Source organism: Pan paniscus, chromosome 6, assembly GCF_029289425.2.
Source record: "Pan paniscus chromosome 6, NHGRI_mPanPan1-v2.0_pri, whole genome shotgun sequence".
NCBI classification, from domain to species: domain Eukaryota; kingdom Metazoa; phylum Chordata; class Mammalia; order Primates; family Hominidae; genus Pan; species Pan paniscus.
The window spans coordinates 110329780-110441450 of NC_073255.2; the positions used below are offsets into that span (position 1 = coordinate 110329780).

The 111671-nt window shown below is 41.2% G+C and overlaps 4 protein-coding genes and 1 pseudogene across 20 annotated transcripts; 2 read left to right on the forward strand and 3 right to left on the reverse strand.

The window, feature by feature from the left end:
* The first annotated feature begins 550 nt into the window (after positions 1–550).
* Positions 551–51403, forward strand: GATAD1 (GATA zinc finger domain containing 1). Of its 10 annotated transcripts, XR_008625902.2 has the most exons (9): positions 551–3648; positions 4422–4547; positions 6360–6419; positions 10161–10344; positions 12031–13244; positions 16956–17047; positions 18595–18667; positions 20740–20827; positions 46886–51403. XR_008625902.2 is itself a non-coding variant. In XM_034964448.3 (5 exons), exons 1-5 carry the CDS (start codon positions 3400–3402, stop codon positions 12219–12221), a joined length of 810 nt encoding a protein of 269 aa, XP_034820339.1. In that variant the 5' UTR covers positions 551–3399; the 3' UTR covers positions 12222–14482. The 10 variants fall into 10 exon arrangements, 1 of the variants encoding a protein (XP_034820339.1); XR_010112626.1 differs by having other exon boundaries at positions 18595–20827; XR_008625900.2 differs by lacking the exon at positions 20740–20827 and having other exon boundaries at positions 18595–18672.
* Positions 24032–33571, reverse strand: ERVW-1 (endogenous retrovirus group W member 1, envelope). Its single transcript, NM_001304546.1, is given in 2 exon segments — positions 24032–26260; positions 33039–33571. A coding segment is annotated over 1 exon segment (1617 nt). The 5' UTR covers positions 26034–26260; positions 33039–33571; the 3' UTR covers positions 24032–24416.
* Positions 27142–31272, reverse strand: LOC129398204 (uncharacterized; annotated as a pseudogene).
* On the reverse strand, positions 42668–83957 carry PEX1 (peroxisomal biogenesis factor 1). 7 transcript variants are annotated; one of them, XM_055114706.2, is made up of 25 exons: positions 83760–83896; positions 80857–81065; positions 77557–77700; positions 74463–74546; positions 73610–73724; positions 72745–73511; positions 69445–69564; positions 67202–67325; positions 66567–66670; positions 64952–65034; positions 62628–62760; positions 61882–61978; positions 60348–60518; positions 58656–58810; positions 57510–57699; positions 57127–57293; positions 55326–55460; positions 52345–52409; positions 50123–50265; positions 49928–50031; positions 48592–48768; positions 46915–47145; positions 45359–45556; positions 44938–45068; positions 42668–43186 (listed from the first exon to the last, which is right to left on the reverse strand). In XM_055114706.2, the coding sequence occupies exons 6-25, from the start codon at positions 73357–73359 to the stop codon at positions 43102–43104; spliced, it is 3228 nt and encodes a 1075-aa protein (XP_054970681.1). In that variant the 5' UTR covers positions 73360–73511; positions 73610–73724; positions 74463–74546; positions 77557–77700; positions 80857–81065; positions 83760–83896; the 3' UTR covers positions 42668–43101. The 7 variants fall into 7 exon arrangements, with proteins under 7 accessions (XP_054970681.1, XP_003809785.1, XP_034820335.1 ...); XM_003809737.5 differs by lacking the exon at positions 80857–81065 and having other exon boundaries at positions 83760–83957; XM_034964444.3 differs by lacking the exons at positions 69445–69564; positions 80857–81065 and having other exon boundaries at positions 83760–83892.
* Positions 83816–92965, forward strand: RBM48 (RNA binding motif protein 48). Of its 2 annotated transcripts, none has more exons than XM_003809736.6 (5): positions 83816–84377; positions 84931–85121; positions 87855–88000; positions 89856–90430; positions 92310–92965. In XM_003809736.6, the coding sequence occupies exons 1-5, from the start codon at positions 84267–84269 to the stop codon at positions 92391–92393; spliced, it is 1107 nt and encodes a 368-aa protein (XP_003809784.1). In that variant the 5' UTR covers positions 83816–84266; the 3' UTR covers positions 92394–92965. The 2 variants fall into 2 exon arrangements, with proteins under 2 accessions (XP_003809784.1, XP_054970682.1); XM_055114707.2 differs by lacking the exon at positions 83816–84377 and adding an exon at positions 84394–84636.
* Positions 92966–111671: the final 18706 nt, after the last annotated feature.

Genomic DNA, 111671 nt, shown 5'->3' on the forward strand with positions numbered 1-111671 from the left:
CGGGCTGGCTTTCACGCTGGCTCTCAGTCTGGTCAGATGCAATGTTCTTGAGAGGTGAGGACCTGACTGTTACCATAGTAGCATCCAAGAGAGGAAACAGTGTGAATTAAGTACTCAAAAGGAAGCACGATTTCCAAAAAAAAAAAAAAAGGACTTGCAAGGAGAAAAATGTAAATCTTCCTAATGATCTAAGAAGATTAGAGGATACAGCAGCCAGGGACTGGGGAGCTGACAAGGACAGAGGATGAAGATGAGTGGGATGAGGAGGAGTTGAGAAGCCTGCTGTTGGGCTTCAGTTGGCCCTCCACAGCCATGGGTTCCACATCCACAAACTCAACCAACCACAGACCGAAAATATTCTCAAAAATAGATAAATATGAACAATATGACAATACTAATAAACCAATACAGTATAGGAACTATTTATATAGCATTTATTTCATATTTGGTATAAGTAATCTAGAGATGATTTAAAGCACACAGGAGGGTGCGCATAGGTTATATGCAAATTCTATGCCATTTTATGTAAGGGACTTGAGCATTTATGGATTGTGGATTTTGGTATCATCGGGAGTCCTGGAATCAATCCTCCATGGATACTGAGGGACAACTGTACATGTGGATATTGACCTGATCCATGGCAGTGTCTTGTAGTGGAGAGGAAGCTGGTGAGTTATGGGCCAAAGTTTTCAGTGAATGAGAGGGAGTCACTTGCAGATGAGTTGCAAGGAGAGGTGTATGTTCCCAAATGGAGAGACATTCAGGAGCATGGAAATCAAGTGCCTAGATTTCCTCACACTGTAGGTGAGGAGAAACTTCCTCCTCACCTTTTTTTTTTTTTTTTTATGGAGGCTCTCGCTCTGTCGCCCAGGCTGCAACCTCTGCCTCCCAGGTTCAAGCAATTCTCCCGCCTCAGCCTCCCGAGTAGCTGGGATTACAGGTGCCTGCCACTACACACAGCTAATTTTTTGTAATTTTAGTAGAGATGGGGTTTCGCTATGTTGGCCAGGCTGGTCTTGAACTCCTGACCTCAGGTGATCCACCTGCCTCAGCCTCCCAAAGTGTTGGGATTACAGGCATGAGCCACTATGCCTGGCCTCTTCTCACCTCTTTGGTTCTGTAGCTGGGCATGGGAATTAAACTAACATAAGACAGATTTACTGGAAAAGGCATAAAAGTTTTAATATTTTTGTACATGCACAGGAGCCTTTGTAAGAAAAATAAAGACCCATAGAAGTTACTAGGCTCGAAAGCTTATATGTCGTTTTAAACAAAAAATAATAAATTGCAGGGATGTGACAAGACAAAGGGGCTTGGGCTAAGGCTGGCAAATTGTGGGAAAGTGACGAAGAACCGTATGTAGAAAGTTAATGGAAAATATGGGTTACAAATTTTTGTAAGGTTTTGTTTGTAGATTCTTCTCAGTGGCAACTCTGCCTCTGGCAATAATATTCTCCTCTTCCTGGTACAGAAAGGGCACCTTTCACAAGGGAACTTTTATGTTCCGCTTCAAACAGAAAGAGGGTGGTCAGACAGCCTTCCCTGCATCTGTTTTTGCTCCATTGCCTCTGGCTCAGAAGAATCAGTATGCCAAAGTGGCATATTTTAGGATGGCAGGCTCTAAACACCTTCAGCATTGTTCTAAAATGAGACAACACTCTTTACCTAGTCTCCTCAGCCACTTTTACAGTTGGCCCTAATCCCCATAACAGTCCTGGAAACTTATTTTTACTGTTAAGGAAACTGAGATTTAGAGGGGAGGTGACTGAGCCACAACCCACACCCCAGAGGGCTGTTCCAAAGCCCTCCTCGAAATTGGTGCCAAGGGCAGCAGCTATAATGACAGCCAGTCCACATAGAAGTGCCTCCGTTGATCACCAATTAACAGTAAAATCTGATAATATCTCATTCCAAGGTTGTTATAAGCACTAAATGTGGTTTTGTGACATAATAGGCGTTTGTTTCTCCCCACTGCTTCCCACCACAATATATTCATCAAGACCTTTCCAAGGATACTAAGTCTAGGAAACCCAGGATCATGAAGAGAGGGCATGTTCTTCCAAGTGAGGCTGAGGAGAGACTTGTCTGGCGAGGCCTGTACTGACTAGTGACATTAAAAGAGGCGATCTGACTTCTCATACTGCTCTTGTCCCAGGCCTGCTGTTTGTCAACTGCTGGGTCCTCAGAGCCAAAACTGTTTTCCAACAATTTTGAATTGAATAACAGCCAGCTATTCGATTTTCTCCGCATTCTCTAATCTGTATACTTTTCAGAGTCCACAGGACTTGCAACGATATTATCCAAAGGCTGAAGAATGTGCGCTTGACATCTTAGGCTGTAAAATGTCTCAATTTCAATTTCTAATACATAGATGTCAGTGGATGGCATTTTCTGAACCCTTTGTCGATGTCCGTAAATGGCATGCTCTGAATTCAACTAAACAAAAGTACAGACATGGGGGAGGTGTAGGGCGATGTCCAAATTATAATTTTTAAGAGTGTAAAGGATTCCTAAGTAAGATTGCCAGATTTTTTTTTTTTTTTTTTTTTGAGACGGAGTCTCACTCTATCCCCCAGGCTGGAGTGCAATGGCGCGATCTTGGCTCACTGCAGCCTCCACCTCCCGCGCTCAAGAGATTCTTCTGCTGCAGCCTCCAGGGTAGCTGGGATTACCCCAGAGCCCGCCACTGAGCCCGGCTAATTTTTGTATTTTTAGTAGAGAAGGGGTTTCACCACGTTGGCCAGGCTGATCTCGAACTCCTGAGCTCAAGTAATCCGCCGGCCTTGGTCTCCCAAACTGCTGGGATTGCAGGCGTGAGCCACCACGCCAGACCTGGATTGCCAGATTTAGCACATAAAAATACAGGACCCCCAGTTAAACGCCTCTCGGATAAACCATTATTGCATGGGATACACTCACGCTAAAAAAATTGTTCGTCGTTTACCTGAAAGTCACATTTAATTGGGCGTCCTGTATTTTACCCGGCAAATTCTAGGCCTGAGACCAAAAAGTTTGAGAACCCTGCCCCTAGGCGACAGCAAGCGGAACTGCAGCAAGCTCCCAGTAATTCCGGGTGCTGCACTTCCGGTCAGGCGGTCGGGCTGCGGGGCCCTGGGGCCAGCTCACCGCCGGAAGTCTCCGCGTCCCCCCCCCCGGCCAGATCCCTTTCCCAGTCCTGCTTCCCAGTGCCTCGGGCCAGGGAATCCTGGCCTCCGCCGGCTCTGCTTCCCGCCTCCACGGGGCAGCGCCAGCGGCCTGGTCCTTTCACCGGCAGCTCGGTGCCGACGCCCTCACCGCTCTTCCTATCGCCGGGAGTGGCGGGCCGACCAGGGGGCGGCCGGGCTACCGTCCGCCATTCCCGTGTCTCTGCGCCCGCGGGGGCCGCCCGAGCCGGCCACCATGCCGCTGGGCCTGAAGCCCACCTGCAGCGTATGCAAGACCACGTCGTCCTCCATGTGGAAGAAGGGAGCGCAGGGGGAGATCCTCTGCCATCATTGCACTGGCCGGGGCGGCGCGGGCAGCGGGGGCGCAGGCTCGGGGGCGGCTGGAGGGACTGGGGGCAGCGGCGGCGGCGGCTTCGGCGCGGCGACCTTCGCCAGCACCTCCGCCACCCCTCCGCAGAGCAACGGGGGCGGGGGCGGCAAGCAGGTGAGCTCCTCCGGCCCCTCCCGCCGGCGGAGGCCGACCAGGTGCTAGGCGGGCGGGGACGGGCTGGCTGGGAGCGGGCGGGCGCGGGCTTCCCGGATCGCCGTGCTCCTGCTGGCTGGAACGCCCCTCCCCACCTCCTACTGAGATCTTTCGTTTGGCCCATTCCGAAGCACCTGTTATTGTAAGAAATTCAAAGCAATAAGAACCAAGATGTAAAGCCCTTAAGAAAATCTCAATATACACATGTCTACACAGTCGTTTACAGTGTCATGCCACAAATGCAGGCGCTGGACCTCATTCCTTGTTAAAGGTTTTGTCATATCAGGTTATGAAGTAAGATTATTATGTCATTATTGTAAATGGCAGCTTAAGTATTCCGTTGCAGGGGGCGCCATAACCTACTACGTTCTCTGGCCTTAGGGAGTAAAGTTGTTAAGTGTTTTTCTCTATTGTAGACACAACAAATGAATAGTGTTTGTCTTGGTCAAGACTGACTCCTACTCCCGCCTCCTGCCCTATTACAAGCAGCTCACACCTTTTGGAGGCTCTGGAGACGCCTGTCCAGCGAGCTCCGAGATTCCGGGTGCTGAACTTCCGGTTTTACTTAGCCTAGTTGCTGTAATTACTTCTCTTGAAAAGCAAAAGCGCAATCTTAATTGTTAAATGCTCTTATAAAGTACATACTCTGGGATCCTTGTAAGATGATTGTATTGCAACCTTTATGCACTTTTTACTTCTTTCTCTTTTTGTCCTTTAATTTGTTTGTGTAACAGAGTAAGCAGGAAATTCACAGGAGGTCTGCTCGGCTCAGAAACACTAAATACAAATCTGCTCCGGCTGCTGAAAAGAAAGTCTCCACCAAAGGAAAAGGGAGAAGACATATATTTAAATTGAAAAATGTAAGATATTTGTGGACAGTGCCTTTTACTGTAATGACGTTGTGTGTATCCTGCCACTGCCTTCATTTCTCACCATTGAACTTGGACTCTGCCCTTGGTAGCCCTTCCTTAGTATTCTGGAGAATGGTCCACATTCCCCAAAACGGAATGAGCTCTGTTGCAGGAGGCTCACTGTTTATAAAGTTAATAATACTCTTTCCTTTTTTTTTTTAGCTTTTATTTTTTCCCCTGGAAAATATAAAATATGGGTTTAAAAGAAACATCAACCTTGAGCCCATTTTTTGGGGTTCTCTATGGAAAGGAAGAGGAGAGATTATGGTTCTTGATATGGCCAGGTACACTAAGAAAACTTTTTTTTTTCATTCTTTAAAAATCTAAGTAAATATTAACACTAGAACTCATCATTTGCATATTTATTTGTTATTAAAGCCCCAGAAAATGTATCTTACTGACTTATGATGATGATGTATTTGATGAATATGAGTCAAAAATTTTGCTAAGCCTTATCTCCTCTTCTGCTCTAAGAAAAGAGATTGTTGAAAGACCTGTGCTGGAAGTAGTTGAAAGCATATTTTTATTGCAATTAAATTCTCAGTTTTTATAAACAAGGGATAATGTTCAAACACAGTGGACAGTGCATTATGAACTATTTTTTTAAGTCTCAGTATGATATTCTTTTCTTTCAGAACAGGAATGTTTCACTTACCCGTAAAGACGTTTCTGAAGTTGGCCATATTTATTTCTAAAACACAAAGGGACCCTGCAGTAGACTTATGCAGATGGCAGACTATTTTCTTTTTTTTAAATTTAATTTAATGAATTTTTTTAAATTTTACTTTAAGTTCTGGGATACATGTGCAGAATGTGCAGGTTTGTTACATAGGTATACGTGCCATGGTGGTTTGCTGCACCTATCAACCCATCATCTAGGTTTTAAGCCCCACATGCATTAGATTTTTGTCCTAATGCTCTCCCTCCCCTTGCCCCCCATCTCCGACAGGCCCCAGTGTGTGATGTTCCCTTCCCCAAAGTATTTTCTTATTCAGAGTAGTTGCTTCTAATTTATTTAAGATTTTTATAGTTAAATGAGGCATTTGTTGATTACACAAAACATGTTATTTGTATCACATATGCACATTTTTTTCCTTTTAAGTATGGTATACCGTGTTCTCAGCAATTATTTCATTATCGTTTCTCTGAAACCTTTCTTCAGTGGTACTAAGCAAGACACATCTGGGGAGGCCTACTTTCTATGTTGTGGCATAAAAGTATGTATTGAAGCTTTAGTAGAGATCTCAAAAATGGTTGGATGGTAGCAAATTACTAAGAACTCTCAAAGTTTCTAAAGCCTTAGTTTCAGCTTGCTAGAAAACCTATGTTGAGTATTATGGCTAGTTCCATAGTTGAGTTGGGAAATGTCTTTGAGGAGACACTTTTTCACTTTGTATTCATCTGTACATTTTCTGTTACTTGCATTCTGTCATGCTCAGGCTATTAGAGCAGGTACATTTTTATAACTGGAATGTTTATGTGTAGTGAAGCTCTGAGATGACTTTGCATTAGATCTCAGCAGCATAATCAGAAGGTTGTCCTTTGTCTCAGCAATTTTTAAGCTAATAGTAGCAGAAATTGCAGTGGAAATAGACTGCTTTGCCACAACATTCAGAAAATCATTTATCTTTTTATTGCAGTTCTTGTCACCAAACAATACATTTTAGTACTTCTCAAATTGCAGAACTCTCATAGGGCTGGGAAAATGCCTGTAGACACATACATACTATGAATGTGCTAATGTTTTTTGTATTTTCATAGCCCATCAAAGCTCCTGAGTCAGTTTCCACTATAATCACTGCAGAATCAATCTTCTACAAGGTAAGCTTTTGTAGAGTTACTGAAGGAAGAGTTGGGCCTAGTGGGTAATGTGCCACTAAAATGTTGGATTAGTCTAAAGGTCTCTGCTACTCTTTATTTGTATAAGGTGTGATTATACTTTTTGTTCCCTTCTTAGCTGTTTTCCCCCATAAGTGGCTGTTATTAAAACATCTCATCTAGAGCTAAAGTGGGAGGAGAAAGTGCCTACTGACACATGATGTGAGGATCTTAAGTATTTTTTTTTAGTGTAGATTGTAGGAATTATTCTTAAAATGCTGATTGTATAGTGTGGAGCCATGGAAGACTGAGCCGTTAGTGCAATGGCATTGAAAAATGAGAAGGACAGAGACAGGATTTGGACTAGTAGAGGTTGTCGACTGTGGTGTCAAATGGGTAGAGTAGGCCCAGAGATTCTAAAATGCCTTTAAGTGGAGTTGAGCTGAGTAAGGGCAGTAGTGAGGATTAACACCTACTAGAAATTCATAGTGAGAGGAATTCCAAGATGTTTTGATAAAAGAATGAGGAGGTCAGGTTTCCTAGGGCCAAAGTCCATGGACATCTGATACCTCAGTGAGAGAAGTGACAGATTGTTATGTTTAAACCAGAAGTCTTAGGAAAGGAATTAGAACATAGACCCCCAAGGCTCGGCAGGCCTGGCACAGCACAGGCAGCAACCATTGAAGGCTATTTGGTGTTTCGGGATCTGAACTGTCATTTAGGGGACAGTGGTGTGAGTTAGTACTTTATACTTGACCCAGGTGGACTGAGAAACTCAAGTGATTATGCCCTTAAGTATACTTTTTTTTAAGCCCACAATCTATATAGTCGAAGTCTGTTCCTCCCCACAGGGATACACTGGCATTCCTCAGCAGGGCTGGGAAAAACCAACAACAAAAAAAAGTCTGTACACAGGCAAACATCTCTCTTATTTTTCCAACATTTAATACATTGTTAATAAAATATCTAAAGTTTAGCAAACAGTTGCTGTGTATCAGTGGCTGAGCATTTTGCATGCTTTATTTCATTCAGTTCACTCTATGAGGTGGATACTACTATCCCCATTTTCTAGATGAGAACATTGAGGCACAGCAAGGTTAATTAACTTGTCCAAGATCACATAGCCAACAAGTCATGGAGTGAGGCAGTCTCATGCCAGAGCTTAAGCCTAGAGCATAGTTCCTGGCTCTACAGCTTTAGCAAGTGACCGGCTATGTGACGAGGACCAACCTCTCTAATGTCTCATCTGTAAAATAGGAATTGTAAATAGTTACTACCTCAGTGGGTCAAATGAAATCATATGTGTTAAGCACTTAGCAGAGTAAGCACTCAATGAATAGTAGGAGTTATCACATCTTCGTATTTGTGCATTACCTTCACAGTTTACAGATTAAGGCCAGAAGCAACTTGTTGAGCTACGGGTTTAGTGTACTAATAATTTCCATGTGTGTCTCCATGGAAAGGTGTGTGGGACCTGTTATTGTGACTGTCTGTACTTTCGTATTGTTGTCTGCCACCCATGTTTATTAAATGATAAGGACAATAATGCAACAAAGTAGTCAAGTAATGTTGCAAATGCCCAGTATTGTAGTGGCTATCACAGCAGTGCCACTGGCAGGCAGCACCATGGTGGCAAGTTCAAGAGGTCACTGCCAGCCACTGAGCTAGAGCCCAGATCAGGCATGCAAGAGGAGCCTGAGTGGGAGCCACTGGGGATCACGGCCAAGAGTGTGACCACCCAAGACCCAGAATGGCTGAGTGGCCTCCCTGGAGCATGGCAGTGGCAGAACAATTCCATGAACTCAGATCTGGTGATGCCTAAACTAGTGCTGTTCTCGTGTGGACCCCTTTTCTCTACCAGAAACCTTGAATCCTCTCAGCAAATGAGGAGACTACTCAGATCAGTGACTTAGTCCTGTTTGGTGTTATATATGTGTACACAACACAGCACATATTAATAAATACCTACTATGTGCCAGGCACTGCCTACCACTGGAATCTTTCACTAAGACATTGTTTTTACTTTGCATTTCTGCCTTCACACTATGAAAGCAGATGTTTTGGATTCATAGTCATTCAGCATACATTTGAATATGCTGTGTTATGCATAATAAGCCTATGATAAGCAAGTATTCTCATTTAGAATTTGGGAATATTGATTATACATGTGGACAAACAAACCATAAATGCAAACTATTTATATGATAAATAACTTTGGACTGATGGCTGGGAGGAAGGACCAGCTATTGATGGGTAGGAACTAGCAAGTAGCAGACTGTGGCCTGCAAAGACCAGACCCATCCATAGTGACCCAGATGAAACAGCCACCCTCAGACACTTGGATAAAGGGTCCGCCAGGAAAAAACTCCTGGCCTATCAGGTGCTATGTTACAGTTCAGTTACTGGAAGTATTTCCTCAAAAGTGTTTTTATGGTTGAGGTACACATTCCTACAGCTTTACCTGCTGCCAAGTCCCTGTTTCAAGGGAAGCAGCAATGAATTACACTGTTCCCGTAGTCAAGGACAGTATATCTTACCAAGAACTATACCCACTTAAGGAGGAGCTGGATGTCATAAAGATTTGGATCAACCATTATGGGTGTTCAGAGGAGAGATTATTTCCAGCTCAAGACCCAGGGAAGAGGACATAGGATGGATACCAGAGTCATAGGGAGGATTTAACACAGGACATGTACACATTAGTTAGTTGGGTATAAAGTGGAACAGAAATGAATGAGACATAAAGCCTTGAATGCCAGAAATACTAGTAGTCCTGTTGTGGAAGGATATAAAACTCAACTGGGAGTGGAAGAGAAAGGCAGCAGTGAGTCTAGGAGATGTACAGTAGGTTGAGGTAAACATATCCTGAAGACTATAATCCAAAGATTATTTTTGGTTTGAATTTGTTTTGGTTTGAATTCATGGTATCTGTTTTCTTTGAGTGGATGGTTGGGGAGGGTGGCATGTAGAATGCATTCTTACCAAATCAGCATGATTTTCAAGACAGTACAGAGAAAGACTGCTGAGCTGATGTAGGAGCTTTGGCTGCAGTCTCTATGGCTTTCAGCAAGCCGTTTAACCTTACTACTGCTTCATGACTATGGCTAACAAAGTAGGGATAGTACGGAGCACAGAGGATTTTTAGGGCGGTGAAACTATTAATACTCTCTTTGTATGATACTATAATGGTGGGTACATGTCATTATACATTTGCCCAACCCCACAGAATACACAGCACCAAGAGTGAACCCTAATGTGAACTCTGGTCTTTGATGATGCTATGTCAGTGTACGTTCATCCGTGTAACAAGTGTACCACTCTAGTGGTGGGAGGGGTTATTGATAATAGGGGAGGATGTGCATGTGTCGGGGCAGGAAGTATATGGGAAATCTCTCTACTTCTGCTCAATTTTGCTGTAAACCTAAAACCTCTGTAAAAAATAAAGTCTATTTTTTAAAAAGTGGGGATGGTATTACGGCAATATAAAATCAAAATACTTTATGAACAAATGTTTTCTCCAGATGTAAACTGTCATATATGCACCCTCGTATGTGTATGTATAATTTTCATTCAAAAGTGAAACAACTTTAGAATTGGCACCAAACATATAAACACTGATACATTAGACTATCTCGAACACCTTTTACTGACCGCTTTGAAAACTTGCTTACCTATTAAGGTTCATTCATAGCTGTGATGTTCTATTTTTATTTTCAATGTGGGATTATCTTCTGTTTCCCCCAGGGAGTATATTACCAAATTGGTGATGTTGTTTCTGTGATTGATGAACAAGATGGAAAGCCCTACTACGCTCAAATCAGAGGTTTTATCCAGGACCAGTATTGCGAGAAGAGTGCAGCACTGACGTGGCTCATTCCTACCCTCTCTAGCCCCAGAGACCAATTTGATCCCGCCTCCTATATCATAGGTAAGTTTGACAAATGGCACAGGTTTTTTTTTAACTTAGTTAACTCTCCAATATTATGTAAAAGAGTGTGTTAGTCAGCTTGGGCTGTCAGGACAAAATATCACAGACTGAGTGGCTTAAACAACAGAAAGTCACTTTCTCACAGTTGTGGAGGCTGAAGTCCAACATCAAGGTGCTGGCAACACGGATTTCTGGGGAGGCTTTTCTTCCTGGCATATAGATGGTCACCTTCTTGCTGTGTCCTCACATGGCCTTTCATGGAGTGAGAGCTCTTTGGTGTCTCTTCTTATAAAGACACCATTTCTGTCAGACGAGGGCCCCACCCTTATGGGTTCATTTAACCTTAATTGCCTCCCTAAAGGTCTCATCTCCAAGTACCATCACATTGGAGATTAGGGCTTCAACATATAAATTTGGAGGGTGGCGGGGGGGATGCAATTCAGTCCATAACAAAAAAAGCATGAGTATTATTAAGTACAAAAAAATTAGAGAGCTTTATAGAAAATATGAGGCATTTTATGTAGCTGGAGTGTGAGTGCTATCAGTTATTTTGAGTTAGAGCAATGTGCATCTACTAAGAAGTGATATGGATAAGATTTTTTTGGAGTGACCCAGGGTTAAACTGTACTACAAGAATTTATTGCTCAGGAACTAGGTTATTTAGGTTACTTATTTATACAAACCTATTCAAAAATAATTTAGGAAAGAACTATCCCAGTTATCCCATACTTGCAAATTCTCAATATGTGTGCCTTTGCATGCTACACATGTCATCTTAGGCCTTTATAGTATAAAGGCTGATAGTTGAAATGGCAGCTGCTGTGCTTTTGTTAATTTCAAAGCTGCCAAAACAGTTTTGAGATAGACTCACAAGAATTTACTGATTAATACAATTTTTAAAGTTTTCAGATTTTTACAGTTACTTCAGACTTTTTAATCTTTCTGCAGTGAGCATGCATCATTACTTTTGCATCCTGAGAACAAGCATAAGTGTGTTTTTGGAGAGAACTCCAGGGACAAATAATATACCACTGTTATTCTCACCTATATGTCAAGTTTGGTACATTACGAAACAATTCTAGCCTTCTGCTTATAAGTACATAGAATTTTTATTTACCTTATCTATGGATCAGGATCTCAGCAGAGGCAATGATGTATCAGAATCACCTTCGGGATTCCTCTACTGGCTCCTCTTTCTAATCCCCAGATTCTGATATGCATCCTTGTCCTACAGCGAGGCAGCACGGCATGAGGTCAGAACACCAGTTCTGGAGCCGGACTGTCTAGGTTCACAGCCTGCCATTTACCGGCCATGTGACTTTGGCAAGTTTCTTAGTCTCTCTTGCCTCACTTTCCTCATATGTAAAATGGGAATAATAATAGTGCCTACCTCAGAAGGTTGATGTGAGGAATGAAGGTATTGATATATGTAAACTTAGAGCAGTGTGGGTACAAAATAAACATGATGCAAGTGTTCAATCACTGTTTTTGGGAGAATGCCATATTCTTTAAGCCGTTAAAGAAGAAAAAATGATTAAGAATAATTTCAAAGTAATGCATGTTTCAAGGGCTAATGCCAGGTTGCTCCCAGAGTGGTCTCTCCCAGTGTCTAGAAATTTTAACATCTTATGAAAATGATATATATGGTCAAAAATGTATTTAACCTTTCCCTTGGCTGCCTTCCAGGGCCAGAGGAAGATCTTCCAAGGAAGATGGAATACTTGGAATTTGTTTGTCATGCACCTTCTGAGTATTTCAAGTCACGGTCATCACCATTTCCCACAGTTCCCACCAGACCAGAGAAGGGCTACATATGGACTCATGTTGGGCCTACTCCTGCAATAACAATTAAGGAAACAGTTGCCAACCATTTGTAGTTCACAAATTAAAACTGGGTTTCCAGGCCTGGTGTGGTGGCTCACACCTGTAGCCCCAGCTGTTGCACCACTGCTCTCCAAGCTGGGCAATGGAGTCAGATTCTCTTTCTTAAAAAACCACAAAAAAACTGAATTTCCAGTTCTCTAATATTCTTAGTACCACAAGATATGTCATAGGTATCTTTAAATGAAATTCTTAGCTGGAAAAGTGACTAAAAAGTTTTTTTCCTACTACCTAGTAATAAACAAATCATTGTTTATTACTGGTCACTTAGAAAATTAAAAGGGATAGGGCCAGGCGCAGTGGCTTATGCCTGTAATTGCAGCACTTTTGGAGGCCGAGGCAGGCGGATCACCTGAGGTCGGGAAGTGGATCGCCTGAGGTCAGGAGTTCGAGACCAGCCTGGCCAACATGGTGAAACCCCGTCGCTACTAAAAATACAAAAATTAGCCAGGTGTGGTGGCATGTCCCTGTAATCCCAGCTATTTGGGAGGCTGAGGCAGGAGAATCGCCTAAACCCAGGAGGTGGAGGTTGTAGTGAGCCAAGATTGCACCACTGTGCTCCAGCCTGGGCAACAGAGTGAGACTCTTGTCTCGGAAAAAAAAAAAAAAAAGGCTGGGCACAGTGGCTCACGCCTTTAATCCCAGCACTTTGGGAGGCTGAGGCAGATGGATCGCCTGAGGTTGGGAGTTCGAGACCAGCCTGGCCAGCATGGTGAAACCCTGTCTCTACTAAAAATACAAAAATTAGCCAGGCGTGGTGGCGCACACCTGTAGTCCCAGCTACTCGGGAGGCTGAGGCAGGAGAATTGGTTGAACCCAGGAGGCGGAGGTTGCAGTGAGCAGAGATCGTGCCACTGCACTCCAGCCTGGGTGGACAGAGCAAGACTCCGTCTCAAAAAAACAAACAAAAAATTAAAAGGAATAGAATATAATGAAATATATTTTGAACTTAAATTATATTCTATATGTGTATCTTCCTAGGCAAAAGCTGTAATTTCCAGAGAGACCATTAGGAACAGGTAGTATCTATTTTTCTCCGTTATTTATTTCTAGAAACTCATAAAATGGATTGTATTTTTCTATAAGAACAAAATATTAATTAAGGTATAGATGACTGATCAAGGGCTTAATCAAATAAAATGACTAACAGCATCTATCATAAAGCCACACAAGCCTTATGTTCTCATCTCAAAAATGCTGTGACAGCTTTTTGGCTGCTTTAACCATAAGAAAAATGATTGGTGGATGATTTTATTAGCCCAGGCTTTTAAAAACTTTCATCTAGGCCAGGTGCGGTGGCTCACGCCTGTAATCCCGGCACTTTGGGAGGCCTGAGTGGATGGATCACTTGAGGTCAGGAGTTCAGGACCAGCCTGGCCAACATGATGAAACCCTGTCTCTACTAAATATACAAAAATTAGTTGGGTGTTATGGTGCATGCCTGTAATCCCAGCTACTCGGGAGGCTGAGGCAGGAGAATTGCTTGAACTCGGGAGGTGGAGATTGTAGTAAGCCGAGATCGTGCCACTGCACTCCAGCCTGGGTGATAGAGCAAGACTGTCTCAAAAAAGAAAAAAAAGAAAAAACTTTAATTTAATCCTTCTGTAGCAAACAGGCATTCAGAACCATTCCATTGATCTTAATAAAGCTGCTCTTTACTGTTTCTAGTCAAAAATGAGACTTCGATCAAACCATAAGATTTTATACTGCAGATAGCTTCACCAAAGCCACAGAGGAAACATGTTGAGATCAGGCTTCCTGCTTGATAGTCTCTTGACTACCATTAAAACGAATATTGGGAGGTCATGAAAGTCATTGGTAGGCCATTAGCATTGATATCTTTAAAACATCTACCCTAAACCATCTGCTATGGACCCATAATAAGAGGCCTGTTGTATATGAAATTGTCTAGAATTCAGGTGCAGGTCTTTGCCGGTTAAGTAAGGGAGCAACACGTAAAATGGGAGAGGAGTGGGGTGTACTCACTTGCCTCCTCTTTTGTCCTGATTTAACCAGCATTTTTCAACCCTGGGAAAATTTGCAGAATCTAAGTTGATTGTAATGATTTTGAGCTGCAGCAGCTTTAACTCTTACCCTTTTTCCACATAGTTATGGTGTTTGAGTTGGAAAGAAACAACTATAGGTAGCTACACGTACATAATTATCTCTTTATTCACAAAGGGTATAGTAAAATTGATTGTAAATAACTAAGTGCCAATATTCAAAACTTTTGGATTAAAATATATTTTTCACAGTGCATTTACTTTGGATGTATTTATTTCATTTAAACAATTTAAATGGGGCTCTTTAACCAAAAATGGTATTTAAAACCAAAACAGTATCGTACTTAGAATTTGGAATAGAGGCCGGGCACAGTGGCTCACGCCTGTAATCCCAGCACTTTGGAAGGCTGAGGCAGGCGGATCACCTGAGGTCAGGAATTCGAGACCAGCCTGGTCAACATCATGAAACCCCGTCTCTACTAAAAATACAAAAATTAGCGGGGCGTGGTGGCGTGCGCCTAAAATCCCAGCTAGTCTACTCGGGAGGCTGAGGCAGGAGAATCGCTGGAACTCAGGAGGCAGAGACTGCAGTGAGCCGAGATCGCGCCACTGCACTCCAGTCTGGGTGACAGGGCATGACTCCATCTCCAAAAAAAAAAAAAGATTTTGGAGTAGATTCATCATTAATAAGTAATAGATTTTAGGAAAATCAAAAAATGGCTAATAAAATGAACACAATATAAAACATTTATTAAAATGTAGACTTTTAAAAATCTATAAATTGATCATCTGTTTATAAATTGGCAGATGGTTGTGTACCATCTTTTAAAATAAAGATTGAATTTCACCCAGTGTGATGGTTCCCATTGCTTATATTTCTCCTGCTGAGGCCGGACCTGATATGGCCCTGGTCTGTGTTCCCAGCCTTGTCTCCTCATTACCACTAAAATCTTTCCCCTGTATGCCCGCCCAATTTTTCTGGCTCTGAGTCCTTGTTCATACTGTTCTCTCCAATTCTACCTTCCAAAGGCCTTTCTTAACACCTTCGGATTCTTTCTTTGAGAACTTTCCAGATTCCCATGCCTTTTTGGAATCAATGTCTATCCTATTGTCATCACATTTAAGTTTCTACTTCCATCATCCTCACTCCTATCCCTTTGTTCCTGGGATGACAGGGATGCTGTGTTTTATTTACTCATCTTTGTAACTTCCACATAACCTAACCCAGGTTCTTGCTTATGGGAGATGCTGATTGTAGGGTCTGAGTTAGATACTGTTAACTAAAATGCTTGTTGATATTTTAGTTATTAATTCATATTAACTTTGGCTAAAACTTTTAAATTCTATTGTGAATAGTCAAGTAAAATTTAGATTGTTACATTCTGGGTTAGTATTAGATTGTTTTTAAGATTGTTTTAAACAAGATGTTTTTAAGATGAGTTTTAAATAGTTCTCTTAACACAAATAAAGCTTAATATGAGTATTTGAAGGAAATTATCCCAAACCATTCCAGTTCCTGGCTGTGAAAGGCTTTTCCAGGCCTAATAAGTTTTCCACTTCAGCCGTAAGTAGGTGAAATCAAATGAACAATAGAGGGAAATGTATTTATTTGCTTTATACACATGCATGTGTGTTGTGTCTACATATAAACATTGCACACGCTTAGAATGAAGTTTCTGTCATGCCCAGAAAAGGGAGAGGCATTTTTGTGGATTTTGTCTGGCTGCCCTGGGCATGTTTGAAGAACTGTGCTGTTTACTTCATACCAGGTGCGTGAGCCATACCTTTGGTAGGAGGGTATACCTCCTACACCCAAGAAATATAAGCCAGGAGAAGGTCTGTGCCAAGAGAAGGAACCCAAATGACCCACAAGAGGTGGGCCATTAATTATTGGGTCAGATGCACAAATGCACAGTAATTTATTTAAGCACCTCTTAATGGTGACCCACAAGGAAGATTGCTTGTAGTAGTGGAAAGGTTCACAATAAATAAGAGAAAAAAGCAGAATGTAGAACTGTATGATAGCAATTCTGCAAACAAGAAGCATCTTTTATAAAAGATGGAAGGAGCCCAGGCACAGTAGCTCATGCCTATAATCCCAGCACTTTAAGAGGCTGAGGTGGAGGATCACTTGAGCTGCAGTGACCCATGATTGTGCCACCACTCCAGCCTGGGTGATAGAAGTGAGACCTTCTCTCAAAAAAAAAAAAAAAAAAAAGACGGAAATTCCTCCAGAATTTTAACATGTCAACAGAGGTTTTCTGCAGCTACTTTTTTCAGCTTTATACTTCGAAGTATTTTCCAAATTTTCTCTAACAAGCAGTATTTTCCAAATTTTTTACAATAAGCACACACACACACACACACACACACGTTTGTTTGCATACTGCCCAACTGGTGGTGAACAACCGCTGGCTTTTAGTCTATACATATCTAGAATATTTTATAAATAGTAGTTCTTAAACCCTTGAAAGGGAATGAATGACCAGCTGAGAAAATAAAGTCAGTGATTTCACATCATGATTCTAGGAAAGAACTTGGGAGTGACTTCCTTCAGCTTCAGCCACTCCTGGGCCAGGCGCATGCTTAGCTCTGTGGTAAAGGTCACCAGCTTCTTCTGCAGGGTGCCTGTATCATCTGAATTGGAGGTTTGGCGAGGGTAAGAGACTGATGTAGGTTCAAGTTTTTCTTTCCTGTCCTCCACTTGAAATCTGTCTTCCCTTCCAGACTGCCTGCGCTGCTGACTTAAGGCCCCAACACCAAACACAGAAGCAACAGCCTCACACAGAGTGTTCAGCAAGCTCCCACAATTGTGTAAGGTAAAGTTTCCTTTATAGATTCCTTTTCTATATCGCTCCTAGTGGTTCTGTTTCTCTGATCGAATTCTGGCTGATAACAGTTGCTGAGACTCTGAAAGAGAAGGCAAGGAACTACTGTTTCTCATTATAAACTGTTTAGAATTATTTGGCCATCTTTTTGCTATGAATATGTAGTACTTTGATACATTTTTTAAATCAAAAAGTAATGAAAGAGATCACATAGGGAAAGATAGATTGGATTATTTTTAAAGTTTATATACTAAATTGAAAAGCAAAGAATAAAATGGGAGAAACAGCTCCCTCATGTGGCTGTTGGCAGGAAGCTTCCATTCCTCTCTGTGGGCCTCCACAGGTTTGCTCACAGCAAATGGTCCATGACAGAAAGACGCAAGGGCAGTTGCACCCAAGATGGAAGCCACCATCTTTTCTATAACCTAATCTGAAAGAAGGGACATACCAGCACTTCTGCCATATGCTGTTGGGTCACACAGACCAACTCTGGTACAGTGTGAACACAGGACCACACAAGGGCGTGAATTCCAAGGGCAGAGACCACTAGGGACCACCTCAGAGGCACAGAGGGACACCCTATCCAGCTGGTGGCCGATGTAAATTAACATAGCTTTTTAGAATAGCAATATGTATCTATAATCTTAAAAGTATTAAAAGTACTTCTTGATCCAGTAATTTCATTTCTAAGAATCCATGCTAAGAGGATTTAAAATGTGGACCAAAAAATGGGTATAAAAAGAAGTTGTTAACAGTATTTAAAGTTGTGAAAAACCAGAAACAATCTAAAGGTCCAACAATAAGAAAATGAATTTTGATATTTTTCTAATAGAATTTTATGCAGTCATCAGAAATACCATTTACAAATAATTTTTAATAACGCAAAAAAAAGTTTATAAAATGTTTAGTGTAAAACCTGGACACAACTACATAATGATTCTGATTTTGTAAAAAAAAAAAACAAAAACACACACATATACACATGCATATATATGCATATAAAGAAAACTGGAACAAACAAAATAACAAGCATAGTTGGAATTACAGTCATTTTAATATTCTTTATGCTTTTAAAAATTTTGAAGTTTGTATTACTAGCATCCACTACTTACGTAGTCAGGAAAAAAATACAACTTTAAAATAGATATTTAGGTCCAAAGATGGTAATCTAAATGGTGTTACAGGCTGAATGTGTCCCTGATCCCCATGCCCCAAGTTCATATGTTAAAGCCCTGGCCCCCAAGGCAATGGTATTAGGGGAGTAGGGCCTTTGGGAGGTAATCAGATTTCTACGATGTCATGAGGGTGGAGCCCCCGTAGTGGAATTAGTGTCCTTTTAGGAAGAGGAGAACAGACCAAAGCCTTCCTTTCTCTCCTCACTATGTAAGAAGACAGCCAGAAAGTGGCCACAGCCAGGAAGAGAGCTCTCACCAGAACCCAAATCTGCTAGCACCTTGGTCTTGGGTTCTCAGCATCCAGAACTGTGAGAAATAAATGTGTGTTGTTTAAACCACTCAGGCTACGGTATTTTGTTGCAGCAGCCCGAGCTGACAGAGATAGACAGAAACAACACAAGGACCCATCAGCAGACGAATGGATGATCAAAACGTGGTGAGGTCGTGCAGTGGGATATTATTCAGCCATAGAAGGAATGAAATTCTGATACATGCTATAATGATGAACCTTGAAAACATGTTAATGGAAATAAGCCAAACTTAAAAGGACAAATATTGTATAATTCCACTTATATGAGTTAGTTACCTAGAATAGGCAAATTATGTCATAGAGACAGAACATTAGAGGTTACCAGGGTTGTGGGAAGAGGGGTATTGTGGGTACAAATTTTCGGTTTGGAGTGATTTTGAAAAAATTCTGGAAATGGGTAGCGACAGTAGTCAACATGATGAATGTACTTAATGACACTAAATTGTACACTTAAAAATGGTTAATACTGGGCTGGCGCAGTGGCTTATGGCTGTAAATCCCAGAACTTTGGGAGGCCAAGACAGGCGGATCATGAGGTCAGGAGATTGAGACCATTCTGGCTAACATGGTGAAACCCTGTCTCTACTAAAAAATAAAAATAAATAAAAAAAAAATTAGCCGGGCATGGTGGCAGGCACCTGTAGTCCCAGCTACTCGGGAGGCTGAGGCAGGAGAATGGTGTGACCTGGGAGTCGGAGCTTGCAGTGAGCTGAGATCGTGCCACTGCACTCCAGCCTGGGCAACAGAGCCAGATTCCGTCTCAAAAAAAAAAAAAAAAAAGGTTGATGCCTGGGTGCGGTGGCTTGTGCCTGTAATTTCAGCACTTTGGGAGGCCAAGGCAGGCAGATCAGTTGAGGTCAAGAGTTAAGGACCAGCCTGGCCAACATGGCGAAACCCCATCTCTATTAAAAATACAAAAATTAGTCGAGTGTGGTGGTGGGTGCCTGTAGTCCCAGCTGCTGGGAGGATGAGGCCTAGGAATTGCTTGAACCCAGGAGGCAGAGGTTGCAGTGAGTTGAGATTGCGCCACTGCACTCCAGCCTGGGTGACAGAGCGAGACTTAGTCTCAAAAAAAAGGTTAAAATTGTAAGTTTTGTTATGCATATTTTACCATAATCTTTAAAAAATAGATATATAGGAGATAAAGTCAACAGAATTTAATAACCAGTTGTAAATAGAGACTGAGTGAGGAGGATGAATTAAGGAAGACGTTGAGTACAACTTTTTGGTAGGTGAAAAACTCTTAAAAAATACGTGGGCAAAGATCCTACTTGATTCTTATAATTTAAAAATCTCCCAGTTAGTAAACAAGGCTAGGTGGAGATTTGCAGGTGATGTGAGGTGTGTGTTCTGTTTTGTAATGTGAGGACTGTGAGCCATCTCCTGGACTTGAATATCCATTAGATAATTGAAAATACGGATTTGAGAACTCAGGAGACGTGCAATGCAGTAACAAAACTCTGCACCTAGTTGATTTCTGTCTCCTAATTTAATGCTTTTATGGGACAAACTGTTAGGCAGGTGGGCAAGATGGGCAGCCATGTTTTTGTGGGTTTCTGGCCTGTGGGCCAGCCTCAGTGCTCACTCTGAGGTCATGTGCAAACTTAGAACACATTCAGGCCTACCACAGTCAAGGCTCCCTTTCTCAACTCTAGTCCTCTGCACAAATATCCGAAGCCTAGAAATAATAATCATCTGTCCTTGTGTCTTGCATTATGAAAGCCTAGGAAAGGGCCTTGGGCATTAAGAATGGAAAAACTGGTCTAACTGCTGCATGCTTCAGCTTGCAGGGGAATCACTGAAATGGGGACAGGCCATAAAAGGACAACCAGAAGAGTGGCTTCAGCAAAGGCATCGTTTTTCAGAGCAAGCTAGAGAATCCTGCCAGCGTCCTCAGGCAGGGCCCCTGGGCACAGAGGTTAGGCAAGGGAGTGTCCCAGCATGTTGATGCCCTGAGCATCAGAATAATGCCATAGAGGAGCTTCCAAAGAGTTCATTTCAGGTTTTGTAAGCCGAACATTTCTAGGCAAATAAAATTTGATTTTGTGAATAAAGCTTGTTTCTTCAACTCCAGTGCAGATTCTCATAGATTGATAGTGGCTTGTGATCCAGATAAAGAAAACAATTTTTCAAAGATTCATATTCTTTGTAGACGTACGGATTTAGAGACCATCTAATCTAACTCCCTCATTCTACAGATAGGAAAAATGAGGCCTAAAGAAGTTAAGAAAATACCATGGAAATGTCACTGCTGAACTGCCATACGTAGGATCCGAAAGAAATTGGGTAAATGCTACTGTGAGAAATACAGTACTCAGTCCAAAGAATCTAATACAAATTAAAAATCTAAATGTTATTTCTAAAGCATCCCTGCACATAGCTGAACTTACATAGTTTCATTTTCTTTCTTTTCTGTTGAAGAAGAGGCAATTGGCTGGGTGCAGTGGCTCATGCCTGTAATCCTGGCACTTTGGGAGGCCGAGGCGGGTGGATCACCTGAGGTCAGGAGTTTGAGACCAGCCTGGCCAACATGGTGAAACCCCATCTCTACTAAAAATACAAAAATTAGCTGGCTGTGGTGGCCGCTGCCTGTAATCCCAGCTACTCCGGAGGCTGAGGCAGGAGAATTACTTGAATCTGGGAGGTGGAGGTTGCAGTGAGCCAAGATCATGCCATTGCACTCTAGCCTGGGTGACAAGAGGGAAACTCCATCTCAAAAGAAAAAGAAAAAAAGCAATCACTAACCTGTGTTGTTTATTAAACATGACAGACTGGCATGAAGTAATTACCAAACTGTAAACAAAAAAGCTACAATCTGCCAGGCATGGTGGCTCATGCCTGTAATCCCCCACCTTGGGAAGCCGAGGTGGGCAGATCACCTGAGGCCTGGAGTTCAAGACCAGCCTGGTCAACATGGTGAAACCTCGTCTCTACTAAAAATACAAAAATTAGCCCGGCGTGGTGGCACATCCCTGTAATCCCAGTTACTCAGGAGGCTGAGGCAGGAGAATCACTTGAACCTGGGCAGCGGGGAGGTTGCAGTGAGCCAAGATCGCACCATTGTACTCCAGTCTGGGCCGACAGAGTGAGACTCGGTCTCAAAAAAAAGAAAAAAGAAAAGCTACAACCTTAACCTCAACTTCTCATAACATCATCTCTACTTCTGGTTAGCAGAAGAGTGGAAGTGGGGAGGTTTATTACAAAAAGACTGTTATACCTTACACACTTCTCTCCATGAATAGTGAAGGTGTGAGTGAAAAAGACAGCAATTTTATTTTTTTTTTGAAACAGGTTCTTGCACTGTCACCCGGGCTGGAGTGCACTGTTGTGATCACTGCTCACTGCAGCCTCCACCTCCCAGGCTCAAGTGATCCTCCTACCTCAGCCTCCTGAGTAGCTGGGACCACAGTTGTGCACTACCATGCCCAGCTATTTTTTTTTTAAGAAATGGGGTCTCACTATATTGCTTAGGCTAGTTCTCAAACTCCTGGCCTCAAGCAGTCCTCCCACCTTGGCCTCCCAAAGGGTTGTGATTACAGGCATAAGCCACCACACCCAGCCAGCAGTTTTAGAATAAAGGGTGAAGGTGCTGTTGGGGAAATATAATTTAAAAAACAAAATCTTCTCTCAACCCAGAAATCCTCTCCATGAAGGCAGTAGAGAAAGATAAGCTTTATTATTGAATAAAAATTAAATGAGAATGTGATGCACATCACAGGCACTTTGCTAAGAGATCACAAAGACAGAAGGAAATTTCACCATTTTGTACAGCCAAGCAGGTACAGCCCATTACATGTATGTTTTCGAGATAAATAGTCCTCAACTAAGAGAACTTGACAGCACCACTGGTCACACAGTTCATCCTAACTTTACCTGATAATTGATGTGACCACTTGTGTTATCTAAGATATCAACTTTTAGGGGGTGGGGGAGTGTGGAAACAGGAGTTACTTTTATAGCTTGATGCAAGGTACTCATTAAGATTAGGCTGTTACCCTCCCACAGAAACTGGAAGATAGGTATGCTATCTGGTAATGTTTACATTTCCCAGATCCTTGAGAAAGACATTCCTAGGTCATACAGCTGACAAAAGGCTGATTCAGTTTTTAAATATATATATCTGTATATATATTTCAGGCTGGGCATGATGGCTCATGCTTTTAATCCCAGCACTTTGGGAGGCCAAGGCAGGTGGATCACCTGAGGTCAGGAGTTCGAAACCAGCCTGGCCAACATGATGAAACCCGTCTCTACTAAAAATACAAAAAAATTAGCCAGGCATGGTGACACATGCCTGTAATCCTAGCTACCAGGGAGGTTGAGGCAGGAGAATCACTTGAACCCGGAGGCGGAGGTTGAGCCGAGATTGCACCATTGCACTCCAGCCTGGAAACAAGAACAAAACTCCGTCTCAAAATAAAAAAAAAAATTATATACATATATGTATTTCAAAGAGACTGAGAAAGTGCATACAAGTTTTCTCAAGTAATAACCTGACATAGAGGGAGGGGAGGAAAATTTCTTGCCTCATTTTCAACAGGTGGAATTAAACTTATTATTTTAAATTCATATTTATCCTTACAGTGCCCATCCTAAATTTGGAAGAGGAAGGGTGTGGGCCAACTTTTGGCTTAGGCCCTCATGTCAGGGCTTCTCTTAGTACATATGGTACCTTTCTGAGATTTTCAAACTGGCAGCCACTTTGGACTGATCAAGTTGCAAAGCTGAATTAATTGCTTACTATTGTAAGGGAGAGCTATGCCAGTCAGGCCCAGGCTCCCTTAGGAGAGCAGACTGCTGATCTTCTGTGGGGTTTTGGGGAAGCTAGAAGTTTAAGGACAGGAAGACTTTGAAAAGTATTTATAGGATGATGTCATCTGGGGTGGGGATTGATTTGGGCTGTAATAGAAGCCCTACTTGGAGAAGTGAACAAAGGGTTTAATCTGCTTCAGGCAGAAAAACGCCTAGGAATAGGACATCCAGGGCAGGCATTTCAGCTTACTGATGCCTTCGAGGAACCAGGGCCCTTCTGTTTTCTTGCTCTACCATTAGTGGCCCATACATTTGCACCCTCATGGTTGTGTTACTTGGGGGTCCTTGCTCACAGAGCTCCCAAGATGGTGGCAAGCCTCGTGTTCTCTGACCTGGGGTTCTTGGCCTCATGGATTCAAGGAATGGAACCTTGGGCCATGCGGTGAGTGTTATAGCTCTATTAGAAGCTGTGGGTCACAGAAGAGAACCATGGAACCCAGTGACTAGTGTTCAGCTCAATTAGGATGAACCCAGGCACTTAGCCATGCAGGAACAATGGCAAGCCTTTAGCCTGATTGGGAGCGGCAATGGGTGCCTTGCTGGATGAGGAGCACAGCGGACACCCTGTATGATCCAGAGGGATGGGAGTCAGCGGCGGGTCTGCAGTGGCGGCAAACAGCAGTGGTGGATGGCAAGCGAAAGCTCAGCTCAAGCCTTGAGAAACATGGACCAGAAGAGTGCAGTTGCAAGATTTAATAGAGTGAAATAGCATGAAAACAGAGCTCCCATACAAAGGGAGGGGACCCAAAGGGGGTTGCCGTTGCCGGCTCGAAGACCTGGGTTTATATCCCGATCATTGTCCCTCCTGCTGTGCTCTCAGGCAATAGATGATTGGCTATTTCTTTACCTCCTGTTTTTGCCTAATTAGCATTTTAGTGAGCTCTCTGATTGGTCAGGTGTGAGCTAAGTTGCAAGCCCCGTGTTTAAAGGTGGATGTGGTCACCTTCCCAGCTAGGCTTAGGGATTCTTAGTCAGCCTAGGAAATCCAGCTAGTCCTGTCTCTCAGTCCCCCATTTCAACAGGAAAACCTAAGTGCTGTTGGGGAGGTTGGCCGACGACCGCTCTAACTGCTTCCTGCTGAATTGGGGCGTAGTAGAGGTTGTGCAGTTAAGATTTCCTCGGGAGGGGTGCCTTTGATGTCATTAACATCAGATCGTGGGCTAGCAGGCCGGTCCAGGGGTCTGCGGTAGATCTTAGTCTTGGACTGCATCTTGGGCTCCATTTGTAGTTTTACAGCTTCGATTCTGGAAGAGACAAAGTTAACAAGGAGGTTAAAGATACAGGGTCCAAAGAGGAGTAGCAATATTATAGCTGCTAGAGGTCCTAAGAAGGGGAGAATCCAGGGCATCCATTGGCTGAGGAGGCCCCAGGGTCCAGTGTTTCGAAGCTCCTCTGCTCTACGTTGTATTCGATCTCGAATTTCTTTAACTTTCTCAGTGACGATTCCGGATTGATTAACATAATAACAGCATTCTTCCCCTAAAAATAAACAGGTTCCCCCTCTTTCAGCGGTTAGCAAGTCTAAAGCTCTTCGATTTTGAAGGACTACTGCTGCTAGGGAGTTAAGTTGATCTTGCAAGGTGACCAGGGAGTCGGCGACCCGTTCCATGTCCCCATTTAGTTCTTGAGATAGTTTGTAGTAGAACTGAGTAGAGGTTGTGATACCGCCAATGCCAGTACCTAGTGCACCTAGCACTCCTGCTCCTATAACAAAAGGAAGAATGGGTACTCTTTTGTTGCGGGGCTTAGATACGACATAATTGTATAAATCTTGTTCAGTGTAGATGGTCATAGGGGGCACTAAGAATGAGAGGAAGCACATAGATTCTGAAGAGCCATTCAAACAACGATAGGCTGAGGTACCACAGACAAAAAATATTCCTGAGGGTAGGCAGACTATTTGTGTGGGAGGAGTTACCCACCTGATGCATTGAGAGTTGGTTGTGTCTGTAGTATTGCTAAATTTTACACAGGTGAGGTTTGAGGTATGGGTTATTTCCAGATTGGAAACAAGAGGTCCTACTAAAACGGAAGTGGTGTTTATTTCTGTGCTGAAGTTGTTCCATTGTTCAGGTACAGGGATTGAAACATATGGCCTGAAGTTCAGGGGGAGGCATATCCAACAGTTAGTAGGGTTTTGGGCCGAGACCTCATGGAGCCCAGTGAGGGTGGTATTAAATAGGCTTACCAGGCGAGTATGGGTACGGAGGGTTTCATGTAGTTTTGAGAGATCTAGTCCTTTGTAGGGGCTAGAGGTGCTATATACCCGGGTGAGTTGGGAGATTACTTCTTTTACATGTTTTTCTCTTGCCTGATCTTGAACTCCACCCCCATCAGACATACCAGTATGGGTGAAGTAAGTCCAACAGACAGTGACTCCAAGTCCTCCAGGACAACTAGGATTAATCATTTTTCCTGTCCAATAATGAGTATTTGCATGCATGCAAAGAGTGGCAGAGTGATAGCAGTTGCGGGGCATATGGGTGTGGGCAGTGAAGGTGGGGGTTCCCTTAGAAAAACTCCTATATGATGGGGCATCAATATTTCCGGGACGCTGCATTCTCCATAGAAACTCTTGGTAAGGGGAGCTACTGGTCATACAGCGGCATGGAGGGGGTTCAGTGAGAGTGAAAGAGGGTAAAAGAACAGTAAAGAGAAAAATATGATAAGGGAGGGCCATGGGTATTTATGATTTTAGTTACTTTCCTCCTGGTTGTTGTTTGAAGAGCAGGCGCAAATCCTCTAGAGGTTCACAGGAATAGCTAGCGTTGTCTCCTGGATTTTCAGGTTCCTTTGGCAGTATCCAGGGTTTGACTCGAGTGTGATGTATCCAAGACTCCACTCCAGCCACTTTAACCGCAGTTGGGGTAGATAAAATGACTGGGTAGGGTCCTTCCCAGGATGTATCTAGGGATGGGGAATTAGAGGGAAGGGACTTGACTAATACCATGTCACAAGGGTGGAATAGTTCTTTTCCCTCTTCTCAGGGATAGGTTCCTTGTAATGTTTTAAGAACTTGTTGATATTTGGCTAAGGAGGTGATGTCTGCAACTAAGTTGGCTGTCTTGGTCAAGCACAAGGTCATTGGTTATGAAGGGCCTTCCATACAGCATTTCGTATGGGCTAAGTCCTGCTTTTTGGGGAAAGTTGCAGATTCTTTTTAAGGCTATAGGCAACAGAGCAGGCCATGTGAGGTGGGTTTCCTGGGTTTGCTTTTTTAGATGTCCTTTGAGTGTTTCATTCATTTTCTCGACCTTCCCTGAGGACTGTGGCCTTCAGGCGCAGTGTAAGTGATATTGTATACCTAACGCCTGGGATACTCCCTGGGTTACTGTGGCCTTGAAAGCAGGGCTATTGTCACTCTGTAAGCCTCGGGGAAGTCCGAATCTGGGAATTATTTCATGAACTAGTGCCTTTATTACCTCTTGGGCCTTTTCTGTCCTACGGGGAAGGCCTCTGCCCAACCCGTGAAAGTATCTACCCAGACTAGTAGATACTGAAATCCCTGAGATTTGGGCTTGTGGGTAAAATCAGTTGCCAGTCTTCTCCAGGGTAATGGCCTGTTCTTTGTTCTCCTGAAGGAGCTTGGCGATAAGGCAGGGGATTATTTCTCTGGCACACTTCACAGGCCCTGACTATCTGCTTGATAGTTTTGAAAAGGCCTGGTCCAGTAAATAGTGATTTGGCCATCTGATGGGTGCTATCGATGCCTAAGTGAAAGGTTTGATGAAGGGTTTTAAGTAATTTCCATTGGTTAGTTGCAGGCAAAAGTATTTTCCCTTCTTCAGTGGCTAGCCATCCCGAGGGGAGAAAACTGTCCTCGTGAGGTTCCCCATTCTGTTTCTCCTGCTGAGTACTGGGGCTTGGTTTCCCGGAGGGGATTACCCTATACTAGGGGTTGTTTTATAAGCATTTCTAATGGAGGGTCCTGCCTTGCAGCTCTTTTGGCTTCAGTATCTGCTTGGCAGTTCTCTTCTATTTCCCTTTCCTTTCCTTTCTGATGACCCCGGCAGTGTAAGACTGCCACCTCTTTAGGTTTCTGTACAGCCAATAATAATTTCCTAATGGCTTCCTGATGTTTGATAGGTGTTCCCTCAGAAGTTAGGAATTCCCTTTCTTTCCATATTGCTGCATGGGCATGGAGGACTAGGTAAGCATATTTAGAGTCTGTATATATATTTGCCCTTTTTTCTTCTCCTAATTCTAGTGCCCGAGTGAGGGCTATTAGTTCTGCTAGCTGAGCACTAGTTCCTGGAGTGAGGGGATTACTTTCAAGTATTCCATTATCGCTGACCACTGCATACCCCACTTTTCAAAGTCCTTTTTCTACAAAGGAACTTCCATCAGTATACAAGTTGAGGTCGGGATCAGTCAAAGGAACCTCTAAAAGGTCCCCTCGAGTGGCATAGGTTTGAGAAATTACTTGTTGACAGTTATGTTCTATCTTTTCTTCATTGTCTGGAAGAAATGTGGCTGGGTTAAGAGTTGCACAAGTGCACAGTCGCAGCACTGGCCCTTCAAGTAATAGAGCCTGACATTTAAGTAAACAGTTGTCTGACAGCCACAAGTCTCCTTTAACAGTGAGTATGCCATTCACATCATGAGATGTCCACACAGTAAGATCTCTTCCCTGTATTATTTTAACTGCTTCAGATACTAAGACTGCTACTGCCACCACTACCCATAAACAATGAGGTCAACCCTTTGCCACTACATAAATTTCCTTAGTCAGGTATGCCACAGGTTGCAAGCTCATCCCTCGGATCTGTGTAAGGACTCCTAGAGCTATTCCTGTTTTTTCTGTGACATATGAAGAAAAGTCTTGCCCTGTTGGCAAACTTAACACTGGGGCTTGTGTTAGGGCCTGGAAAGCCACTTCTACTTCAGTTGTCCATCTTACTAAATGGGTATTGGCTTTCTGAGTTTCCTTAATTAGTGTATTTAATGACCTGGCTATTTCGCCATACCTGGGAATCCATATTCGGCAGAAACCTATTACGCCAAGGAATCCCCTTAGTTGCTTTAGGGTTTTGGGATGAGGATAAGCCAGTATAGGCTGGATGTGTTCCTCACTGAGGTCCCTGGTGCCTTTGGATAATTTTAGCCCTAAGTAACCTGCGGTGAGCAGAGTTGAGCCTTTGGTTTGGAAACCATGTAGCCACAGGTAGCGAGGAAATTGAAGAGCGCTTGGGTGGCTTGATGGCACAAGGTTTCTGAATGGGCGGCCAAAAGTAAATCATCCACCTACCGAAGGACAAGAGTGTCCAGGTATGAGGATTGGCTCAAGTCTTGGGCTAATGCCTGGCCAAATAGATGGGGACTATCCCTGAACCCATGGGGTAAAATAGTCCAGGTGAGTTGAGATGTTGGGTTTGAAGTATCTTCAAAGGCAAACAAGAATTGAGAGTCAGGATGTACAGGGATGCAGAAGAAGGCATCCTGAAGGTCCAGGACTGTAAACCACTCTGCTTCCTCTGGTATTTGGGAAAGCAGAGTATAAGGGCTAGGTACAGCTGGCTATAGAGGAACAACAGCCTCATTGATAATCCTGAGATCTTGCACTAACCTCCACTGTCTGTTGGGTTTCTGTACTCCTAAAATTGGAGTACTGCAGGGGTTACTGCATGGTTTTACTAGGCCTTGGGCTTTTAGGTCCTTAACAATCTTTTGGAGTCCTTGTTGGGCCTTGGGTCTGAGGGGGTACTGCCTTTGGTAGGGAAAGGAGGTGGAATCCTTTAGTTTAACTTGAACAGGACGGGCATTCTTTGCTCGTCCATATTGTCCTTCTGTTGCCCAGACTTCAGGATTAATTCCTTCCTCAAGCAGGGGACAACAAACGGGTGTTCCTTCTCCTATGTTCAGGTGTATAATGGCCCCTGCTTTTGCTAGAATGTCTCTCCCTAACAAGGTAGTGGGGCTTTCAGGCATAATTAGAAAAGCATGTGAAAAGAATAAAGCTCCCCAGTCATAACTTAGTGGCTGGGAGAAGTATCTAGTGACTGCCTGTCTTAGGACCCCCTCAGATAGTGACAGATCTGGAGGACAGTTGTCCGGGACAGAAGAGTAAGACTAAGAAGACCGCACCAGTGTCCAGGAGACAACCTCCTGGCCCTCAATGGTCAAGCATACCCAGGGCTCTGTGAGGGTGATGGCATGGGATGGCGCTTGCCCCAGGCACCCTCAGTCCTGCTGCTGGATCATCTGGTTAGTGGCTTCTGACTCAGAGGACCTTTGTCCCCTGGGGCAGTGGGCCTTCCAGTGATTCCCTTGAAATAAGGGGCATGGACGAGGGGGCGGCTTACTTCTACTTGGACAATCTTTTTTCAAGTGTCCTTGTAGACTGCACTGGAAGCAAGCCCTATTAGGCATTCAATTTGCCCAGCTTTTCCCTTTTCCAGAGCCTCCAAAGTCCACTTGCCTGAGGGTCATGACTAAAGCGGTGGCCTTTTTTTTTATCCCGTTTGTCCTGTTCCGCCTGCTCCTCCTGATCTCTATTATAAAAAACCGAGGTAGCCAAGTTCAATAGGGTTTCTAAGTTTTGCTCTGGGCCTACGGCAGACTTTTGAAGTTTTTTTCTAATGTCTGCAGCTGACTGAGTGATAAACTTATGCTTTAAGATTAGTTGGCCTTCAGTAAAGTCAGGTGACAGAGAGGCACGCTTCCTCAATGCCTCCCTTAGTCTCTCCAGAAAGGCAGTAGGATTTTCTTCCCTTCCCTGTGTTATAGTGGACATCATTGAGTAATTCATAGGCTTCTTCCTAGTTTTCCTTAGTCCTTCTAGCACACAAGTTAGCAAATGTCTGCAGCACCAATCTCCATGTTCTGATTCTGTGTCCCAATGAGGGTCTAGACTGGGAACTGCTTGCTGGCCTGTGGGGAATCATTCTCTTTCCTCTGTTGTCATCCTATCATTGACCTGACTGAGATACCAGAGATCGCCAAACTCTCGGGCTGCAGTTATGGTGGCACTTCTCTCATTTGGGGTTAGTGTCTGATTTAGCAGTGACATTATATCTCTCCATGTCAGATCAAAGAATTGTCCTAACCCTTGTAAAACATCAATATAGCCATCAGGGTTATCTGAGAATTTACCTAGGTCTGTTTTTATTTGCTTTAAGTCTGAGAGAGAAAAAGGCACATGCACTCTGGCTGGGCCGAATTCTCTTCCTCCCACTGCTTGGAGGGGTCATAATCGGGGAATATTGGCACACTTTGGTTCACTGTTTACCCTTTTGTCTATCTCCTTTTGGACCATTTGGGTTGAAGGGGGGTCCTTATTAGTTGGGGAAGGAGTCAGGGGGATGCTGGGATAGGGAGGTAGACTCTGAAGGCTTCCTGTAGGGCATAAATCACACTTTTTACATAATTGCGAGTTGTCTCTTAATGAAAAGAAAGTTTGTACTTATGGCGCTTCACTCCATTTGCCTTTTCTACAAAAGAGGTCTAGCTGTAAGATGGTGTTATAATTTATACTTCCCTCAGGAGTGCCAGGCGGCACTGCAGAAGAATATAAGTCGTTTCTTTCTTAGTGTCTGAGGGTCAAATTGGTCCCAATTCTCCAGAATACGTCTTAGGGGCGTTTTTGTCTTGCGGGGAACGTTTCCCATCTGAAAAAAGAACATAGGGATGCCAGCAACCCTAGTCATTTTCCGATGAGCTTTAGTCCTAGAGTGTCCTCTATGGTCCTAATGCTTATTCTTTCCAGGGTGCGTCACCACCCATGGACCTCTGCTTATCGAATTAGTTACGCTCACCGATGTTGCAGTCCTGCACCTGTTTTCCTGCCTCTCTTGACCACAAAGAAAGGGGTCCAGGCTGCTGGATTCTAGTGGTCCTTTACCAGCGTGCCCAACATTGCCTTTGTGCTCAGGGGTGAGTTCCTTTCCAGGGTGCGTAACCACCCATGGACCTCTGTTCATCGGATTAGTTATGCTTACCGATGTAGCAGTCCTGCACCCCTTTTCCCGCCTTTCTTGACCACAAAGAAAGGGGTCTGGGCTGCTGGATTCTAGTGGTCCTTTACCAGCATGCCCAACATTGCCTTTGCGCTCAGGGGTGAGTCCTAGAGCTGGGCTGGGTTCCTATTTTATAACAACCCAGCTGCCCCATCAAGATGCATTCCCATAAACAAGTTCTTATGCAAATGCATTACAGAGAGGGTGTAGCTAACCTTTTGAATCAGGATTGAGATAGTCTTTTGATTCTGTAAGTACTTTAAGGCTTGGCTGAGTGCAAACAGCTCACACGTTTGAGGAGACCAGTTATTAGGCAATTTTTCTAACTCTGCTTCCACAAGAGTCCCCGTATCAATTACTGAATACCCATTGTGGTTTTTTTCCTCAATCACCTGGGAGGAACCATCTATCGTCCTGTCCTGAAGGGAGTTCCTCCTAGGTCTGGTCGGACCTTTGTATGGTAATTAAGATTTAAATCCCGTTAGGAAATCTGCTAGGTTAAGGGAATTATCAGTGGTTGGAGTTACATTACCTTTTTCTAACAGAATAGCCCCATACTTTAAGATTTTTGAGTTAGTAAGCTACCTTTTTGCTTTTTTTATTAGAATAATTCTGAACAGGTGAGGTGTGCTCACAATGAGGTTTCCTCTAAAAGTTACTTTTCTACTTTTAGCAAAGCAGTTGCGCTACCGACTGAATGCATTTGGTCCATCTGCGGGTTACTGGGTTAAGGATTTTTGATAGGGAAGCTACGGGTTGTCAATGGCCTCAGTGCTTTCGGCCTATGCTCTTATTTACACTGACCACAAAGTGGATTGGAGTGCTATAGGGTCACAGAGAAGACCTTCAATTATCAAGTACAGGTTTTAAATTTACCCTGGCTTTTAAAGGAATAGGGCACACTGTTTTTTACTATTTCTTTCTCTTTCTTTCTCTCTTTGACTCTCTCTCTCCTCTTTGTCTCTCTCTCTCTTCTGTCTGTCTCACTGTCTCTCTCTCCTCTCTGTCTCTCTCTCTTTCTCCTCCATTTCTCTCTCTCTCCTCTGTCTCTCTTTTCCCTTAGCCATTTACAAACTTGGGGCCCTGGCAAGGGTGGTGGGGAGTGGGTCCTACATAACTGCCCATGTCAAGAGCTGTATGCCTAAATTGGGAGGGACACCAGGGATAAGACTCCCTGGGTTATAGCCTAGGTGCCTAAGGACGCAGCGCAGAGCTTCCTTAGATCCCTTTGGAGATACAACTTGCTAGAGGAAATGAAAGTCTGAACCATTAGTACCTAGGAGGCAGGGATCAGAGGAAGTATATTCAGAGGTAAGGAGAATTTTGGGGCTGCACTTTGAAGAAAGTTTTGGTTGGGACCCAGGAGGTATGGGTCAGAAGGAAAGATAGGGGTGCATGCATGGGCGACTGTTGAGTAGAGACTTCTGGCTACACCATGATCTCAACCGGCTACTGCCGGGAGTTCAGGACACCAGCTTTCTGCCTCTAGTCGGCCCTCGGCTTCCCCAAGAAAACTGAAAGTGGAAGCTGGCTCGAGGTAAACCAAGTCCCCAACCCAGAAGGGTTGAGGGTTGTTAGAAAGCCCTTCCCCAGATAGCCTCACACCTGAGTCTTAAGTCCGGTGGCCACGCTAATCGTTTTTAACTGGCCGACAAGTGCCTGGTATTTTCCTCCAATTCTAAGGAAGGATAGGACAGAATAGCAAGTGAAAGTGGTCCAATATTACTCACCACTTTGGATGTCCGTTCCTGGTTGCCAAAATGTTACCGGGGGGTCCTTGCTCACAGAGCTCCCAAGATGGTGGTGAACCACTTCCAAGATGGTAGCAGGCCGCTTCCAAGATGGTGGCAAGCCTCGTGTTCTCTGACCTGGAGTTCTTGGCCTCACGGATTCCAAGGAATGGAATCTTGGGCCATGTGGTGAGTGTTATAGTTCTGTTAGAAGCCGTGGGTCACAGAAGAGAACCATGGAACCCAGTGACTAGTGTTCAGCTCAATTAGGACAAACCCGGGCACTTAGCCGTGCAGGAACAATGGCAAGCCTTTAGCCCAATTGGGAGCGGCAATGGGCGCCTCGCTGGATCAGGAGCACAGCGGACACCCTGCAGGATCCAGAGGGATGGAGTCGGCGGCAGGTCTGCGGTGGTGGCAAACAGCAGTGGTGGACGGTGAGCAAAAGCTCAGCTCGAGCCGTAACAAACATGGACCAGAAGAGTGCAGTTGCAAGATTTAATAGAGTGAAATAGCATGAAAACAGCTCCCATACAAAGGGAAGGGACCCAAATGGGGCTGCTGTTGCCAGCTCGAATGCCTGGGTTTATATCCTGATCGTTGTCCCTCCTGCTGTGCTCTCAGGCAATAGATGATTGGCTATTTCTTTACCTCCTGTCTTTGCCTAATTAGCATTTTAGTGAGCTCTCTGATTGGTCGGGTGTGAGCTAAGTTGCAAGCCCCGTGTTTAAAGGTGGATGTGGTCACCTTCCCAGCTAGGCTTAGGGATTCTTAGTCAGCCTAGGAAATCCAGCTAGTCCTGTCTCTCAGTTGCAAGATAATTGCTGTATCTCCAGGCGTTTTGCCCTCATCCCAGAAAGGAAGCCCGCCCCAGGGACTTCTGTCTATGTTCACTGTCCAGAACTATGTCACATAGCCACAAATGACTGCAGTGAAGATCATGTGACTCAGTAATTCACTCTCCAGAGAGTATAGGAAGGCAAGAGAGGTGGTGTTGGAATGGATGTTGAATGAATTCATCTATAGGATATACCACAACGTCGGGAATAAGTGGGAGATGTTACAATCGAAATGGGCTGATTATAAGTGGGGATAAGTGGCTCGTGGGGTGGCAGAGGTCAGGCAGTTGCAATATGAGAGGCTAGGTGGATGCAGCTACCATAATCAGCAGTAAAGCCTGCATGTTAATTGCAGTGGTCTGACCTGCAGGGATCTTTGGTGCTGCCTAATTATGGTAATACATAAGTTATTAAGAAATAGTTTTTTGGCAGCTAGAAAGGGTAAAGGTTTTTGGAAATTTTCGTGTAATAAGAAGCAACCCTCACCCATTCCAAACCATTCCTTTTCTAACAGAAAAGGCAGCTTAAAGAGCGAGGCCAGCAAACTTTGATATGCAAATGCAGGCCATTAAAAACTAGGTCCACCCAACATGGCCACCATGGCGATTCCCACCCTCTTCTTGTCAGCACATGTACCAAGTGTCATGGCCCCCTCCAGATAATTCATGTGTTTTCAGAACATCATGGCAACCCACATTTGCATATTAAAGGGCTGAGGTGGGAGGGCCAGGTTTTTTGCGGGGTACATGAATGATACACCTGGTCAACCCAATCCCCTGGGCCCTATGCAAATCAGACACCGCCTCCTCCAGCCTCCCAGTATAATCAACCACTTTTCCACTGCACATGGGGTTTCATTCTCTCGGCTTGGAGCCCCCTCCCTCTGTGTCTGTACAGGGGAGCCTCTTCCTTCTTTTTTGCGTATTAAACTCTCTGCTCCTTAAAACCACTCCATGTGTGTCTGTGTTGTTGTCACCCGCGTCCCTGTGAAGAGAGTCCACCAAACAGGCTTTGTGTGAGCAACAAGGCTGTTTATTTCACCTGGGTGCAGGCGGGCTGAGTCCAAAAAAGGAGTCAGCTAAGGGAGATGGGGTGGGGCCATTTTATAGGATTTGGGTGGGTAGTGGAGGGGCAGGGGTCACAAGGTGCTCAGTGGGGGAGGTTTTGAGCCAGGAGAAGGAATTTCCCAAGGTTAATTGCTCAGTTAAGGTGGGGCAGGAACAAATCACAGTGGTGGAATGTCATCGGTTAAGGCAGGAACAGGCCATTTTCACTTCTTTTGTGATTCTTCAGTTACTTCAGGCCATCTGGATGTATATGTGCAGGTCACAGGGGATATGATGGCTTGGGCTCAGAGGCCTGACATTGCTGTCTTCTTATATTAATAAGAAAAATAATGTAAAATAGTGTTGAAGTGTTGGGGCAGCAAAAATTTTGGGGGTGGTATGGAGAGATAATGGGCTATGTTTCTCAGGGCTGCTTTGAGAGGGATTATGGGCGGCATGGGAACCTAGAGTGGGAGAGATTAAGCTGAAGGAAGATTTTGTGGTAAGGGGCGATATTGTGGGGTTGTTAGAAGGAGCATTTGTTGTATAGAACGATTGGTGATGGCCTGGATGCGGTTCTGTATGAATTGAAAAACTAAACGGAAGACACAAGGTCCGAATAAGAGAAGGAGAAAAACAGATATTAAAGGACTAAGATTTGGGAGGACCTAGGACATCCAATTAGAGAGTGCCCAAGGGGGTTCAGCATAATTACTTGCTTGGTTGGCGAGTTTTTGGGCTCTATCCTCCTTTTTAAGTTGGAGGCTGAGTTTGGTGGGGTGTGTTTTTAAAAGACCATTAGTCCATTCTACCTTTCCTGAAGATTGAGGACAGTAAGGGGTACGAAGGTTCCACTGAATACCAAGAGCCTGAAAAACTGCTCAGGTGATTTGATTAATAAAGGCTGGTCCGTTATTGGACTGTATAGAGGTGGGAAGGCCAACCCAAGGAATTATGTCTGACAGAAGGGAAGAAATGACTGCGGTGGCCTTCTCAGACCCTGTGGGAAAGGCCTCTACCCATTCAGTGAAAGTGTCTACCCAGACCAAGAGGTATTTTAGTTTCCTGACTCAGGGCATGTGAGTAAAGTCAATTTGCCAGTCCTGGGCAGGGGCAAATCCCCGAGCTTGATGTGTAGGGAGGGTAGGGGGCCTGAACAATCCCTGAGGGGTAGTAGAATAGCAGATGGAACACTGAGAAGTGATTTCCTTGAGGATATGTTTCCACGATGGAAGGAAATGAGAGGTTCTAAGAGGTGGACTAGTGGCTTGTAACCTACATGGAAGAGGTTATGAAATGATGACAGAATAGAATGGGCCTGTGAGGCTGGAAGGAGATACTTTCCTTGGTCTAAGAACCATTTGCCTTGTGTGAGAAGAGATTGATAGGCGGAAGTTTCAGTGGGGGAGTAGGTGGGAATGACTGATGGGAAGGAGAAAAACTGGCCATGAGGGACAGAAGTTGGAACGCTAGGTGCTTCTTTAGCTACCTTATCAGCATAAGCATTTCCTAGAGCAATGGGATCTGACGCCTTTTGGTGGCCCTTGCAGTGTGTGACTCCAGCTTCCTTTGGAAGTAAAGCGGCCTTAAGAAGAGTTTTTATTAAAGAGGCATTAATGATGGAGGACCCTTGCATAGTGAGGAAACCTCTTTCAGCCCATATAACAGCATGGTGGTGCAAGATATGGAAGGCATATTTAGAGTCAGTATAAATATTGACGTGTAGTCCCTTTGCAAGAGTGAAGGCCCGAGTTAAGGCAATCAATTCGGCTTGCTGAGAGGTAGTGGAGGGGGGCAGAGCAGTAGCCTCAATGATGGATGTGGAAGATTCTATAGCATAGCCTGCCTTTGCTGGTGAGTGGCGATCAGGCCTGGTGGAACTGCCATCAATAAACCAAATGTGATCAACATGAGGAACAGAAAAGAAGGAAATATGGGGAAATGGGGTGAATGTCAGGTAGATCAGAGAGATACAATCATCAGGGTCAGGTGTGGTATCCAGAATAATGTGGGAGGCCGGATTGAAGTCTGGGCCAGGAAGAATGGTAATTGTGGGAGACTCAACAAAGAGTGAATACAGCTGAAGGAGCCGAGGAGCAGACAGTATATGCGTCAGGTGTGAGAAAGAAAATAGATTTTGGAAGTTGTGAGAGCTGTAGAGAGTGAGTTGAGCATAGTTTGTGATTTTGAGGGCCTCTAAAAGTATTAGGGCAGCGGAAGCTACCGCATGGAGACATGATGGCGAGCCTAAAACAGTAAGGTCAAGTTGTTTGGACAAAAAGGCTAAAGGGCATGGTCCTGGTCCTTGTGTAAGAATTCCGACTGCACAGCCCTGCACTTCGGCTGTGTGTAATGAAAAGGGTTGGGATGAGACAGGGAGAGCTAGTGTGGGAGCAGTCTCTAAAGCTGTCTTCAAGGAATGGAAAGAGGAGTGGGGAAAGGATTTAGAATCTATGGGGTCAGCTAGGTTTCCTTTTGTGAGTTTATATAATGGTTTTGTTAGGATGGCAAAACCAGGTATCCAAAGGCAAAAGTATCCAACCATGCCTAGGAGGGAAAGGAGTTGTTGTTTTGTAGAAGAGGTTGGGATTTGAGAGATCAGTTGGAGACGCAATTGGCAGGGAGAGCACATGTGTTTTCATGAAGAATTATGCCGAGGTATGTAACAGATGGAGAAGAAATTTGAGCTTTGGAGGGGGATACCCGATATCCTTTGGAGAACAAATGTTGAAGGAGCAGGAGGGTGTCTTGTTGAGAAGATTTAAAGGAGGGGCTACAAAGTAGAAGGTCATCAATATATTGAATAAGGTGAGAAGCAGAGAGGTGGAAAGAAAGTAAATCATGAGAAAGAGCTTGGCTGAAGTAATGAGGGCTGTCCCTGAAGCCTTGCGGCAGTACAGCCCAGGTAAGCTGCTGGGACTGATGGGTGTCAGGGTCAGTCCAGGTAAAAGCAAAGAGAGGCTGGGATGAGGGGTGCAGGGGAATAGTGAAAAAAGCATCTTTAAGATCAAGAACGGAATAGTGAGTTGTGGAGGAAGGCATTGAGGACAAAAGAGTGTACGAGTTGGGTGCTACAGGGTGGATAGGCAAAACAATTTGGTTGATAAGGTGCAGATCCTGAACTAACCTGTAAGACTTATCTGGTTTTTAGACAGGTAAAATGGGGGAATTGTATGGATAGTTTATAGGTTTTAGAAGCCCGTGCTGTAGCAGGCGAGTGATAACAGGCTTCAATCCCTTTAAAGCCTGTTGTGGGATGGGATACTGGCATTGAGCAGGGTAAGGGTGATTAGGTTTTAATGGGATAGTAATGGGCGTGTGATCAGTTGCCAGGGAGGGAGTAGAGGTGTCCCATACTTGTGGGTTAAGGTCGGGGGATACGAGAGGAAGATACGAAAGAGGCTTTGGGTTGGGAAGAAGGGCGGCAATGAGATGTGGCTGTAGCCCAGGAATAGTCGGGGAAGCAGATAATTTGGTTAAAATGTCTCGGCCTAATAAGGGAACTGGGCAGGTGAGGATAACTAAAAAAGAGTGCATAAAAGAATGTTGTCCAAGTTGGCACCAGAGTGGGGGAGTTTTAAGGGGTTTTGAAGCTTGGCCGTCAATACCCACAACAGTTATGGGGGAAAGGGAAACAGGCCCTTGAAAAGAAGGTGATGTGGAGTGGGTAGCCCCTGTATCGATTAAACAGGGGATGGACTTAGCCTCCACTGTGAGAGTTACCCGAAGCTCAGCATCCGTGATGGTCCAGGGGACTTCTGAAGTGATCGGGCAGTGTCAGTCTTCAGCCGCTAAGCCGGGAAGATCTGGGAAGGAGTCAGTCAGAGAGCCTTGGGCCAGAGTTCCAGGGGCTCTGGGATTGGCTGCTGGGTGAGTTGGACAGTCCGATTTCCAGTGGGGTCCTGCACAAATGGGACGTGGCTTAGGAGGAATCCTGGGCTGCAGGCATTCCTTGGCCCAATGGCCAGATTTCCGGCACTTGAAGCAAGATCCTGGGGGAGGTGGTCCTGGAGGAACGCCTGGCTGCTGCAGTTCAGGTGTTTTGAAGTTCTTGTTTGCTGGAGATGTGGCTGGGGTTTCTCTCAGAGTTGAGGCAAGGAATTGCAACTCAAATACGTTGCTACTTGGCTGCCTCTACTCTATTCTTGTACACCTTGAAGTGAGGTTAATTAAGTCCTGTTGTGGGGTTTGAGGGCCAGAATTTAATTTTTGGAGCTTTATTTAATGTTGGGAGCGGATGGGGTAATAAAATGCATATTGAGAATAAGACGGCCTTCTGACCCTTCAGGGTCTAGGGCTGTAAAGCCTGTAAGGGTTGTTGCCAGATGGGCCATGAACTGGCTGGGTTTTTATATTTGATGAAAAAGAGCGTAAACGCTAACTGATTTGGGAGAGGTCAGATAAAGAAAAAGGAGCATTAACCTTGACTATGCCTTTAGCTCCAGCCACGTCTTTAAGAGGAAATTGTTGGGCAGGTGGGGGAGGGCTAGTCACAGAACGAAACTGTAAGCCGGACTGAGTGTGAGGAGAGGAGGTGATAAAAGGATTATAGGGTGGGGGAGCAGAGGCTGAGGAAGAATTGGGACCTGGCTCGGCCTGGTGAGGAGCAGCCTGGGGAGGAGGGGAGAGTTCAGATGGGTCTGTAGCAAAGGAGGATTCAAAGGACTCAGAGCTTGGGGTGGAGACTGAAGGAACAGACAGGAGGAGAGAAAGAAGAAAGATTTGGGATGAGTCGCATTGGGAGCAGAGACTAGGGAGGGACCAATGTGTAAAAGAATGCCTGGACGTCAGGCATCTCAGACCATTTTTCCATTTTTCCACAAAAATTATCTAGATCTTGTAGGATGGAGAAATTGAAAGTGCCATATTCTGGCCATTTAAAGCTATTATCAAGTTTGTACTGCAGCCACGCGGTGTTGCAGAAGAAAATAAGGCATTTAGGTTTTAGGTCAGGTGTGAGTTGAAGAGGTTTTAGGTTTTTAAGAACACAGGCTAAGGGAGAAGGGGGAATGGAGGGCAAAAGTTTGCCCATAGTGAAGGAGGTAAGTTTAAAGAGAAAGGTAGAGACACAGAGAAAGGGGTGGGTGAGCAGCCAAAGCAGGCGTCCCCTGCTTTTGCAGTTGACTTACCACCAAGGGAATGTGGGTGAGTGACCAAGGCAGGTGTCCCCACCGTGATCAGACACCAATGGAGTGTGGGTGAATAATCAGGCAGGCGTCCCCGCAGTGATTAAACACCAAGGGAAGACTGTCTTCCCAAGTCCATGACTGGTGCTGGAGTTTTGGGTCCATGGATAAAATGTGTCTCCTTTGTCTCCACTAGAGATGAAAAAGAACTGGAATTGGAAGGACAGGGAGATTGAAGGGTAGTGAGAGAGGGAGTTTGAAGGGTAGCAAGAGAGGCTGGAGAAGAGAGTGAAAAGACTGCTTACCTGATTTGAAATTCGGTGAGCTGTTCCTTGGGCTGGTTGGTCTGAGGACCCAAGGTTGTAGGTGGATGTCCTCACAGAGTGAGGGCAAGGACAGGGGACTGGTCTCCTGAAGGAGTCCTCCTATCCCAGGTTTTGGCACCAAATGTCATGAGTGTCCGTGTGAAGAGAGTCCACCAAACAGGCTTTGTGTGAGCAACAAGGCTGTTTATTTCACCTGGGTGCAGGCGGGCTGAGTCTGAAAAAGGAGTCAGCGAAGGGAGATAGGGGTGGGGCCATTTTATAGGATTTGGGTGGGTAGTGGAAAATTATAATCAAAGGGGGTTTTCTCTTAGGGGCAGGGGCGGGGGTCACAAGGTGCTCTGTGGGGGAGGTTTTTGAGCCAGGAGGACTTTCACAAGGTTAATCGCTCAGTTAAGATGGGGCAGGAACAAATTACAATGGTGGAATGTCATCAGTTAAGGCAGGAACAGGCCATTTTCACTGCTTTTGTGATTCTTTGGTTACTTCAGGCCATCTGGATGTATACGTGCAGGTCACAGGGGAGGATGGCTTAGCTTGGGCTCAGAGGCCTGACAGTCGTTTTATCTAAATCAGCGTGAGACCAAGGACCCTGGTGTTCCTCCAGTCATTGGAGCCATATCATTTGTGTTCTTAAGACCAAAATACATGGGCAAAGATCCTACTTGATTCTTACAATTTAAAAATCTCCCAGTTAGTAAACAAAGGCCTGGTTTGAGTCACCACAATATAGTCATGGCCCCTGACCTAATTCTCACACCTAGGTCAGACTAAGAATGAAGAGCCAGAGAAAAGGCCCTGTCATCACATCACAAGTTCTTGCCATGAATCTTCTTTTCTCCAAGCCTTCTTCACAGGATCCAAAGGCACCAGACACTCGGGATTATCAGACACTGTGTATGCACTAATTCTTGGAGACCCAGAATTCCACTGTGACTTCCTATCAGAGTGAAAGCATTACTGCTACATTGAGGGAGTAGCCCTTACAAACAGTGGAGACAGGAAATCTTCCAAGGGAACAGAATTGTTAAGTAACATATCTCCTCCATTCTGTCAGGAGGTAGAGATGTCTGATATAAAAATCTATGCTGATTCACAGATAGTGGCTAATAACATAACCAGATGACCAGAAATTTGGAAAGAACACAACTGGGTATGAGGTCTGGAGGAAAAGTATGCCCAGAGTTCTTGGAATGGGCCCAAAGAATCAGAATATTTGTGTCCTATGTGAATGCTCAGTTAAAAGCCTTCAGTGCTTAATAATCAAGTGGTCAAGATGACCTCTGTATGGATGTCAATCGGCCGTCTTTTCCAGCCACCCCAGTGCTTAAGATTCATGGTCAAATTGGCCAAGAGTGCAGGGATGTGGCCTCCACAATGTGGACTTCCCCCTCACCACAGCTGACATGACAACCCAGCTATATTGACAGCCTACTTGTCAGCAGCAGTGACCAACCAGGCAAGTCCACACCCAGGAGAGAACAGCCCAAGTCTGACGGCAGGCTGATTACATCTGATCCTCTTCTATCACAGAGCAGGCAGCAATTTGTCCTTCCTGGAGGGGACACACCTTGGAATTGTATTTGTTTTGTATGTTCTCCAAATTTTTACCACCACCACCTTTCATGAACTTACTAAATGGTTTTTACATTGTTTGTTAGGCTATCCCATAGACATTGCTTCTGATCATGAACCTCACTTTATGGTGAAAAGAGGGCAGGTATGTCAGCTCAGTGATTTCATCAAAGAACTGAGAAACAAAGTGCAATGCAGGGTGACGCGTCTCAGTTTAATACTAGTGATCCACAAAGTCTTTGTTTCTATCCCCTGGGATTCTGAGCTTTGCTGGTTTAGAACCTTGAACCTCCTGGGATCAAGTGATCCTCCTACCTCAGCCTCCCAAGTAGCTGGGACTAGAGGCATACCATCATGCATGGCTAATTTTTTTTTTAAGAGATGGGGTCTCACTATGTTGCCCAGGCTTACTTGTATATTTTAATTAATGTTCTCCTTTTTGCTGTTCCCTTACCCCATTACTATATAGTTAAGATATTAGATACGCAGATTGTATTGATGGTGGCTAACTTTATAATTTAGTTCATATATGAGAGAATATCAAGATAAAATCATAACTGGAACTAGGAGAGGAATGGATGTCATTTAAATATCTTGGGCTTGGAGCTGGATGTAGTATAGTAGAGGGATGTGATTTCATTTCTGGTTGAGCGGATAATTAAATGTATTTGAATTATATGTAAATTTCACATTTTTTGATATACAAAGAACAGATAATTGTATCAGTAGGTAATAGGATATTTTATTTCAAAACAGTGAAGAAGCTGCTAAGCATAAAATTTGTCAAATGCTACAAAGGTGATGAATATACAACTGGGAATTCCAAGAAATTTAAATTTAATTACATTCTTTATTATCTTTTCCTCAAAAGAAATAAATTAGTTCCACCATTTGGCTAATATTATTTCATTAAAGACTGAATTTAGATTTTAGGAAATAAAATATGGAATCTGTTATAATGTCCCAATTTATACTACAGTATTAATCTCAATCCTGATCATTACATAATTATAGCATTTACCAATCTGTGATTTTATAAATTAACCAAATTTGTTAAATTAAGAAGAAATTCATAGACACCATTTTTTTCCTGTTACAACATATGGAAAAGCCATCAAAAAACTTAACAGAACCAAATCAAAAAGAAGTATATTTTATGCTAAAGTTACTTTCTGTCCAGGTCGAAACATTGTTCCACTTTGATTTTTTCTCCTCTTTGGATTTTGAAAGCTTTCATATCTGAAAAAAGAGATAATTTAATATGTATAAATACTACCATTACAAAACAAAAGATAATGGATTGTTGGCAAACACAATTATATTTTAAGAAATGAACGGGAAATAACAAACTAGAAAAAAAAAATTCCAGTCACAGAAATTAAAAAGAATTCTTACAAATAAAGTTGCACTCCAATAGAAAACGGAGCAAAGGGGATGAAGAGACAAGTTAGAAAAGATAAAATACAAATGACAATAAATAATATGAAAAATTATAACTTCTACAGTTTAATCAAAGAAATGTAAATTATTGATATCATTTTTCTAAAATCAAAAGGGCCAAGTTTAGAAAAATACTGCAACACACAATGTTAGTGATGGTGCAGTATATCTGGCAGGCAATTTGGCAATACATTTCAAAAGCCTTAAAAAATGTGAGCTCCCTGTTATACAATTCCACCTCTATCCCAGTGAAACAATTAGATATGTGCATATATTCAGCTGCAAGAATGTTCATTACCACATTGCCTGGGAGCAATTTAAATGTCTAAAAATTGGATATTGTGGCATAGCTACACTATATAATGACATTTAAAAACAATAAAGTAGTTAACATTTAAAATGTAAAACACTTTTCAGGATGTATGTGGATAAAGGGGGGGACTGCTATATAGCAATATGTACAGACTGTTCTTATCATAATAGGAAAACATATATAAGCATATAAACAAATATGCTTTGGGAGGTGGTGGGCTTAACAGAAATTTGTTTCCTTATTTTTCCTTACCTCTGTTTTCTGATTCTTCTTTAATAAATACATAGCACTAACGTTATGTACACATACATACATACTTCAAAGTACTGCAAAATTAGATAACAAAAGGTAGCAGCTTCTAAAGACCAGGAATAAACATCTCTTAAATTGAATTACACTGAATCATTGACCTAGAATGGTTCCCAGTCCATGGGTCTCAGATGCATAGGTGGCCATAAACTCAATTGCAAGGATCCTTTAAATCCAATGTATAACAAATGTGGTCCACAAATGAATAAATCTGAATGTATTTAAATGTTCTTGAGATCAATAAAATATTAATATAAATTATTTTGAAGGCAAAACAGGTATTTTTATAACAAAATTTTATAAACTATACATGAGAATCACTTTCAACTTTTAATTTTCCTTATTTCTTCGAAGTTACTAAATTTTTTTTTTTTTTTTTTTTTGAGACACAGTCTCGCTCTGTCGCCCAGGCTGGATGGAGTGCAGTGGTGCAATCTCGGCTCACTGCAACCTCTACCTCCTGGGTTCAAGCAATTCTCCTGTCTCAGCCTCCCAAGTAGCTGGGACTACAGGCGCATGCCACCACACCTGGCTAATTTTTGTATTTTTAGTAGAGATGGGGTTTCCCCGTGTTGGTCAGGCTTGCCTCGAACTCCTGACCTCAGGTGATCCACCTGCCTTGGCCTCCCAAAGAGCTGAGATTACAGGCATGAGCCACAGCACCCAGCCCAAAGTTACTAAAATTAAATGAGTCCATTATGAATAATTCAAATATAATCAAATGAACTGGTTAATGAAAACTCAATTTTGACTTCTGTACTTCTGACATTTTGGGGTTTTTTAATGCATAGCTACGACACATATTTTTTGAATTAGCTTTTAAATATTCAAAATATTTTTATTTTAAACATGAACTTTAAAGGTTTAAGTGTAATACTATGTCACTTGTAATAGTAGCTGTACTTCCAAAACAGAATCTGTTACTTACAGCTCAGCAAAATTCTTCCAGTCATCTTCACTAATGGATGGTCTTGTGTGACCAAGTGCAGTCATTAAATGTGACTGACTAATAGCCAGTCTGGTTTTGATTGGTCCTGCTTGGTTAATGGATTCGTCCTCCTTAAGTAAAAAAAGAAATTGACAAAGAGTTAAATTAAGGATGTAAAAAAAAATGTGGTAGTCCAGTTGTTACTTCTTATTGTCAGTTTTTTCAAGAGACCATACGTTCTCTTCCTTATAAGATAATGAAACATTGAAAGCAAGGAAGCACATAACCATGACTGAGTTAATGTGTTCTGGTCCCTTGTTTATAAATATAGCTCGTTTATAAGTCAAAGAAATATATATCAAAAGGGTGAAACAATTTTTAAGAAGTTTTAACAATTATAATGAGGGGGAAAAAGCCATACTCCACTTTGGCTCCGGTATCTGCCTTTGATAATACTGATATCTGCCCTCAGTTGATCTCTTTGTTCTTGTGTAAGTTCTTGGCAACCCTCTTGTGAAGCTGTCCTTAACACTGGAGGCTGTGAAAACAACTGGTCTTTCCCAGGAACTCCAGGCAAATCCTGAGTCATGGAGCTTGGTGCAGAGAGACATTGTGAGCTCTGCATGGTAAATTGTAGTAATGAAAGATGGAAGGAAGAGGGGGAGAGAAAAAACTATGTGTTTACCAAATATAAAAATTAAACATTTTAAGCAATAAAACATTAACATAGATAAGTATACATGTTAATTAACTGAAATTAAGCAAGCTGAAAAGTTGTTCATCTTCTATAAAGGTTCACTGATACCTGTGTTATAGAACCACCATCAAGTGAAAATTGCCATAACACAGGGTAGGTTTTTTTTAACTTTGTTGCTTAAATCCAACACACTAATGCCCAAGGACAGGTTTCTTCATTTTCAGAAAGTAAAGTTATACTAAGTTTCTGGGACATTTCTAAATAGAATAAATTAAAAACAGAATTAAAGACTAAAATTAAACCACCACCTTACTGTTCTTGGGAATAAAAATGAATTGCTTTTATATTTTTAAAGTCTGAGTTAGGCTAGGCATAGTGGCTCACACCTGTAATCCTAGCACTTTGGGAGGTCAAGGCACGCAGATAGCTTGAGCCCAGGAGTTTGAGACCAGCCTGGGCAATATAGTGAAACCTCATCTCTACAAAACATACAAAAATTAGCTGGGCATGGTGGCATGTGCCTGTAGTCCCAGCTACTCAGGAGGCTGAGGTGGGAGAATCACCTAAGCCCAGGAGGTCAAGGCTGCAGTGAGCCATAATTGTGCCACTGCACTCTAGTCTGGATGATAGAGTGAGACTGTCTCAAAAAAAAAAAAAAAAAGCCTAAATTAATAAAGCAAATGTACAAAAAACCAGGAAACATATAGATAACCAAACACATGTACAGATGTTACATGTACCAATAAAATTACAGTGAACCACTATTAATTTTTAGAAGAGATGTTGAATGCTAGTAGAACAGTGATACTGCCCACATTTAATCAAAACACTTTCCTGTTGAAACATTATCAGTACACTTCATTGTGCTTACTATGCAGCAAAAGTATCACAGATAACATTTTGTTTTCAGGAATTTCTTACATTATTGTATCAAATTATTCATTATCCTCAACTGTTCATGATAACAGAATTTAAGTTGACTATAAAATGGAACTGCTCCTAAAGATGTTTTAAAGCCACTAGGTAAGAGAAACCTCAAAGAAACCAAAGGTAATCACAACCACGCGCTACTTTGGTTCCTTGCTCCCAGCCCTGTCTTGAAAATCTTAACAAGGAATGCAAATTACCAATTAGTGTAAGCAAGAAACAAGACTATTTTACTGAAGAACCAACCAACCAGGAAGAATATGTGGGGCTGGTTAGGAGAGAAATCACTGCAACTTTACACCAACATATAGCTTTATATTTCAGAACTGTATAATGATGACTGCACAAGATACCAAATCAGAAGAGGTTCCATTTCCAAGTTCTGATTCATAAGAGCTTCCAAAGTAGAGCCGGTACATATTGAATTTTGATTCATCTGGAAGGATCTCGGACATCTCTAAAGAAACAAGGGACTGATCTAAGCCACATTCTCCATCTCCAGCTGAATCGTCAGAGCCACTGCTATGGTTAAGAAAGACCATTGAAGACAGACTTAGGTCACTATCAGAGCTGGAACTTCCATCCTAAAATACACAAAAGGACAACCAGTTTAAAGATGTAAACAATTTTAGTCTCAGAAATAAATAATAACATAGATAGCATTCTATTAGAGCAATACAAGAAACTTAGAAGCATTTTTCAAAAAGCTCATTAATTCTCTAACGGTTTTGAGGCACGTGGTAAAAATTTAACTATTAAAATATAAAGACAAGATAGAATGTGTAGATAATTTACCAACCATCCCCCAAGAAAGTCTGTAATGAAGCTAAGACTCAGACCTCTGGGCTTTATTTTTATGTCTCTGACTTTCCATTCATACTTTTCTACTCCAAAATGATGAATCAACCATGTTATAGAGTGCTTTCTCATTATAGAGAGCTCTACAAATACACACCTTTCTGGTAGTAAAGGGAGAGGGAAGAACTTCAATGGCTTGCCAAAATAGCAAAAACCTAGGGAGTTTCTGATTTAGAAACTGTAGGTTCTGTAGACATTCCAAACAAATGTGGTAAAGAATAATAGAATAATCCTTCCTAGAAAATATATGGTAAAGTCTATAATGTAACAGTTCAAATATCTACTGTAAATATTAAAATCATAATACTGTCTTTAGAGAAAAGGCTGATGCTAGGGCTGGGATACAGAAAGTACAAGATAAACCACGAATATTTTTCTTTTTTGGGGGCAGGGTCTCATTCTGTCATCCATGCTGGAGTGCAGTGGCACAAGCATGGCTCACTGCATCCTGGATTTACTCAAGCGATCCTCCTGCCACAGCCTCTCCCAAGAAGCTAGGACTACAGGTATGTGCCACCATGCCCAGCTAATTTTTAAATTTTTCATAGAGACAAGATCCCACTCTGTTGTCCATAGTGGGTACAGTTTGTGCAACCATGATTTGGTCTCAAACTAGGCCCAAATGATCCTCCTGCCTTGGCCTGCCAAAGTGCTGGGATTACAGGCGTGAGCCACTGCACCTGGCCAAGAATAACTTACTGTATCTGGAAGTGAGGAAGTGATTCAAGAATGATGAGGACATGTCATAAAGATACAGGAACCATACAAAAGGGGCTCCTATTGGCCAGATTGGAACAATGTGAGCTTCAAAACAACAACTTTAACTGATTATTTTTTAAAAGTTAAAGTACAAACAAACTAAAAACTCTAATTATTTTTGTTTGTAGTATTTAATTCATGGTATCCCAATTTAAATAATATCCTTGCAAACACCAACATGTTTTTGCCAATATTAAGGTAATGTTAAAGAAACAGACATCAAACTTCATAATTATAAATTCTCTGCAAAACCCATATTCCAACTATGGAACATTTAACTAAAGGTAAATTTATGTTTCTATACAGTTTTATCAAAGTTGTTTAAAAAATAGCATTTTTTAAGGTGGAAATTTTGACATTGTACTTCTTTTATCACTCATAAAATGTCATAACAACTTCCTCATATAACTTGCCTGGAGTCCACTCGAGAGCAGCATTCCATGTAAGGCCTCCAATTGGGCATTGTAAAGTAAAGCTTTCAGATCAGCTCCAGTAAAGGAGTCAGTTACTGATGCTACATGCTGAAGGTCAACATCATCTGCCAGAGGTAGAGAGTCACTGAGGACATTTAAAATTTCAAGACGTGACACCTGAAGAGAGAAAAATTTACTTAACAAATAAAAAATAAAATTAAAAATATTATCTTAAATTGTGTATCTTATGATTTTCTTCATAAATTAATCTTATATATCTAAAAAGCTTTATAAGTAAGTTGAGAAATGTACCAACAGCCTACTATTTATCTTCCTTGGAATTTTTTCCCCAACAGAAATAATATATATAGGAAAATGAATGAAAATCAAACACTCTTAAGGCTGGGCATGGTGGCTTACGCCTGTAATCCCAACACTTTGGGAGGTTGAGGCGGGAGGATCACTTGAGCCCTGGAGTTCAAGAAAGCCTGGGCAACACAGGGAGACCCCATCTCTATACAAAAATTAATAATAAAATTATCTGGGCATGGTAGCGTGTGCCTGTGGTCCCAGCTACTCGGGAGGCTGAGGTGGGGAGATTGCTTGAGCCTGGGACATAGAGGCTGCAGTGAGTTGTGATCGTACCTGTGTACTCCAGCCTGCGTGACAAAGTGAGACCTTGTCTGAAAAACAAAAACCCAAAAACCTACAAAATATTCAGTGTAAATAATTTCTTATTCACACAGTGCTTATTTTCTAGATTTAGGCAAGTGTGCCAAGAAGGTATTTCAAAAGGAAAATCTAAATAATAGCTACATGTAACATATATACAGATACTTTATACCTTTGACTATTCATTTGTCTATCTGTTCTTTCATTCATTTATTTGTTTGCTTCTAAATTGGAGAATAAGAGTTGGAACAACACAGGACAAGGAAGAGTTGAAAAATTATCTCTATGAAACCTGCTTACATGCTTACGATTCACATGCTTGATTCTGTATCAGAGTTTTTTTTTTTTGACAGGATAATGGAAGTATGTAATCTTTGAACAGAAGATAATGTGAAAATATAATACATTAGGTTTCTTGCATTTTTTTTCCCCCAATCAGCCAACACAGAAGGATTACAAAGTTTTCAGACTTGCACTGGGCCAAAAAAAGGCTTTGCATCTAATTCAGAATCTTTTTATGCTTTGAGCAGCAAACAGTGGCTAAAGCTTTTCCCTAAGAAAGCTGGTCTTCTAAGGACAATTGCCATTACCTGGCAGAAGTAAAGCTCACAAGGAAAGAGTGTAGCATTTGTTGGGTTTTGGACTCTAAATATGAAATTGTCACCTGATCAGGAGGAGGACAGTATACACATTTATCTAGTCGACCAGGCCTAAGCAGGGCAGGGTCAATCAAGTCAGGGCGACTAGTAGCAGCCAATACATAAACACCTAGAGGAAAAAAGAACATTTTTTTTACCAAAATCTGATGACATGATGACATTTTGTTATAACATTCTATTTCTGTATTTATAATTATTACCCTGTAAGCCTTCTACTCCATCCAACTGAGTCAGCAACTGGTTAACTACTCGGTCTGTAACTCCTGTATTATCATGACCCCGCCGAGGAGCAATGGATTCAAATTCATCAAAGAAAAGAATGCAGGGCTTTGCAGCCTGTGCTCTGGGAAAAACAAACAACATTTCATATTTGAATCAGGCTTCATAGTTGGCAAAGTGATTTCATATATATATATATAAATGTATTTATTTTATGTATTTATATATATATACTTCTTTTAATTTTTACAACAAACCCTTAAAGAAGGCAAGTTGTATGTAATTACATATAAATACATATAAATGTATTTATATATATTTATGTATTTATTTTAATCTTTACAACAAACCCTTAAAGAAGGCAAGGCATATGAAATTACCCTTGTATTCAGTAAACTGTTGAGGTCAAGGTGTTTATTAAGACCCATGCCTTCTGGATAGACTAACAGGGATCAAAACAAAAACTGACTCTTAGTCAATAAGTCAAACACTTTTGATTCCTATTACAAGTAACCATTTTTATATTAATATATACTTATTGGCCACCCTTCCTTCTTTTGTGAAATGCCTATTCATTTATTTTGCCCATTCAAAATTTGGAAAGCTCATTATGTTGGTACTGTTTTGTAAGGGCTCTCTATAAAATATATTTTCTTTCTTTTACTTTTTTAATAATTTGAACTTTGACTTTGTTTTATTAATTTATTAACAAATTTTAATTCAAAATAAGTGAATATTAATTCCATATCTGGCAACAGGTGGACTAGATGTCTGGCGAATAACACCTAATATAAAACACCTGTCACGGTGATTGAAAAAAATCAACAGCTATCTCATTAAATGCATGGCAAGTAAAATATATCTTCTGGGGCCAAAAATAGACCAGAATTATCTGCTACTTGAATGTTTGGCAAAACTCTCCTAGAAAACTGAGTCTGATGTTTGATTTGTGTAAAGACCTCTTTAACTTTTCTAACTCAATTTTTACTAAGTTATAGGACTACTCAGATTTTGTTTCTTTTTTGCTCAATTTTGGTCAATTTTGTTTTTGTCTATGTCACCTAAGTTTTCAAATGTATTGGCATGAATATTTTCATAATATTCCCTTATTATCTTTTACATTTCTGGGATATCTTTAGCTATGTTTCCCTTTTTATCCCTAAAATTGTTTATTCATGCTTTCTTTTTTCTTAATCAAACTTGTTAGAGATTTGTCAATTGTACTCGGTGTTCAAAAAATAAATCTTGGCTTTGTGAGCTTCTCTGTTTTGTGTTTCATTAAACTTCATTCTTATCTTTATTATTTCCCTTTTAACGTATTTTTTAGTTTATATCTATAATTTTCCTAATTTCATGAGATAGATACATAAGTGGTTAACTTTCAACCTTTTTTCTTTTCTAAACATTTAACACTATAAATTTTCCTTGAAATCAGTTTTGCAACATCTAACAATTTTAATGGATAGTATTTTCATTATCATTTGCTCCCAAATATTTTCCACTATAACTTCTCTTTAACCCAGGAATTACGTGGAAGAGGTTTATTTTGTTTATGCTTTTTCCTGGTAAACTCGGTGGTGAATACATGAAGTATTCATTTTATTATTCTTCCTTAAGCTGCATAAGTATTTTATGTATATTCTCTTAACTGTATACTTTATAATAAAATTTTTGGAAGAATAAAACAGTAACTTTTATTTTAAAACTCCCCATAATGCTATCACATTTGAATAATTATTTTCATCCTTAAATATCATCTTCTGTATTCATATACAGTTTTTTAATATATGCAAAATAGTTACACTCACTGAAATTAAATTGGCCAGATGGACTCTTGATTTATAAGAGATAAATTAGAAACTGGGGGAAAAAAGAATTTAGAACTTACAAAATTTAGAGATAAATTAGGGGCAATTATTTGCTTCATATAAGAATCTACTCTGAGATTTCTTTGAATAACCACTTCGATTCCACTTTGAGGAGTATTTCTATTGTAAAACAAAACCAAATAATTTCCAAAATTTAGTATCTAAAATGTTTTGTATTATTTGATGAAATAGAGAATCCACGTCCTCTAGCTTATTAATAATTCACATAAACCACAGGTTTCAAATATCAGTTCTTCAAAAAACAAGACCAAAAAAAGCACTGATTGATAAATAATAAGAGTCAGTTACTTTAAAAACATTCATAGGCTACCAACCTAATAAAAATATCCCGAACAGCTTGTTCACTTGCTCCAATGTATTTGCTGAGTAACTCTGGCCCCTATTGGGTAAAATAAAATTAGAGTTGAGATAAAATTATTTAAAAAGAAAATATAAATTTGGTTTCTGACTAAGTCTAAATGAATCATGGAAATCTTTAATATGATTAAATGGATGTCTTTTATACATTTTTAAAATTAATGTGTGCTAGAATAAATATCATACCACAAGTTCTATGCTTGATGCTTCTGCCCAGAACATTTTCCCCCGGATATTCTCATGGCTTGTTGCTTCATTTTATTTAGATCTCTGCCCAAATACCACCTCTTCAGAAACCCTTTCCTGCCAAGTCCATCTATGTTACTCCAAGCCTCCTTACCCTGCTTTTCTTCCTGCATAGGACTTACCACCACCATCTGACAGTGAATTATATACTGAATGTGTCTATCTGCTTGATGTCGCTTTCCACTAGTAGAATGTAAACTCCAAAAAGACAGTTTTGTTCACTGCTGAATCCCTTGTGCCAGAAACAGTGTCTGCCACATAAGTATTGGATAATAGTTTTTCCAAGTGAATAAGTGAATGGTGTAAGAAGGGACAAAGTCCCATCTATCTCAAATTTTAAAAAATGTGTAGAGATATGACTTTAATCAGCATCTTCAATTACTGAAACAATGTATTTGCATAGGAGTTAAATAATATATCATTTTTAGAACATGTGGGAAAAGGCCAAAAAAAAAAAGAGAATATATAATCTTCCTTAAAAGCCAACTGAAAAACCTTTCGAAATAAATTTCCCTGCATATAGCAAAATCAATAATGAGAATAGTCTTTCCTTAAATTGGGATCTTAAAAAAAACCTGAATAGGTCCTAAAGTCATCTCTAGTGAAAAATCACTATCTCCAGAAGACCAACTACTGATCAGGATATGTGACCAAAATAAGGAATTTCTAATATTCAACCACATAAATATCTATTAACATAATAATATTTAATTACATTTCCTCAATACAGTCAGAGAACTATAGGACTAGAGGAGGGAACAAGAAATAACTAAGGCAAGACGGGGCACGGTGGTTCTCGCCTGTAATCCCAGCACTTTGGGAGGCCGAAGCTGGTGGATCATGAGGTCAGGAGGTCGAGGCCAGCCTGGCCAACATGGTAAAATCCCGTCTCTATTAAAAATACAAAAATTCACCGGGTGCAGTGGCAGGCGCCTGTAATCCCAGCTACTCGGGAGGCTGAGGCAGGAATCACTTGAACCCAGGAGGCAGAGGTTGCAGTGAGCCGAGATCATGCCACTCCACTCTAGCCTGGTAACACAACAAGCCTCAGTCTCAGAGAAAAAAAAAAAAAAAAAAAACTAAGGCAAAATAACAGGAACAAGGCACCAGCCTGGCACTTTTAGTTTCTCCGTCATTGCCAGTTCTCAAAAAAACACGACAAAAGAGTAATTTACAACTGGGTAAAACCCAGTTATACATTACTAAACTGAGCTGGGCACGGTAGCTCACGTCTGTAACCCCAGAACTTTGGGAGGCCAAGGCGGGCAGATCACTCGAGGTCAGGAGTTCAAGACCAGCCTGGCCAACATGGTGAAACCCCATCTCTACTAAAAATACAAAAATTAGCCTGTAATCCCAGCTACTCGGGAGGCTGAGGCAGGAGAATAGCTTGAACCCAGGAGGCAGAGGTTGCAGTAAGCCAAGATTGCATCACTACACTCCAGCCTGGCCAATAGAGTGAGACTCCATCTCAAAGAAATAAAAATAAATACAGAAACAAATAAATAAATTACTAAACTGATTTATAAATCAAGTTTGAATAAGGCTAGAATAATACATGATTCCTTTGTCTTGGAATCTAATTGCCCTTTGTTAAACTAATATTGCTGATGTCTGAAATTATACAGCTAAGATACTGGATCTGTGACCACAATGACACACCAGTGGTGGACTGTGAAGCATTACCCAAAATGATCTGCTAGCATGCCCCTTAATTACCACACTCACCTTATACCTGAAAAAAACTTAGACCTAGTCTTACTTTGACACAAGCAATGGTGAGATATAGTCAAAAGTAACAGAACCATAAAAACCCCAGCTTCCTGCCTCAGTATGGTCTCCTGCCTCTAGTTGTCTACTCCCTTTAAGAATGGTTTGCCCTTTTATCTGAGCATTTATGTATAATTCTGTTCACAATGCATGAAGATTGCCTTAAGCAAGAACATCATAAGCCCTACAAGAGAGAGGTGGCTCATTACTCAATTTCATACAACTTTTAATAGATGGATCGCTGCTCCCACTAGCTTTCCAAATGTGAGACTAGCCCACAATTGAGAAACATAATGGTGTTGGTAAAGATGTGGAGAATCAGGAACCCCCCACACTGCTAGTGGGAATGGTGCAGTTGGTGTGAAAGACAGTTTGGTGGTTCTTTGAAAAGTTAGAGAATTACCCTAAGACCCAAGAATTCTACTCCTCAGTTTATACCCAAGAGAAATGAAAACATATCCGTGGAGAAATTTGTACATGAATATTTACAGCAACATTATTCATAATAGTCAAAAGGTAGAAACAATTCAAATGTTCACCACTGATAAGTGGATAAACAAAGTATGGTAACATTATTCAGTCATGCAAAGGAATGAAGTACTGATACATGCTACTACCTGGATGAACCATGAAAACATTACATAAGTGAAAGAAGCCAGACAAAAAAGGTCACATATTGCATGATTTGTTTTATATGAAATATACAGAAAAGGCAAATCCATAGAGACAAAAAGCAGATTAATGGTTGCCAGGGGATGAGCAAGAGGAGGAGTGGAATGAAAAAGTTTTGAAATTAGAGAGAGGTGGTGGTTGCATAGCATTGTGAATGCACTAAATGCCAGTGAATTTACACTTTAAAATGGCTAACTGCATTTATGTAAATTTTACCTAAATAAAAAAAGAAGATAAGTAGACAACATACCTTGACACTTATAAAATTCATTCTACTCTCTCGTGCAATTACCCCAGCTAGTAAGGTTTTTCCTGTTCCAGGCGGACCATACAACAGTATTCCTGTTCTTTGTCGTATGGGCAAGTTTGCAAATAATTCTGGATACTGAGAAACAAAAAAAAAAAATATGAAAAAGAGCTCAAGTCTAAACAGAAATGACTAAGTAGCAGCTAAAGATCAATGTATAGAAAAAAAATTCAGATGGTAATCACGACCACCTTTCTTTAGTAACAGCAAGTACAACAGTAGAAAATACAAATCCTACTAAAAACTGTAAATGAACTCAAAGGAACTACGACAAATTTTTTCCAATTAAGAACACATTCTATATAAAATGCATATAACTGCATCAGAACTTCTATTTTTCCTGTTTTATTAAAAGTACTACATTTAAAAAGTACAAACCAATCTTTTAACAAGTATAGTGCCTTTCATGGATATGCTTCATGGGGCAAGTTATGAGAGCTGTGTACATTTAAATCTATTCAATCAAAGATAGTAAAATATCCCAAGAGTCTCCAGGCTGAACAAATAATCGACTGCTTCTCAAGTTACCTTTTAAGGCACCACTGCTCAAGAACAAGAGAACTTTTTGAACAGGTGAGCCAAACATGAGGCTACTGTCTGCAATATCCTGGTCTCCTTTATTAGGTATGCCTATTTAGTTCCCTCTATTGAGAATATTCCCACTCAACTCTACCTCTGCTCCAATCTGAAAGAAGCCCAAAGTCAGCAGTTACGCATATAGTCTCCATGTACTGCATCTGGATGTACTGAATCTCCATGTACTAATGCTTGATGCCCCATCCCAGCATCGGGGTCATGATCCTGCTAGCTAGTACTTCCATACCCATGTTCTCTCACACTGGTTTTAATAGTCCTGGGCTGCAATCAACATGTCCCAGGCCCCAATGGCCACTGTTCCCAGGAGTTGCCATGCAGCAGGCTCCTTAACCCAGTTTTTTTTCTCACTCCTTTGCATGGGTCCCTGATCTCATGCAATGATCTTTGCCTCTCAGATCTCTGATTAAAACACACTACCTCCTAGACTCTACCATCTGATCTTCTGAAGAACAATCTAATTTGTCTCCTTTATCCTGCTATCTGCCTCGTCTATGCCTGCCAACTCTGCTTTTCAAGGACTGACATCCCGGGTCTGGAAATCTAGCTTCACCCATCAGTCCTGTGAACCTTGATAACTCTTCTACCTCCTAGTTTATTCCTATCCATTTCTGCTCAAATCCCAGCAGACAGTTCATCTTGCTTTACTACAATTTGAATGATTAAAGCAAACAGAATTATACATCAAAATGTATTTACTGTAACTATCACCTCAGCTTTCCATTATAAGCTTCTTATCGTCAAAGACTGCATCATACACATTAAAATCTGTCTGCCTGGGCAACATAGCAAGACTCCGTCTCTAAGAAAATTAAAGAGTTGGCCGGGCATGGTGGTTCATGACTGTAGTTCTAGCTACTGGGGAGGCTGAGGCAGGAGGATTGCTTGAGCCCAGGAGTTTGAGGTTGCAGTGAGCTGTGAGTGTACTCCAGCCTAGATGACAGAGTGAGGTCTCAATTCTAATAAAAAATTAATTAATAAAATTAAAATTTGTTAAAGTACCTAAAATAGTGTTAGATATTTATTTGGTAACTCAGTAAACACTTGTTGACTCACACGGAGATTGGGCAAGCTGACACATAAAGCCAAAGCCAATAATACAGTGGTTCTTCTGGGAGTAAGTATTCACTTTTTCTTTTTTTAAACATACCTTGGCAGGTAACTGGATAGTATCCATGAGTATCTGCCTAACTTCATGTAACCCACCAATCTTGTCCCAACCCAGGTCTCTAGGTTTATGCAGGTTGACACTTCGCAAAGACGCAGGAAGAAATCCGCGGAGAGCCTTTTGGAAGTCCAATGTTGTTAAAACTAATTCTGTTTAAAAATAAACAAAACTTCTTTTACTAGTTATATTCACTATATGAATTTTCAAAATATGCCATCATCTTAGCTGGAAACACTAATTTTCTACTCAAATAACTGCTTATTCAAATACTACAATGGAATATATTTAATTCTTGTCTTACTACAATTACATTTCTCCACAATAGAAAGAAGATTCCAAGTTTAGGTTTTAATAGTAAAACATACTTTCTCTGGTGGATATACTCTGACGAGAGAGTCGAGAATGTATGGCTCGATCCACAAGTACTGTAAAATCTCTAGCCACAAACCCTCCAGTTTCTTTAGCTACATGCTGCAGGTCAAGATCGGTGAACTTGTTTATATCACAGTCCAGTTTATTTTTTATTACATTACACAGAATTTCACATCTTTGTTCCTAAAGAAAAAAACACAAAATTCGAATTTCCAATTGTATTCAACTGTATATTTTTGAATGTACATTTGGAGAAAATCAGGTTGACAAATCTATAGTGACAGAAAGCAAATTGGTAGTTGTCTGGGGATGGAGCAGGGGAGGAATGGGTAGTAAAAGGGCTAGGAGACTTCTGGAGTGATGAAAATGTTTGTTTCCTTAATTGTGGTGATGGTTTCATGGCATCTACATATGTTAAAACTGATCAAATTGTACACTTTATGTGAGTTTGTTGTACTTAAATTATATCTTAATAAAGTTGTGAAAAAATCACATTAATAAATGATTGTCATTTCTTTCTCCAATAAGAAGCATTTTTAGTAATATATGGTTCCTTTAAGAATTTTTTTTTTGGTTCCTATAAAACTTATTTCTAAAAACATATTCAGTGACCAATATCTGAAATACCATTCTATTATCCTTAATAATAGATATAATACCTTTGTTCTTCAATAGCAGTTAACTAGCACAGGGTCTGAATGTTTAGGGTAGATGCTAGGTGAAAATTTTAAAGAATTTAGAATATGTTTGCCAGTCCTGGAACATATTTCTTTCAGCTCACTACCACTAAAACCCTCATGAGTTCCCAAAGGGGACTAAGTGCCATTATGTGATGGTGGGAAAAAAAAGTTTAATTAATGAAGTGTTTAAAAGCCATCTATCTATTTCTCTCTGTTCTTTCTCATTCAAAGAAATACCATTTTCAAAAAAGTCATTTTCTTGGAAAGCGCATACTAACATTTCAGGTGGCTATAAATTATAATTTATGCCTCTAGCACAATATGCACCAAATGTTGACTTACATATCCTTAAAATCATTAAGAGAAGCATAAATTTAAAGCCACGAATTACTAATAAAATTGAAAAATAATTTCTATAAAAGGGACATAATTCAATAATCCTTACAAGTAGTGTATTACCTGATTAGGAGGCTGAATGTGTTGGACGCACTGAAATATGTGAACTCCTTGAGCAGAAACAAGTAAAGGATGTAGAGATTGCTGAGACTGACTTGTGGCAATCAGTGCAACCAAACTTCCCATGGAGATAAACTCTTTTATCATATCATTCAAAGCTGGAATTAAGCAATATAGTGCAAAAGCTTAGGAAAAATAAACATGAAATTTAAAAAATTATACATTCATTAAAAATAATGATACTCTAAGGTTGATCTTTAAGGTGCAGTATGTATGGTATCGCTCTTTCATGTCTTTAAAAAATGAATCCATCTAGTTATTCCCTGATTTATCTATCGAGGACCTAATAAATCTAATGGAGGCACAAGAGGTACTGCAAACTCAGATCATATACTCAGAGCAATGTCTAGTGAGGTTCCCTACTCGTGGATCTTATGAAATAAATGAACGAATGATAAAAATTTGTCTCTGAAATAAATATTCTAGAAGGGTGATAAATTTCCATACTGTATTGTTTGTTAAACAAAATACAGCTCATATTCCTATGACTTCCAGAACAATATCTTCCTACCCCAGGTCTTATAAGGTTTCATATGAGAAGGTCAGAACTGAAATAGGCATTAATAATGTACATCTGAGTCCTGTCCTGACCTAGAAATCTGCACCACTCCCTTAAACACTGGACTAATAGATCTAGTATAAGAACAGTAACAGATCGAGTGTAAGATTAGTAACACCAGTCCTATAGATGCTATAGATTTCAAAATTTGAGATTAACACACTAGGTAATAATAATCCAAGCCACTCTTAGTTGCATTTTATATCTATTTCAGCTCTTAAGAACCTTGAAGCAAGTCAATGCTGCCAAACCCTCCAACCTCACCTCCCTAGCACTCCTCTCCTTGCACTCTAAGCTCCAGTCAACAGGGTATTCCCCAACATATCATTACTTCCTGTACCTCTGTGCTTTTGCCTGTAGACCACGCTTCCTTTGCTTCTTTATTAGCATGAAATTGGTTCATGCTAATTTCTACTCTTCCATCAAAACTCGGCTCAGTTGTCAACTCCTCCAAAAAGCCTTCCCTGATAACTCCTTATCCCACCTCACCCCCAGTTTAGGTTATATGCTCCTACACTACTCTGTGTATACTTCTCGCATAGTGTATGCTGTCATCTCCTTCTTGGTCACCCTGGTCAAATTAATCTCTCTGAATTTCCATTTATTGACCTGTAAAGCCCAGGGAATATCTTCATGTAGAATACAAAGCAATCCAAGAAAGCCAAGAAAGGGCTGGCTACTCATACACAGTAGCCATCATTATTAGTATCGTTCTGTGCTAATACTGTTCACCCTTCTTTTTCTCCTAGAATTTGAGAATACAGACTGTGCACAAGCATTTGACAAATATTTGTCAAGTGAACAAAAGAGTAAATCTGTAAATTAAACAATAAGTAAGGGAGAATGAAAAACCCTAAAGGACTAACCATGAAGTTGCAGAATTTTCACACTGTTTTTACTCTACCAATTTTGCTAATACAGTCTACAGGACAACTGTAGAATGCTATCAGGGGCCTCAAACACAACACTTAACATAACACATATATTATTCTCTGAAGAGAGTAGATTTATTGTTAAGACTAAAAATGCTGACTGACAAAAGAACAAGACCTTAAGCCAGTGGTGGATGCATTTACCATGAGCAAGCCGCTGGCTCTGCACCGCATCAGGACTGTGCTCATGTTCCGGGACAGCAGGCAGTCCAGCAATGAGGTCAAGGTCATCCAGCAGGACAACAGATGGCTGCATCCACACTGCCTCTGAGAAAGCCACCTCTAGGGTTTTTTGTATGTTTTCAAGCCTTTTTCCTTAATACAGAAGATATGAAATGGTTTCAGTATCATTTCAGTGCTGGGAAAATTCAGGTTGTCCTTTTGAAAGCACTAGAAAAGCTCGATATTGATTTAACTATAAAAATTTGATCTATATTTTATTAATATACCCATGACAAAAACTTGTTCATCAACATGGTTCAATTAATACAGTCTCAAAGCGTGCAGTAAAGTATCAAATTTTATAAAACTCAGAAAAGGAGGCCAGGTGCAGTGGCTTATGCTAGTAATCCCAGCACTTTGGGAGACCAAGGCAGGCAGGCAGATCACTTTGAGGTCAGGAGTTTGAGACCAGCCTGGCCAACATGGTGAAACCCCATCTCTACTAAAAAATACAAAAATTAGCCAGGTGTGGTGGCATGCACCTGTAGTCCCAATTACTCGGGAGGTTGAGGCACGAGAATTGCTTGAACCTGGGAGGTGGAGGCTATAGTGAGCCGAGATCACACCACTGCACTCCAGCCTGGGCTACAGAGCAAGACTCTGTCTCAAAAAAAAAAAGAAAAAAAAGAAAAGGAATATGCTACTATAATTCCTGTATGCATGTATTCATTTATACCCAGTTTCATCCCATTGAGAATTTTAGATGGCTTACAACAAAATAAAAAAAGTAGGATGTGGGAAAACATAAGTGAGAGTAAGGGATCAAGATTCATTTAAAATCAAATGCAAATGCATCTGCCTAGAGATCCTAGAGTTGCTATATTTGAAACACAAATTTGGCTTCAAACTTCCTGGTGAGTTACAAAGTTTAAATTTACAAAGAACAGGAAATACACAAGTTCATGATTAGTTGGAACTATATGATAGCGGTACCCATGGGGGAAAAATTAACTGTTCAAAGTAAAATCTTCCCAATATTTTTTAATTGAATAGATAATAATGTAAATGTTAAGGACTTTAAAAGTACAAAAGTGTTATATGGTAAACTGTAATTCTCCTCATTGCTGTCCACAGCCTCCTACTTTCTCTCCCCTGAAGCAACCATTCTCCCAGTTTTCCATAGCAATTCAGAGATCATTTATACCAATTAGAGTATATTCTAAGTACTAATTTTTCAGAGTGGTGTCAGTGAGCACTTCCAGAAATGTAGTCTACAAAAAGTTCTGGCTAGAAAAAAAAATAGGCCTCCATCAAATATGGAGAGTTTTAGAAATTTTATCAAAAACATTAGAAAGCCAAAGACTTAAAATTTCTAAGACATTTTAATGACTAAATGATAAACAGAAAAGTTAAAGACTAGATGATATGTGTATTTATTAGATTGACAGCATTATGTATAACATTCCTGTCTTTCTAATGAAAAAGGGATTTATGTAGAGTGTTACCATACTCATACCTCGTAAAGCTTTACAGTCAACTCTCTCCACATGGGCATCCAGTTTGTCAAATGCTTCTTTACAGATTGCTTTGGCTAAAGTTGATTTTCCACTTCCCTAGAAAATAATTGCTTTATAGGAATTCCCAATATATTCAGTCACAGAAATAGTTTCTGTCGTTGTGGCAACTACCAAGATTCAGCCTCAATTTTATACAACCTCTTCCAAAAAAACAAAAGAAGAGGAGAGAATACTTCCCAACTCATTTTATGAGGCCGGATTTACACGGATAGCAAAACCAGACAAAGACAATACAAAAACAGAAAACTGCAAACTAATCACTTTCAAACTTAAATGGACAAAAGCTCAACAGAACATTAGCAGATAAAACTCAGCAATGTAGAAAGAATGATACACCACAACTACGTGGTATTTATCACAGGTATGCAAGGCTGGTTCAACATTTGTAAGTTACTCAACCCTATCAACACCTAATAGCCTAAAAAAGAAAAACCATATAATTGTATCAACTGACACAGAAAAAGGGCATGGAGAACATCAGTCTTATTCATCATCACTCCCCCAACACCTAAAAGCAGACACACAGAAATATTAGTGAATAAATGAATGCTTTCCATATGTCATATAAACCCTATATAATAGATGGTCAAAACCCACCCTATATAATAGATGGTCAAAACCCAAAGAAAGATAAATGAAAAGTTATTAAATGTTACAGAAAAATGAACACACCTTAACCACTTACCTTTCCTCCTGTGAGTAAAAGAGCTCCATTCCTAAGTCCTGCAACAAGAGACATCAGCTGCCGAGACAAAGGGCGTCCCAGGAGGCTATGAGTGATGTGCTCCAAGGAGGATACGCCTAGTGAATTCACTCCTCTGTAAAAAATATACATAGTTACATGATAAAAGACTGAAGCAGGATAAAATTTAGCTATAAAAAATGCTGAATTTTGCCTTCCCAGTGTAGTTAATTAATTTAATTTAATTTTTTATCTTTTTTTTTTGAGAAAGGGGCTTGCTGTGTCATCCAGGCTGGAGCGCAGTGGCGTGAACCCAGCTCCCTGCAGCCTCAAACTCCCTGGCAAAGGTGATCCTCCTGCCTCAGCCTCCCGAGTAGCTGGGACTTCAGGAGTGTAACACCACACCCAGCTGATTGGGTTTTTTGTGTGTGCATTTGTTGTAGAGACGGGGTTTTGCCATGTTGCCCAGGCTAGTCTCCAACTCCTGGGCACAAGTGATCCATCTGCCTCGGCCCCACAAAGTGCTGGGATTATAGACACAAGCCACCATGCTCAGACTAGTTAATAAATTTTAAAAGACTAAAATCTTAGAAATTGTCCCCTACTTGAGAGAAAGTATACTGATTAATGTCGAATCTGACTCCAAGCTTTTTTTTTTTTTGAGACGGAGTCTTGCTCTGTCACCCAGGCTGGAGTGCAGTGGCATGATCTCGGCTCACTGCAACCTCTGCCTCCCAAGTTCGAGCAATTCTCCTGCCTTAGCCTCCCGAGTAGCTGGGATTACAGGTGCCCACCACCACACCTGGCTAATTTCTGTATTTTTAGTAGAGACAAGGTTTCACCATGTTGCTCAGGCTCGTCTCAAACTCCTGACCTCACGTGATCCACCTGCCTTGGCCTCCCAAAGTGCTGGGATTACAGGTGTGAGCCACCGCGCCCAGCCTCCAAGCTTTTAAAATTAGTTTTATTACTTTTAAAATATGCAGTTACTAAAAGTTTTGCCCTAATAGAACTCCTTAAGGAATCTTAACACATAAAAAAAACCTCTAGCCCCCAAATGATTTAGTAATCAACATAATCATAAATGGGTGCTTTTGAAGTACTGAGGATAACTAAAAACTTATTTCCTCTTAAACATTACCTATGAAATCCAGTATCAATCTGTAGATTATATTTTACAAACATGAACTTTAAACTACTTCTTGACTGTGACTGCCTGCCACTTTACATGATCACATGAGAGTCTGAAGAGATTTTACTTTATGCTGGGCACAGTGGTTCACGCCTGTAATCCCAGCACTTTGGGAGGCTGAGGCAGGCGGATCACTTGAGACCAGCCTGGCCAACATGGTGAAACCCCATCTCTACTAAAAATACAAAAAATTAGGCAGGTGTGGTTGTGCATGCTTGTAATCCCAGCTACTTAGGAGGCTGATGCGGAAGGATTGCTTGAACCCGGGAGGCGGAGGTTGCAATGAGCTGAGATTGCAACACTGCACTCCAGCCTGAGTGACAAAGTGAGAGTCCATCTCAAAAAAAAAAAAAAAAAGAGATTTTATTTTATATTAATAAACACTGTGCTATGAACATTTTGACTTTATCGTTTAATCCTTTTACTAAAACATTTACAGATTATACCATTCTAAGAAATCAAATCACTACTACTACATCTACCAAAGCTTCTGTGGAGACTTCTAAGAGGTAATGTTTATAAGAGATTCTCATATTATATAAGAAATATGGAAATTAAGAGGAGTTTAAAAAATATTTTTTATATTTTATCTAGCCCTACTTAATCAAAAGAGGAATTTTTTAAATATTTGTTTTAAAAGTTGAGAAAAACACAAATAATCCAAATTATTACAGTAATACAAGACAGTGAAGGAATAACTTAATTTGAAATATTTTTAAACATTCAACTAATGTTTTTGGCTTTAACTTTTAAAATGTATTTATTTGTTCTAAGAATTATTGTTTTATTCAAGCATATATGATCCACGTGATATCTAGTTGCTTTCTTCTCATCGATCAATTCTCAAAGTAAAATTTCTAATAAGCTTCAGACTTCTTGTTATCGAAGAAGACAAGGTTATCCCCTACCACCAGGGATGGATAAAAACATAAAAATAAAGAGAAAAAAAAAAAGACGACAAGGCAAATTATAAGCTAGGCGTGAAGATAGAGACAATCCTTGAAAAAATATCTACTGATGCATTATTAAGATCACTTATTGACATTAACATCTACTTTAATATTTACATTGAAAACTCTGCCAGATATAGTGTTAAAAACATGTCTAACATGCTAGTTTGGCCATAACTTCTTACCCCAAAGAGCTCAGCTTTAAAAAAGGAAGAATAAAGTCAATTTCCTCACTGTTTTCTTCTTTTACCATAGGATCTAGAAGGACCTACAGTTGCAAGGAAAAATCAGTTTTACATTTCAAAGTATGTTTTTTGCATGTTTTTCTCGGGTCCCAGAAAACTAAATTGCTGATTCTGTTATACCAGAGAGAATAGATAAATTATGCATGCAAGATCATTATTTAAACACCCTTGACAATAACAATGTACCCATCCAGGGAACATAAATATTTATGGTCAACAAGCAGAAAGAATGTTATTGCCTTAATACATTTTACAGGTATATTTTTATCTATAATTTTGATTTGTGTCACAATTATCCTTTTCACAATTCTTACATTTGTATCTTCTCCAAATGGTATTCCTTCAATAACATTTCAAAAATAAAGAAACAATGTCTAGTTCCAAAACAATGAAATTCTAAATGACTAGAGTATCTTCAATTTTATGACAAGAATGAATGTCCTAATCAAAAAATAATATTGTAAAAAGACCACTCTTGGCTGGGCGTGGTGGCTTACACTTAGAATCCCAGCACTTTGGGAGGCTGAGGAGGGCAGATCACTTGAGGTCAGGAGTTCAAGACCAGCCTGGCCAACATGGTGAAATCTCGTCTCTACTAAAACTACAAAAAATAGCAGGGCATGGTGGCATGCGCCTGTAATCCTAGCTACTAGGGAAGCTGAGGCAGGAGAATCACTTGAACCCAGGAGGTGGAGGTTGCAGTGAGCCGAGATTGTGCCACTGCACTCCAGCCTGGGTGACAGTGAGACTCCATCTCAAAAAAAAAAAAAAGACGACTCTTAAAATACTTCTAGAATAGCTGGGCGCAATGGCTCACACTTGTAATCCCACAACTTTGGGTGGGCAAGGCAGAACAATTGCTTGAACCCAGGAGTTCAAGACAATTCTGGGCAACATGGTGAAACCCTATCTCTACAAAACATACAAAAATTAGCCAGGCATCATGGCATTCGCCTGTGGTCCCAGCTACTTGAGAGGCTGAGGTGGGAAATCACCTGAGCCTGGGAGGTCAAGGCTGCAGTGAGCCATGATCATGCCACTGCACTCCAGCCTGGGCGACAAAGTGAGACACCGTCTTTTAAAAAAAATAATAATAATATAATAATAAAAAAACTTATGGAAGCAAAGAAAAGTGATCTGATAATATTTCTGAAGAGTTGCGAATTTAAGAACTGTCAAAATAAGATGGGTTGTGCAGTAAAATTGCATGTAAAAATAGGAATTTAAAAAATCAAACCCTTAAAACTACGTTTTCATTTGTTTCAATCCTAGAAGAATTTTAAATCATGATCCATTTACCAGTTAACATGATCAACTCTATTCTTGGAACTTAATTGTGCTAAGGCATTCATTTTTAAATTTAGGTTAAGTCAATAATTTGTACAGATAATTTAAAGAGATTACAGAATAAAATATTTTAAATCAAGTTATTCCTTACTCTTAGCAGGTTTTTAATACACTTCACAATGCAAGGTGTTACAAGGAACTTCATACTTTATTATCAATCATATGTAACAAATAGTATTTTATTAAATATTCAATAATATGCTATTACTTGTATTGTAGTCTTCTGCAGCAAATTGGGACTCAACAGAAAAATATTTTTATCTTTTTCTTTTTCCCAAGAATGAACTATACTCAGAGAAAATTCCTTCAGCCCTATTAAAAAGAAAGTAATAAATGCAGAGTTAGTATTGAAACAGAGATGAAATAATTTAAGATTTTAAATGTCAAATTTATTTAAGTTAAAGACCTTTTTTTTTTTTTCCCCAACAGGGTCTCGCTCTGCTGCCCAGGCTGGAGTGCAGTGGCAGGAACACAGACCTCCTGGGCTCAAGTGATCCTTCTGCCTCAGCCTCCCAAGTAGCTGGGACTACAGGCATACACCACTATGTCAGGCTAATTTTTGTATTTTTTTGTATAGATAGGGTTGCGCCATGTTGGCAGGCTGCTCTCGAACTCCTGGCCTCAAGTGATCCGCCTGCCTCGGCCTCCCAAAGTGCTGGGATTAGAGGCATGAGCCACTGCACCCGGCCAAAGATATTTTTCAATACATAAAATCTACTGTTTAATTATCATAATTATATTTCACTATTCACATACTGTTCACATGTATGACAGGTTGCAAGAACAATTAAAAATGTACAACTATTTAAATAGAAAAAAAGTCAAAATAACAAATGTACTCACCATCTTTAGTTTCCAGCTTAATAAATTCTTCCTCTGATATTACCAAAGGAAGCATGGTGGTAGTGGACTGCTGTAGCCATGAATAAAATACAGTTTTTATGTCTTCTTCACTTATGTCTTTAGGCTGCCAGAAAAAGGAATAGTAATGAATTATCCTCATATCTGAACTTAACTTTAACACCCTTATTTTAACATCTAATCTTCCTAATAAAGTGTAAGCCTTACCAAACAAATCCAATGAAGGATGTTCATGTTCTATAGGCACAGGTCTGGGATTTGACATTACAGTTAGCACAATGAGTGCAGTGTAGCCTGAAGAAACATCTGTTAGGTGGAAAAGTTTTAAATGCTCCTTTTCTCTATGCCCAGTGATACATCTACCATAATGTGGCTCACTCAATAACCATTCCAACCCCATTCTCCCTTTCCTCCCTCTACGATAAAGACAGGAAAACAAATTCCTTTTTCTTTGAGACAGAATCTCGCTGTATCGCCCAGGCTGAAGTGCAGTGGCGCAGTCTCCACTCACTGCAACCTCTGCCTCCCGGGTTCAAGTAGCTGGGATTACAGACATTGCCAGCTAATTTTTGTATTTTTAGTAGACATGGGGTTTCACCATGTTGGCCAGGCTGGTCTCAAACTCCTGGCCTCAGGTGATCCGCCTGCCTTGGCCTTCCAAAGTGCTGGGATTACTGGCATGAGCCACCACGTCTGGCCTAATAATCTATTTAAAAAAAATTTTTTTGAGATATTGCCTAGGCTGGAGTGCAGTGGCACAATCATAGCTCACTGCAGTGTTGAACTCCTGGGCTCAAGAGATCCTCCCACTTCAGTCAGCCTCCTGAGTAGCTAGGACTACAGGCATGTACCACCACATGTGTCTAATTTTTATTTTTACTTTTTTTGAGATAGAGTCTTGCTCTGTTACCCAGGCTGGAGTGCAGTGGTGAGATCTAGGCTCACTGCAACTTCCACCTCCTCAGTTCAAGTGGTTCTCCTGCCTCAGCCTCCTGAGTAGCTGAGATTACAGGATTAGCACCACACCCTGCTAATTTTTGTATTTTTAGTAGAGATGGGGTTTCACCATGTTGGCCAGGCTGGTCTCCAACTCCTGACCTCAAGTGATCCACCCATCTCAGCCTCCCGAAGTGTTGGGATAACAGGCGTGAGCTACCACGCCTGGCTTAATTTTTTTAAAAATTTTTTTGTAGAGATGGGGTCTTGCTATGTTGCCCAGGCTATTCTCAAACTCTTGGCCTCAAGCAATCCTCCCACCTCAGCTTCCCAAAGTGCTAGGATTACAGGTGTGAGCCACTGGACCCCACCTGCAAAGATCTTTAAGTTCAATATCTCATTTCCTGACTCTACCAGTATCCAAAGAATTAACTGAGTAAAAAGTAAAACAGTCTAGCACTCTTTTAGGCTACAATATTAATACTGAAACAACATGGGACAATTTTTTTTAATTACAACCACGTGGCAAAATTATCAATCTCTTAAAAGCCAAAAATATTCATATTTGCATTGGCAAATATACGTATTTGTGTTATCATTTATTAAAGATTTCTCAGCTTCTCAAAAAGTTAAACATAATTCCTAGGTATATCCCAAAGGAGCTGAAAAGAGGAACTCAAACAGATACTTGTACACCAATGTTCACTGTAGCATTATTCACAGCAGCCAAAAATGTGGAAACAACCCAAGTGTCCATCAACAGATGAATGGATAAATAAATGTGGTATATGCAGTCAATGGAATAGTATTCAGCCATGAAAAGGAATAATATTCTGATACATACAACACAGATGAGCCTTGAAAACATTATGTTAAATGAAATAAGTCAGATACATAAGACAAATGCATACTTCTACTTATATATGAAATATCTAGAATAAGTAAATTCATAAAGACACAATATACATTAGAGATTACCAGGGACTGGGGAAAGGAGTGGACGGGGAATTATTGTTTAATGGGTACCAAGTTTCTCTTTGGGGTGATGGAAAAGTTCTGGATATAGATAGTGGTGATGGTTGTACAATATTATGAATGTAATTAATGCCTTTGAATTATACACTTAAAAATGGCTAACATGGCATATTTTATGTTATATATAGTTTAACACAATAAAAAAAGATTTGTATCAAAAAGGAATACAACATTCTTATTACTTAGCTAAAGCAACTAGAAATCTTACAAAACGTGTAAAAGAATTTTGATGTAACATATATATTTGAACTCACTAAATTCTCTCTAGGTTGTAACTTTAGAGATCTTGGAATTTTAGGGGTAACTTCCACTGGAGTTATCCTGACTACGGCATGCATTTCTATATTTAGTCTCTTCCTCAGGTCATCTGGAATCTGAAATTTAAAAATAAACAAAAATATAAATATATTCAAAGCTTGGTTAAGAAATATTTCATAGCATAAATATTGATATATTAGCTTCTATGAATTTAGGTGAAATAACAGAAGCTATCATAATAACTCATAGTTGTCTCAGTCCATGCAGGCTGCTATATCAAAATATCCTAAACTGGGTGGCTAACAAATGACAGAAACTTATTTCTCACAGTTCTCTTTTATAAGAGCACGAATCCCATTCATGAAGGCTTCACCTTCATGACCTAATCACTTCCCAAAGACCACACCTCCTAATACCATCACCTTGGGAGTTGGGATTTTGACATATGAATTTGAGGAGGACAAAACATTCAAATACCAACGGTGTGACCAGATGGATGTTCAGATATTGTTATACCATGAACATTTCAATCCTCTCCCTACATTTCTTTCCTTTTCTTTACATAATCTTCAGAATTAGAGCTTTAAATGTATGTATTTGACTGTACTCACCAAACCCATCTTTTAAACTATGGCACATTTACATTCAAATTAAATGTTATTTCTAATCTTTGAGCAGCCTTTATTTGTGAAAGTTAACAACCAATGAAGAAGCTGGAATGGCCAAAACTAATCACAGACAATCTGCCTGATTGTCTGATTAAATGATTAGATCCAGACAGAAACTTAATCTAAAAAGCAGAGTAAAATTTCTCCCACCCCCTAATGAAAATGTTCTAAACTTAGATTGTGGTGATGGCTGTACAACTAGTATAAACATACTAAAAATGACTGAATTGTACACTTTAAATTTTATCTCAGCCGGGCGCAGTGGCTCACGCCTGTAATCCCAGCACTTTGGGAGGCCGAGGTGGGCGGATCACAAGGTCAGGAGTTTGAGACCAGCGTGGCCAATATGGTGAAACCTCGTCTCTACTAAAACTACAAAAATTAGCCAGGCGTGGTGGTGGGAGCCTGTATCCTAGCTACTCGGGAGGCTGAGGCAAGAGAATCGCTTGAACCTGGGAGGCAGAGCTTGCATTGAGTGGAGATCGCCACCACACTCCAGCCTGGGCGACAGAGACTCCGTCTCAAGAAAAAAAAAAAATTATCTATATATATATCAATAATGATGTTAAAAATTTTTCTCAACTTCCCAAATATAAGTAAGCACTGAAAGACATAAAGACAACTTTACTCTCTATTAACTTCTAAAGAGCAGGTGCAGACATATTAATGGTAGACAAAAGCATAAATAAAAACTCTAAGGTACATATTCTGACTTAAAGAGAATTTAACAATCAAGTTTCCCGTTTTGTTTTTTTTTTTTTAATCACCATGCTTCACAGGGTAATAAAGGTTCAAGTTAACATGAATTTGTTAGTTGTATCACCAAGTGATCAATTTTGATCTCTCAAGCCAAGTCCATTTTAGTATCTGATTTCACCTACTGTGACTTCTCATTGTCCATGGCTCTTCAACCTTCAGTGGAGTGGGAAGGGCAGAGTCCTTACTGCTATCTTAATCACAGGACTTTACCATCAGCACTTCTCCCTGTTCTCACCATATAATTTCAAGGAAATAAAAGGATATTCCCATCTAATGACAGAACCAGCTGAATCATAAGCTCAGTGTTAGATATTTTGAATTTGAGGATGCAGTAGGATCTCCTGAACGGACAGTTTAAAGCTAACAGAAAATAATGATCTGAGGCCAGGCACAGTGGCTCACGCCTGTAATCCCAGCACCTTGGGAGACTGAGGCAGGCGGATCACTTCAGACCAGGAGTTCAAGGCTAGTCTGGCCAACATGGTGAAACCTCGTCCCTACTAAAAATACAAAAATTAGCCAGGAGTGGTGGCGCACACTTGTAGTCCCAGCTACTCTGAAGGCTGAGGCAGGAGAATCATTTAAACCTGGGAGGTGGAGGTTGTAGTGAGTGGAGGTGGTGCCACTGCACTCCAGCCTGGGCAACAAAGCAAGCCTCTAACTCAAAAAAAAAAAAAAAAAAAAAAAAAGAAAAGAAAAGAAAAGAATGGTCTGGAGCTTTAGAAAATGATGTAGGCCGGCCAGTAGCAGTGGCTCATGCCTGTAATCCCAGCACTTTGGGAGGCTGAGGCAGGCAGATCACCTGAGGTCAGGAGTTCCAGACCAGGCTGGCTAACATGGTGAAACCCAGTTTCTACTAAAAATACAAAAAATTAGCCAGGCGTGGTGGTGCATGCCTGTAGTCCCAGCTACTCGGGAGGCTGAGGCAGGAGAACCACTTGAACGTGGGAGGCGGAGGTTGCAGTGAGCCAGATCACGCCATTGCACTCCAGCTTGGGCAAGAAGAGTGAAACTCCATCTCGTGGAAAAAAAAAATAGAAAAGAAAATGATGTAGGCCAAAGAGATTAATGCTTTGTCAGTTATTTGTATAAAGGTCACAGGTAAAACTGTTGGAGAAAAAAAAAAATCTACAAAAGGAGACAACCTTCTCTTTCTATTTTATTCTCTTTCCTAACAAGTTCCTTTCTTTATCACTATGAAGTCTTACTTTACAGTGGTTCAAATTTAGGTTCCAATAAATGGACTAGTGACTTATGTCATAAAAAGGTAGCATTAATATTTGTGGCCAGGATGAGGGGCTGGAGCACTAGTTGCCCTGTCTACTTCCTCTCCGTTATACACAAATTAAAGAGCAGACACCAGCAGGGTAAGCAGCTCCTGGATGCATTCCAATCCAGGTGCCACCACATGCAGCAGGAAGGTTACCTCATGCCATGGATCTCTCCCTACACTGGCCCTTTTCCCTAATATTAACAAGTTGCTTTCGGTAACTGGGGAACAAATCTGCAAGCATTAAAGATGGGAGGCTTTGTACAGCACTCCATCCTGATGAACACCCAAGTCAATCTGCCTGGGTTTGAATCCTAGTTTTAACACTAGCTATGCAATCTCAGGCAAGTAATTTTGACCTCTCTGGCCTGCACCTACCTAAGCTTGTACCTATTCAAGCTTACTTGGCCAGAAAATACACAATCTTTATCCAAACAAGGACTTTACTGCAAAGCGTAAATGTGTCCCCCAAGTGCCTTCAGGCACTGTGTTTCTTTTTAATTGATTTTCAATTTATATATGAAATACTATTCTAATTCATAATTTGGGGATGTTTAAGCCACATAAAATTTCTCCCAAGTTATAAAATTTATACTAACCCAGACTTTCCCAAGATGGAGAACTTCTACATTTTTGGTATATTTGATGGCATTGTTCAATTCTTCAAGTCCATTCCAGACTACTTGTAGCACACAGGCCTTCTCATCTTCTTCACTATGATCTGACCTAATTTTTTTTTGATCTAGTGGCTCTGACATCTGCTTCTCTTTTTCAGGTGATAAGACATTTTGTTTTGTTTTACTTTGCTGTTGCTTTGGAGAAAGTAGCTTAACTAGCTTTCCATATGTCACAGTAAAGCTGGGCTCTACATCAAAATATTCCTGGTCCCATGGAAATACATGAACGGCACAGTGTTTATGAAAAACAGAGGTTGCTGACGCGTTATATATACTAGGAGGTTGAGATTTGCATACTCTGAAAATATTGTCTAGAGGAACAACCTTTGACTGCATATTTTTGAATGCATTGATTTCAGTTAAACCCCAGGATGTCTCTTGTTTCTTCTCAGATTGAAAGGAAAAAATGCTTCCTATCATAGTCCATAAACTTGCTACTGATGATGAGTCAACTGGAATCTCTGACTCGTTTTCATTAGATTCAGTGATTCCCACAGTATTTGACTGAAGTTGCTTGGTTTGAAGTTCTTTCATCATTCCTTTCTGGTCTCTTCCATAACTATGAAGTTTTTTATATTCAGCATCAGCTTTTGAAAATGTATTCTCTTTGGCTCTGCGTGTCTTTGGTTGAATAAGGAGTTTGGTGTCAGTTTCCAGCCTTCCATAAGAGGCAGCTGGTATTAGTGCAACTGTGTAGAAAATAAAGCTCATTAGTGCACATTCATTTCTACTTTGGACTCAATGCTATAGCGTAGAATATGACAGCAAATATTACAATAGCACCTACCAATTTGAATAAATATGTACGTTTGTTGATCAACCCAAACAGGAAAAATGGCTTTTGGAAAAACTATTCGAATTTGATCTAGAAGATGCTGTTCAAGGGAAACAGCATGCAGCTCCTAGAACCAACAGATGAAAAGATCAATTCACTTTACGTTTTGTCCACTCCATGTCTAGTTAAAAAAAATCTCAATTCATTTTTTTAAAAAACAAATTTTAATGTGCATATTTAATATACACAACATGATGTTATGAGCTACATATAGATAGTATAATGGTTACTATAGTGAAGTAAATTAACATATACATCATCTCACAGTTACCCACTTTTTTGTTTTTGTGGTAAGAGTAGTTAAAATCTACTCATTTAACATGAATCCCCAATACAATTTTATTACCTATAGTTGCCAGGTTGTACATTAGATCTCTATCAATTCATTCTTTTTTTATTTGAGACAAGGTCTCACTCTGTTTTCCAGACTGGAGTACAATGGCAAGATCCTGACTCACTGCAGCCTTGACTTTACAGGCTCTAGCGATTCTCCTGCCTCAGCCTCCCAAGTGGCTGGGACTAATGGCATGCACTACCATGCCTGGCTAATTTTTGTATTTTTAGTAGAGACGGGGTTTCACCATGTTGCCCAGCCTGGTCTTGAACTCCTGGACTCAAGCAATCCACCTGCCTTGGCCTCCCAAAGTGCTGGGACTATAGGCATGAGCTACTGTGCCTGGCCCCAATTCATTCTTATAATTCAAAACCAACTCAATATATAATAAAGCTTAGAGAAAGCTAAAGACATTGATATTGTGAAGTAATTTAACCTTAAATGAGATAGTTCTTATTTGGTTTTCTTTACCAGTATCTCCCAATCATCTGCTGAGAGGGGTTCCACCTCAACTTGTTGACAAGATACCACATGGGAACATGGCTTGAGAAATACCTAGAAAAAATTAAAAATTTAAAACTACTTTAAAAAAACTTTTCTGTGTCATATATTAGAAAATAAGAAGTTATCTTCTTACCATTTTAGGTAAGTAGATGTGTGTGTATGTTTTGGATGGGGGTGTATATGTGTCTATGTAATCTTTCTTTTCTGTTTTGAGAGATGGGGCCTGGCTCTGTCACCCATTCTGGAGTGCAGTGGTACAATCATAGCTCACTGCAGCCTGGAAACCCTGGGCTCAAGCAATCCTCCTGCCTCAGCCTCCTGAGTAGCTGGGAAAACAGGTGCAAGCCACTGTGCCTGGCTATATGTGTAGGCTTTCATGTGACAAATATTTATTACTTATTCTTAGCCAAGACTTGATATACTCAGCATTTTAGGAAAAACTGTTTCATAACTAATTACAGAATGAAGAAAAATACATCTCAGCACGACATGTTTTTCAAAAATGAAAGTAATCATTAAAATATAAAAATGTAAGTAAAAAATATAAGAAGAAATGACTATATCATCAAGTTATGGCTTGATCTAATATATAAATATCCTCATTATTTCTAGAAGTTTTGCAACAGACATGCTGCTTCAAGAAAAGTGAAAAATACACTGAAATAGACACTGGAGACAAATATTGAGAAGTATAATCCTTCACAGTTGAAAGTTAAGTAAAACTAATAATACCCTCCTATTATAGTTTAAATATATGAAACACTAGTATGTCTATAAGCTGGAGTCACCATCTTACTTCCTTTCCCCTTCTATAGGCATTTCCAAGGATTAAAGGAGTACAATCCAAAGCCTCTGCATGTTAAATACTCTAGGTAACCAACCCTTCCTCTCTGCTTTTGTGGACTGGAGCAGGATTTCCCTGAGTGCCTCACCCCCAGACTCCTCAGTAGATTTCTCTTCAATATCTCCCTTACTGAAAAGGATGATTCTGAGCAAGCACAAAGCAGCTCCTGCCCACCAAGAAGCTAGAGACTCAGTTTCTTAGTGGCATTGCTGCAATAAGGGATCTAAAAAAATCAGGTAAAGTCACTTCAAAGCAAATGGGAGTTAAAAACAAGTAGGATTCTTCAGAGTACCAATTAAGACTTGAAAATCAGGAAGTTGATGTTGCCCACAGGGAAGTGCTGGGAACTCAGAGGGCAGAACTGTAACCTGCTAAGCAATCCTGGGTAAAATATTCCATCTCCTTGTATTGTAGAACAAAGCACCAAAGTTAATGATTTCTAAGGTCCGTCTGGTGCTAAAATTTTAAGATTCTAGCAACAATTTAGAGTATGCAAGGGACTAGTGTTAGGTTTATAGATTTCTCATGAGTAGCCTATTGTCATCAAAAAACATGCATAAACAAGATTAGTCTGTGCTCAAAACAAGTTAAAAAGACATGGCACTCTCATGTATTGTCATGGGAAATTAGTAATAGAAAGCAGTGTAGCCCCATCTATATAAGTTTTAAACGTATAGCACCCTTGGCTATTCTGTTTTTAAATGTTTCAGTCCACATATATATCTGATTCTGAGAAAGCACAAAGCAGCTCCTGCCCCCTAAGAAGCTAAGGACTCCTGGCCTAGCCAGTCCACTTTCTGTTCCTATCAGTGATTCTTCAGGAGATAGTGTCTTACTGGCAGGGCTGCAACAGAGGATCATAAAGATGCACAGAGAGAGAGAGAGAAAGAGAGAGACATGTTAAATGCACATTGTTTGTAATACATGGAAAGGTATCTGAAATATTTTGTGGGGTAATAATTGCAGAAAATATGAATTATCTCATTCTTCCAATCCTAAAGGTCTACTGAGATCTCCATTCTGAGGATGGGACTGGGGAAAGGTAAAAACTCATTTTTTACTTTCAATGGTAAAATAGTTATAATGAATATGTATTATTACTACATCTTCTTCTTTTAAGAGATAGGGTCTCGCTATTGCCTGGGCTGGAGTGCATAATCACAGGTCACTCAAATTCCTGGTCTCAAGCATTCCTCCTACCTCAGTCTGCTGAGTAGCTGGGACTACAAGCATTCGCTACCATGCCCAGCTAATTTTTTTTATTTTTTTGTAGAGATAGGGTCTTGCTATGTCGCCTAGCCAGGCTAATCTTGAACTCGTGGCCTCAAGTGGTCCTCCCACCTTGGCCTCCCAAAGCACTGGGATTACAGGCATAAGCCATTGAGCCCAGCCTCACATTATTCTTACAGTTTAGAAAATGTTTAAAGGAATAACTTGATAAACATAAGAAAACAAAAAATAGACATAGGTATTCAAGCTTTCAGGTTTATAATCTAAGCATATTAAACTCATAAGGGAAAACAAAAATGGAAAAATAATAACCCTGTGTTGTAGAATTTTTTTTTTTTTTTCAAGACATTGTTTCGCTCTTGTCACCCAGCTGAAGTGCAGCAGTGCAATCTCAGCTCACTGCAACCTCCACCTCCCAGGTTCAAGCAATTCTCCTGCCTCAGCCTCCCGAGTAGCTGGGATTACAGGCACCTGCCACCATGCCCAGCTAATTTTTGAATTTTTAGTAGAGATGGGGGGTTTCACCACGTTGGGCAGGCTGGTCTCCAACTCCTGACCTCAAATTATCCGCCCACCTCGGCCTCCCAAAGTGCTGGGATTATAGGTGTGAGCCACCGCACCCAGCTGAATTTTTTATTTTTAATCAAGTGAGACCATGGAAGGTTATAAAATATGTCAGAAATAAAGTTTAATAATAGTAAGTAGAACCTAGTAATTCAGAAGGAAAAATAATTTCATGAAACCAAAATTAGGGAATGTGGAAAATGAGTTAAATAGTAGAATAAGAAGTAGGGAGTATGGTAAACTACAAGATAATGACCTAAAAACAGAGTATAGTCAGCTTCAATATCCTAGACTAGTTACATAATAGCATACAAATTAGGTGACATCTCACCTCCTTTAACAAAAAATCTAAACTTTTAATTTTATTTCTATTGCTATATTATGTGATATTAGAAGAAAGTTATTGCCATCACATGTGCTTACCTGTCCCCCATTTGAGAGTCCAAGTTTTTGACCAACTTGTCTGTTAATTTCAGCCACATTTTCACCTTGATCACTAAAATGTCTGCCTTCCACCCAGCTCAAGAATGCAGGCTGGTGACTCCAGACCACTTCTATAGCTTGATTCTATTCATATAAGAAATGAGAGGAAAAAAGGTTTTCATATACATTTTTCTGGATTCACATGAAAATAAACTATTATTACAATTCACATGTCCAAAAAGAGTTCTATAGATAGTTCTCTGTTATCTACATTTGTTGTAGCATTTAAAAATCTATAATCATTTCCAACACCCAATACTGGTGATGCTAATGAAGCCAATACCCTTATATTCTTATGGCAGCATTATAAATTTAATCAACCCCTTCAGAATTCAAAATGGCAGCAGTCAGTCAATAAACTTAAATAGCAGTTGAGCCACATATAACTATTTGAGCATTTATTCCCAATTAATGATTCAAAGAAAAAAGAAACTATAGCAAAAGCTATCTGTGCAGTATTTTCTATGATAGTGAACACTTGAGACTGTCTTAAATGTCTATCAATAGGGAAATTATTAAATAAGATATAAATTTACTATTTTAACATATACGTTAATAAGTAGAAACATATATCATCTTTAAAAATGTAGCAATATAATTTTAGAATTATGAAACACCAACCAGATGGAGTATACAATCCATATTTATTTACTTATTTATTGGAAGAATAATAAATGCATGTGGCAAAAGCACAAAACGTACAAAAGGGTAAAATGTGAAGCCATGTCTCTGTTCTCAGAGGTAATTACTGCTGTTTCTTCTGTACCCTTCCAGAAACGTTATATTATGCAGCCTCTTAATAACTGCAAGGGCTCATATAACTATGGGAATATAGGTTTTAAAAAAGCAAAATATAACATTTATTCTCATTAAAAAAGCAATTACATTAAAACATGTAAGTTTGTGGCCAAGGACCAAAAAAGGGTTTTCTATGATTAAACAATTACAAACTCATTATAGAGACCTCGGAAAACATATAAACTTGGAAGGAAACAAATGAACTACTGATATTCTCTCCATAAACAAGACAACCATGTGAACAATTTGGTCTATTTCTTGTTAATCCTTTTTTCTATGTGCAAGTTTTTCATATAGTTGTGTTCATATAGGCACAATTTAATATCCTTTTCCACTACTTATATTGCATCATAAGCATTTTCGAACTTTTTTTTTTTTTTGAGACAGGATTTTGCTCTGTTGCCCAGGCTGGAGTGCAGTGGCACAATCATAGGTCACTGTAACTTGAAACTCCTGGGCTCTAGCAATCCTCTCACCTCAGTCTCCTGAGTAGCTGGGAATACAGGCATACACCACCACACCTAGCCATTTTTTTTTTCTATAGAGATGGGATCTCACTATGTTGCTTAGGCTGGTCTTAAGCTCCTGGCCTCAAGTGATCCTCCCACCTCGGCCTCCCAAACTGTCGGGATTACAGGCGTGAGCCACCATGCCCAGCCACATATATCATTTTTAAAATAAAAAGAATTTTATTAATATGTATCAATAATAAAATTTAAAAATCAGCCAGGTGTGGTGGCATACGCCTGTGGTCCCATCTACTCAGGAAGCCGAGGTGGGAGGATCACTTGAGTCAGGGAGGTTGAGGCTACAGTGAGCCATGATAGTGCCATTACACTCCAGCCTGGGCAACAGAGTGAGAACCCGTCACACACACACAAAGACTTATTATATCAGGAAGCTTCAGTGTTATTAATTTATTTATATCAAAATAAATTCATTAAGTTAAAAATATTAGGCCAGGCACAGTGGCTTACATGTGTAATCTTTATACTTTGGGAGACTGAGACAGGAGGATTGTTTGAGCCCAGAAGTTCAAAGCCAGCCTGGGCAACATGGCAAGATCTACATCTTTACAGAACAGTTTTCATAATTTAAAATATTAAATATCAAATTCATTCATTTACATGGAATTTTTTTTTTCCTGAGACAGGATCTCACTGTGTTGCCCAGGCTCGAGTACAGTGGCACAATCACGGCTCACTGCAGCCTTAACCTCCTGGGCTCAAGTGATCTTCCCACCTCAGTCTCTCAAAGTGCTGGGATTACAGGCATGAGCCAACATGCCCAGTCTTTATGTTTCTTGCTTTTTTTTTTTTTTTCTTGAGACGGAGACTCACTCTGTCACCCAGGCTGGAGGGCAGTGGCACAATCTCAGCTCACTGCAACCTCCACCTCCCAGATTCAAGCAATTCTCCTGCCTCAGCCTCCCAAGTAGCTGGGATTACAGGCCCCCACCAAATGCCCGGCTAATTTTTGTATTTTTAGTAGAGATGGGGTTTTACCATGTTGGCCAGGCTGGTCTCGAACTCCTGACCTCAGGTGATCTGCCTGCCTCAGCCTCCCAAAGTGCTGGGATTACAGGTGTGAGCCACCATGGCCAGCTTATGTTTCTTTAAATGAGACAAATTTCAAACAATGTTGGAGCCACTTCTGGGACAATATAACGTACTGGAAATTAACCATGTTATTACAATTTTATATTTAAGAAAGCCATCATCATGTATCACTTAGTTGTGTAATTTTTCTCACAATTTTCACAGAACAGTCCAACTGTTCTGGCTGACAAATTCTTTCAACTGAGTGTATTTTGCCTAGATTTGGAATCAAAAGTCTTAAGTTACCATATCAGCTGTAACCGTGTGAGCTATTACAAGAAGGAAGGTGATCAAGCCCCAGATGCTTTCTGTGGGTTTTCATCAGAGTCAGCAATACATAATCCAGATCAATTCTACTTCATATGAAGAAACTTAAGAGATGGAAATATGAAAGATGCCCTGAAATATCAAAAAAGGAAACTCTACCAGCTCACTGAAAAAAGGAAAAATGAACCTTATTGAGGAGGAAAAATACTTCGAATTATTTATTTGGTCAAAAAGTAGTAACCAGCTCCATAAAGCCACAATATGTGCTCAGTTATATTTAGCAAACTCTGCAGACCAATGTTCTAAGTTAATTTTTATGTCAAAATACTTCACTTGAACCACAGAGCCCTGGCTATTCAGGTAAAGAGAAGAAAGAGACAGCTAGAAAGGAGCGTCTTTTCCAGGAGTCAAATCAAATCAATCAATTAATTGACCTTCTTTGACCCAAACTGAGGTATCAGTATTACCAGGAAATCTGCAGGTAAAACCATCCATCAGAATGCCTTAGGAATGATCAGGTCCAAAGCCTGGGGTATCTCTTGCTAACACAAGGGAAATGAAAATTGTGTGGCCATACCCGAACGGTGATTTAGGTTCGTTTGCATTCACTGTGTATATGAATCCTCTCCCCCTGCTGCAATCACATCAAGTTCTGAGTACAGAGAAGGTAACTTAGTTGAAGCAGTGGTTCTCAACCAGAGGTGATTTTGTCCTTCAGTAGACATCTGACAATGTCTGAAGACCTTTTTGGTTGTCACCGATAGGGGGAGGCAGTACAGGCGTCTACTGGATAGAGGCCAAGGGTGCTGTTAAACATCTTAAAATGTACAGGAGAGCCCCCAAAACAAAGTTATCCAGCTCAAAATGTCAACAGTGCCAAGGTTGAGAAATCCTGACTTAAAGCATCTACTGGGTAGTCAGTCCTGAAATAATGACTTGAGTAAACAAGAGAATACAATACTTGAAACACAGTACAGAGTATATCAAATGTGATGTGTCACATAACACAACAGAGAAGTATTGAAAGGGAAACAAATGTGGGCAACGGAGAATTGGAAAGCTATGTGGAGGAGGTAGGATTATTCCTTTTTAAAGACATGGAATTTGTATGGAAGGAAGAAAAATGACTGAGGGAAGAATGGCATGAGTAAGAGAACAGAAGTGGGAAGGAGATTCATTATAGAAGAAACAGTGAGAACGGTAGATTGGGTGATGCAGAGTGAGCTATAGACAAGAGGGCAAATTAGCTGCATGGCAATGGTACTGGCCTAGGAATGCCAGTTTCCTTACATGTAAAAGTACAGAAATGACCTAGATGCTTAAGGTCTCTATCGTCATTAAAATTCTATGATTCTAGGACAGTAGGTCTCAACTCTTTTGTGCATCCAAGTAGCCTGAATAAATTTTTTAAAATTAAAGATGCCTAAAGCCTATTCCCTAAGATTTTAGGTCTGATTTAATAGGTCTGAGGGTTGATCAGAACATCTGTATTCTTAAAAGCTTCAAGGTAAGTCTGACATAGGCCAGAAAACCATTGTTCCAACCCTTCTTCCCATTACTGCATGATCTGTATTATGCACTCAATGCTTCACCCCAAATAAAGTAATTCAAGTATTAACTCCCAACTTGTGAACCTTTCTGCTTTCATAATTATCTATGGCCTCTAACCCAAGAATTCTGGGAATCTATCCTAGACAACCAGAAATAAAAATGATGTTTTCTAAACAAAGATGTGTTATTTTCAACGTCTGATTAAAATATAGTTTATCACTTCTAATGCCTAAAAATTAAGTACAATCTAAATGGTCAATCATAGTAAACAATTAAATAAATTATGGCAAATTTGTGCTAGAATACTAATTAACAACTTAAAATGATGACCTTTTAACAAAATAAAACACTCATAATAACATTAAATAAAAACACCAGGACACAAAACTGTACGTGTGTATATAGGACCTCATTTATGTTAAAAATAAAGATCAGAAACAAAACTGGAAGATTGGATCCAAACTGTCAACATTAGTCACCTCTAAGTTCTGGGATTATGGGTAACTTATTTTCTTGTTAACAATTTTCCATGCTTTCCAAATTTTCTATAAAACATAAATTCTATAAATTTATATAATTCATCGAGGAATAAATGTATAGATTTACGGAATCTATAAAATAATAAACTTATTACATTGATAATTAGAAAGTAAAGTTGACCTATTCTGCTAATATGGGCTGAACAGAAGCAGCAATTTGTTCCAGGGCTAAAGACATTTACATTTCAAAAAGATATGCATGAATTAATTCTTATAAGTACTTCCCGAAGGCTCAAAATTTAAAACAAAGATCAAGACCACTAAATTCTCAAACAGTGATGAATGTAAGGTAACAACTACATCTTAGGATCAAATTAGAGTTACTGTAAGAAAGCATTCCTACTATTACGTGCAGATTTGAAAACATGTTGAAAAATCCCATCGAAGCTGACAGAGCACTGAACCAACTTCTACCTGGAACTTGGTGACAGTGACTGATTTGTCTCTAGCCATAAAGCCCATCAAAAACCAAAAGATTGTCTACTTAGTGGTAAAAAATAATAACGACGATGATAGGAGGATTCTGCTGAACTCATGTTTTCAATGGACCAAAAATATCTTCCCCTAGGTATGGGGAAGTAACTCAAGTGGAAAGAAGGGATGCTTGAAATTATTGCAAACTCTATTCATTGCATAGATTAGCCACTGGTGGGTACCATGCATCCAGGATTTATGAGGATTTCAAATACGCCGTCCTTTTGCCCCCATAAGTACACTGAAACTCGTGAGACCATGTGCCTCTATTTTTAATTATGAAAATATGGACGCTGTATCTCCACCAGTGGTTAGAACTGTGAAACATCCTAACCACAACGTCCAGAAGGGCGACTGATCGCAGAGCTTCAAGTGATCTTAACTACGTTATGTGTTCCTAACACACTACAGCTGTGTTCCGCGTCAGCGACGCAGGGCAGAACCATCATTGTATTAACCTTTCCCGCTCATGGGACGCGGTGCTTAGTCCCCGGGAACCGACAGGGGCTCCGCCAACAACTCTGCGTCCCTCTCTCGCGGCCCGGACGGCAGCAGCGCAGGTTAACTGGAAATGGCTGGCAAGGAAAACACCTTTTAAAATAATAAAAACAAACCACTTCTCAGGAGCTTTTCCAGCCTGGAATAAGGAATATTTATAAAAACAGTGGTAGAATATTAGGACGTTTCTAGGTCCAGTTTCACCAAGTGAAAAGACCTGGGATAAGACGAGCCCAGGGCTGCACTGGACTTGCGGGATCCAGAGACTACCCAGAAGGGCCCTGCCGTCGAGGGACCCTGATCTCTGCGCGCTTCGGCGGCGCCCGGGTGGCAGCCGGTGTCCCGCCGCGTCCCTGAGAGGCTTCGGCCTCGTCCGACCCCAGGCTGAAGATCAGGTGGCCCGGGGCCGGCAGGTTACCTGCAGCAGATGCAGCTGGGCCACGAGACGCCGCGGCAGGTGGAGGAAGCAGTCGCGAGCGTTGGTGAAGGCCACAGTTACTGCCGCCCCGCCTCCCCCAGCACCCGCCAGGCGATCGCTGCCCCACATCGTCCCGGAGCGTCGCTCTGGGTTCGCCCACCCTAGCGCCGCAAAGGACCCGGGACCCGGCAGGCCGAGGACGTCGGAGCCGGAGGAGATCGATCGGCCCCGCCCCCTGCGGCCCCGCCCCCTCTCCCCGCTGAGCGTCCTGCCGTAAGCCTGTAGTGGGTGGGACAAGAAAGCTTCTGTCACCCACCGCGCCTCTCCGCCGAGCCGCTCGGGGGCGGCACCTAGTTCATCAAATCTTCGCACGCAGGAAACGATGGCCGACGCTGTCGATTCTCCAGCCAATCCTGGCACGCCTTAACTCATCCCGCTCTCTTATTGGATAAAAGGGAGCTCAGCAGGGCGGATGTTGTCCTCCCTGCGAGGATCAAAGTAGGCAAGATGGCGTCGAGCGGCGGGGAGCTAGGGAGTTTATTTGATCACCACGTCCAGAGGGCGGTATGCGACACGCGGGCCAAATATCGGGAGGGACGACGGCCTCGTGCTGTGAAGGTAAAGTGATTTTGGTTTCATTCGCTCTCCTCGGTAGCTTTATGTGAGTGCTAGCGCCATATGACCAGCCTACGGAAATAAAGGCACGACAAGGCTTCCGTCAGATCTGTCTCTCGTTAGAGCTGGCGTGAAGAACCCTCGGTCAGGTACCAAAGATTCTCACGACCCTTTTGGCCAACTATTAGAACATCAACTCCACGAGAATAGGACTTGGTTTTAGTCATTGGATCTTCTGTGTTTACAGTACTACTTGGCACAGGTAAGCACTCGGTGAATATTCGTTGAGTGATTGTTCCCAGTGACTTCTACCGACTCAATTTCTGGAAAAAAATGTCGACTGAAGGTAGTCTGTTATATGCCTTAGGTAGCCTCTCACATGGACTGTTATTCTTTATGCAGAAGGAATGGCAGAAATTTCATTTTGTGTTTTTTTGCTGACTGGGTTGAACAGATTATTTCTTGTTTTCAAAGTTCTCTTTAAAAAAAAAAATAGAGGCAGATTCGTCCTAGGCTTATTTGCGAAATACGTTTAATAACTCTGCATTTCTTTCAGGTATATACAATCAATTTGGAATCTCAGTACTTATTAATACAAGGAGTTCCTGCTGTGGGAGTCATGAAGGAATTAGTTGAGCGATTCGCTTTATATGGTGCAATTGAACAGTACAATGCTCTAGATGAATACCCAGCAGAAGACTTTACTGAAGTTTATCTTATTAAATTTATGAACTTACAAAGTGCAAGGTAATGTGCAAGTTAAGCAATGACTCATTTCCTCATTTCCTCCATTCATATTTCTGTCATTTTGGCCCCAAGTTTCCCTCATTCATACCTGAATTACCCCAAAACGTAATCTAGCATATCTTCCTCCAGCCTTTTTAAAAGTTAACTTTACTGAAACACTGTATCCACCACATCATTCCCATGCTTAACAATTTAATGTCCTGTAGCTTGGTAGAGTAGAAGTTGGGTTTGGCCAGGCACGGTGGCTCACGCCTGCAATCCCAGCACTCTGGGAGACCGAGGTGGGCGGATCACGAGGTCAGGAGTTTGAGACCAGCCTGGCCAACATGGTGAAACCCCCCTCTCTACTAAAAATACAAAATTAGCTGGGTCTAGTGGCGCAGGCCTGTAATCCCAGCTACTCGGGAGGCTGAGGCAGGAGAATCGCTTGAACCCGGGAGGCAGAGGTTGCAGTGAGCCGAGATTGCGCCATTGCACTCCAGACAGGGCAACAAGAGGGAAGCTCTGCCTCAAAAAAAAAAAAAAAAAAAAAATTTGGGTTTGAAGCCTGGGCGTGGTGACTCACGCCTGTAATCCCAGCACTTTGGGAGACTGAGGCAGGCAGATCACTTGAGGTCAGGGGTTCAAGACAAGCCTGGCCAACATGATGGAAACCCCTCCTCTACTAAAAATACAAAAATTAGCCGGGTGTGGTGGTGCGGACCTGTAGTCCCAGCTACTCAGGTGGCTGAGGCATGGGAATCGCTTGAACCTGGGAGGTGGAGATTGCAATGAGCAGAGATCATGCCACTGCACTCCAGCCTGGATGACAGAACAAGGCTCTGTCTCAAAAAAAAAAAAAAAAAAAAATTCTGGTTTGACGCCAGGCACGTGGCTCACACCTGTAATCCCAGCACTTTGGGAGGTCAAGGTAGGTGGATCACTTGAGGTCAGAAGTTCAAGACCAGTCTGGCCAACATGGTGAAACCCTCACTCTACTAAATACAAAAATTAGCCGGCTGTGTTGGTGCAAACCTTTAATCCCAGCTCCTGGGGAGGCTGAGGCACAAGGATCACTTGAACCCAGAAAGTGGAGGTTGCAGTGAGCCAAGATCATGCCATTGCACTCCAGCCTGGGCAAGAGTGAGACTGTCTCAAAAAAAAAAAAAAAAAAGTTGGATTTGATCCCAGCACTTTGGAAGGCCAAGGTAGGCAGATTGCTTGAGCCCAGGAGTTCGAGACCAGACTGGCCAACATGGCCAGTATTTTGTATTTTGTAAAAATACAAAAATCAAGCTGGGCGTGTTGGTAGTTCCAGCTACTTGGGAGGCCGAGGTAGGAGAATCAGTTGAGCCCAGGAGGTGGAGGTTGCAGTGAGTCTTATGGGCCACTACACTCCATCCTGGGTGATGGAGTGAGACTCTGTCTCAAAAGAAAAAAAAAGTTGGGTTTGGAGTAAGTTTTCCAGTTCCACTGCTTACTAGCTTCATGATCTTGGGCAAGTTATTTAACCTGTTTAAGTTTTTCCTCTTCCATAAAATCTGTATGGTAAAGGGACCTATCTACTTCTTGGGGTTGTATGAGGATGAAATGAGATAATCCATATAAAGGTGTATCCTGGTCAGAATACAGTAAACATTAGCTATTGTGGTTTCTACTGTTACTCCTTTCTGCAAACTGACTCAGTTTTTTCCAGCCTTCTATGTGACATAAATCCTCTGCTCCAAAAAGGCTGAAGTATGCAGTGCCTTATCTATTTTTATATTGATCTCTGTTCTCCTCACTAATCTGCTCTGAGACCCATCCTTCTCTGGCTATTACAATTCACATTTTCTTTCTTGTGCTATCAGTAGAACTCATAGTCTACCACAAAAGCACTTGATTTTACTGGGTCATGTGTGGTTTTCTCAGGCTGCTGTTATATGTAATTTCACTTTCTTAACCAACCTGCCAGCTCCCATGGTTAGGGAAACATTTTCTAGAGCTTTTCTGTTTTCTATAGTACGTAGTCTAGTAGGCTCTGAAGTAAGACATCTGGATTTGAATCCTTGCTCCTCAAACCAGATTATGAGCATGGCTAAGTTACATAATGTCCCAGTGCTTCAGTTTCATTACAGTGTTGTTTTTAGGTGTTAATTCAAGTGAAGCGCTTATGACATTGCCTGGCATATGGTGAAATCTCAACAAGTATTTATCATTATCGCTGGATATAGAAGTAGTTAAATTTATTGTAGTACCTGGCCAGTCATAGATGTTTAGTAAGTATTTATTGACTGAATAACATTCTTCTCATTTTCTCATTGTTATATATTTAATAGTTCCTCAGTTATTGAATGTTTTATGATTATAGTATCTTTCATCTGATTTTTAAGGCATGAATCCCATCACAGAAATACATAGTGCTGAAAAAGCTTAATTGGGTATGAACTAACTCTTCAGGGCCACAGAGAAAAGCTCCATTTTATGACCACAGTTTACATACTTCAGGCCAACCAGCTGGGTCCTTAGTTGTTTAAAGACTAGGGAACAAAGAGGCTCAAAGGGAAGGAAAGGGGAGGCTCTACGAGTACATACTCGATCAATGGGATGAATACTGTCCACAAGCAGAGCATCTTAATTCCCAATCCACAGGATATATATACACGTAGCAAAAGCTGGACTTTGCTCTTTAGATCCAGATATTGCATACTAGTTAAGCTTTCATCCCAAGTAAATCTAGATTAAAAAACTATGCTATCTTGTATTTCCATTCAGGACAGCCAAGAGAAAAATGGATGAACAGAGTTTCTTCGGTGGATTGCTTCATGTGTGCTATGCTCCAGAATTTGAAACAGTTGAAGAAACTAGAAAAAAACTACAAATGCGGAAGGCATATGTAGTAAAAACTACTGAAAATAAAGGTATGGAAAGCATATTGCTAAATGCCTCCTGTGTGTCAGGCACTCTGCCAGGTGTGTCATCATGCAATTCCCAGTCTAGTGGTAGGAGAGGCAAGTAAACCATCACAGTATTCAGTAACTGTAAACCACAGGGTTCTCTGCAGCACACTACATAATCTGGGTTGAGAAGGGAGAAATATTGGTTCATAGAAGACTTCCTATAGTATGTGAGAAGTGGCTGAATTTTAAAGGATAAGTAGACATTAACTAAATGGGAGAGGAAAAGATGGAAAGGCAAGCCAGGCAAGATGTTTAAATGTTTAGAGGAATAAATGAGCATCATGCATTTAAGGAACTTTAATTAATACAGTATAACCAAAGCCCAAAGGTTTCAGTGAGAGATAAGTTTAGAAAAGTGGGTAAGAAGTGAATCATGGAGGGCCTTGTGTCCCATGCTAAGGAATTAAGGCTTTGACCAGAATGCAGTGAGAAGCAGGTATGATTTGCAGTTGTCAAATCATATAGTTGTCACTGCTAATCATGGAGAAGTTCTACTTTTGACCAGCAATTGGCTAAATGCCCCCACATGCCTCTTCTACCAGATAGTGATGGAGAGAAATAAAGTGGGAAAACTCTTGGAAAACTTACTCAGAAATCTGGTAAGAGAGCTGTTGAGAATCCCCAGTCATCTATAGACATTGAACTCTAACTTGTAAGATAAGTAAATAAATAGCACCAGGAAAACTTGTATGTTTGTGTGGCAAAGGAAATTATAAAATATTAATGTGGAGAAAGACCTTTGACATTATCTGACCTGGGTCCCAAGTTTTCTGGGTGAGGAAACTAAGTCTCAGAAAGTTTGTGACCGGCCTATATTATTAGAGATGAATTAAAGACAAAATAAGGATTAAAACCCAAGCTTTGGACTCTGTCCAGAGTTTACTTTTTAACTGCTTTAATCATCTCAGTGTTGGTGACAGCCTAGGATTATCTTCATTATTTGCTCCCCTTCCTCTTAAGACCTTTTTGCTGTGCTGCTGACGTCAGAATTAAACTATGACTTGTTTGGCCTTGGACACTTTAGTTAAGCTCTCTTTCATCTGCAGCATTCTAGCCTCTACAAGATGCATTTGTATACGTGGTCTTACTTTTCAAAAACTCTTATTATGGAAATTTCAAAACACACAGGCAGAGAGACTAAGTTAACATATCTCCCATGTATTAATATTAACATTAACAATCATCAACACATAGCCAATTTCATCTTTACCACATCTTCCATACTCCATTCCTGTTGTAGTCTGCTTTTGGGAGAGTAAACCAGGGAAGAGGCCCTTGCCAGCCCTAGAAGTGGGACAAGCATATTGCTTTCTTTAGTAACTAACAAACACAAGCTAAGGAGCATGATACATCCAGATAGTGGAATACTCTGAAATTGAAAAAAAAAAAAAAAAAAAAAACCTTTCTATATAATGATGAAAAACCTCTGTAAGATCTACAGTGAAATGGAAAATGCGGAGGTGCACAGAAATGCGTATTACAGGTTATCTTAAAGTGGGGAGAAAAAGAATGGGAGGAAGGAGGTGGCAAAGTGAGACATATTGAACAGATAAATAGAAAACAATAGTGATTACTTATGGGGATGAAACCAGACCCATGGAGAGCAAGGAAAGGGTGACACTTGATGCTATATATCTTTTTATCCGTTTTAGGTTTTAAACCATGTGAATATATACCCTTCTCAAGAAATAATTTTTTTGGAGTAGAATTTGTTAACATTTTTAAGTGATTTTTAAAAATTATATGATTCTGAATGATGAAAACAATAAACCACTTCTGTTTCCCTTTCCCTCAACTTTTAAATTGTAATATAAAGACCATTACGTGACAAAGAAGAAATTGGTTACAGAGCATAAAGACACAGAGGATTTTAGAGAAGACTTGCACTCAGAGATGTCTGGATTTTGTAAAGCTGCAGAAGCTCTGAACACTTCTGCAGGGAACTCAAATCCTTATCTTCCATATTCCTGTGAATTGCCTTTATGTTATTTCTCCTCAAAATGTATGTGTTCATCCAGGGGACCTGTAGACAGAGCATCAGACTCCTCTAAGGATGGTAGAAACCATCATAAAACAATGGGGCATTATAACCACAATGACTCTTTGCGGAAAACACAGATAAACTCTTTGAAAAACTCAGTGGCCTGCCCTGGTGCACAAAAGGCTATTACGTCTTCAGAGGCAGTTGACAGATTCATGCCTAGGACAACACAACTGCAGGAGCGCAAAAGAAGAAGAGAAGATGATCGTAAACTTGGAACTTTTCTTGAAACAAACCCAAGTAGTAATGAGATTATGATTGGACCTCTGTTACCAGACATCTCTAAAGTGGATATGCACGATGACTCATTGAATACAACGGCGAATTTAATTCGGCATAAACTTAAAGAGGTAAGGTTATTTTTAAAAAACTATTCTAAGACACGATTTGGTTATAGGATTAAATGGAGAATTATTTGTGGGAACAATAGTACTCTAATTTTTTTCACTTTTTAGTGTTTTGATGTGTTTTTCTACAGTGTTCTGTTGAAATAACTGAATTTGGCTAACATTTTATTTGCTTTAAACTGTTAATACTTGCTTTAAACAATGAACAGACATTTTATATCACTGTAGATACAAAATATTAAAGCAGTGGTTTCAGCCAATTAAACCAATCTGTGAGAGTGGAGCCCAGGCCTGCCATTTTTGTTAAAAGCTCCCCAGGTAGTTCTAATATGAGCCAAAGTTGAGAAGCAAAAGTATTGTAAATTATTTCTCTCAAATTTAGAGTTATTACAGTTTATATCAAATTCAAAATGCTTAATTTGCTTTTGTGATAAAGAGCAATAGAAGGTGGTGAGATTTCTAAAAATTAGGCCTCCAGGTATGCATTTCAAATGTAGACTTCTTAAATGATCGGGACCAGATTGTGCTGCCTAGGTAGTCTGTTTTTTTTTTTAATGTCATTTACATAATCATTTTCCATTTCCTAAGCACAAATAAAGTTAACATCTGAGTTAGCTTTTGAAAGACACCTTTTTGTGGGGTAGGGGCTACTGTTACAAATCATAAACTGAGGGTTATGACATTCTCTTATACTTACTCCAAGATGCAGAAAGTGCTTTTCACATAGTTTTACTCATAATTTACAATGTGATTAAGGGAGGCTAAGGTAGCTTAATTTCATATATGTACATTTTTTACCTAAAAATATCTGATTAAAGGTATTATTTAATAATAATTAAAATCCGTGGGCACAGTTTTGAAGCCTTCTTTAGTTTTTCAGTTTAGGCTGGGCCCAGTGGCTCACACCAATAACTTCAGCACTTTGGGAGGCTGAGGTGAGCAGATTGCTTGAGCCCAGGAGTCTGAGACCAGCCTGACCAATGTGATGAAACCCCATCTTTACCATAAATATACAAAAATTAGCCAGGCGTGGTGGTGAACTCTTGTAGCTACTTGGGAAGCTTAGGTGGAAGGGTACTTGAGTCTGGGAGGTGGAGGTTGCAGTGAGCCAAGATCATGCCACTGCACTCCAGCCTGGGTGACAGTGTGAGACCCTGTCTCAAAAAAAAAGGTTTTCAGTTTGTGCTGCCACCCTTACTTCCTTCCTTCAGTTACAGCTGAACTGAGGCATAGACAAAGATACATACCTGTCTCAACCAGAGCTGATTACATTTTCAAGATAAACGTGTGAAGTCCAAATTCTAGGTCCAGAAATAGAACAACAAAAAAAAGATATTAAATACAGTTTACTATAGTTTCTAATAATTTTCCATTTCAAATGAAGACTCTTACTTTGCTTTGACTTATTGTATACTCTTTGTACACTCTTTTTCTGATAGTGTGTTTGCTTTTCCTTTTTCTCCCAGGAAATTGAGGATTATACTGCTTCCTGCTCATTTCTCCAAACGTTTTCATCCCCCCAAATCTATCAAACATTATCAGTGTTTCAAGAATGCAAAACCAGGATATCTATCTGAATCCGTAATATAACAAGTGTCTTTAGATCTATAAAGGAATGTTAAAGTAGAGCATATGTTCACTTTTCTTCCTCCAAATTTTTTTTCTTTTTAAATAGCTTTAGAAATTTTACTGTCATCAGTGTTCAAACGGAAAACTCCACTCTGTGCCTAGGTCATAGGCTGTACCTTGAACTTAGGCCAACTCTGCCTCGAAAGTGACATCAAGGATTGAACTATTGGATGTAGTCTTACCTCTTCTAATAGCTTATTTACTCCTGTGCTATAGAAACTAAGTTTTAATGGTTCTTTTTTTTTTTAATTAGGTAATTTCATCTGTGCCAAAGCCTCCAGAGGACAAACCAGAAGATGTACATACAAGTCATCCACTAAAACGAAGAAGAATATAGAGTGCCAGCAGCAACTTAGTATTTTCTAAAAAGAACATTTATTATTTATTTTTAGCCTGTCATTTTAATTCTTCAAGAGATTTTACTGCTGGTATTTTTTAATGCACTCCTCTTTGTAATTTCATTGAAGCTATTTGTCTAAAGTCATTTCTTTGTTTTTTTGGAGATGGAGTCTTGCTCTGTTGCCCAGGCTGGAATGCAGTGGCGTGATCTCGGCTCACTGCAACCTCCGCCTCCCGGGTTCAAGCGATTCTCCTGCCTCAGCCTCCTGAGTATCTGGGATTACAGGCGTGCACCACCATGCCTGGCTAAGTTTTGTGTTTTTTTAGTAGAGATGGGTTTTCACCATATTGGTCAGGCTGGTCTCGAACTCCTGACCTCGTGATACACCTGCCTCAGCCTCCCAAAGGCATGAGCCACCGCGCCTGGCCCATTTCTTCTTTTTCTGACCCATACTTAATGTTGCAGAAACTATTCTTGTCATAACATTATCTCTCATGTACAGTAATTATATATAAATTAATTGAAGCAAATATGGAAACTTTACAATAGAAATAAAGATAGGCAGCCAGCGTCTGTTTCCAATTATAATACAAGTATTGAATGAACCATTGAAACACTAGAAGTCAGGATGTTTCCGAATGCCAGGGTTTCAAAATCAAGACAATTCTATGAAGTAAAAAGTAGATTAACTATTAGAACAAAGCTGAAATTAGAATCTTATATGCTTTAAATAACTTTTAAGAATTTGCTTGACCTGTGGCAATCCAAAAATACATCAGTATTTATAAATTCTAGACTTCTGTTACTACTTCTGGCATATCCACACTTTTTTCTGTTAGTGGATTACATAATTGGAAATTTCAGTACATCTAGGCTGTCTCTATTTTCTTTTTCTTTTTTTATTTTTAGTAGAGACAGGGTCTCACTGTGTTGCCCAGGCAGGTATTGAACTCCTGGACTCAAGTGATCCACCCACCTCGGCCTCCCAAAGTACTAGGATTACAGGTGTGACCCACTGTGCCTGGCCATTTTCTTTACTGATAAAAATAACTTGAGAAGGTCCATACCATGGTGTGTTGTTTTCATTTCTCCCTATCTTTAATGGCCTCTTGCCTAGTGGATTGAATTTGAACATACCAGTTAATAAGGTTCAATTTCAGCTATGATGTACTTGTAGCAGGACAAGCTGCAGACAAAACCCCGCAGACACCGGGTTATAGAAGGAAGAGGCTTTATTCGGCCAGGAGCGTCGGCAGACTTGTGTCTCAAGAACCGTGCTCCCTGAAGAAAAAGTTCCTGGTCCTTTTAAGGGCTTACAACTCTAAGAGGGTCTGCGTGAAAGGGTTGTGATAGACGGAGCAAGTGATCTATAGGCAACACATGGTTAGAGTTGGGGGGTTAATCTTTAACCTCAGGCCTGGTCAGTGGCGTCGGTTGGTTTTGCCACTGGCTCCATTCCTGTTGTTTTTCAGCTTTTACTCCCTCCTCCTCTTGAGAGATGGGAGACAGGAAGAGAAATGGCCTCTCTCCTCACACTGATCCAAATTAACTAGGATGGCTCCAAGTGGTAGATGGTACTAACAGCAAGCTGCAGATAAGGAGGGTAGGCCCTACTTCCATGTGAGGTAATTAGATACAGTTTTTGCTGAAATCTCAGGTAAAGGATATATTAGAGACCTAAGCATAGAATTGGAAGGAGCAAATTGCTGTCTGGTTCAGGCTTCTCAGACTATAAGTTGCTATGATCTCCACCTCAGGATCTTGTTAAAATGCAGATTCTGGTGGTGGTGGTGGCCAGGGGCTGTGGGGAGGGAAAATGAGGAGTTACGGTTTAATGGGTATAGAATTTCAGTTTTGGAAGATGAAAAGAGTTCTAGAGATCTGTTGCATGACAAACGTTACCTGACAGTTAAGGAGAGGAGCTGCTAAATGGGTCGTGTGTTTCTGAATGGGTTCCTGACAGTCCTGTGACCATGCGGAAGGCAGCACTCCTCATCCCCACCAACATAATTCATCATGAGGAGAGAAAGAAAGAAACCTTTGTGGTGTCAAGCAGCAAAACAAAACAAAAAGATTAAAATTAAGTTGGTTTGGGTGGGGCCTGAGATTCTGCATTTTTCCCAAGTCCCTAGATGCCAGTGCTGCTGGTGCACAGACCATCTTTGAATAGCAAAGTTCTAGATAACTGGGCTACAGATGAACTCTGGAAGCAGCTGAAGAACTGTTGGCTGTTCCATCCTAAGCGGTTACTCTGATCTAGTCCATTATGCTATATACTGTTTTCGCCCATCTCTTTTCAGATTGGAAGCCTTCCTTTTACACATTGCTTTTTACCACGTTTCCAGAAAGTTAAAATGCGGGGTAGAGGGAATAAACTACAGGGGGACAAATAAATTAAAGAGATGAGTTGAGGTGGATAAGGATAGCTTAATAACATGCAAGCTAATTTACAAAATTTCCATATAGGTTATTTTGGGCACAGTGGCTCATGCCTATAATCCCAGCACTTTGGGAGGCCAAGGTGGGAGGATCACCTGAGGTCAGGAGTTCGAGGCCAGCCTGGCCAACATGATGAAACTCCATCTCTACAAAAAATACAAAAAGCCAGGCGTGGTGGCAAATGCCTATAATCCCAGCTACTCGGGAGGCTGAGGCATGAGAATGACTTGAATCCAGGAGGCAGAGATCGCAGTGAGTTGAGATTGTACCACTGCACTCCAGTCTGGGCAACAGAGGGAGACTGTGTCTCAAAAAAAAGTGTTTTTGTATACCATGTTTGAAAAGCATAGTTGATAAAGGAAGAACATGTAAGGCAATTCTATGAGCCAAATCAATTATTAGACTGATACTTGCAGCTCAGAAAACTTTTGTCAGATGCATACATGAAAAACCTTCATAAGCACAAAGTACTCTATGTCTCCAAAATTTTAAAAACATTGACAGCAATTGGATTGAAAGAGATCAAGTGTTCTAGCAGTTTGTGGTGTACTTGCTGAAACGCTATTCAGTGTTCTATCCCTTCAGCAAGCCAATATACCCTGGATTTGGTTTGGGAAATACACCATACTTACAGGAAACAGGAATTGTCTATTGCTAAAGAGGTTAAAAGCTCAATGGAAGTCTTGAATATAGTTACTGAAATAATCATGAATGTCTTCTTGGGGCCCAAATGCCAGGATGGGGCTGAACTCTCAATGATTGCCTTGACTTCAGCAGTGGGCTGCAGCCCAACAGAGGAGAGTGTCTAGCAAGTATTACTTTCTGACCCTTTAAAATTTTTCCTGAATCTATATGGGCTATTGGCACTAGTAACTATACATTTGCTTCTGGTAAACATGGTCCAAACACCTCCAACAGAAGTCTGTCTTCTCTTACTGTTTTTTCAAAGTCTGCAAGCGATAGCTTGCCATCATTGTCATAATCTTAGAGAGGAAGACGTTTCTTGGTAAATACTAGTTTTAAATTTTGCATGGAAAATAGCTCTCTAGACTAAAAAAATTTTACCAAATAAAAGTTCACACTTCTGTAGACACCCTACATACATAAAAAATTATTTATTTACAGAGGCCACTTATTTTATTTGTATTATTCTAATAGGCATACCTGAGTTACCTTAGATATATAAAATATAGCCCTGTCCCTAAAACACTTATACTCTAATTGGAGAAATAAGATAAAAATTAGAGGAAGTCCATTATTATACGGCTACTTTATGATAAAATAAGTACAATAGGGCAATGATTTTCAAATTAATTTTTTGTAGAATTTGTTCCACAAAGTATCTCTTACTTGGGAGCCCATCAGGTAAAAAGGGTAACAGTGAAGTTGCTCTGTTAAGGAGGAAGGCACTGGGAGTTATAGAAGTAACAGTTCTGAAGAAGACTTGCAGACCACTGCTGAACCTTTAAGGATGGTTGGGATAGGTAGAGAGGTGTGAGGAGGAGGTGCAGAAGAGTGGCCCACCTGAATTAAGACAGCAAATGGGTATAAATTAAGAAGACAGACCTGCCTGGAGTGAAGCATTCATGACAGGGATTATGAGAGACTAAGTATGTTGCGCAGGAGTAGCAGGTGAGAGTAGCATGTGTAGAGATTATGAATGCCTTTAACTGCTTAATTGGATTGGTTTCAACAGGTCCTTGTTTTTTCACTTCTGGGCCTAATTACATCAGGATTGCTGAGAGTCTAATCTAGAGAAAAGTTTGAGTAATTGTCAGAAAAAATTTACTCCATAACATTTTCTTTCAAAGGAGAGGTCCTAGCTAGCAATTAGACAAGAGAGAAATAAAGGGGATCCAAATTGGAAAGGAAGAAATCAAATTATCCTTGTTTGTAAATGATATAATCTTACATTTGGAAAAACCTAAAGACTACCCCAAAAAAGCGATTAGAACTGACAAATTCAGTAACATTGCAGGATGCAAAATCAACATAGCATTTCAACATAGCAAAAATCAGTAGCATTTCTATATGCCAACAATCTGAAAAAGAAGAAAAGCAATCCCATTTACAATAGCCATACATAAAATTAAATACCTAGAAATTAACCTAAGAAATGAAAGAGCTCTACAATGAAAACTATAAGACACTAATGAAAGAAATTGAAGAAGACACCCCCAAAAATGGAAAGATATTCCATGTTCATGAATTGGAAGAATCAATATTGTTAAAATGTCCATACTACCCAAAGCAATCTACAGATTCAATGCAATCTCTATCAAAGTACCAATGACATTCTTCACAGAAATAGAAAAAACAATTCTAAAATTTATATGGAACCACAAAAGACCCAGAATAACCAAAGCTATCCTGAGCAAAACGAACAAAACTGGTGGAATCATGTTACCTAACTTCAAATTACACTACAGTGCTATAGTAACCAAAACAGCATGGTACTGGCGTAAAAACAGACACACACAGCAATGGAACAGAATAGAGAACTCAGAAACAAATCCATACATCTACAGTGAACTCATTTTCGGCAAAGGTGCCAAGAACATACGTTAGGGAAAAGACAGTCTCTTCAGTAAAGGGCGATGGGAAAACTGGATATCCATATGCTGAAGAATGAAACTAGACCCTACTTCTTACCATATACAAAAATCAAGTCAAAATGGATTAAAGACATAAATGTAAAACCTCAAACTATGAAACTACTACAAGAAAACATCAGAGAAACTCTCCAGGACATTGGTCTGGGTGAAGATTTCTCACAAGCATAGGCAACCGAAGCAAAAGTGGACAAATTGGATCACGTGAAGTTTAAAAACTTCTGCACAGCAAAAGAAACAATCAAAGTGAAGAGAAAACCCAAAGAATGGGAGAAAATACTAATATTTGCAGACTATCCATCTGACAAGGGATTAATAACCAGAATATGTAAGGAGTTCAAACAACTCTAAAGGAAAAAATCTAATAATACGATTTAAGAATGGGCAGAAGATCTGACATTTCTCTAAAGAAAATGTAGAAATGTCAAACAGGTGTATGAAAAGGTACTCAACATCATTGATCATCAGAGAAATGGAAATCAAAACTACAATGAGATATCATCTCGCCCCATTTAAAATGGCTCATATCAGCTGGGCATGGGGGCTTACACCTGTAATCCCAGCACTTTGGGAGACCAAGGCGGGTGGATCACCTGAGGTCTGGAGTTCAAGACCAGCCTGACCAACATGGAGAAAACTGTCTCTACTAAAAATACAAAATTAGCTGGGTGTGGTGGTGCATGCCTGTAATCTCAGCTACTCGGGAGGCTGAGGCAGGAGAATCACTTGAACCCAGGAGGCAGAGGTTGCAGTGAGCCGAGATCGCACCATTGCACTCCATCCAGCCTGGGCAACAAGAGTGAAATTCCGTCTCAAAAAAAAAAAATGCTTATATCCCAAAGTCAGGCAATAACAAATGCTGCCAGGGATGTGAAGAAAAGGGAACCCTCGTACACTGTAGGCGGGAATGTAAATTAGTACAACCACCATGGAGAACAGTTTGGAGGTTCCTCAAAACTGGATGTGGTGGCTCACATCTGTAGTTCCAGCAATTTGGGAAGCAGAGGCAGGAGGATTGCTTGAATCTAGGAGTTCAAGACCAGCCTGGACAACATAGTGAGACCCTGTCTCTAAAAAAATTAATTTTAAAAAAATTAGCTGGATATGGTGGCACATGCCTGTAGTCCCAGCTGCTCAAAAGGCTGAGGCAGGAGGGTTGCTTGAGCACAGGAGGTCAAGACTACAGTGAGCTGTGATCATGCTACTGCACTCCAGCCTAGGTGACAGAGTGAGACCTTTTCTCAAAAAATTAAAAATAGAGCTACCATATGATCCAGTAATCCCACTGCTTGGTATATATCTAAAAGAAAAGAAATCAGGATATTGAAGAGACAGCTGTACTCCCATGCTTATTGCAGCACCACCCATAGTAGCCAAGACACTTAGGAAGCAACCTAAGTGTCTATCAACAGGTGAATGGATAAAAAAATGTGGTGGGGCGCAGTGGCTCACGCCTGTAATCCCAGCACTTTGGGAGGCCAAGGTGGGCAGATCACCTGAGGTCAGGAGTTCGAGACCAGTCTGGCTAACATGGCGAAACCCCGTCTCTACTAAAAATAAAAAACTTAGCTGGGCATCGTGGCACATGCCTGTAATCCCAGCTACTCAGGAGGCTGAGGCAGGAGAATTGCTTGAACCTGGAAGGCAGAGGTTGCAGTGAGCTGAGATCATGCCATTGCACTCCAGCCTGGGCAACAAGAACGAAACTCCGTCTCAGAAAAAAAAAAAAAAAAAAAAAAAAGTGGTACATATACACAATGGAGTACTATTCAGCCATAAAAAAGCATGAGATCCTGTCATTTGCAACAACATGGATGGAACTGTAGGTCATCATGTTAAGTTAAATAAGCCAGACACAGAAAGACAAACTTCACATGTTCTCACTTATACGTGGGAGTTAAAATTAAAACAACTGAACTCATGGAAATAGAGAGTAAAATGGTTACCAGAGGCTGGAAAGGGTAGTAGAGGGGTGGGAGTGAGGTGGGGATCGTTAATACGTACAAAAATGGGAAGAACGAATAGGACTAGTATTTGATAGCACAACAGGGTGACTATAGTCAATAATTATTTCATTGTACATTTAAAAATAACTGAAAAAGACAGGTGCAGTGGCTCACGTCTGTAATCTCAACACTTTGGGAGGCCGAGATGGGCGGATCACTTGAGGTCAGAAGTTCGAGACCAGCCTGGCCACAATGGTGAAACCCCATCTCTACTAAAAATACAAAAATTAAGCCAGACACCTAATTTTTGGCACCTGTAATCCCAGCTACTAGGGAGGCTGAGGCAGGAGAATTGCTTGAACCCAGGAGGCAGAGGTTGCAGTGAGCTGAGATGGCGCCATTGCACTGTAGCCTGGGCAACAGAGTGAGACTCTTTCTCAAAAAAATCCCCCAAAAAACCCAAATTTTTTTTTTTTTTTTTTTTTTTTTTTTTAGTATTTATTGATCATTCTTGGGTGTTTCTCGGAGAGGGGGATTTGGCAGGGTCATCGGACAATAGTGGAGGGAAGGTCAGCAGATAAACATGTGAACAAGGGTCTCTGGTTTTCCTAGGCAGAGGACCCTGCGGCCTTCCGCAGTGTTTGTGTCCCTGGGTACTTGAGATTAGGGAGTGGTGATGACTCTTAAGGAGCATGCTGCCTTCAAGCATCTGTTTAACAAAGCACATCTTGCACCGCCCTTAATCCATTTAACCCTGAGTGGACACAGCACATGTTTCAGAGAGCAAGGGGTTGGGGGTAAGGCCATAGATTAACAGCATCCCGAGGCAGAAGAATTTTTCTTAGTACAGAACAAAATGGAGTCTCCCATGTCTACTTCTTTCTACACAGACACAGCAACAATCTGATTTCTCTTTCCTTTCTCCACACTTCCCCCACTTCCACTCGACAAAACCGCCATCGTCATCATGGCCCGTTCTCAATGAGCTGCTGGGTACACCTCCCAGACGGGGTGGCGGCCGGGCAGAGGCGCCCCCGACCTCCCGGACGGGGCGGCTGCCGGGCGGGGGCTGCCCCCCACCTCCCTCCCGGACGGGGCGGCTGGCCGGGCGGGGGCTGTCCCCCACCTCCTGGAGGGGGCGGCTGCTGGGCGGAGATGCTCCTCACTTCCCAGACGGGGCAGCTGCCGGGTGGAGGGGCTCCTCACTTCTCAGACGGGGCGGCCAGGCAGAGACGCTCCTCACCTCCCAGACGGGGTGGCGGTCGGGCAGAGACACTCCTGTTCCCAGACGGGGTCGCAGCCGGGCAGGGGCTGTAATCTCGGCACTTTGGGAGGCCAAGGCAGGCGGCTGGGAGGTGGAGGTTGTAGCGAGCCGAGATCACGCCACTGCACTCCAGCCTGGGCAACATTGAGCACTGAGTGAGCGAGACTCCATCTGCAATCCGGGCACATCGGGAGGCCGAGGCTAGCAGATCACTCGCGGTTAGGAGCTGGAGACCAGCCCGGCCAACACGGCAAAACCCCGTCTCCACCAAAAAAATACGAAAACCAGTCAGGCGTGGTGGCGCGCGCCTGCAATCCCAGGCACTCAGCAGGCTGAGGCAGGAGAATCAGGCAGGGAGGTTGCAGTGAGCCGAGATGGCGGCATTACAGTCCAGCCTCCTCTCGGCATCAGAGGAAGACCGTGGAGGGAGAGGGAGAGGGAGACCATGGGGAGGGGGAGAGGGAGAGGGAGACGGGAGACGGGAGACGGGAGACGGGAGAGGGAGAGGGAGAGGGAGAGGGGGAGGATTAATAAGAACTAAAAGAGTATAATTGGATTGTTTGTAATACAAAGGATAAATGCTTGAGGGAATGGATACCCATTTACCATGATGTGATTATTACGCATTACATGCCTATATTAAAGTATCTCATGCACCCAATAAATATATACATCTATGTACCCACAAGAATTAAAAATTTAAAAAATATATTAATACAAAAAAAGAAGGGTGTGTGTGGTACTGGGAACATACTGTCTCTCAAGAAGGAATCTACCCTCAGCCCTAACAGGCCTAGTGAGTATATTTCCAAAAGAAGAGGATACTTTGGAGACTGCATTAGCTGGATCTGAGACTCCAAAACCTCCCACCATCTGTTTCTTTTCTGAACTCCAAAGTAATACAGGTGAACTGGGCCTGGGCTGCCTTGGATTCACAAAACCTCACTGGTATCCAGCTTACGATCAAAGAAAGAAAAGGGTAGAAATCACCATGTTCATAGTAAAAGAATTACCTTAGGCTTTGGTTCTTGTTTTCGTTTTTGTTTTTGTTTTGAGAGAGTCTCGCTCCCTTGCCCAGGCTGGAGTGCAATGGCGCGATCTCAGCTCACTGCAAGCTCCATTTCCTGGGTTCAAGCAATTCTCCTGTCTCAGCCTCCCGAGTAGCTGGGATGACAGGTGTGCACCACCACGCCTGGGTAATTTTTCTATTTTGGATAGAGACGGGGTTTCACCATGTTGGCCAGGCCGATCTTGAACTCCTGACCTCAAGTGATCTGCCCATCTCAGCCTCCCAAAGTGCTGGGATGACAGGCGTGAGGCCCTGCACCCGGCCAAGAATTACCTTAGGTTTTATTGAGAGATGAATTATGCACCCCATTTTCTAGGGTGACCTTGGGTAAACCTTTCTGTATTTCAGTTTTCTCATTTGCAAAATGGAGATAATAGTTTCTACTTCATAGTGATGGCAACAGCGGCCCATCTGGAGCGGCCATTGCAAAGGTGCCAGCTGCAGCAGGGAGGCGTGGCTGGGGCTGTGTGCTCTACATAGCAGGCAGGATCCCCACCCTCCTGGGCACAGCTGCCGCTGCCCAAGCCACAGCTGCGGACCCAGGCATCTCTGCACTCTTAGGGGCCGGGAAGGCCCCCCTTCCCCCCACTGGCTTGGAGATGCCTGCTCCCACTCTCTGACCTCTCCCTTCTCCTGGCACCTACTCCACAGGCTTGGAAGCACCTGCTGCCACTTCTGGCCTCTCGCTGCTCCGGCACCCATTCCAATCTTAGAGCAAAGTTGAGGCTGAGCCAGGGCACTGTTGCGACCTGGCCAGGTGTGCGCACACTCAGGGCAGTGCTGACACACCAGCCCCCTGCTGACTTGGCCCCCTCCGGACTTTGGGCACTGACTAGCATTGGAGAGAGGCCGAGGAGGTGCTGAAGGCAGTTCAGCGCTGGCCTGCAGGCACTCCTTGGCACCAACAACCTGGGCGCCATGAACAGCGGCAGGAGGCAGACAGGCTCTGGGGTGGAAAGGGGTGTGTCCTCAGTTTTGAAGAGAGAAGGAGAGAAGAGCTGCGGCCCTTCAGAGAGCCCAGACCTAGGAGCTCCCCAAGCCAGGGATGTGACACCCTGTTTGGGAATCTGTAGTTCCTGGCTTCTCCAAGCTTCTGGGCACCACCACATTCCCTGGTGCCAACTGTGGAAGCTGTTTGTGGTATACCTGGTCCAGCTGCAGCCTCACAGGGAGGTAGCGCTTGTGCCAGCACCTGGAGCTGCCCACCCCACCACAGCCAGTGTGCCTGTCTGTGCGCAGTGGCTGGACCCCATGGTCATTCACTTACACACCCTTTGCTGCTCTGAGCCTGACTCACCCTTGGCAGGCATGGGATTCAGGCCAGTAGCACAAGCCAAGCACAACCCTGCCAGGCCGAGTGGATGGAATGAGTCCAGTAGGCCTGAGCAAAACTTGGACAAAGGTGCCACTAGCCACAGAGGTTTCTGGCTGGCAAGGTGACACCCCAAGAATCCCATGACAATGAGGTTGTTTTGAGAATAAAATGAGTTCACGGCCAGGCGCAGTGGCTCACGCCTGTAATCCCAGCACTTTGGGAGGCCGAGGCGGGAGGATCATGAGGTCAGGAGTTCGAGACCAGCCTGGACAACATGGTGAAACCTCATCTCTACTAAAAATACAAAAATTAGCCGGGTGTGGTGGCACATGTAATCCAAGCTACTCAGGAGACTGAGGCAGGAGAATCCCTTGAACTCAGGAAGTGGAGGTTGCAGTGAGCCAAGATTGCACCATTGCACTCCAGCCTGGGTGAAAGAGTGAGACTCTGTCTCAAAAAAAAAATATATATATATATATAAATAAAATAAAATGAGTTCACAAATTAAAGCTCCCTGAAGGGTCCTGCATTTAGAAAGCACTCTAGAGGGGTCAACTATTTTTATTATTATGTTATTGTATTATAATGAATATGTAGGTGGATTGGAGGAGTTAGGTCATAAAGACAAAATAGAGTAGCATCCAATTGTACATGCATTGCATCTGGTCTCCCCCTAAACTAATGAGGTTTTACTGAGTAAAATTTTTAAAAATAACAAAATAAACATTCATTTTGTATAGTGATTCATTTAGTTGCCCAGCTATTCTATAAATATTTGTTGAGCACCACTATCAGCCAGGCATTGTTCTAGGCAATAGTTAGGTCAGGAACAAACAAAAACCCCTGCACTCATAAAGGCTGCATTCATTATGGAAGAAAAGAAATCATTTCCTTAGCTTTATCTAACAAAAATGAATTGTAATTTTTCATTCTTACCATTTTCTACAGTGTTATATCTACCAATTCTTTTTTTTTTTTTTTTTTTTTTTTTGAGACGGAGTCTCGCTCTGTCGCCCAGGCTGGAGTGCAGTGGCGCGATCTCGGCTCACTGCAAGCTCCGCCTCCCGGGTTCACGCCATTCTCCTGCCTCAGCCTCCCGAGTAGCTGGGACTACAGGCGCCCGCTACCACGCCCGGCTAATTTTTTTTGTTTGTATTTTTAGTAGAGACGGGGTTTCACCGTGTTAGCCAGGATGGTCTCGATCTCCTGACCTCGTGATCCACCCGCCTCAGCCTCCCAAAGCTACCAATTCTTTAATTCCTTCATCAGTCTCTTCTTCAGATGACTGTTGGTGTAGACTGTTCTTCAACATGTCAAATATTTGCTCTCAAGAAATGTAACCATCTCCATTCAAATAATAAACTTGAAACAGACTTTTTAAAGCATAAGAAGTTTAAAGATTTGAATAACAGCAGTTAAAGTGTCATTAGTCTTCTTTTTAGTTATTTCAATTTATGATACTAAAAGACAAAAACAATTTATATTCCACGCAATGACTAGTTTATTATATGGTAGAGAGATTTTAGAATAAAGCACTCTTTATATTTTTTCTATCAGATTAAATATTCCTTGGGATATGAAAAGAAAAACATAATTTCTGGATTTTTATATTGAAGGTTTAAAAATGAAATGAAGCTGCAATCAAGGAGCTTTGAGATGAAGTTTTTAAACCTTTGATCATGCAATACATATATATACATACATGTATATGCATGTGTGTATCTATATCAGTATTATGATTCTCTTCTTACATAGAGTGCAAAAACGAAGTACACACTTCACTGTATCGCTGACAAAGAACATTTTTGGATGTATTTGGATGGTAAATCAGTAATGTCCTCGGGGTCTGCTCATCTGCACTATCCAAAATTATCGAATAACCTCTCCCTGGAGAATGCTTTCCATGACTTATAATCATGGAACTTAAGATCATGCTTTCCATGATCTTTATAAGCACCAAAGTTCACTCACTCATCCCACAAATGATCTTACTCAGGTCATTTGTGAATAAAGGAGTCCCACAGTGAAGGAGCTTTTGTGGGGTTTATAATCAAATGTTTTAGCAAAAGTAGGAATAAAACTCCAGATTAGCAGATTAGTTGGGTCTTTCTGTTGAATTTCTTCAATCTGTAGCATACATATGAGTTTGCAATACAACCTGACTAGAAAGTAGTATTTTCTCAAAATTAACTTAAGTGTATATGAAACATTTTTAAGAAGTGAGATTAGAGAAGGAAAATTTTTTGATAATGGGAGACTGTTCAACCATCTACAGCTGCATTCAGTGTCAAGACCATTTTCACCAGATATTAGCATTACAAGAATTTACATTCAGAAAACAACTTTTCACTCCTAAGTGAGACTTTTGTATAAAACACTGCAGTGGAAACTATATTTATTTATTTATTTGTTTGTTTATTTATTTATTATTTTTTGAGACAGAGTCTCACTGTGTCACCCAGGCTGGAGTGCAGTGGTGTGATCTCAGTTCACTGCAACCTCTGCCTCCTGGGTTCAAGCAATTCTCCTGCCTCAGCCTCCCCAGTAGCTGGGATTACAGGGAAGCTCAACCATGCCCAGCTACTTTTTGTATTTTTAGTAGAGAGGAGGTTTCACCATGTTGGCAGGCTGGTCTTGCATTGCTGACCTCAAGTGATCCACCCACCTTGGCCTCCCAAAATGCTGGGATTACAGGAGTGAGCCACTGCACCCAGCTGGAAACTATATTTAAAAGTTATCTTATCTCATGAAAAGTTAGAGTGGGAGAAAAAAAGTACAACACAGAGAAACTAAAAAATTCATAAATGTCAAAGAAAAGTCAAAGAATTACCCCTCCATAATACATGCACTGCCATGTGCAAGGCCCGTTTCCTGCCTCGGAGGCAGCCTCGGAAATGCAGTCTTGCCAGCTGATCAGAGTTGGCACAAGCCCTGACCCTTAGCTGTTGTTCTTAGCATGGGCCATAAGCCAAAGACCCATCCTGGTGATGACATTTGGGCATCCCAGAACCAGTGAAGGAAATGTTTGGGGCTGGGGACTCTTCCGTGACCTTACAATTGTGCCACTCATTTCATCAGCTTTTTTTTTTTAAGCTGTCATGAACTATTTCTGCAAGGTTGCTATAAAGAACACTGATTTTATATTTTTAAACATGTAAGCATTCACTAAGTACAAAATTGACTATATATTACTAAGCCAGTAATCACATACAGAAATCTTACACTTGAGCTTTTCTTCAAACATTCCTTGAAGAAACACTGATAATCCTTTAACCCACTCTTTTACTTTTATGTAGTTATCATGGTCTTTGTCAAATGCAAAAAACACTGAAAGAAAAAGAATGCGTAAGTGTATTGTAATTTAGTGCTATTTTCTAATTCAACAGTATGTAAGTATGGATAGAAAAATGTTTCTCCCAAATTGAGGGGGAGAAGTTTTGGCACAGTCTTCTTGAAAGAATCAAAATTACAGGAAATGTGTTTTCCGCTGTATTCTTGAAGAAAGAAAAGAGACATTCTCCATCATGAACAATGATGAGTTTCGTTTGTGATGTTTTATACAGTTACTATGAGCCAAGGAGACACACAGTGGAGTTAATAGGATAATGTTTATTCTAAAAAAAAAAAGTGGCAAAAATTATGTTCTAAAGAGTTTGCACAATACTTAAAGGTAAATTACTAAAATAATACATTATTTTTAAAATGGGAAACTTTAGTATTATCCTATAAAAATAAGATATTTACTCTTTTTGAGATGATGAATATGTTAATCATTTTGATTGTGGTGATGGTTTCATAGGTGTATACATGCGTCAAAACTTACCAAATTCTATCTTAAAAATCTATTACTGGCTGGGTGCGGTGGTTCACGCCTGTAATCCCAGCACTTTGGGAGGCCGAGGAGGGCGGATCACCTGAGGTCAGGAGTTCGAGACCAGCCTGGCCAACATGGTGAAACCCTGTCTCTACTAAAAATACAAAAAATTAGCTGGGCATGGTGGCAGGCACCTGTAATCCCAGCTACTCCAGAGGCTGAGGCAGGAGAATTGTTTGAACCCGAGAGTTGGAGGTTGCCTGAGCTGAGATTGCACCACTGCACTCCAGCCTGGTCAACAGAGCGAGACTCCATCTCGGAAAAAAAAAATCTGTTACTGAAATTAACTGGATCACATTAAATAATTTTTTATTTTAAAGATATGATCTTTGATTTTTTTCAATATGATGAGTCATTACCATTTTTTATACTAACTGATACATGTTCATTTTTATGAGGAAAAAGAAGCCATTTAGTAATTTACATGTCTACAGCATGTGAATCTAAAGACATCATGATTAAAAGCTACAAACTGCATATCTTTTTTTTTCTTTTTTTTTGTGTGACGGAGTCTCACTCTGTCGCCCAGGCTGAAGTGCAGTTGTGCGATCTTGGCTTACTGCAAACTCCGCCTCCCAGGTTCACGCCATTCTCGTGCCTCAGCCTCCCGAGTAGCTGGGACTACAGGCACCCGTCACCACGCCAGGCTATTTTTTTGTATTTTTAGTAGAGATGGGATTTCATTGTGTTAGCCAGGATGGTCTCGATACCCTGACCTTGTTATCTGCCCACCTCCGTCTTCCAAAGTGCTGGGATTACAGGTGTGAGCCACCGTGCCCGAACTGCAAACTGCGTATCTTTTAAAAAAATGTTACTGCATAGGCTGGATGCAGTGGCTCACACCTGTAATCCCAGCACTTTGGGAGGCCAAGGCGGGTGGATCACTTGAGGTCAGGGGTTCGAGACCAGCCTGACCAACATGGCAAAACCCTGTCTCTATTAAAAACACAAAAATTAGCTGGATGTGGTGGCACATGCTTGTCATACCAGCTACTCTGGAGGCTGAGGCACGAGAATCCCTTAAATCTGGGAGGTGGAGGTTGCAGTAAGCTAAGATCGCACCACTGCACTCCAGCCTGGGCAACAAGAGGGAGACTGTCTCAAAAAAAAAAAGATACTGTTAGCTTACTTAGCTCATTACTGGTTATTTCTCTCTCTGTTTTTTTTTTGTTTGTTTGTTTTTTTGAGACAGTTTCACTCATCACCCAGGCTGGAGTGCAATGGCACAATCTCGGCTCACTGCAACCTCTGCCTCCCAGGTTCAAGGGGTTCTCCTGCCTCAGCCTCCCCAGCAGCTGGGATTACAGGCATGTGCCACCATGCCTTGCTAATTTTTGTATTTTTAGTAGAGACAGGGTTTCACCATGTTGGCCAAGTTAGTCTCAAACTCCTGACGTCAGGTGATCCACCTGCCTCAGCCTCCCAAAGTGCTGAGATTTCAGGTGTGAACCACCGCGCCTGGCCCTATTGGTTATTTCTCAAAGCTGTACACCTATGAGGTATGAAATTCTGAGTGAGTTTGTATTGAAAACTATCCTCACGATCAAACTAATTATGTTTGCAGCACTACACTTCTGGTATTATGCCTTTCTAGTTTGGAGTTAAAAAAATTCAGGCCTGGCACGGTGGCAGATCACGACGTCAGGAGTTCGAGACCAGCCTGGCCAACATAGTGAAACCCCATCTCTACTAAAAAATACAAAAGTTAGCCAGGTGTGGGGCACGTGCCTGTAGTCCCAGCTACTCGGGAGGTGAGGCAGGAGAATTGCTTGAACCCGGGAGGCAGAGGTTGCAGTGAGCTGAGATAGCACCACTGCCCTCCAGCCTGGGCAACAGGGTGAGACTCCATCTCAAAAAAAAAAAAAAAAAAATTCAAAGTCTTTCATGAAAATGGAATATGAGTAGTCTGCTATTTCAGATCGGCTGTTTTTAGTCTTTTATGACTTCTTATCCCTATTCATCAACATGTCATCAGTCATTCCTAATACATTGTGCAGGACCCCTCGAAAAGCGTTACGATCTAGCCCAGTGTTTCCAAATCTTCCATCAGCTCTTCCCACTAAGCTGTGGAAAAGTCTTATGAGACACTCTAGCTCACTTTTTTTGGCTGTAAAATGAAAAGGCAAATAAATACAACTTAGCTTTAATCATTAAGTTATTCAATCCAGTGAAATATATCTTACTAGCAGCTATTTTGTTCCTATGATGCTAGGTATTCTGATAGAAAAATATATATATGATATGGACTAGTTACTAAAGAGCTTACACAATTAATGTGAGCCTCACCTAGAAATTTCCTAAGACAGTATGCAACTGCTAAATCATGTAAGATAACGTTCACCACTATAGACATGTGAAGAAAGAAAAATCAGTATGGGAAAGGAGTTGGGCCATTTTCATGGGAGAACTAGACTGTGAACTGAGCCTTGAAGGATGCGTAGTATCTATGTAGGAAGAAATGTGTTGAGGGTGGTAAAGAGGAGGAAAATTCTAGGAAAAGAGGATGACATGAGTAAAGGAAAGAGGTAGAATTTTAGGATTGAAATAGAACGTGCCTTACTGGGAGCATAATGAGCATAGCAAGGAGTTGGGAAGAAGAGAACGGCAAGGTTCAAGAGGATAGGCTGATGGTGGAGGGCCTTCAATGCCTGGTCAGAGGATTAATATTTACTATACAGAAGCAGTGTCATTTTAGACCATCTGTATGAGAATTAACCCCTTCTCCACTGCCCCATGCTTGCAGTTTCCCAGAACTTGCCCCAAATCTGCTAAACCATAATTGTTAACAGCAGGCCCAGGAATTAGCTTTTGAACAAGAGCTCAACTTCTATGCCCTAGGAGTTGAGAATCTTTGGGTTAAGCCACTGAACATTTCGGAACAGGAGAGGGCCATAACAGTACAAAGTGGTTTAGGAAAATCTATTGAAGTAGGAAAGCTGGAAGCATGGAAGCCAGGCTTGGAGGCATAGGGTTTGGGATAGAAAGGTGGAAATAAAGACAGAAAGCTGGGAGGGAGCCTGAGATGCTGCAGAAACTCAGGCTTTGTGACTGATCAGATCTGCAGTGTTCAAATGGAAATTTTTAAATATGCACATACCTGGTTCTCACTCCAGACTTAGTAAAATGCTATTTTGAACAAGTGCACAAGTGTCTGATGCACTGTCAGGACTGAGAATCAACAGGTGAGACTTCGTGGGCTGGGGATACAAGACTTAATAAGCCCCTGGGTTCCACTTCCATTTCTTATCCTAAATAGCTGAGAGACTTACACAAGTCATACAGCTTCTTTATGCCTCACTTCCCTCACCTATAACACTTAGGTTTTGTCCTGGATGATCTCTAAGATTCCTTCAGTCTCTAAAAGCATAAAGTGGCACCGGGCACGCTGGCTCACGCCTGTAATCCCAGCACTTTGGGAGACTGAGGCGGGCAGATCACCTGAGGTCAAGAGTTTGAGACCAGCCTGACCAACATGGAGAAACCCCATCTCTACTAAAAATACAAAATTAGCTGGGTGTGGTGGCACATGCCTGTAATCCCAGCTACTCGGGAGGGTGAGGCAGAAGAATCGCTTGAACCTGGAGGGCGGAGGTTGCGGCGAGGCGAGATCGTATTATTGCACTCCAGCCCGGGCAACAAGAGTGAAACTCTGTCTCACAAAAAAAAAAAAAAAAAAAAAAAAAAAAGGATTACACTATATGCTTTTTTTTTTTTTTTTTTTTTTTTAAGCACAGGATCTTTCTCTGTCACCCAGGCTGGAGCGCAGTAATGTGAATGATAGTTCACTGCAGCCCTGAACTCCCGGGCTCAAGAGATCCTCCTGCCTCAGCCTCTTGAGTAGCTGGGACTACAGGTGCACACCACCATGTCTGGCTAATTTTAATTTTAAAAAGTTTATTTCAATAGTTTTTGGGGTACATGTGGTTTTTGGCTACATGAATAAGTTCTTCAGTGGTGATTTCTGATATTTTGGTGCATTCATCACCTGAGCAGGGTACATGGTGCCCAGTATGTAGTCTTTTATCCCTCACCCTCCTCCCACCCTTCCCACAGAGTCCCTAAAGTCCATTGTATCATTCTTATGTCTTTGCATCCTCATAGCTTAGCTCCCACTTATGAGAACATGCGATATTTGGTTTTCCATTCCTGAGTTGCTTCATTTAGAATAATGGCCTCCAGCTCCACCCAAGTTGCTCCATCTAAAGGCCATTAACTTTCAAATTTTTAGTAGAGATGAAGTCTCACTATGTTGGCCAGGCTGGTCTACAACTCCTGGGCTCATGCAGTCCTCCTGCCTTGGCCTCTGAAAGTGCTGGGATTACAGGTGTGAGCCACTGTGCCCAGCCTGGCAGTAGATTCTTTTTTTTTTTTCCTTTGAGATGGAGTCTCGTTCTGTTACCCAGGCTGGAGGGCAGTGGCATGATCTCAGCTCACTGCAACCTCTGTCTCCTGGGTTCAAGTGATTCTACTACCTCAGCCTCCCGAGTAGCTGGGATTACAGGTGCCCACCACCATGCCTGGCTAATTTTTATATTTTTAGTAGAGATAGGACTTCACCATGTTGGCCAGGCTGGTCTCGAACTCCTGGCCTCATGTAATCCGCCTGCCTCAGCCTCCCAAAGGGTTAGGAGTACAGGCGTGAGCCACTGTGCCTGGCCGCCTGGCAGTAGGTTATTGAAACTACCTTATTAATGGTGAATCCTGATGTGGCAGTTTGTATTTTCCTAAAGATGATTATATCAATGTATCCCATTGA

Excerpts from the sequence above, each read along its gene's own strand:
- GATAD1 (XM_034964448.3), top strand. The coding sequence starts at position 3,400 with ATGCCGCTGGGCCTGAAGCCCACCTGCAGCGTATGCAAGACCACGTCG. Across the intron at positions 6,420-10,160 it reads CAGAATCAATCTTCTACAAG|GGAGTATATTACCAAATTGG; the intron begins GTAAGCTTTTGT and ends TGTTTCCCCCAG. Across the intron at positions 10,345-12,030 it reads TCCCGCCTCCTATATCATAG|GGCCAGAGGAAGATCTTCCA; the intron begins GTAAGTTTGACA and ends GCTGCCTTCCAG.
- PEX1 (XM_003809737.5), bottom strand. The coding sequence starts at position 83,888 with ATGTGGGGCAGCGATCGCCTGGCGGGTGCTGGGGGAGGCGGGGCGGCA. Across the intron at positions 74,547-77,556 it reads GACTCTCAAATGGGGGACAG|GTATTTCTCAAGCCATGTTC; the intron begins GTAAGCACATGT and ends AATTTTTTCTAG. Across the intron at positions 62,761-64,951 it reads TTAAAGCTGAGCTCTTTGGG|AGGAGTGAATTCACTAGGCG; the intron begins GTAAGAAGTTAT and ends TATTTTTTACAG.
- RBM48 (XM_003809736.6), top strand. The coding sequence starts at position 84,267 with ATGGCGTCGAGCGGCGGGGAGCTAGGGAGTTTATTTGATCACCACGTC. Across the intron at positions 88,001-89,855 it reads AAAAACTACTGAAAATAAAG|ACCATTACGTGACAAAGAAG; the intron begins GTATGGAAAGCA and ends TGTAATATAAAG. Across the intron at positions 90,431-92,309 it reads TTCGGCATAAACTTAAAGAG|GTAATTTCATCTGTGCCAAA; the intron begins GTAAGGTTATTT and ends TTTTTTAATTAG.